This window comes from Dromaius novaehollandiae, chromosome 1, assembly GCF_036370855.1.
Source record: "Dromaius novaehollandiae isolate bDroNov1 chromosome 1, bDroNov1.hap1, whole genome shotgun sequence".
Taxonomy (NCBI): Eukaryota; Metazoa; Chordata; class Aves; order Casuariiformes; family Dromaiidae; genus Dromaius; species Dromaius novaehollandiae.
Window position 1 is genome coordinate 217,715,522 of NC_088098.1, and position 134,229 is coordinate 217,849,750.

General features: G+C 58.4%; 4 protein-coding genes across 5 annotated transcripts; 2 read left to right on the forward strand and 2 right to left on the reverse strand.

Annotated features, from left to right (window-relative positions):
* Positions 1 to 1,168: 1,168 nt before the first annotated feature.
* LOC112992331 (disintegrin and metalloproteinase domain-containing protein 9-like) lies at positions 1,169 to 32,963 on the forward strand. Its single transcript, XM_026115321.2, has 21 exons — positions 1,169 to 1,238; positions 2,375 to 2,457; positions 3,010 to 3,074; positions 3,722 to 3,800; positions 4,640 to 4,716; positions 7,913 to 8,108; positions 12,006 to 12,080; positions 12,296 to 12,367; positions 12,945 to 13,114; positions 14,801 to 14,876; positions 15,576 to 15,730; positions 18,542 to 18,710; positions 21,130 to 21,222; positions 21,558 to 21,750; positions 23,867 to 23,972; positions 25,279 to 25,462; positions 26,583 to 26,660; positions 28,971 to 29,082; positions 30,559 to 30,670; positions 31,643 to 31,697; positions 32,922 to 32,963. The coding sequence occupies exons 1-21, from the start codon at positions 1,169 to 1,171 to the stop codon at positions 32,961 to 32,963; spliced, it is 2,262 nt and encodes a 753-aa protein (XP_025971106.2).
* Positions 32,964 to 38,926: 5,963 nt separating this feature from the next.
* WDR73 (WD repeat domain 73) lies at positions 38,927 to 45,493 on the forward strand. Of its 2 annotated transcripts, XM_064505259.1 has the most exons (8): positions 38,927 to 39,019; positions 39,100 to 39,167; positions 39,570 to 39,658; positions 40,535 to 40,623; positions 41,756 to 41,823; positions 42,595 to 42,759; positions 44,173 to 44,547; positions 45,060 to 45,493. In XM_064505259.1, exons 1-8 carry the CDS (start codon positions 38,964 to 38,966, stop codon positions 45,296 to 45,298), a joined length of 1,149 nt encoding a protein of 382 aa, XP_064361329.1. In that variant the 5' UTR covers positions 38,927 to 38,963; the 3' UTR covers positions 45,299 to 45,493. The 2 variants fall into 2 exon arrangements, with proteins under 2 accessions (XP_064361329.1, XP_064361330.1); XM_064505260.1 differs by lacking the exon at positions 42,595 to 42,759.
* Positions 45,494 to 49,178: 3,685 nt separating this feature from the next.
* Positions 49,179 to 59,171, reverse strand: ARRB1 (arrestin beta 1). The gene is made up of 16 exons (XM_064505258.1): positions 58,989 to 59,171; positions 56,421 to 56,451; positions 55,206 to 55,266; positions 54,878 to 54,922; positions 54,529 to 54,725; positions 54,000 to 54,059; positions 53,420 to 53,487; positions 52,244 to 52,379; positions 52,070 to 52,154; positions 51,889 to 51,961; positions 51,157 to 51,294; positions 50,799 to 50,882; positions 50,652 to 50,675; positions 50,482 to 50,552; positions 50,313 to 50,364; positions 49,179 to 49,887 (listed from the first exon to the last, which is right to left on the reverse strand). The coding sequence occupies exons 1-16, from the start codon at positions 59,006 to 59,008 to the stop codon at positions 49,776 to 49,778; spliced, it is 1,257 nt and encodes a 418-aa protein (XP_064361328.1). The 5' UTR covers positions 59,009 to 59,171; the 3' UTR covers positions 49,179 to 49,775.
* Positions 59,172 to 69,923: 10,752 nt separating this feature from the next.
* On the reverse strand, positions 69,924 to 120,476 carry PDE2A (phosphodiesterase 2A). The gene is made up of 31 exons (XM_064505261.1): positions 120,268 to 120,476; positions 97,093 to 97,153; positions 85,228 to 85,317; positions 84,915 to 85,003; positions 83,320 to 83,429; positions 82,000 to 82,055; positions 81,792 to 81,851; positions 81,529 to 81,688; positions 81,372 to 81,424; positions 80,749 to 80,823; positions 80,613 to 80,654; positions 80,405 to 80,473; positions 79,372 to 79,502; positions 79,163 to 79,274; positions 78,776 to 78,815; positions 78,330 to 78,393; positions 78,139 to 78,217; positions 77,847 to 78,024; positions 77,637 to 77,749; positions 76,543 to 76,620; positions 76,153 to 76,275; positions 75,840 to 75,910; positions 75,253 to 75,375; positions 75,063 to 75,150; positions 74,886 to 74,933; positions 74,680 to 74,754; positions 74,471 to 74,570; positions 74,209 to 74,321; positions 74,053 to 74,091; positions 73,811 to 73,917; positions 69,924 to 73,098 (listed from the first exon to the last, which is right to left on the reverse strand). Exons 1-31 carry the CDS (start codon positions 120,333 to 120,335, stop codon positions 72,870 to 72,872), a joined length of 2,844 nt encoding a protein of 947 aa, XP_064361331.1. The 5' UTR covers positions 120,336 to 120,476; the 3' UTR covers positions 69,924 to 72,869.
* Positions 120,477 to 134,229: the final 13,753 nt, after the last annotated feature.

The window sequence follows — 134,229 nt, forward strand, 5'->3', positions numbered from 1 at the left end:
TCACTAGGGTTTGGGGTTTTTGCAGTCAACCAGGTGGGGTGGGTGGAGCCAGATGAGGGAGGGCGGGGCCAAGTGGGGTGGGTGGGGCCGTTGGCAGGTGGGTGGGTGTGGCCATGTGGGGTGGGCGGGGCCAGGTGGGGTGGGCGGGGCCAGGAGGGTGCTGGCAGTGCAGGCTGGGTGACAGCGGGAGCTGGAGACAGAGGAGCAGCTCCAGGAGGTAGGTGGGATGGGATGGGATGGGATGGAGATGGGATGGGATGGAGATGGGATGGAGATGGGATGGGACAGGGTGGGTGGCAGATGGAGGTGGGATTGGGGTGGTGGATGGTGGCAGAATGGGCCCCGGTGGCAGCTGAAGAAGGGATGGGATGGGGTGGGTGGCAGGTGGAGAAGCGATGGGACAGGATGGGATGGGATGGGACAGGACAGGACGGGATGGGTGGCAGTTGGAGCTGGGATTAGGCTGGTGGGAGGCAGCAGAACGTGCCCAGGCAGCAGTTGGAGGAGGGAGGGCGTGGGGTGGGATGAGATGGGGTGGCATAAGGTGGGATGGGATGAGTGGCAGGTGGAGAAGGGATGGGATGGGACAGGACAGGATGGGGTGGGGTGCGGTGGGTAGCAAACGGAGATGGGATCGTGGTGGACGGTGGCACGACAGGCCCAGGTGGCAGTTGGAGGAGGGATGGGGTGGGGTGGGGTGGGGTGAAGTAGGATAGGATGGGATGGGTGGCAGGTGAAGGAGGGACGGGACGGGACAGGAGGCAGATGGAGGAGGCGCCAGGACGGCGGGAGGCGACAGACCAGCCCCGGCAGCAGTTGGAGCCTGGCGGGGCAGGACACGGAGGGGCCCCCTGCGGCGGTTGGGGTGGAGGATGGGGCTGGACACAGGGGGCTGGGGCAGGGGAGGTGGAGGCCGGGGTGGCACTGGAGGTCCAAAGTGGGGCCGAGGATGGCAGCGGGGTGGCTGCACCCCAGGATGCTGCAGGCACGGGGTTAGGACAGGGCCGAAGGTGAGGGATGAGGCAAGGAAGGGGCTGGGGCAGCTGGAGATGGCCCGGGGCAGTTGCTGGGGGTGGCGTGGAGCCGGGGGCAGTGGGTCCAGGGCCAGGGGGACCGGGCTGAGTGCTGCGTCCTGGCAGGGCTGGCCGGGGCGTCGAGCAGCGCGGGCATGGGGCCGGGGGTCTTCCCGCCCCACTGGGGCCCGAGGGTCACGGCGCTGATCCTGCTCCTCTGCCCAGGTGAGGGGCAGCGACCGGGAGCCTGGGCAGGGCGGGGGGCAGGATGGGGGATGCGGGATGTGAGACGGGGACGTGGGCTTGGGGACGCAGGTGGAGGGATGTGGGTGGAAGGACGCAGGCCTGGGGATGTGGGTCAGGGACGTGGGCTGGGGGACACGGGGTGGGGGACACAGGATGGGGGATGTGGGTCAGGGACGTGGGCTGGGGGACACGGGGTGGGGGACACAGGATGGGGGATGTGAGTTGGGGATGCGGCTGGAGGATTCAGGCTTGAGGACATGGGCTGGGGGACACAGATGGAGGGACATTGGTGGGGAAGCAAGCAGGGGGACACGGGCTGGGGGACACAGGATGGGGGACATGGGGCTGGGGGACATGAGCTGGGGACTCAGGCTGAGGATGTGGGCTTAGAGATATGGGCTGGGGACACAGACTGGGGGACACAAGCTTGGGGACACTGGTGGGGCAATGCAGGCTGAGGGACGTGAGCTGGGACATGGGCTGGGGGACATGGGCAGGGACATGGGCTGGGGACATAGGCTCCAGCCCAGCTGGCGATAGGGGACACGCCGGGGGCCTCTGGGCCACGGGGGGAAGGGACACGGGCTCTGCCTGCCCGGGCACGTGGCTCCTGGGAGAGCATCATCCCCAGACCAGCTCATTAGCTCTCGCAAAAGGCTGTTAATTAAATCTTGATGTCCTATTCCCTATGATCCCATGTCAGTTCTGATTCTGCGGTTTTGCTCGAGATCAAAGTGAGGCTCGGCATCATCTTGCAATTACAGAAATAGTCTCATTTTCTCCCTTTGAAAAACGTTCGCTGAAATTTCCTGTATCTTAGTCTTCATTAGAAATCAGCATTAACAGCGACAAGAGCTCTTCAGCCAGCTCTTTTATACCTCTAATTGAAGATAGATGGACTTGCAAATTTAAACACACCAAATTTTAAAACAACTTCCATTTAAAATTCTCCTTCTACATTGCAGGGGTGGGAAATATTTCATTATCTGGTGTGAATAATTCTCTTTTTTCCCTTAAAAACAGAACAGAATCATTTCCTGAAGGCTCAGCTGATGGGAGACTGCCGTAGCTTGGTCATATTCAAATATCCATTTTCAGCAGTTTATTTCTTCTAGGTTTTTTCGAAACATCAAGAATCCTCTACTCTGAAATAACAGTGCCGAGAAAGCTGGAGTCAAGGAATGGGGTGCTTGCAAAGGTCATTGGCTTTTTAGGAAATTGCTGCTGGTCTGGCCAGTGCCTGGCTTAGCTCCCCCGGCTACCCAATCCGAGTCTGGGCTGCCTGGGATTTTGGGAAATTGTGCCTTTTTCCCCGGTCCCGTGTGCCAGAGACCAGCTGGGGGAGGCGGAAGCGTTTGTCACTTCAAGCTTACTGCTTTTGACTTGCTGAATACTTTCAATAGAGCTTTTTATTTTATTTTTTCCTTTTTAAGTGCTATCTCCACAATGCTAAATGCTACAAAGGGGATTCTGAAAAATAAACAGGCTCTGGAGAAGAATTCTTTGGCAAAGGGTAAAATGGGAACCGCGCTCTGAGCAATCAATATGGCACTGCATAAGATAAAAGGGTTTGGGGCTGAGTTTTGGAGCCTTTCTCTGCCAACGGAGGGCTTTTAATATTCTTCTGAAAACATTTCTGCCCTGGCAGTCCAGATATCGAGCAGTTTTCAACCTAGAGTTGGTTTTACTTAGGAACAGGCTGAAATGGCAAAATTAAATACGTTAATACGTTGTGTCTCAAACGGTTTAGGAGGACGTGTCATATTTAATAAGAGCAGAAGGAAAACACCATATCGTCCATCTCACGCGAGCAAAGTAAGTGTCTGCTCCTTCCCGAGTTTTTCTTCCTCTCCGACTCCTGCACCAGCCTATTATAGCGATTAATCTCCTGATGGGACCCAGCCAGTCCGCGGGATCCCAGGGAAGCCCTGATGTCCTGAGGAAGTGCCTGGAGCTGTCCATCATCTTTCCTGTGCACCTTGAAGCCTTGGACCACTTGGAACTTTTATCGGAAAAACTGGTATTCCAGGGATATTTGCTATGTGGGTTGATGGGGCTTCTCCCTACGTCCAGGGCTTAAAACGCTGCCACGTGCATGAGGAGCAGGTCGGATGCACACGCTCAACGATCACGGCCATTCCTATGTCCATGCAAACAGCATTTTTAAAGTACGTAAATACATATGTCTTAAGTAATCACCTTTTTGTCCATCCGTCATCATCTCGTACGGTCCAAAGCCCGGGAACTGGCTCCGTCTGATGTTGCGTCGCTTCAGTCGCTCCCACAACCACGATTTCTCCTCCCAAGATCCTGGCACTGGTGCGGGACTCACCAACAAGGGTGGAAGTGAATTACCAGGCGTCTCTTGCAGTCTGCAGGAGGAAAACGAAATAGCTGTGCTTTAGGGGAAACATTATTGGTATGGTATTTCTAATTTTAAGGATTTCTATTCTGATTTTCAGAAACTTGATAGCCAAGGATCTCCCCGTTTTTACCTACGGGCCAGAGGGAGACTTGATAACTGAATATCCATATATTCAGGTAAGTTTAGACGTAGGTCAAAGACACAGCACTGAGTAGAACTAAATTACCATCCTCCTTTCAGGGTCATCCTATTATACCAATGAATCTAAGCAAGAAATGGCTTTCTGTTTTTCTGGCAGTTTTCTAAATATCCACTATTTTTACTTCTTTTTTCTTTTAAAAAGAAAGTAGTAAATTGAACAAAGAGTTGATAAAAATTTTTTTAAAAAATTTCAGATTGATCAGAACAACGCTTGATTTCAATTTCAAACTTCTAAAGTTTCTTAAACAAATGTAATTTTATGCCATCAAAAGGAAAAAAAACTAGAAATACCAAAAAGGACTATTTCATCATTATCCAAATGCTTTATTTTCTATTACTAAAGAAGGCAGTACTGACCCTCAAAGTATTTTTCCTCAATGTTTTGATTCTGATGAAACATTTTTTCATTTCCAAATAGCTTTAATTAACTCTGCTTTGATTTCTCCCTTGAGTCCCAGTTTTCAAGCACAAGAAAACTCTGGTGCCTTGTCTTCATGGTCGAGACCTTCCCTTTCATGCTGTGCCAGTTACTTGGATTTTGGGGGCTTCCTCTCACTCACGTAGGCTCGTGCTTTTTCCCTGCCCACGTTTTACATCCTCACTATTTTTGCACGTGCAATGCCCTTTCCAAAGGGATCGAGGATTTGCTTGTGTTTTCTACATGCCCCTTCACTGATGCAGTTTTTTCTTTTTAATCTGCGCACGGGAGCTTTTCCCGCGGCCGCAGGCGCTGGAGCAGCTGCCCCGCGTAGCCAGGAGCGCTGGGGACGCAGGTGCTGCTAACGGAGGAGTGATGGGTGTTGGGACCTTGCAGGAGGACTGCTACTACGAGGGGGTTGTGGAAGACGCCCCAGGATCCCTCGTCTCCCTCAGCACATGCTTCGGCATCAGGTACTAACAGACAAATCTTCAAGCATAGTTAAAAAAATACATTACAGATCTTACAGTATCTAGAGCATAGATTTAAAATGTACCCATTTCATAAAAATTCAGGTTTTAATAAAATACTTGTCCCAGGAATGTGCTGTGTATTCCTTTCTCAGAGTGCAAGCAGGTAGAAGTTTTGGCATGGCAAAGATTTACTTTACAAAGCAGTCAGCTAAATAAGCACCACTCTGCTGCTTTCCTCTGAGAAACTTCCCTCTTTAGGCGAGCTCTGAGTCTTTGAATATATTTATTTCTGACGCTGCAAGCTCCAAACGTGTGATGGAAAGCAGTGTGCATGAGGGTGTCATTGTAAATCAGACTTCCCAGAGCCACGTCATTAAACCAGTGGTTGCCCATGAACATTGTGGCCATTTCTCTTGAGGTCTTTACTGGAGATGTCATTTACTTTATAGGAATAATCAAGCAAAAAAAAATACCAGTGCAACCTTTCCTATGAAGATTAAGAGAATTTTTATATGAACCATCCCCAGCTGAGCAGTCTAACTGAGCAGTATTGAACTTACATTATCCCACAACAACATTATCAGTCCGAAGTTGTTAATCTTCTCCAAAAATATCTACCTTAGGGACCTCCCCAAAAGCTCATGGAAAGGATGGATTTTGCAAAGTGCATCAAAGAACAAATAAATAACTCTCGCAGTCGTGGGCTCTCCCTGGTGAATGCCCAGCTAGCAAACTGTTTCTGTGTGAGCCACAAAACCCAAGGTTTTGCTGCTTCCTCACGTACGCAGTGTATTTGCAGTCAGCGTCTCTAGGAGATGAACCCAAGCTGCTAAGTTTCTAGACCAAAATCTAGCCCTTGTGCTTTAGGTGCATTTCTCCATGCACATTCTCACTATCCCTGCGCTCTTGAGCAACAGCCAGGAAATCCCTGGTGAGGGTGAACCTGCTCTTTGGGATCCCTGTCTGCCCCAGCGGCTGCAGAGCCAAGGTCCACAACAGCCAGGAAAAGGTGAAAAAGGGCAAATCTGCAGAAAAAGCAAGTAGCTGCTCACAAGGCCAATCCCTTGTGAGACCCCCCTTCTCTATCCCCATTCTTTTATCCTAGGACCTCTCAGCCCAAAGGGGCATGAGGAGAGACCTGCTCATGCTCCAGGGCATCCTCGTTTGCCAGTCGTGGCAATGCCCCACTCTGCTCAAGTGAGGCTAGGGATGCGGCTCCGAGCTCTTGCATTGCCAGCTCTGCTTTTGTACCTGACATGGACTGGCCTTCTGGGCCAGCCCTTCTCTCTGCAGTGCTGTGCGCTTCTCCTGAGCAGCTCATGCTCACAGAGGAATCTCACCACCCACCATCATTCACAACCATCCTGGGATAATGACAGTCTGCATCCTTATTACTCCCGTGCCAGGCTCCAAACGAGATGCATTCAGAGCTGGCTTCAGCCTGCTCTCAGGGCATTCAGAAGATGCAGACACCAGTGTCGATCCCAAATTCTGCCCGTAAGTCTTCCTGCTTGTGAGCAACATTTGCAGAGAGATGCATAACAATATTCTGACAGCAGTTTCCAAGACTGGGATTACACAGAGATCAGTACTGTTGCCTTGGCCATCCAACAGAAATGCCCACAGTTCTGCTCCAGAATTAGACCCTCCACAGTAATTCTTGGCTGCATTCCCAGTTCTCTGTGGATTTTCTCCAATTCTGCTCCTGCCCACGTAGTACGTAAGAGCAGGCAGGCCAAACTCCCAGCCTGACCCAGGCAGTTTGGGTTTCAGCACCTGAAATGCCTCTCAGTTCAGTGATCAGAAGCCCTTCTGCCATTAAAGCATCTCCTGTCAACACAGCTGGAGATAGCTTCACACTCACATCTTAGCTCTCCTCACAGCCGGGATACTCTCAGGGTGAGAAAAAGGTCATTTTCTCCAATTTGAGATCTTCTTGATAAATGCCACCAACCGTGGACTAAGAAAACTGACTTAGCAAAGTCTTCTAGGTTTCCAGCTCAGTGTCTGGCGAGGCCACACTTTCCTATTTGACATATTAGCCAGTAATTCTGGGCATTTTAGAACTAAATAATTTGAACTCTGGCAGAACGAAGACCTATTTAGCCCCTTGCATGAGATCAAGGCATAGGGCTAAGATTTGGGTAGACCTACCTGCACCTTTGTCTTGAAACAAGTCCCGCAAAAGGTCTTTGAATTACTTAAGTGAGGTTCTTTAGGATACAGACTAAAATGAGGCAGCTTTCAAAACAGGGAAAACTCATAACTTCATAAAATCAAATAAGAATTAAATCTATAGAAACCAGTCTTCATCTGCCTACCTTCAAAATAGCTCTTTTCCTCCAGGCATTTTTGTTCCAGCGATCTCTAGGGACTCCCTGGGCTGCTGCAGACTACACAATGTCCTCTGCGTCCTAGGGAAAATCTTACTTTCCATCCAGACATCTGCTCCCTGCTCCCAGAAGTCCATCTGTCTAGCCATAATCTTAACAGAACATAATATACATTGACTGTCCATCACAGCTACTACTTTGTCCCTTCATTCTCAGATTGAGGTGTTTTCTCTTCCTTTTTTAACCCTACTGCTACAGGGCTTTTTAAAGAATTAATTATTCCTCCTCTCAGTCCCTCATGGGATCTCATCCTGAGGTGGTTTTTCTGCAAGGACTGCCTTTTGTGCCAGGAGCGACATGTTCCTACAGTTATTAATGGACACAGCCTATTTAGCCACAGTGTCTTCCCGGAGATCAACTGATCTTACAGACAGATTCTCCTTGAAAGATAAGTAGCCCATTCAGAGCTTTTATTGACTTCTCAGTTTCATTCAATATATGAAATTCATCCGTAGCTTTTTTACTTTTCCCCAAAGTTGCACGATTGCTCTTTCATGCTGTCTTATGTATCCTAAACATTGGATACGATACTTTTGGCCTAGGAGATCTTTTCGATTAGTTCCTTGTAAGTTCCCACTGGATCCCTGATTGTAGGAGCAGCATTATGAAAGAGCTAAAAGGAATATTTCCTTATCTTCCTCTCTAAAAACTATAAAATACTATAAAATTCATTGTCTCTCATTTGTTTAGACTCTCTTTTAAGGGTTTGTGCACCTTGTTTCTTTTTATATTTATAGAATAATTTGGAAAGCCATTTCGTTTCATCAGATCTCTTAGTTGCTTTTCTGTTTGAAAATTCGCAGTGGAGTTTTGCAAATTGGAGATTTGAGGTATGAAATCGACCCTGTTGAAAACTCCTCTACATTTCAACATCTTATTTATCGGAAGACACTGGAAAGCGACCCACCTCACCTGTGCCATGTGCCCGAAAAGGATGAAGATCAGCTGCCTGAAGATGGAGACCTTTCAAATGGGAGTCGTAAGATATTTGTTATTGAAGTAAGAATTCCTCATCTGCTAGAGTGGTATTGCGTGTTAGCGTGTATATCATGAGCAAAGCACTGTCTCGCGCTATGGAAACCACACTTTCAGCCATGCCTAAACTCAATAGTGAGGACAGAAGACCCGTTTCTGTTTCTCTGGGATGTTTCCTTTCAAACATAGAATAGTTCAGCATTTCACAGACTCTTCCTTCCCCAGCTTACATCAGTCCTGGAAGAGATCTTGACCTGGGGGTGGAAAGGCAACGCACCTCTTCTGCTTATTCAACTGTTTATACCACTTTAGTGGCGTAAAGAGCTTTCTGGACTGAGAGGGGTGATTGTAGGTGCAATGACTTCAAAGTAAAGAAAAGCCGTATTCAAATGTCTTATTAATGATTAATTGGCAAACTAGGTGCAAATCACCTGAGGAGGTTGTGGAAACTTAATCCTCAGAAGACTTGTGAAACTGTTAAATAACACTTCATCAGGGATTGGTCAGGTGAAGTTCATCCTGCCCTGGGTTTGATTCTCTCTTGAGATCCCTTCCCACAAGGTTAATCTCAGAAATCATGAAAAAAATATCCAATTTTTAAAAGTCCTGGTTGAAATGAAAGTGGAAATAACAATCAAGATTTTTTTTTAAGTTAGCAATAAAGAGAGGAGTTGACACCTCTGCCAGTTTATACGGAAACAGGTGATAAAGGCAGTTAAAGGTTTCCATTAAAATTCTTAAACGATTAATTATTTTTAGATAGTAAGGATGTGTTTCTAGTTATGCTGTGATCAGAAGCTATAGAAGCAGCAATCTATTATTGACATCCTGTTATAGAGAGATAATCTATTGGCAATCTATTATTTTATTGCATGACTCCAGAATGGAAAATGCAGACTTTCTCCCAGGACCAGTGGTCTGAATCCAGGACTCTTCTCTCCAGACCTTCTTCTTCTCGGGCTGCGTAGTCAAAGTACTGGGGATGGACAAAGCTTAGCGTGTGGGCTGTGCTCCTGACGCTATTGACCTCTCAGACTGACAACAGTCTTGATCTCCAGCCTACAGGATCACAGGGTGATTCATGTTGGAAGGGATTTTGGAAGGACTCAGGTCCAACCTCCTGCTCCAAGCAGGGTCAGATATGAGGTCCAACCAGGCTGTGCAGGGCTTTTCCAGCCTGATCTTGAAGAGCTCCAAGGATAGAGACTACACAGCCGCTCTGGAAAACCTTTTCCAATGCTTGAATCTTCTTTGTTGGTGCATCAGTAACTGGGAAAATGCACAAAAGGCATCACCACCTCACCACGACGAGGCTGCTCCAGCAGAAGAGGCCTAAAGACAGTATCTGCCTCACTGATGCTACTCTTGTTCCTGCACCCTCTTTTTTGCCTTTCTTTTCCTTTCTTGCACTGAATAGCAGAATAATTTTGAGTCTCATCCTGACTTTCAGCATACTTCTCTGAGGGAGCTGTCTGCAAACATAGCAGCACTCGGTCTTAACCTCTGGCTCCTGGGATAGAGGTGATGCTGAATAGTTTCCAGTCCAGGCCTGACTCCCATGGGACTTCATTCAATGCATCTTTACCTTCTGGAGATGAACAACTGCTTTATCTTGCTTCCTAATGATGCTAGTGTACACCCTATAGCAAGCAAACCTGAACTGTCCTGCCCTGGTTTGCTTAAATTGAGTGAAAAAATGCTTTAGTGATGTCAAAATGCACACATCTCTTGCTTCTCCTCTATTCAGAAACCACATTTCCACGTTATCAAAGGCGATTAGTTTGTTCTGACATCATTTGTTTGATATTGGCTATTACTAATGTTTTCAGAAGTGCCTTGGTTAAAAAAAGTTTATCTGCTTTGATTTACGAGTGCTTTTTAGAGCTTGGGAAGACTTTTGTCATTGCTGTTTCTGCTTTCAAAAGTGCTGAGATAAAGTAATATTTTTGTAGCGAGAAGCATGGATTATTTATAGCAACAATCTGTCCTATGTCAGCATGTTGTAACTGCAGTCAGTGAAAGAAATACTTACATTCAAAGATGCTGCCTTCTGATAAAAATATGAAGCACTCAGAGGAAAGACTTACTTATCAGCCCCCATGGTGGAAATAAAGTTTTATAAATTACTATAATTTCATTGAATTTACTGAGAAGCTGACAGAGAAAGGGAATAATTTATAATATTAATAAAGTAGTATTTGTTCAACTGAGAAGAAAGATGAGTCCCCTTGTTTAAAATGACTCTTAAGCAATATCCTTTTTATAGCAATGCATACTTCTGCAACAGCCAAATGATAGAAAGTTGTATTTCTGAGAGGTAGAAACCCACTCCTTCTCCCTCACTATTTCACACACACCAGAGTTTCTAGGAGAAAGGCTGTTGTGTCTCCCTCACTCCCATCTCAGCCAATGCCAGAGCTACCAGCTCATCGTTTGCAGGGTTACCTTCTTTTTTTCCTTGCTATCAGACCAAATTTGCAGATCTTGCACACCCTGGGATGCTCTAAGAGCAGATGAAGGTGTGTCAGGAATCAACGCCGCTGGGGTCAACGGCTTGGTGTCGCTCCATATCTAGCCCCAGTTCACTCCATCTCATGCCAAGGTCCTTCTGCGAGCCGACTCCTCATGCAGGTGATGATGGTGGTCTTCAAGCTCCCCACAGCATGGGGTGAACAGTGATTATTGCAGCTATTTCTTTATCCCAGGCAAGAAGATGGAGCAGCCCTTGGACTCCAGGGAATTGTTAAGGCCAGTTTTCCAGAGCCGAGTGCCGTACACACAACAGTTGGCTTTTGCTTGCCATTCACTGGATCAAACTCCAAGGATTACACTCTAGTATTTTGCTATGTCAAGTAAATACTGTTTCTTAAAACCAGAATTTTAGACTCAAAGCCACCGCTCCTGTCTTAGGAAGTTCCCACGCCGCAGTGCACGGGGGAAGTCCCACTGTGCGCCCATCCGCTGGCCGTTCTCAGAGACGGGGCATTGCAGCTCCTGAGCAATCGTGTGCTCCAAAGAGAACATGATCCTCCAGATTACGCACGAACCCATTAGGTGCAACCGGCAATTAATTCGCTGGATGTGCAAAATGCACCAGCCAACAATCTCCGCGCATTTCTTGGCGATTCAAGACTGAGAGCGTTGCACCTACAATAGATTTTCTTTGAACTATGGAGCCGCCCATCTGCAAATAAACGTGCAAAGGACAGAAGCAAGAAATACTAAATACTAAATACTTACTTCCAGAGATTGCTGGATTCCGGGTTCAGTAAATGGCGCCTTTCTGATTCAGTAGTTGGGTCTATCAATGTGCATATTCCCATTATTTGTATTATTCAGATGTTCTGGTTAAAATTAAACAAAACTAAGAGTTATTCTAGAGGCTTTCATGTGGCTTGAACAATTTCAGTTCAGGACAACTTTGAACCTCTCAGCAATTATCTGTTTCTCTCTCTAGCTTCTAGCCTTGAACTTCTTGACGCAGGACAGAACATGTTGTTGACCCCACTCTTTTCTCCTTCTGATGCAGAATAGCTTTTGTACAATACCAGATTTAATGATAAAAAAGAATTCTGAGCAGTAGAGAAAAAGTAGTGCAAAAACTTTGCAACTCACAGTGAGCTGGTATAACGTGAACGATGCCCATTACTACACCTGATACCAAGAATAGCTGACTTGTTACTGTGTTCTGCCTCCGAATATAGCAGGTTTCTCCCTGATTAGGCTTGGCACCCCTTAATCCTTTCCATTCTCTACGCATAATTGCACTGTGTTCTTGTCCTTCGTCATATGGGTGCCAGCGAAATTCTGAATTTGTTGAGTAATGCCACCTGCTTTTTTGCTGTTGATCTGCAATTTGGTGTACACTTAAAAATTCCTGAACTTACCATAATAACCGTGGTGTGATTTGTTCACTTCCAGGAAGTTTCCAACCTTCACGAGTTGCAGGTGTCCACCAGATATTTGGAATTAGTCCTTATAACAAACAAAGAGCTGGTAAGTGTCCACAAGTTATAACCACGGTACTTCGTTGTGACTGCATGGCTATATTTGAATTAGTCCAGTGCTGGAAACCCCACGACATGGGTATGCCTATGTGGTTAAATGGGATTTAGGCTGGGAAATAGAAGGGGTGAGCAATCAATGCTCACCATAAAACTGGATTTCTGTCTGAATCCTGAGATTGTAACATATCCCTTCTCCTCTTTCAGTTCAAAGTTAATCACTACAATGAAACCCTGATGTTACATCTCCTCATTTCCATAAATAACATCCTGAACACGGTGAGTTTAATGAGGTGACGGCGGTGATTGCCATTTGGCTCCATTGGTTGTCTATCAAATGTGGTGCTCTGCCTGGGAAAGAGGTGGATAATCTGCGTTTGACTAGAGCTATTCTGCGAGAAAATAATGTGTTCGCGAACGGTACGAAACCCGCTTCAGCTGCTAAAAATTGTTTCAAGTGTGAGTGAAGCTAGTTTAAAAATATTTTGAAAATATCCCTTTAAAATGCTTGATCTGGAATATACGTTATTGTTACTAAATGCTTTCTGGTAGCTCATTGCCCTTTCCCCTCATCCTCTCCTTGTTTTGAGCCCTCAGAAAGAGCAATTTTCCTCTTCTGCTTTTTCTATGTGGTTATTCTGACAAAATGCTGGTGCATCAGCCATGAACTCACCCACGAGGCAGTTAAAATGAGCTATACAGAAAGCCCCAAGAAATTAAGACAAGGCATTAAAATACAGAAAATGACCAGCAAATTGTGCAAATAACATGGAAAGGGCTTGGTGCCGCCAGCTTTCTGGTTGCGAGGGGCGGTTTTTCTCGCGAGCACCTACCGGACTCGGCGACCCGCTTCCAGGTCTACCGGCCCATGAAGCTGCAGATCGTCATCAGCGCGGTGGAGATGTGGAACGACGTGGACCACGTGACGGTCGCCCAAGACCTGGCCCAGACGCTGCAGTTTTTTTCCATGTGGTGCCAGAGGGACGTCGTAGGCCGCATTAATTACGACCACATAGAGCTACTTCTGTAAGCCCCCTTCGTTTTAACCTCTCAGCTTGTGTACTGGTTGTGGAGAGATAAACAGGGACGCATAATATTTTCATTTCCCCATTTTTCTAATTTCTACCAAATTATTTTTTAACCTAATTTTTTTTACCTAATGTTTTTACCTTTTTTTTAACCATTTTTTTCTGTCTTGGTGATATCCCAATGTCATAGCTTAATTAGTCCATATACTAATCAGTATGCATTTGTCATGTAAATCAACACAAGGGGGATTTTAAGTAGGTAGTCTATTAGTCTATAGTCTATTAAAGAGGGATTTTAGGAGGGATTTTAGTTCATAGTCTTTTACAAGAGGGATTTTAAGCAGGTAGCCTATTAGTCTCTACTCTGTTAGTCTATTTTTCCAGTCTTCCTTCTCTTTAAATCAGAATAACCAAATTCTTTTAGGCTACTCATTTTTCAGGTATGCTAGCTACTCATTTTTTAGATATCCTAATTCAGTGTTACACGATTTACAACTCACTATTTAAACTAAACCTTTTTCCGAAGGTGATGGTGTTAGCTCTCAAGCAACGAGACATTTAATTGCCTATTTAATCACCTATTTCATTCGCTTGCTTTTTAAGACCTAGTTGTTTGATGCTGTTCTGACTGTTCCTTTCTCTTTCCTTTTAGGGGAAAAAAAATCTTTTGCATACTAAAATACATACCTCAAGCTTACTGTATATATTTTTTTCAAATTCAATGTATTATATTGTCAAATCTTTTAAAAATAATCTTGAATAATTGCATGTTATCAGAATAACCTATTTCCATGTTTGCTTGCACCTAGAATCACGGGGAAGGTATAATATGCACTAAGTTTCCTTACCTGCTGTTTATTAACTTTTAGAAAGTTCTCTAAAATCAGTGTGTTTTAAAAGACTTTTTCATCAGGCATAGAACAACCGATGGGATTACTTATTTAGGTTTACTTATCAAAAAAGGCCACTTTTCCCTCTTAGGTCGTCATGTGAAAAGTTATAGGTGTTCTCTATAGCGGGAATCTTTCCAGGGCGATTGCAGCAAATGGATGGACTGAAATACTAATTTCAAACCTCTCATCTTCTTAAAGGAAGACCAAAAAATGCAATAATTTCAGAGCGGACCCTCCTCCTCCACTCAGAAGAGCACACCAGCCATGGGACCAGGGTTCCCCAGTGCTGCCAGTTACGTCTGCACCAGCTGCAGCTCCGTGCGGCAGCTCCGCCGCTCCTCTCGGGCAGCTCCCGTACCTTCATATGTGAAATCCATGTAGAAAAGCACAGTTTTCTTTCCCAGCTGGGTAGGCAGCCCTCTGTTCTGCGTGAAAAAACCCTAAACACTTAAAAACACCCAAACCCTTAAACACTGTAATGACTTAAAGTCATTTAGCAATATTTACAGAGCAATATTTACAGATGCGTACATATAACATACAGATACACTTTTAGCCTTTAGTACCGTCTCTGCACGAAAGGGAAATCTTGATTAGAGGTGTCAGTGATCAGTCCCAAGAGGCCAGTTCGGAGCTGGAGAAGGGATTCCGTATTGAAGGATTTTACCTCAAGAAAGGTGTTCCTTGTTACCCGACACGATTTTTCTCCAGCACTAAGTTAGGCGATGCATCCTGTCATTGAGACAATGTTGTTTTGCATTTCTTTAACGCTCAAAACTTTTCTGCTACAGTGGTCAGCACTTCAAAGAGCTGGGATTCGCCTGGAAAGGGACCATATGCCAGCTGAACTCAGTGGGTGTTGTCTCGGTAAGGAGAGACTTTGAGGATTTCTACTGCCTGCCCCAACATGGAGACATTATCCCATCACTGAGTTTAAAAGATTTTGGCCATAATGTTGCTCCCATGGTTTGGTACTCCCATGGCGTATTTATAATTTGGGTCAGGGCAAGCGGCTGGCCACTGTAGATGCTACCACATCACCCTGATTTGGGGAGTTTATAGTTTTGGGTTCTCAGCTGACATGCGGTTTCCAGCTTCAGTTTCCTCCTTTCCCTCGACTCCTTTGCAAAAGACAGATGGCACTAGCCATACTTCTGAATAAAAGTGCCTCTATCGATCACTCTCCGTTGAAATTAGCATTATGTGAGTGCTGCGAATGATGTGACTATATCAAATCTTCACAGTAAAGCCTGGGAGTTAATTCTATACCTCCTGGGGGCAGACTTCTACTGAGGAACAGTCACAACATGTAAACTGGGCGTCTAAAGGAGAGAATGTTGATTTTTTGTCTTTTCTTAGAGAAGATGAGATAGTAAAAGAATAACTCTCTAATGCTTCCCCAGAACTGTTCTCTTCAGGGGTTCCCTAATTGGTGGTTTGCAAGTGCAAGTCCCTAGCTAGCACAAATTCCTGAGCAAAACACTAAAAGCTGGATCTGAAGTTCTCAGCATCAATACACACCTTCTCCAGAAAACGTGTACCTGTGGTTTTTCTTCCCACATGCAGTTCCCCGGCCACGACACTATCAGTAACGTGATGACACTTGCTCACGAGATGGGCCACAGTTTAGGTTTCAACCATGACGATAGCAAACAATTTCACGACAAAGCCTGTGACTGCAACTGCACTCACAAAGGATGCATCATGCGAACATCACCAGGGTAAGTACAGCTCGGTCTTCACTACATCGCTTTGGGTGAGATTCAGCTCGCTGCTGTCAGTTGTCTGTCTCAGAGCCAGCCACCCCACATTCCCAGCGTGTCTGTGCATTGTTTTATCCTGGCTTTGAAAACCCAGGTCTTTCATGAATAGCAAAGGTGTTTTCCTTTTTTCTACCTGAGTTTGTTGATAAAATGAGTCTTCTGCAGTTGCTGGGTTTCTGTAGGGGTGTCTATATGCCCATTCCTCCACAGCATCTTTAAATTCCTCAGTTCCAGCCACCCCGGCAGAGGAACAGAAGTCTAAGAAGCTGGTCTTGCTTCATGCAGGTGGATGGACCAGAGACTTCCAGAGGTCCTTTCCAACCTCAATAACCCAACGATTTTTTATCAAGTTCCTAAAAACTTTGTGAAAATAGGTATTTAGATAAAAGGAGACAGCAGTTTTCTCTTGGCTTCCCTGGCTCCACTGGACACAGAAAATCTTGCCATTCATTTATTTTAAGTGTGCCTTCCCCAAGTGCTGCTTGTTTTCAGCTTCGTCACAGCTGGGTTTGAAGCTCCCAGCAGAGGTATGGGTTACAGCATCCCTCCCTCTTTCGCTGGCCTGTTTACAATTGCTATCTGTGAAAATGTACGTTCCAGAAACAGCTCCTTGTTGGGGAAGGAGCATTCCTGGTTCCCGCTGTCCTCATGATGCTCACCAAGGCACTGGGAAATGACTCCTGTCCTAAGGGATGAGTATATCTAAATGATGCCTTCATACTTTTGCCTTAGGCTGGTCTTTTTTTTTCTATTTCTCTTTCACAATCACAATAAAATCCTTGAGAACCTTTGTGGAGGATACCTACTGTGTATACTATCTCAGAAAGGAGACTGCTGGGCAGAAGACTGCTCAGCATCCAGGCTGTGAAGAGGTAAGTCACTGGATCACTTGAAATGCCAGTGGAGGATTTGCAGCCAACATCACTTAAGTTGCTAAACATTCTATATATGACCATTATCCAGATAAATCATTCCACTAATTAATATCTCCTGAAATCTGCCAAGGATATTTGTCAAATGTCAGCTTCTGTTGTTTCAGCATCAAGGGAACCACACAATATTGCAGGAACATTCTTGTGGTCACCTCCAAATGTGGCCGATAATGCTTTGTGGTCCATAACAATGTCAATAAAAAAGAATCATTCTTCTTAGCTCTAAAGGTCCACTAACATACAGTGAGCTTCAGCAGGCAGTGATGGTTGCTTCATTTCAGATTTGTTCATTCCAAAATCTTAAGATACTTTTCTCAGGGTGAAAAATTCCTCACCCCTGTTCCACTCTCTGAAATGCACATACCCCAAAAATGAGAATAGCAGGCTCCATGCTTAATCCTGACAATTTTAGACCCTTTTCTTTATCAGAGACTAACTAAGCTTCCATGAAGATGTAAATGACTTGAGAAGCTGAAGTCTTCTACCAAACTTGTGTTTGCTCTCAATATTATCAGTACTTAAATAGCCATTTTGATGGGGTCATCAGCAGTCCTGATTCACCCCGTGACGGTTCCTCCTATCCCCTCCACCTGGAAGCTAACTCCTTGGTGACTTAAAAGTGATGGAGAACCCAGAACACCAGGGCCGGGGCGAATGCTTCAGCAAGTCAGAGAATCCCATTTCATGGCTCTATAACCCTTCAGCCTTTGCTGTTATCCGTTCGAATAGCAACCTTATTGTCTTAACATACTGATTAAATGAATCTGTTTCCAGATCTCTGACTTTAGACAACAGTTCTTCCAGAATTCCTATATACTTCATATGTTCAGTAAATAGTGTGACTCTTGCTTCCACTTTGACTGCAGTAATTTCCATCCATATTAATATTTCCTTATGCATATCCCTGGCAATTTTATTTCTGACTCATCCATCCTTGTCATCTGTTACTGCTTCTGACCTATCCCATGATGTCAGTTCTTGCTCCTAATCAATCTTGTCTCAGCATACATCACCCTAAAGGTATGTAAGTCCTCAGCACAGCACTTTAAAGGATGTCTGTACAGTGTTGTTACTTGGGCTGCTCTTATGTCCTAGCCGTTCTGCCTAACATCAAGCTTATCAAACCTGAGAGCAAGGTATTACTTAGTTTTGGGTCACATCTACATTTTCTCTGATATCTGCACCATTCTCTCTAAGGAATAAGTTAGCTTCACTTTTGGAAATTATCATCACCACACTTCTGCATTTTTCATGAATAGCTAATTATTTATTTGAGCAATTAAGTCTGAAGCCACCCTGGTTTTCCCCTGGTTAGCATGCAAGTTCTGGGTAGTTTTCATAGTGTTTGCATAAAAGCAAGTAGATCCCTCTTTCAAGTGCAGTGATTTCCTCTCCACATGTTTGGAACGAACCATACCTGATCTCGCATTGTCCATGGTGTGTCCCATCTTCCAACTTCAGCTCTCCAGGACAACAAAATCACTTCCAAAGCTGTTTTGTGGTCTTCCTCTTTTCTCTTCCAGGTCACAGAGCAGACATAAATAGTTCTTGTCAGGGTATCACTCAGAATTAACAAACGTTCCACAGCTTCTGTTTCTGGTCATCCTGATTGTCTCAACAGTTCTTGGGCTTTCACCACCAGAAACTTACTCACCAGCATAGTATTGTTGTCTCCCATGCCTTTATAAGAGAAAACAGGTGCGAGGAAAGGCTTAGTCCCCCTAAAACTTCACATATTCCTGTTTGCTAGCTAATCTACCTGTTGTCCTTTGAGTCCACCAATTATTATATGTATATGGTATGGTTATATATAATTAGTATTTTTATTTTCCTACAGATCGTGCTTTGCATTCAGTAACTGCACTATGGGAGAATATTATGATCACGTAATAAGAAAAAATCTACCCTGTCTACTCAACATACCATCCTTGAAACCTTTTCTTTCTGATCACTGTGGCAATGGTGTCTTGGAAAAAGAGGAAGAATGTGATTGTGGCACTGATGAGGTTAGTAATTACATATTTCACTGCAATCTATATTGTACAGCCGTGTTATTAAAATTCTGGTGTTTCCTCAACTTTAAAAGCTCACTGAGTCATGGGAAGGAGTGATCACTGAAGCATCACACATTCAGATGAGCTCAGTGGCTTTCACTTCTGTTGACTACTCTGAAGAGGGAGTTTAAAGAAATATGGCACTATTTGTGTCCAAAATATATATTATTTGTGCAAATGTATGCAGAGCACATCTGGAGTTAAATTCAGGGTTTTTTGCAAAACTACAGAGAGACCTTTTACAGCAGACTCCATGCAGACCGAACGGTGAGTTCATGCTGCAGAGGTACTCTGTTTGCAAGTACCGATAAGGAGTCAATCGGGCACGGAAGAGCAGCTCCATTGCTGGCACAGAAGCAAGTTCTCTCCGTATCTTGCCCAAATTAGAAGGTGATTTTCTTCTGGTTGTGCTAATGCTCATAAGAATAAAGGGGCTGAAGAAAAAAAAGGAACTGAGAAGTGCTGTGGTCAAAGTGTGAGACTCCACAGAAAGGATGTGTCTTTGCTGACAAGCTGCTCTACCTATAAACAAATTATTTCCACTTGCTGACAAGCTGCTCTACCTATAAACAAATTATTTCCACTTGCCATATTTCCATCTTCTTGTCTAGTTATTCTGTTTCTTTTCTTTCTTCTATTATATTTATCCTGAAGTCAGTGGAAGTGTTTTGTAAGAGTGCTTTTAAGAGCATTCTTGCATGTTTTTATCTTCACAGCTATAATTGGAGGAACCATGCAGCTATGACACTCGAGAAAGTCTGAGTTTCCCAGTAGGAATTCTTGTTTGCACTTTGTGTAATTGTTATTGTGCAAAGCTGTTTGTAACTTTGTCAAAATTCAGCCTTTGCACTGATGTTTCCCATATGAGAGATTTGCACATGTATTCTATCCAGGCTTGATCTGAACATCCTCCACCTTGCTGGTAAAAAGAGTTCACGTGTTTTTAAAAATTATATTAGGAAAAAGTATACAGCCTTCAGCCCCCTGGGTCTCTCTGACACCTGGTCTCCTGACTTCTACTCTTCGTTGGCTAGTCCAGCTTCAAGTTTGTTAGTGGCTCATGCACATACACACACACACACCAAATAGTGAGCACATTCACACAGAAAATAGTTAGGAACAGGAGTTTAGTAAGAAGACAGGACAGACTGCAGTGGTCAAGCACACACTCCACCACCCAAGTGTGCTGACCAGGAGCTTGCTTACACGTGACCGGCCCCTTTTATCCCCTCCTCACTATTTTCCCTTGCTTTTTCCTCCCCAGTCCACCTCAATCTCTCCCTTTTCCTGCCTTTGGTCCTTCTCCTAACTATCCCACAAAAAGCTTTGCACATTCCCCAAATCCCCTTAAAACAACCCACAATAAGTTTTATACAGTCCTACATTCCCTCTCAAATGCCGCATAGCAAGTTTGGTCTTTCCAGGAGACCTGTGATAATCTATTTTTCCCCCTTCTCATTAGTCACCAAGTTCTGGTTGAATCTCCTCAAGGTTACACTTGAGTAGTTCCTGCATTGGCCCATCCATCAGTGTCCTGATAGCTCCGGTCTTTGCTAATGTCTCCATTAGCTCCTGTTTGTTAGGGTTTGTGCATCTGTGTGATAATGAATTTATTACCTTTCCTGTCTCTTTTCTGACTTTTGTGCTGAAAAGCCATTAACCAGCTATCCTTATAAAGCAGATATCCTTACGTTCCAGGTATCCTTAAAATTATAGTAATTAATTTTGTTCATGTGACAAAGTTCAGAGGCCAACAGCTCTAATACTTGAATGATTTGGGATTAGGAATGTCAAAAAATGGTGGATTACTGCTGAAAGAACTGGAGAGTTGAAAAGGGGAAAGAAGGAAAGTAGGAAAGAAGGCAAAAATGACAGAAGGGGAGATTAATCTCTACTGTTTTGCTCCAAATGATTTCTAAGTACTTTGGAAATGCTAATTAACCTATTCTAGGAGCACCACTGTGAAGCTGGTAGGCTGGCTCATAAGCAGAGAATACGAGATGGAAGCATCAGTATTGAGGGAAAAAAGATGAATTGTTTTAAAGGTGTCTACTGTATTTGAATGCCTAACCACATGCAAAATCTGTGTTGAAGCCTTAAATTAAGTATATTCTAGAGCACAGATACCTGCCAATAGGAACCCTGTGTAAGGCTTGCCACACACATGCAATCAGTATTTCCCTTTGATGCAGAACTCTCGGAAAAAAACAGACTTACGGTGGCATTTCAAGAGTGACAGAAAATGGCAGGGGTTTTTTTTGTTAATCTCCTTTAATTCCATGTTTCTTGATCTAAATAAAATGATCTTCAGGGAAGAATATCCCAATAAGAAACTCTAATACTGAGATGGTACGGCATTATCTACTTCCAGGCATGCCTCCGAGAAGGTTGCTGCCTCTCCTCCACCTGCTTACTTGCACACGGGGCTGCTTGTTACAGAGGAGAATGTTGTCACAGATGTCAGGTAAGTTATAATGCCAACAACTGCCCTTGGCTTTGTACTGTAGGGTAAACTAAGGACCTAATTGTTTTTCAAAGCTTTTAGGTGTTATAATGCTTATTGTGCCCTCATTTACCATCCCCTTAGGCCTTCCACCAGTCATTACACTGTCAGACTTCTTGCAGATTCAACTTGTTGCTCTCCATCACAGACTTTTGGTGGAATTCCCTAAAATTTTGCTGTGTAGGTGTCAGTAATTTGGGCGAGCCCTTCTGAAAATAATTCCATTCAAAGCTTGTTGTTTTGTGCTTTGGTGGGTTTTTTTGTTTTTGTTTTTCTTTTTGCTTTTTTTTTTACAGTTTCAGCCAGCAGGAAAATTATGTAGAGACGTTAGGAACGTATGTGATCTTCCAGAGTATTGTAATGGGACTTCAGACACCTGCCCCATAGATGTATTCAAGCAAGACGGAACCCCCTGTAGTGACAACGACCGCTGCTATGCAGGAGACTGCCACAACCACGAGACACAATGCAAAGCTTTATTTGGCAAAGGCAAGCGATGTTATCCTTAGAACTGTCACACCATCTGCTTGGGAATTAGCGCTCTCCTTAAGATAACAATTAGTCATGTATCGCCTCTCATCTTTGAAAAAGTCTGTTTTTTCCACAGTCACTGAAGATCCATTGTTTACGCTTTGTAAAGCAGCCATTCTTAGCTATCTGCACCACTTACTTAAGAAAAAAAGTACTTGCATAATACTACAAAATACTTTTAAAATACCCAATGATTTTATAACAATAGTTATATAACAATATATAGAGAGAGCAATGTATATATATATATTATATATGATATAACATGTACATATGAACAATAGGGTACTAAAAAAGGGGTTTTCTCTGGCAGGAGCAGTTGTTGCAATGCTGTTCAGGAATATCCAATTCCCAACGTACCTTTGCCTCACACATGGATGCTCTGGTCAGCGCTGCCAACTGGGGCTGCTCTGTGCCCTGCGTGTCCCTCTGTGCCCATCCTCAAAGTCAGAAAAGGGAATAGCAGACTTTGCCTTTGAAAGCAACAGCATCATAAAATTTGTGCGTCTAGATTTCTCCCTGCTCATACTTCAAGCATTCAGAAAACTGAATACAATGGTGGTGATTCTGGTTTCGGGCTAAACTTAAGAGATGCTGACTTGTGTTATACAGCAGGTTAGAATTACAGAAAAGGTTTGGAAAGGATTTCAGGAGGTCTTCAATCTGATTTTCTGCTCCAGGTTGTTCTGGATAAATACCATGGTCCATTCTGACCTGGTAAGTGGTTGATCTCTTGGTGGCAAATCTGTTCATTTAGTCTCTTCATTCTCACACTGATTATTCTGGTCTGAAGAAGAACAGGGATAAAAATGTACACAATACATGGCAGGTGAAATGTAAGCAGAAAATTAAGAGGGCTAAAAAATCAAACAGATAAACATAAGATAATGCAAGTAAGAAAAAATAATCTCAGCCATGTGTACATGATGCTGCTTGAAACTGTCAGGAAAGATACTCAGCATCATTCTCTGAAATCACTGGCTCAATGTGGGTGATAGCCAAAAAAAAAAAAAAAACCAATAAGAAAACCTCAAACATCACTGTAGCATTGAGAACAAGACAGAGCGCATCAGTTTGTTGCTGGACAAAACCACGCTGCACACACAACGCGTGTGCTGGGTATTAGTCTGCTGTTTATATTCCAGGAAGGATGTGATAGAGTTGCAGAAAGTCTAGAGAAAGACAATTAAAATGGGCAAGGAGGATGGAGAACTGCCTTACAAAGACAGATACTGAGAGAGAGAAGAAAAATGCTGGCACTTTGGTTTGGAAAAGAAAAGGCTGAGGGGGATGTGATTTTGGTTTACAAAATCATGAAGGCAGGGGATGAGGTGAATGCAAAACTGAGATCCACCAAACCCCATAACGCTAGGACCTGGCAACACTCGCTGAAGCTAGTAGGAGGTTGGTTTAAAACAGAAAAAAATGTAGCAAAAAAATGAATCTCTGGAGCTTGCTGCCACATGAGGTTGTGAAGACAGACACGACCAGAAGGTCAAAGAAGGACTTGACAAACTCATGAACAGGTCCATCAACAGATGCCGAAGGGACTGTGCAGGGACTAGCATCTCTAATACAGCAATCCCGCTGGGAAAGGGAGAGCAGGGAGGAGGAAAATGTGCCACAGAAAGCAGACAGGCTTGCATGCTCTCCTTAAATAACATATCCTACTGTACTGTCAGAGACAATTAAGCTTATCAGAGCACTGGTCTCGCCCAGTGGGACATTTCTTACAGCTGTGTCCTTAATCTCGTGCTTTTTTTTGTTGCTTAAAGGATGTTCAAAGCCCAGATTAGAAACTTTGAGGGTGGGAATGGAAGGTGGACTGAGAGTTTTTTATAAACAGCTTGGAAAAACTTCCCTTTTTCTTCATCAGCACATGGAGATTGGAAATTTTATTTCAGTTTGAAACGGAAGGAGTGACTTGAGACTCGGAAATTTTCTCTGTAATGTTTCTACGGTTCATCAGAACTGGATGCCGGAAAGATAACAAAACTCAGCAGAAGGGAGCAGGCTGGGTGCTGTCGGTCCCTCTCTTCCCGTGAACGCCTCACTTTGCTCTCTCGTTCTGCAGCTGCCCAACGCGCTCCGCTGAGCTGCTTCAGGGAAGTGAATGTTCGAGGCGACCGATGTGGCAACTGCGGCTGGAACGGGACGTATTACACTAAATGTCTAGAAGAGTAAGTGGTGGTGGTTGTTATTAGAAGAACGTGGTATCCAGGAGCTAGGCAGGATTGGGGCACCATTCCTGCAGGTGCTGTAAAAGGCAAAAAAACAGAACGCTGCTTCTAAGAGCTTTTCAACCTGAAATACTTCTGTTGGGATTAATCCCAATAGAGAGGCAAAAGGAAAAAAGGGATCAGTAAAAGAAGCACAGCTCTTTGTACAACCTGGAGGCTCTGCTAGGCTTTTCTGTTTAGTTTTCATAGAGGAAGGAGTGATGTGCAAGCATTCCCGAGAGCCTATCTGGGTACCAGTCAAAGTAGGGAAGGAAAGCATAGGGCAAGAAGAGGAATTTGAGTAGCATTTCTTCAGGTTTCTTTTTGCAGTTCACTTCAACCCGGAATGTTAAGTGAAGATAGTTTCTTTTTTACAGAAAATTATAGAAATTTCTTCTATACCTGTCCAGGAGAGCCTTAAATCTTCCTATCTGCAAGAGAAAAGAAGAAAACCACAATGTTTATCTTCTCTTCCAACATTAATGGAAGTTCAGGGCATGATTCTTCCCAGTCCCCTCTCCCTCAGTAAGGGGTTACCTCATCATTCGGCCAGGGCTGGGTTTTCCCATTTTGTTAGATAACTTTCTCTTTTTTCCTTCAGCATTAATTCCTTTCGTGTTGCTGCCAGGGGCCCATTTGCCAGTCAGTATGTCTTGACAGATATCTCCAGATGGGGCCTTTTTGTAGAGAGCACAGTCCTTCAGTCTTTGCTCTCACCATTCTCCAAGCCCTCCTTTATGGCCCCATCCTGTGACTAGGACCTGCTCAGAATCACCCACATTTGAGTGTGCGTATGGATAATCATGCAAAGAGGGAGATTTACCAAGACCTCGGAGATTTCCAGTCCCTATGCACATTAACAGTCACTCAAAATATGCAATTACTTGTACCTAACCTTTTTTTGCAGTTCACCAAGGCAGTGCTGTCACTAGAGCAGACACCAGGATGCAATTCAGAGGCCAAGCTTATTCCCTACATCCCTACTAAGCAGTACAGAGGTGGCACCTGACCTTCATTTGTGCCATCTCTGGCCATAGAGATGAGTTTCTGAATGAACTATACCCAATTCTTCCTCACATAAACATCAATATTCCCCACACTATATAAGGAATGAGCAAAACACATGAAAAGTGAGGGTCAGAAATAGAAACAGAAGTGTCTCTGCAACTGTAACCGCAGAACATGCCCAGGATTGCTCCAAGAGTGTGGGCTGGAGTGTGCCAAATTTGTACTGGAGTAATCAAAAACGCTTGTTTTTCTATCTCAGGAACATCCTGTGTGGAAGACTGCAGTGTGTTAACATTAAACGGATACCAGTCAGGAAAGACGGTGAGACCGTGGTTCAGACTACCATGAACAATCACTTATGTTGGGGACTGGAGTTTCACCTGCCTTCAGACACACCTGATGACGGATCAGTGAAAGACGGCACATCGTGTGGCAGGAACAAGGTACCTTTAGAAAGTTAGAAGGATATGAGAGTAGTACAGGACGGAGATTAAATGGAGGGATTTTGTTCCTTAAAAATGTTCTTGATCTCAGATATAAGCCCCAAAGTGCCTCCTCTTAAAGCCTCCATTAGGTGCTGAAAAACAGCAGCACATTCTCTCTTTTTTTTTCTTGAACTGAAAGGCTAAGGCAACAGCTGCTATTTTTTCCATTAGAAGGAAAGAGTAGTAGATTCTCTTCTTCTTTTGAAGCTACTAACCAAAGTCAAAGTTTATTTGTTAGGCATATGAGAGAATTTTAAACATTCTTCCAAGAATAGGGTTCACTTCCCTTTGATCCATTCAGTAGACCAAATTCTAGTCAAGGAAGTGACATATTAAAGTGTCATACGGGAGCAAAAAATAATTCTAAGAAAAGCAGAGGCGCTGAGTTCCACCAAAAGGGTTTTGAAGGAGCTCTTGAGTTTCAATTTCATTAGAGTTCCCCTTCCAGGAGAGGTAGGTCTCACACCACCAACGTGAATGTTCATTCTCACAATAACTCACTTGGAAAGAAAGAAGTTGAAAATATATTTCCTCCTTTCTCCTCTTGTCCAGAGGAGATGCTTTTGTGTCTCCTAGAGCTATGAAGATCCTCCAAGTTATTGCAAGGTCTTGTTCATGATACATGGACTGAACAGGACAAGACAGGAGTTCCTGAGCCCCAAACTGCCAGGAGGCAGGAGAGCATACTGGGGAAGTAGAGCTGGAAATACAGAAAATAAGAATAATTGTGCATGGTCAGCCCAAGAGCCCGACTAGCCCAGAGCCTTCCTCCAGCTTTCAGCAGATACCTACAGTAGCGTCAGGACAGAGCAGTCACATGGGATACTGCAGTCCAGTATTGGCACAACCTTAATTATTTTCAGCTCCAATTATTGAGCTCCTGAGCTAGGAGTCATTTCTGTGCATTTTGTAACCCTCAATGCATTTGTCCAATCTCTCAATTTTTTCTGTGTACATTTAAATTTATTTCTTAATTCACCAGGCAGTTTCTCACTACTTTTACCCTATTCACCATCAGTGTTCCTTCCTAATTGCTGTCATTTCATCATTTCACTCATATAAATGTCTATTTTTGCAGATATGTTTAAACAGGACATGTGTCAGCACAACATATCTCAACTATGATTGTACAGAGCAAAAATGCAGTGGCAGAGGGGTAAGTAGAAAACACCTAAATATCCTTTGAAAAATAGAATATATGAAGAGTAAATTTGCATGCAGTATCTCAAAAGCAATGTTAGAAGCTCAGAATGGTTCCTGGTTCAGCAACACAGAATTTACTTTGTTGTTCACTAGTAACTGTCCTCCCAAATTCTGCTCCGACTGTCCCCAGCACTCTTAACAGCAGTGTTTGTGCAATTTTTTTCCATTCTTCTCCTTGTTCCCTCAGATCAAGTGAAAACCAACGTCCACATCATAACCCTGCATCCTTCATTGCATCTGTTTGTGCTACTAAATTTTAATTAGCTGGAGTTGGAGAAAAGATCTAAATAATGCATAACTTCACTTCCTTTGCAATTACTAAAGAAATGGCAGATTTTGTACCACAGTGGCTGTGTTTATTCTCACATAATACAACCATTTCAGATATCCATATTGGCATAATTATTTTACACACGGATTTTTTATAATTTCACTTGCAGGTCTTCTATCCTTCATTCCACATAGATATTAATGTAGAGGAGCAGAAAGGGTGTCTGGGTGCTGGCAGGGATGCTAAGGGAGAACACTAGGGAAGATCTGCTATCACCTGTCCTGCATCTGTAATATACCTAAGAACCAGTAAGAAAAATTATCGTTCCAATTTGTGCTTCTGTTCTTTTGGCTTTATTTATGAAACGAGATTGCTGGCACTTTGTCAGCTTGTAATTGGAAGAGTCAGAGGACTACTTTTCTCCTTCTCTGTCACCAGCTGTAGGTGGTTGAGTCTATCAGAAGTTGATGTGCTGGTAACATAGGTCTCAATGTAGTTGGAATAAACATGTCTTCTTGCTGTCTCCAGAAAGAGAAAGGTTATGACCTTTCAAAACATTCAAAAAACATACTTTTGGGGGGGAAGCATTTCTCCAAATTAAACACATATTCTTGAAATTAATAATTACTGTCCTGCATGGTTTGAGTAGAGCAAATAAGGGAAGAAAACTAGCCTCAATCCTGTCTCATAAAATAACACAGACCTGGACTCATAACAAGTAATAACCAACCAGCCAGGTAGCATGTACAGCGGGTCAGAGAGGCTCACTTCCACACTCCTCCTCAGTGCACGCCACTGAAGCTGGCCTCAGACCCCACAGTCCCAGAATCAGGACTGTCATCCCAGGAGACTTCTTCCATCTGCTCCTGGGCTTTCCCTCTGCTGCCTCTAGGTGCTGCCAGGGAAGCTCAGTTCCTCCTCCAGCAGTACCAGGCGGTAGAGCTGTGTCCAGGCCCCTCTGCACAAGGGTATCCGGCCTCAGATGGGTGGCAGTGGTCCCAGTAGCATGTCAGCTGGAGTGACTTCTTCTCTTGAGCACTGCAGATTGCTGCTGCTTTCAGGCAGAGTCCTCTCCAGCAGAGACGTGAGGTTTCTCTTGGAGGTCCAGCCCCAAGGTTGGGAGTCTATCCATGGTCAGCCAAGCGGTATCAGATTAAACCAGTCCACAGTGAGGACTGCTGGCAATGCCTCATGAACATAACAGGGATCCCTTCTCCTCTGCTGTCCCTTCCAGATGGTTACTGTGTGAGGCCACAGCACATTGGTCTGATAGGGACAGTAAGTGAGAACTGATGAACACAGGAACTGAGTAATCCAGCCTGCACATGACAAATAAATGCATAACCAAAGGAGTCGGGCTGTCTATCTTGTAGGAAAAGCCATAATTTTTGAATCATATGAAGCTGACAAAACAATTTTGGACATACTTGTGAAATTACATGTTGTCATGATAGACATAGTCATATTATTCACAAGAGCAGGGTAGGCTTGCAGTTAATAAAGGCTGCTAAAGTGCTTTCCAATTTTGAGACGAAAATGGCTTGAGAGATGCAAAAAGTACTCCTATCTAAGTGGGAAAGACAGGAGACCGCCTTTCATCTTCTGTATGCTGTCATCTCTTCCCCGCTGTGTTCATAACATGCCTTTCAACTGGGCCATCGCCTCAATGACAGGATGAGGTGATGGATCAAGAACTCCCCCTGCCCTCAGCTCACTGATGTAACAGACATCTAATGATAGGTACAAGCCACAAAGCCAACGACAGCCTGTGCCCCGGGCAGCAGTCTATCACCTTTACACAAAAGAAATTAAATATTGCCATAGTGGCAGCTAAAACACGTGAAAAAAAAAAAACCTTAGGCTATGGATTTCCTACAGCCTCTCTGCTGCCCTTGCCGATGACATGTGCTGGCAGCCTTTAAGCTGGAGAAACACAGAGCCAGTGCATGACTTCTTGTTTTCATGCCGTAAAATATTTCTGTTTTCTTTTAGGTGTGTAACAATAACAGAAATTGTCACTGTGATTTTGGGTGGGCCCCTCCGGACTGCAAACTGGAAGGATTTGGAGGCAGTACTGACAGCGGGCCACCTCCTTCTCTTGACTGTAAGTGCTGAAGAGTGGGACTGTCCTGCACATCTCACTGCCCTTCTTAGCTTTATTTTTTCTTGGTCAAGTTCAGCGATTCTCCATCTATCACATCATATGACTTTGTTCACTCATATGACATCATTCAGGCTTCTCTTTCTCCCTTGCCATTTAGTCATGTCCGATTTTTTTTCTCTGACCTTGCCCTCTTTTTATCATTGAAGTTTGTCCTGCCTGAATCTCCTGAGACGGTTCTTAGGACACCCATACAAAACACAGATGCACTCCACAAAGCACAGGGACCCAGCAGCAAACACTTCATTACCACAGTTTATGGGGAGAGTCTTCTGAGCTCATCGAAACTCTCTTAAGAGAATCTTCCTCTCCTTTCAACAGAGATGTCCAGCAGGGCTCCAATCCTAAACAGGGCAGGACATAAATAAATATGATCCTGGTATGCCTTTAGGAGAGGTACACATCTTCTGCCTTCCTAAATCCTAGGCATTCCAGCTTACTGAGTAACAAATCACCATTTGGTCACTCACTAGCAGTACTTCACAAACCCAAAAGCACTCGATAGCTTTCAAGCTCTTCCCTATCCCTCTTTGCTTACTCGTTTTGTTACTGAGGAAGAACTACTAGGTATCTCTGCTGTTTATTTGACCAGTAAAGTGGGAAGTGGCTCAGGCAGCCATGGGCCCACAGGCACTCCAGAAATCGAACTCTTTCGAGCAGGTAACAGTTTATACGCCAAATTAACTTTTCTTTAAATCTCAATCCACTGTGCTGCTTCACCTGTTTGTGGGCAGGTGAAGTTACCCAAAGGGCAATTGCTCCTCTCAGTTCAATAGGAAAGGCAAATACCAAGTTTTAAGCTTTTACTAGGTTCTCCTTAATGGTAGCTTAGGCAAGCTGAGAGGAGTGACACTGCCAACTTACTGATTTCGGTGCACAGCTGACTGCTTCCTGCTTCTGCGGTCGGCCTGTGCTGTGGCACAGCTCCCTTCTCCACGCCCTTCCTCCGTTCCCGCCACACCATGCGATGCATTTCCCCTTGGTGACCAATTTCTATCACATGTCTAACAAGCATTATCACAGAATCACAAAATCACAGATTAGTTGGGGTCGGAAGGGACCTCTGGAGATCATCTGGTCAACCCCCTACTCAAGCAGGGTCAGCTCGAGCAGGCTGCCCAGGACAGGAGGGTTTTGTGTCCAGTCGGGTTTTGAGTATCTCCAAGGATGGAGACTGCACAGCCTCAGCAAGATGAGCACTGGCAGCTCCCGACTGGGCAGTGGTGGAGGCACCCTGGAGATCCAGCAGACAGGGAGGGAGTATGCAAGTGCACAACAGCTCGTTTGGGATTGTGAGTGTATATATTCATGAATACATGCGCATATATGACAAACAGCCGTTTCCATTAGCAATGCTTTTGTGTCAGAAATGTCAGCTGCGCACAGAGTGTAACGTTCTCTCTCTCTCTCTCATTCAAGTGGAGGGAGTTGCAAGGAATATGGGAAAAACTGTTGGAGTGCTCCTTTTATTCCTTTTGATTTCGGGCATTTTGCTGTACAAGAGGGCTGAGATTGCTCAGCTGTTTCGAAGGTAGGTAAAATTCCATTCGTCTTTACATTATTTGGCAAAAGTGAGGCACTTACAACAATTTCTAATCAAGGTTCCCAGTATTTCACGGTAATGCAACCAAATGTGCTCTGATCTATGAACAGAGGTTTGTCACAACCATCTGTATTGCAGAAATGACAGCTAGGGCCCCTAATATTATTAATGCAGTGTGACATCTTTAAAAGTTTCCCGTAGAAATTTTGAAATGAAATTCTTTTATCTAATTTCAGAATAATTTTTCAGAAAGTTCTGCTTTTTCTAAATGGTTCTTTTCTCTTTTCCAGGCAGTTTATTTTCATTTCTTTACTTTTTACTTTTGTTTTCACCTCTATTTACTGAAAAATGCAAACAAAATTTGAAAAAAAAAAAGATTGTAAAATAGTGTGTGGAGGATAAAAATTCGCTTATCCTCTTGCTGTTTTGCACATTTGTCCCAGGTCCAATGGGTTTGTAAGCTTAGCTGAAATAATATGTGGAGGATTGTTCAAATTCCCAAACCAGAAAATGAAAGATGACGTCCCTCTAGATGATCTCTGCGCATCCACATACTTGAAATTTGCTGGGTTAATTTATTCTGCCAAGAAACAGGATAATCACAGGGGGTTTGTTCTGCTCTGTGCAGCAAGACTGTCTAGCACCCAGTTACCTCATTTATAGCCAGTTTAGTTATCTCTACCCTATGTTATAGACCCCAGAGCAGATACAATAAAATATTTTCCCCTTAACACAGTGATCTTTCATCTCTCTGGTATGTGTCAATCTTAGGTATAGAGACAGGATTTAACTTATAGTTCTATTTTCTTATTATTTTAAATATCAATGTCAGAGAACATGATTTCAAAAAATACCCAATATTTCCCAAGAGGTACTTATCCATAAACTAGAGCATCTCATTCTGCATGAAATCACTATCCAAATTTCATGTTCACTGAACACTTATACTTTACATTCTAGATGCCGATTTAGAAGACATGGAAGAAAAAGTAAAATTCCTCCTCCTCCGAAGGAAGTAAGTGGTGTTCTCCCATCACCAATTTACAAAAAGGCATTCTTGAAGGATTTTGGAAAAATATAACTTCTCAGTAACATCTTTTTCCTTTCTTGGTAAATCTTGCTTTCCCAGTTCTTTCAGTGCAAGCTGAAAACAGCTAGTGAAAACACATCCAAAGAGTATACATACTTAGCAGCACACCTGCAGAAAATTGTTCTGTTTCAGGTCAAAAGACTGTCCAGCGTAAAAATACCAGGTTCATATAAATAAGAGCAGCTAAGGTCTCAGGTGGAGCCGTATGGGCAGGGATCAGCAGTCCCGAAGGTGTGGAACCACAGGGCCCAGAAAAGAGCACTGCGGGCAGAAACTCATGGATTTCAGGGAAAAACTGGATGACTTGGGTTGTTTGAAGAGATGGCTGAGGGGATATTTGATAGTGACGCTCAAATGCATCCAAAGTAACCACAATTCAGACATTGCTTTTCACATTTATTGTGGACAGAAGAAAAAGTGATGAGACTAAACTGCAAGAGATTTGGGCTAGGAAAAAGTGGGGAAAAAAAGTGCTGTACTTCTTTTTAAATAGCACTGAAGAGGTCTATGCCATATGTCTGTTTTCACATCTCAGGAAAGTAAACTTAACCAGACAGACAGGAAAAAATACTGTCTAATTAAAGTATGGCAGTCATTGTCACAAGATGCTGATGATATCAAGTATTCAACATAAAGCAAAGAAGACTGGTCACTTGAACAGATAACCAGATTTATCTGAGTATCAGCATAACTCACAAAATAAACGAAAGGAGAACAAAAAAGGAAAGTTATGCTAAGTCTGCCATCTTTGCTGTTAATACATCATGTTGGACTCTAAACAGGTCACAGGAGTTTAGAAGTGATGGATTTGATGAAATGCATGTAAATGAATTCTGCTGAGGAGAGGCAATATGAGAATTTTACGACAATTTTGCAAATGTTGTGAACAGGAAAAGCTGTTAAAGACAGAAAACATGTATTCATTAAATATACCAGGGAAACAGAGACACCAGGGAAGGTTAGAAACCACAGCCCAGGGAACAGGAGCAAAGAGAAGTGTATCCTACCAAACAATTCAAATGTTCTAATGTATATTCCTTAAAACTGCAAACACTGGACCCTGTACCATTAACACATCCTATACATTAACAAAATAACCTCTAATTAAATAGAATAAATTGTGATGACCTTAATACTTCATCTTTTCAGATGAGCCAAGCAGAGGCAGTGGAAAGTCCTTTTGAGGAGTGAGCCAGAGCAGTGCCTCTTTCCAGGACACAAGACCCCAGAGGGCTGAAAATAGCCTGCAGAGTGCTTTGAGAGCAGCCTCCTGCACCACCGGCTCTGCGGGAACCGTGGGAAGCCACGCTTTCCAAATCTCTCGTGTTAGTTTTGTTTCTGTTCAGCTTTAGATGACAATGTTACCTTCACTGCAATAAACAGCTTTTCCTCCTTTTTTTGTTTACCACAAATATCTATCTTCCTGTTTTCCAAAGGAGGCTGGATTTCTCCAAGGGTTCCCACCTCTGTTCCCTAAGTGTTTTATGTCTGACCTGGTAACAGTCTGGATTGTCACTTTATGGGCCTTGCAAACTCTCTGGCAGGCACGACGAAGGGCGTATCCTGACCTTTTGAATTTTTTAGGCTGAGTGTTGTAATTTGTGAGTCTAGAGCAACTGACTGCATGCACACAACTCTGAAAATCCTCCTGTCTGGAGACTGCACCTCCCTGTTCCCTCCTGCCTGCTTCTTGCAGATGAACCCAGCACCAACACTGGAGAAGGTATGAAAGAAAGAGAAGCTGCATCATTTCTTTGACTTCTTAGATATAAAAGGACCAACCAAACAAAAAAAAATTGTGTTTCTGTTTGAAACACTCATTCATGAACACATTGAACCATACAGCTGCTTTGTATGAGCCTGGATTTCAGAGTCATGGCAGAGGACGAGGTTTGATGGGCTCTTTCGCCATACAAATGTCCACAAGGTCTTCTGTGTTCAAAGGCTGAATGACAACAAAAAATGGGGAAAAAAAAGTTGTATCTGTGCTTCAGCTACAAAGACACTGTTTTCCGTAAAAGATCAGACAGAGATACCAGAGATTCTTGGCAGCAATTCCCTTTTCAACTCCTCTTCTCCAAAAGAGCGTGGAAGATGCCTTTAGCTCAAAACAGCTAACTCCAAGACGCAGTCTTGAAGAAGTGGTTACAGGCATAAGATAGAAACTGCTTTTGACTTCTCTGGCACTGTCTGGGCCAGAATGAAATATTCTTTCACAATCTCAAACTTGATCTCCTCTTATGGGAAGACATTGGAGCAAGTGAAACAATGGAAAACAAATACTAGCTACTCTCACCTACATTCAGAAACGTCAGACACATCTAGTCCCAGAAGCCTTAGTTACAGCTCCTCAGACCATTTTGTCTTAGACATCATCTCTGTGAGACACACTAGACTGTCTCAAAGTTTGCTTATTTACCATTCTCCTTCTCCATGTGTCCATAGGGATCTCCCTGGTGGTGAATTACAACAGAATACAATGGACTCACTTCTGCGTCTTGGAGAAATATAGATGCCTCTCTCATTTAGGGTGAATGGATTTTTTTCTACATTGGGGACTGGCATCTAACACAAAACTGAGAAGGTCTGTGCCTTCATCCATATATTCAGCAATGACAACCTCAGCCTTCACCAATTTCATTCTTAGAAAGATTCTAAGCAATCCATTTTCAAAAGCTCACCCACCATACAAAAAAGTCTCTGAAAATCCATCTAGTAAAATTTCCTTGATGTGTCACTGTGTCTTTCCTCCAGTCTTTCACTGGCTCCAAGAGTTTTCAGCAAGCTTTCAGCAGTAGTAGTCACTGATCCCGGCAGACTGTAATATGGCCATACCTCAGTAACTGATTAACTGAAGAAAAACTGCAAAGCAATATGATTTTCTGCACCTCTACGTAGGAAAATGCTGACATCAGACAATCCCATGCTCACATGGACTGCCTTTTTACTCAGACTCTCTTCCACTCTTGAGTTACCCCATAAACAGCTAGACCTCAAGAGCTGCTCATGACGCTTTCGTAGTGTTTATCCCTAGCAGACAACCCAGTGCCTTGCTATTCCGCTTGTGAGCTTCAAGAGCCGACACGCAGTTTTGCAGAGCAGACTTGCAGCCTTTATTCAGGCGACACTGCCAGTCTCTTCCTATCCACAGGGTCACCGCTTCAGAGGTACCAAAACGGGAAGGTGTGTGGACCACACTTCTACCACTAAAGAAAGGGTAACTTTCCCTGAAACAGCTACGCTTTTCGAGGACTCTCATCCTTGTATACCCCACTACTGAACAGCAGCAAACGGGAAGGAGAACTATTTCACCCTACGAGTTTTTGGGGAAGGACGATGGCATACAGGACTTGACCTCCTGAGAGGTGTCTATCCCAGAGGCGGACCACGTGAGGAAACCCTACCTCAAAGCATGGTAACCTCTTTCTTCTGAACTTCTCCGAATGAATGACGGCTGCTCCTCTGGGCAGTGCTGGCATCCAAGAGGAACACCTTGTTTTTCCCCAATGCAAACTCTTAAAAAGTGAAATGGGAACATGTCTTCCTCTACTCAGCTTTATTGGGCTGCAATACTGCAAAACCCATGTCTGCTGTGGTGATCTGCCCTACACAGTAGATTATACTGGGGTGGCTTTTCTTCCAATCTGAGCAACATCTGGGGTACAGCAACGGTACTGTGGCTCTGCACATACACACACACACACCCCATATGGGGATGGATTTCAGTTTGTGCAGAAAAACTACAGTGAAGTAAGTCCAAATAATGTTCTGCGTCTGTCTCTTTTCAAACTTCTGAGGGTGGCTCAGCTACAGAAATAGTAACTGGAAATATTATTTTTATCCTTGTGATTAACTGTTGTGTAATGTTCAGACTGAAGACTACTTGGATATCCAGGAATCCAAGTAAGATTTCATTCCATTTAAAGAGTGTGTCAGAGTTCTCATACTCACTATTTCCATTTCTAGCTCCTTCAGTTTCTTTTCCCAACCTACACGTCTACAAGGTTGCCCAAAAACAGATATAACACTAAGCATGTGAGCAGAGAGAAGCAACTAAGGCTGTGCCCCAGTCTCCTCCTCCTTGCCAGGCTTTCCGCATGCACAGGTCCTGCTGTAAAAAACCTACCTCAAACGAATGTTTTTTGGGTGTTCTGAACCTATACTGCAAAAACACAGCTTAGACTGCTCCTATTATTCCAGCTCTGGGGCAACTGTTTCCAAATTTACCATTTCCTCTTCTAAATGTTGAGATTAAAATATTCATTTTCAGGAAAAGATTGTGAGAAAACCCTGAAGTGTTGTTCTTGTCATGCAGATCTCAGTACTTGAAAAACACCCTGCATTGTCCATAATATTGGAGGGCTTTTATCCTTTTCTCACACGTCTGAACTTTGCTCCCTTAGTTCACTGGAATGTTAAAGAGAAGATAAAATAAAGGGCGAGGATGTGGGGACAAAAGCATTTTCTTGTGTTCTGCTCCACCTGCTATCCACAGTGTCCAGCCATTGCCCTCACTGTTCTGCTACGTGCTCCCTTTCCGGGAACAGTGGTCATCACCAGGAGGTAATTTCCAGGCATTTGTCATCACATCCTAAATGAGTCCACGCAGTTTAGTGGAGTTCAGGGAGCCAAACCACAGCTCACTGCCAAGTGGAGGCAATCTGGTTCCCACCCCTTCCCCTGCCCTTTCTCCCTCTCTCTGCTCTCACGCCCTGCTGTAGGCTCACCTTGTGCTGATTCGGGCACTTGTCCATCTCAGGCTAAGCTTATGTCCTGCTTTTAATGCACATAGATGAGAGTTAAAGGGAGAAAGTGATGAAGGGCTGACTCCGAGTCGGATGGAAGCCCTGAACCCAGAATGCCACATCTTTCTGTGCCCTGAAAAGCAGCTGGTACTGCCACAGCTTTGCTTCCCGGCTCATCACAGCACACCTCGCGGGTCTCACTGTTCCCGGTGAGAGTCTATCATCCTGCCGACGACTCTGAGAGCAAACCTTTGAGTAGCTGTAGGAATTACTTAACTTCCCTAGCCTCAGTTTCCCTTCCCTCTGCAGACTTCCAGAGCAGAGACTGTGATGACTTTTCTCTTAACGGAGCCTCAGCTGAGAACCCATCCTGCTAGGGATCAAAAGTCACACAAAGGGCAGTGGAAATGCCAGAGAGGGAGGTGGCAACAGCAACACTTCCATACTGCCGTTGCCTTCTGCTGCCAGTTACTCAAGGTGAAAAAGCAATAAATGCTTGCAGTTTGGCTTAACCTGATGCGAAAGAAGACTATTGTGTGGTTACATGCTTCATTAACGGGTAATCACATAGCACCTCTGATTTCAGAGACATTGTAACAAGCACATTCATTACATCAAAATACATGGACGGCATCCCAGTCTGTTTGATTCAGCTTCTTCACAAGATGCTTATTCAACATTGTTTACTTTTTAATCACAGTACATAAAAACAATGGGTAAAACAAGGTTCTTCAGATGCTGCAGCGGCAGTGAGCGTATTTCAGACTGCCGAGCTATTTTACAAAAAGGGATCAAGAGAATGAAATACTTTTTCCTCTGTACATGAGAATTCTTGCCACCCTTTTCCTGAACAGTTGTAATACTAAACTATCTTGAGGTGCCAAAGCAAAAGGTGTCAGGAACGTAGCTACTGGTGAGGAGAAATACTTTACATGTCTACCAGCTCCAGTTACTGCCTCCAGAGCAGAGCGCAGCCACCCAGCTGTCGGCTCTGCTACATGAAGGAAGAAGTTTGGCTTTTTGCCCTTGTTTTCTCAGCATTTCCTCCTCCATCCCTCGTTTTCCTTTTGCTTCTCACTCACTTCCTCTACACTGACAGCCCTTAAATGGCCCTGAGCGCAGACATTAGATAGCACAAAGGCCAAAGAACTACTGTCCTCCACAATGTCCTACCATCGCTCCAAGCAGTTCAATGTCCCCAGGAACAGCCCTACTAAACTGCCCAAACCATCTTCGTTCCTCTCTGACAACTTTTCCAGTCGTCAGTTCTCCCCTGACATTGACATCATGCCGAAAACTGAGGGAAAAATAAACACAACTGAATGTCAGATAGCACAGCGGACACGGTGCAGAAGAAAAGATTCACATCCAGACGTAATTCTGCAAAACCAGTCATTTTTCCTCAGAAGTTGTAGGCTGCCACCTTGCAGTGTTAGAGAAAATAGACACAGCCTGCCTCACAGCACCGTGCATGCCAGCTAAACCCTCGCCAGACGGGAAAGGCATAATATTCTGCATGCTCAACAAATTTCAAATTATCACTGCTGACCCTGGAGCGTCACTGTTACAGATAGCGGGCCCACAGCTGGAAGCAGGTCAGCAGCACCAATCCTTCATCACTTGATCAAACCTAGGTGTGGAAAAAAAGAGCATACGTGGGTGCAGGCAAAGGTGCCAAACTGACAGATAAGGGTGCTTATCTCCTCCTGCAAACATCAGGCCCAGCCCTGTAATCTTGCTTAGTTTCAACAGCATCTTCTCGGCCAGGGGGGACACTGATGTGTACGTGAGGATGCACGAGATTTGTCAGCAAAACAGGGAAGCACGCAAGAGTGACAGGCTGTCAAAAACAAACAAAAAGGGAACTAGGGCATAAGCATCACGTTCTAGAGGGAGGCATAAAGGCAGAAATAAGGCTGGCTTCTCAGTTTTTTAAGACTTGGGAGGCTTCTGCATTTATTTTAATGCTGCACTTGCAGGTGGATGTCGGGCGGGCACACATAAATCTGCACTATTAATTGCGGTGTATGCACAAATCTGTGTGAAGGCTGTGCTGCACCGTTACTTGTGTTTTAATGTCTGAACGTTAAACTGAAATGAGTGAGCAGAGAAGAAGAAAATACCACGACATGACATGACAGGGCCACGCTTTGGGCGTTTCTCAGCGCTCTTTTTCTGCGGTCATACCTAACCCTGCAGCACACTTCACACAGCCCAGTCACCACCGTGCTGAGGAGGAACATGCACAGCGGGGCTATTCCTAAGGGAACAACGCGCCTTTCCCCTTCGCCCGCCGCCTTTTCCCTCAGGAGAGGCGCTTCCCGCCCGCGGCCGCCCCCGCCCGGCCGCAGCCGGTTGGAACCGGTTGGAACCGGCCCGGCGCCGCTTGGGGTGCGTCACTGCGGCGCGCCGCGTTGCGTCAGTCGCGCGCCGCGCGGGCGTTGCCATGGAGGCGGGCGGCGGCGCGGCGGAGGACGAGTGGCTGCTCGAGTCCCTGCGCCTGTGAGTGCCGCGGCGGCGGCGGGAGGCCCCGGCCCCCGGGCCCCGGCCCCCGCCCACCTCCGCCTCCCTCTGCCTTGCAGGTACGAGGCGCTCCACACCTTCGAGCTCCAGGCGCCCACCCGCGTCATCGAATGGGCCCGAGGGAGCCGTGAGTGCGGGGCGGCCCCGGGGGGGGGGGGGGCGAGCCGGGTACCGGAGCCCTGGGGGAGGCGGGCAGTGCTGAGGACCAGGCTGGGGACCGGGGGGGGGGGAGGCTCTTACTGGGACCCCGGGGGGGACTGGGTTGTACTGGGAGAGGAGGGATCAGGGACTGGGTGGTGGCAGGGGGGACTGCAGACTAGGTCACACCAGGGCTCCAGGGGACGTGTGGGGCCAGAGGCTACCGCAGGCTGCCTGCCCAGGCTGGGGGGGTGGCTGGGGGGAGGCCTGCCCGCACCGGGGTCTGGCTCGGGCCAGGGTTCAAGCTGGACCCTGCCAGGGCTCTGGGGTCTGGCTCGGGGTGGGCCGGGCGGGGGGGTGTCTCTCACCGTGTCCCTGGGTGCCCCCCCAGGTGTCTGCGTGGCCGGGTATGGACACTCCGGCGGGAACGAGATCCTGCAGTTACTCCCGCCCCCAACGCTGCAGGTGAAGGAGACCCAGGTGGGTGTTGCGGCCGGGTCAGTGCTGGACCCCCCTGTCCCCCCCCCCGAGCATCACACAGTCAGAGTCTGCCAGGCAGTTCGGTGCTGCCTTTGAGCTGGGCCTGCCCGTGCTGGGCTGGGGAAGGGCCAAGCTTCACAAGCTGTGGCTCAGTCTCTGCCACTGGGACAGCGGCTCAGCCAGGTCTCCAGCAGCTTTGGTCCATAATGAAAGCTCGTAAGTGACCTGGCTGCTGTCCCGTTGAGGCAGTGCAGGCTGCCGGTCCAGTCGTGCGCTCCTGTTGCTGCTCTGCAGGCAGGTAGTGCCACGACACCTTCCTCCTGAGTTGTGTGGATGCAAGCAGTGGTTGGGAGATATGAGGGGTGAGGAGACTGAGGCAAATGAGGAGGAAGGGACTTGTTGAGATGCCTTATCTCACTCTAACCTCTCCTAAATAGGGCCTTAAGGCTGATGGACCTATGCGTCTCAGCAGTCCCTCAGTACATGCTACTGAAGGCTGCTTTATTGCCCAAGTCACGGGGCCTTGTGTGACTTATTTTGCTCATGTTCAAGCTCTCTGATCGGTGTCATCAGCCCTGGGAGCCCTTGTATTGTCCTGGAACACAGGAGTCCTCACCTTGTGTACTAAACTGCACAGCGCTCCTCTGTCTCTCTTCCAGAGCTCTTGGCAGTGCCTTTCTCCACGTTGTTTTTTTTCTTCTGTCTTCTCTAACTGTTTTGGGATCCTTCAATCTTACTGTTTAGAAAAGCATTAATGGACAGAGCTTTACCATGAGGGACTTTGCCTTATGTCTTTGCCTTTTGTGGGTGACTGACCACACCAAGCTGTGCGTCATTAGAAGTGAAGAAATGACTTTGTCTGCCTCTGATTTCTAGGGTCTGTGTCCAGAAAGAGATTTCAAGGTGGAATGTGGTGGATTTTCAAACCGCCCAGTGTACAGCCTGAAACACGTGCCAGACACCAGGTATAGCCGCACGGTCCTCCCAGGCGGTGCCAGAGAGGGAAGCGGGGCTTGTCCCTTGGGAACTCCTTTTCCTTGCCTGCCTCCCCACAGAGCTGATAGATCCTGCCAGTTTTGAGCGCCGTGTGAGCCTGGGTGGGGAGTGCTGGCCAGTGACACGTAGTGGTCCTCCCAGTGTCCTCTCTTTGCATTTGGGGTGGAGCAGTCTAGCAGGGTGCTCAGCAAAATGGAGCGCACCCAGTAGCTGCAGTGCTTAAGGCTGCTGGTGTGAAGCAGCTGCCTGTGTTGCTTGGTTCCAGCGATGCTGTTATGAACTAGTAGGAAAAAAAGCAATTGGAGAGAGGAGCCTGGTGACTTCTGGCAGGAATATGGAAATTATTTGCATCTCCTGATTCCTGCATGCCTTTAGGGCACATGGCAGTGGAATTGAAGCTGTTGGCATGGGTTGCTGGATAGCTTGAATTCTCAGCTTTGAGAAGTGAGCTCAGCTTTGAGAAGTGAAGGGGCTGCTGAAATTGGTGTTGATGGTTCACCTGGGATCCTTCCCTACTTCACGTCTGAGCAAGGTTATCACTTCCTTGCACTGCCTTTTCCTTCCCCTCCCTTCTCCATTTGGAGCTCCGTGGAGCAGAGCACCTGCTGGTGGCTCCCGCAAGGCTTTGGGGCTCGGCTCGTAGAGCAGGATGCTAGCGGCTGCTGTAGCTGCTCCATAATTTCTTGTGGATGCAGGTTCAGAAGATTTTCCCACAATTATTTGAAGGTCATGCAAACACTCTCCTCTGGCTGGTTCACTTCAGCTGTTCTGCTCTTTCCGCCTACGCAAGAGTGTGTTGCATTTCTCCCTGTGAAGCTGTTTGCCCCGTTCTTAATCTAGCGCTTTTGTCAGATGTGCTAATAAAATGCTCTTGCCTCGGATCGCACTTACCTAGGCTGTGCAGAGCGCCCCGGTATGAGGAATTCTGGGATAACCATCCTTCTGGTTCCGTCTCTGCTCCGAGCACAGCCCAGAGCTCCTGAGCATACGAGCAGTGGCAGAACGCAGCTTTGCCCATCGCAACTGGTTTGTCCTGGACCAGGAGAAGAAGGCTGTTCTCTGCTCCTGAAGAACTTGTGTTGTTTATTTTTGTTTCCTCAGCTTGTTGGTGACGAGCGGCCCACCAGACAGCTCCCTCCAGGTCTGGCAGGTGTCGGCGGAGGACTCCGGTAAGGGAGCACGTTTCTGATTTTGAGTAGTTTCTCACTGCAGTCTTCGTGTTGGTAGTGTCACCAGCTGCTCTCCCTGTCAGTCTCTCTGCTTCCTGGGTATGAAATGAGGAGAGGAATCGGTGAAATCCTGGGAATGCCTTGCTCTGCTTTGGGTGACTGCCCTTGCGTGGGAATGGCTGGAGAACATGGACTTCCCGTTTAAGTCTACGTCTACTTCTAAGGGGATTAGTTGATTTAGGCCTGGTTCAGTAGCTTTCCACCCTTTGCTCTTGCTTGTGAGCTCTTACACTTACAAACAAAAATCCTAATCGTATAATTGGCACAATATTGCCTTAATAACTCTAAGGGTTAGAAATAGTTCTGTACATCAGCTTTTCAGAGGTACCATGAATCACCTCGCTTCTCCAAGCCTCGTTTGCTGCTTCTGGAAAAATGTTAATGTTGCTTTATCTAGTCTTGTGAAACACTTTGAAAACATCAAAAAGGAAGTGCAAAATGTTATTAGGAGTTTGTTTATTCTTTTCAGTTGAAAGTAAATTTCCTGTTTCATAACTTTCCATGGAATTTACTAGATTTTAAGTGGCTTGTTATCAATCCTTGCTTGATATGTTGGGAAGAGTGGCTTTTGTCTGGGAAGGAGGTTAGTCATGATTTGATTTGTACTGGTTTAGTGGGTCACTTTGGTCTTTGTGGTGCATCTTTGTGGAAGAATTGGATTACTTGCATCCTGACCTGTTTTACAGCTGCTTGTATCTCTCTTCCAAATAGATGTTATTAAATCTGTAAGTGCCATTCCTACAGAAAATGGCACTGGGCAACCTTGGGCTAAAATTGCAACAACTTCTGCCAGAGCCCCATGGGTTCTTCATGGCTCAAGACTCAACAACGTCCAAATTACAGAGGTTGAATCAAAGAAAAATGTCTACATAGCAGGTATTCAAACAAAGTCTAATCTTATCTGTCTTTGGAAAGCTGGGGTTTGGGGAAAGCAGGGGTGTAACTCCTCAAGTGGCAAATGCTTCACCCCATTACGGAATGCTTTCAGGCATGTGCCAAAGGGCATAAAGATATTTGCAAAAAGTACAGTTGTATTGAGGAAAGAGGTTACAATGCTGTGATCCAACTCCAGCTTCTCACTGCTGCCCCTGACAGTGATTTTCCATGCTGCTGCCTCAGATCCGTGCTCCTCTGAGAGCTCCGTAGACAGTTTCAGTCCAAAGAATCAGGTTAGCAGAGGGCCGCTGTGTTTGTTGTCGTGTGCTAATTGGTTTATACAGAGCAGTGTGGATTAGGCAGTTCTCATAGCAGCAGCTGTGCCAGCATGCTGAGGTGGGGAGGAGGAGGAGGAGGAGATCTGCAGTGAGGAAGGTGACAGGGCAGTAACCTCTCCCATTAACTCTGGCTCTTTTGGGGGCTGTTTGTGCCCAGCACAAACCAGGTAGGTGCTGTCCCAGAGTGACATCGCTCCTTGAAATCGGCATCGGTTTGGTTCTCGGTAGCTCTGCGGTATCGTGCGATGTAGCCACACGGATGGGAGGAGGGGTCATGCCAGCCTCGTTAAACCAGGCCTGCGTTACCTCGGGGTGGGGAGCCCAGGTCTGGCTTGTCTGAGTGCCAGGGTTCGCAGAAGCAGCTGCCACCTCGCGACTCGGGGAGGGTGCGTTCCTAAATGTGCCTGTCCTGTCAAAAATGTTGGTTGGGGGTGGAGAGATTAAGCAAGTGCTGTTCAGAGACTCTAAATTATTTGGCTGTTACAATCTTTACTCCAAGTCTTCCCAGCGCCTGCAAGCAAGGGAGATGCCTTCTCAGTCCAGCATATGGTTTTACCTACTCAGTAAGACTCAGTCCCTGCACACTTCATTCTCTGGTGAGGAAAAGGGGTGTGTGTGTGTGTCCAGCAGCTGTAACGCAGCACGCTGAGCAAAACAAGGGAGGGTCAACTGTGCCCAACACCGCGAGGCTCTGCTGCATCCCCCTGCGATGGGGACTCGTTGCACCCGCTGCCGAGGGGTGGTGGTGGAGGCATGTGCTGTGGCAGCCCTGAGCTGCGCCAGGTCCCTCGTGGAGCCTGTGCCTCGAGCGGGGCTAGTGTTAGTCGTGGGCCTCCATGGCTCCTCTCATCTTTTGAAGGACACAGACCGTGCCGGCTTCACGTGGCACCTGTGCAGCGATAATCCTCAAGCAGGTTCTTGATCTGTGCTGCTGGCCCTGCATGAAGAACTAGAACTGTTTGAAAGCCACTTCTAGGGACAAGGCTAAAAATCTGCTTCCTCAGGCAGGATTATAGCAGAACCCCATTATGCAAATACTACTCATAGCACCTGAGATCTACCTCTCTTTTCTTAGCCTCCAGGAACAGTGAGGAGCTCAGCGATGTGGCCTTCCTGGATTGCAATACGTTGCTCATCTGCTGCGTGAAGGGGCAGCTGTGCCTGGCTGACATTCGACAGCCGCAGAGTCCCTTGGAGGCTGCGTCCGTCCCCTCGGCGCCGTGTGGCGAACGGTGGTGCATGGGAGTCGGGCGCGGACCTCAAGGCTCTGACTCAAGCTCCCACCCTGTAGCTCGCCTCTCGAGCGGAGGGCAGCTCACCCTCACAGACGTAAGAAAAACCTCCGAGTCCTTGGCTTCGGCCAAGTGCAGAGTTTCCTCTCCCAGTCCAAGTGCAGAGTTCCTGTGCGTCTCTTGGGCTCCAGCTCTGGAAGGCTGCGTTGCCGTTTCAGGTATGTAGTTTGGGCAGAGATCTTCCCTCCTGGCTGCTGTCTGATCTGCGTGTCTCTGCACCGAGGCCCAGTTCACCCCACCTCACTTTAAACACCCCATGGAGGCACCCAGTTAGGCTTCTGGAGGGACTCTCGCTTTCTCCTCTGAAAGCGAGGGCCGCAAGCCCTGAGCAAATGCTGCCCTGTTGGTGCCAGCAACTCCCTGGTGACTGGGATATTGCGCCAGTTGGACCAGCTGGGCAGCAAGGCTGCCTCTTGGCCAGTGTCGCAGCTTCACGCTAGTGAGTTTGCAAGCTTTGGGGATTTGGCCTGTGTTCTTTCCGAAAGCTGTCAGAGACTAACTTTCGAGACAAGCTCCTCGGAGGCTTGGACCCTCTGCTCTCATAGACCTTGGATCTGGGCTCTTGTCCTCACTTGCCTCAGCAGCCCTGCAGGGAGGGGAGTGTGAGCCCGAGGGGGGAGTGTGAGCAATCGGTTACTTCTTTGGTCTCTCTGACTCCCTTTTATTCAAGGTTTTGATGGGACTGTTCACGTGTATGAGACACAGAGTTGGGATAGCTCTGGCAGGGAAGCAGAGCCGCTCTTTGTTCACAAAGGCCACGCGTTCAGCGGACTGGATGGCGGCGAAGGCCCTCCCCTGGTCACAGTGCACACATGGCACCCGCAGAAACCAAGAACTTTGTTGTCGGCAGCACGCGACGGCTCCCTGCATGTTTGGGACTGGGTTCAGTCTCGAGGGAGCTGTGGGTAGATCATACTTTTGGTGAGACTCGGTGCATTTCCTGTCTATGGTCTAGTCTGCGTAAGCCGTGAGATAACCTGTTTACCTGCAGATGTAGCTAGCAGTCCCAAGTGTAACAGATGCTATTTTAATATAGTAAGAATTTTGATTGTGTTACTTATTCTCATGTTTACCAGCCTTCAAATTATAGCTGCGACTGTGCAATAGTCTGTAACGCTGATTGTGTCCACCAGCAGAGAACGTTGTGCCATCGTGTTACCGTAGACCCTCATAGTGTGCACCATAATGTTCAGAAGCAGCAGCTGAAGAAGTGTGAGTACGACTTGAGGAAATGGGATATTCTGTGGGAGGCTGAAGCTGGTATTTTCGAAGCTTGAAACACTGGCAGGAAAGCTGTACATCCCACGGGGTGTTGACATCTCATAGCCTGTGTACGTCACGAATAATGGCCTCAGCTCAGGAAGGCACGGTGTGAAGGCAGCCCACCCCGCTGCAGCAGGCACAGCCTTCAGAAGGCATCGGAGCAGCCCTTCACCCTGGCTTGCTACAAACTTTGGTCTCCCACTGTGTAACTGGAGAGTACCTGGACTAGGAAGAGGCCTAGATACCTTGTGGGCTTTTTACCACCAGCTGAAAGGTTAAATTTGATTCTGTTTAAGTTGGACTTCCTGGGTCCTGGTAGTTTGGGGAAGCCAAGCAGTGATTCTTACAACCAGCCCCAGCTGTTTCCAAGGCCGTACTTGGAAGCACTGTGGCTAATCCTTATCCCGAACGCAAAGGACAGCATGTTTCATTGAGATATGAGCAGCTGGGAGAGGAGGGTTTTGAGAGCTACGGCAGAGGCTTGTTGGGGGCAGGGGAGGGGGTGGGCAGGGTGTTGCTCACCTGGAGAGCCGGGACCCTGGCCTGCCGTGGCACGTGGGGTTGCTTGGGCCACGGCAGACCGAATCTCACTGCCCTTCCTATGCACATACCTGTGCGCGGCGTACCAGGCTGCTTCCCCTCTGCTCCACGTCTCAGAATCCAGCTGTTCTGTCCCCTCTTGCTAGTACGTGTCCTCACACAGTTACTTCTCCAGGGGTTTGGGAGCTGCTTGATGCTTTGCTACCTACCAAGGCTGTGTTTCTGTCACCAGCAGCAGTGGCTGGCGCACACGAGCAATGCCAGCACGCTGGTGTTGGGTCACTCGGAGCACGTGCAGGTCAGTGGCTTGCTGGAGGAAACAGATCCCTGCAGCACAGGTGAAGGGAACAGGCTCCAGTCTGGAGGCTTATGGCCAGGAAGTTTGGAAATTCCCTCAATCCTCTTCCCAGGAACCGGCTGCATGAGCACAGGTAGCCTCAGCTGAGTTCGCTTGGCTGAAATCATGGTGGGAAAGAAAGAAAGGAGCCTGCCCAGGCAGGCAGGAGGGCGAATGGACAGCTGTGCCGGGTGGTGCCTTCTGTGCTCAACCCAACGGTGATAGTCTAGGTCAGAGGAGGAACTGATAGCGATGTTAACGCTGCTGTGATGCCTTAAGGCTCTCTTGGTTCCTCTTGTGGGTGGATCAGACAAGCTGTACCAGGAAAAAAAAAAAGGCTATTCCAGCCCAACAGGAGTTGAGCACCCTGGCAGGAATGCCCAGCCCTCCTCTTCACACTGGAGGGTCTCCAGCAAAACCAGTTCAGCTCTGCTAGTGTCAAACTTATGTGAGGGGAGATCTGGCCAGAGCCATGGAGAGGTCCCTGGGGAGCAAGCCTGAAGGAGGGGCAGCCAGGAGGGCTCCTGGCTCTTGAGTCTCTTCCTCTGCTCTCATCTGTTCCTACCTGCCATGGGAGAACAGGGTCTGCCCTTTCTAAGATGTCCAGGTTCATCAGTTTAGGAGATGGCCTTTTGGGCTGGGTTCTGGGTGCTATGGGCAGTCCTGGGAAGGAGAAAGCGTGGCTGATGGGATGGGGTATGTGCAGGGATGGAAGGTTTCCCAAGTGAGATCTGGGAGCTGAAGGGATCTTTCTCGGGCATCTCTGGGAGTGGGAGAGCCAGCAAACCCAGCTGCACAGCTCAGCAGCTGCAGCTCCTCTCAGCTCTTTGATAACACACAGCATTTAGATGGAAACAGCCACCAGGATGAGGGTCTGGCTCTGGCAGAGGTGGGCTCTCTGAGGAGAAGAGATGGCCCCTATAGTCTTCCCAGCAGCCAGGCTCTATCTTCTTTGCACTCTCCTTTGCAGGGACATGGTGGACTAGCTGGTGCGTAGGAGCAGCAATGCCAAGCCTGACAGAATCGCAGAGTAGCTGGGGTTGGAAGGGACCTCTGGAGATCATCTGGTCCAGCCAGAGCTAAAGCAGGGCCAGGTAGAGCAGGTTGCCCAGGACCATGTCCATTGGGTTTTGAATATCTGCAAGGATGGAGACTCCACAACTTCTTTGGGCAACCTGTGCCAGTGTTCAACCACCCTTGCAGTGAAGAAATGTTTTATACTCTTCAAATGATTTCCTGTGTTTCAATTTGTGCCTGTTGCCTCTTGTCCTGTCACTGGGCACCACTGAGAGGAGTCTGGCTCTGTCTTCTGTACACCGTCCCATGAGGTGTTTATACACGTTGATAAGGTTCCCCTGAGCCTTCTCTTCTCCAGGCTAAATGCTCCCAGCTCTCAGCCTCTCCTCATAGGAGATGCACCAGTCCATTCACCATCTTTGTGGCCCTTTGCTGGACAAAGTCCAGTAGGTCCATGTCTCTCTCCTGCTGGGGAGCCCACCACGGTGGTCTCACCAGTACTGAGTAGAAGGGAAGGATCTCCTCCCACAACTTTCTGGCAATGTTCCTCCTGATCCAGTTTTGTGTCATCCGTGAACTTGCTGAGGGTGCTGTCACCCAGCTCATTAGCGATGATGTTAAACAGTACTGGCCCCAGTATCAGCCCCTGGGCTACACCACTGGTCTCCCACTGGACTTAGTGCTGCTGCTCACAACCCTCTGCGTGCAGCAGTCCATCCAGCTTTCACTCTGCCTCACTGTCCACCTAACTATCCAGCAGTTTATCAGCTTGTTTATGAGGGTTTTAGGGGGAAATGGTGCCAAAAGCCTTACTGGACTCAAGGTAGACAACATCCACTGCTCTCCCCTCATCTACCAAGCCAGTCGCTCCATCGTAGACAGCCATCGGGTCGGTTAGGCATGATCTCCCCTTTGTAAACCCATGCTGACCGCTGATCCTGCCCCACACGGCAGTGATGCTGAGGCAGCGCAGAGGGAACAGGGAAGCAAATTTGCTTGCTTTTTCTAGGGAAATGAGGCTTAAGCAATAGCACAGCTTGTACTTGTCTAAACTTCCCTTTTATTCCCTAAATAACTTGGGCCTTCCTGGCCAGCTTGAACCAGATTTGACAAAGTACTAGAGATGTCCAAGATATTAAGTACTTACAGCTGCCTTGGGGGCGGGGGGGGGGGGGGGGATGCACAGAGATCTCGGCAAGTGCTCGACCTTTAACGCTGACACTGGAGAACTCGCACTGGGGCGTTTCTGACGTAAATGCACCAAGCCGAGCTTCAGGCGGGGCCTAAACGTCATCCGCGAGTCCAGCTGCAGGGCCGCGGGGCCTCCGGCTTTGCTGAACCCGCTGCTAGGGCCAGGCTTGCCCTCGGCAGGGAGGCCTGGGCCGCGTGGGCACGTGGCCTGCAGACGGCTGAACCCACGCCTGGGCTCACCAGGACGAGAGCGAACGGCAAAGCCGGGCGTGAACCTGATGCGTGATGCTGGAGACTTACTTGAGTGTTAGTGCAGGGATAAATTTGCCGATAAAGCAGCCGTGCAGGAGCTGCGCTGCTGAGGACAGGAGCAACGGGTGGCGAGAGCCTCCATGTCCCGCCAACGCCGGGAGCCGCTTCGCTGAATACCCGGGACTGGACTACGGTTTCTTTTCTGAGTTTAATAAACTAGAATAATTTATTTGACAGAACACAGAAACGTCACAGATACGGTGGAGAAACCAAAGAAGCAAGTATGGATGAACAGTACAAAGTAACCACTTTTTACAAAAAAAAAAAGAAAAAAAAAGAAGAAAAAAAGAAAAGGTACCACGCTGCCCAGTCAGGTTTACCCAAAAATACCAGGGGGCTCAGCTTGGCGTGTCCTGGACGGGGAGGACGGAGCTAGCTGCACCCAGGGGTGAGAGCCGGAGGGTGATGCCCACCCGTCCTGCTCCTCCGGCCCCCGGTGCTGGGGCCGTGCCCGGGAACCACCCGGCGCTGCCACCTCCCCGCGGTGCAGAGCACCGGCAGCCCCCCCGGCTCCAGCACCCCTCGGGATGCGCCCACAGACCTGCACGGGAAACAGCAGCTGGATGGAGAGGGACAACACGGCACAGCTGGACGGTTATAGTTGCTGTCGCGATCGGGTGATCCATAGGCTCCCGGTACAGGTAGAAAACAAAATTAATAATCATACAAAAGAGAAGCAGCCTAATGCGCGGGTGTTGCTGCAGCGAGCCGGCGCGGGGGGCCCGCTTATCTGTCGTTGAGCTGCGGGGAGTTTGCGCGCTCCTCCTCTTCCTCCTTGTCGTCCTTCATGCCCTTGAGCCGCTGCCGGGCGAAGTCTTCGAAGACGATGTCGTCGTCGCTGGCGGGGACGCAAGGCGGTGCGTTAGCCGGGTTCGGCGCCCCGGGAGAGCTCTTCGGCACGGGTTTTTCCGGAGCTTGGGGGGCTCTTAACAACCTTTGCAAGCTGCCCAATTTGCAAAAGGGCAACGCGGCCCTGGGGGGTGCAAACGCACCCGTGCCGCGTCCCCCCCCCCCGCCGCAGGGCCACCACGACGCGCCGGCGCTTCCTTACTGCGGTCCTCCCGTTCGGAAAGCCATGCAAGGATTTGGGAGGGGGGAGAGGAGCCAGGCAGGGCGAGCGTTCGCGGTCACGCGCGCGGCGGTTAGCGGCATCAGCCGTCCCCGCGGCACGGCGCGGGCGACATGCAAGCGCGCGCCGATCGCTGCCGAGTTAACGCGAGCGGTTCGCGTGCCCGTGCAGACCCCGGCGGGGGCTTCTCTTACTTTGTGTCAAGCTCTATGAGATTGGTATCTATGGGCGCTTCGTTCTCTGGAACTGAAAACGGGAAGGGGGCACAGGGTCAGGCCCCGAAAGACGCGGGGGCGCGCGGCCGGGCGCCGGGAAAACCCCGCGGGAAAGCGAGGACGCCGGGGCCCCGCGGCCGGCACTCACCGTCCCGGTGCACCGGCTCCTCCTTGGGCTTGGGGTGCATCAGCGTGAAGGGCAGCTCCACCGCCACGTCGCTGCAAGAGAGCGGGGCGGCGGGAGGACTCCCGAGCGCCGGGGGACACGGCGCGATGAGCACGGCCCGGCCGCGCTTCCAGCAGCTCCTCGGCACTTACCTGGAGGCGAGGTCTCCCAGCAGCCTGCCGCGAGACGGAGGAGACAGCGGATTAGTCACCGCTCGGGCACCAAACGCAGCCCCCCCCGACCTCGCATCGCCGCCAGCCCCTGGGGACCGTCCCCATGGGGCACGTCGCTTCACTCACCCTCCTCGCGACACCACCAGCTTCACCTTCACTTTGTAGGAGACGATGATACCCAGGATCTCCTTGTTGGCGCCGTCTCTTAACCTGGAGGAAAGGGCGGGCGGAGGTGAGCGAGGAGATGGCCATGGGCACCCATCGCGGGCCATGGGCACCCCAGGACACGTTGGGTCTCCTCCTCCCTGGGCATCACCCTGGGCACCACCAGCAACGCCTCCACGAAGCTGGAGCAAGCCAAGGGCTCGCTTGGGTGCTTGGGCTAGTGCACGAGCACCGAGTGGCTTGTTTTTCCCCCCAAAACCAGGTTTTTCCACCCAAAACCCAGGTCCGAAGAGGGAGGCCCCGAGGCGGGGGCTCTCACAGCGTGCTGGAGGCCAGGTTGGTGTCCTCGTGCTTGAGCTTGCCGTCGAGCGCCAGCCCGCGCTTCTCCCGGTTGTTGGCGAGGAAGGGCGTCAGCGTGTAGACCTTGCAGAACGTCGAGCTCGGGGCCACCACGTCACTGCGGACGACGGCGTCTGTCAGCCGGAGCCCAAAACCGCCCCACAGCTTCCCTGGGGCTGCCGTGAGCCCCCCACCTCAGCAGGCACGCGGCCCTGGGAACGCCAACGCCAAGGCCACCAAAGTGCCTGCACCCAACCAGTCAGTTCCCTCCGGAGCGCAGCTCCGGGCTGCCCATGGACCGGGAGACAGGGCGGAAAAGCATGCAAAACTCGTTATTTTGGGCTCTGCAGCGCCCAGCCCACCCAAGGGTGCCACGTGCCCATGCCAGGCCGTGGTGCAACCACGGTCCCAAATTGGCCCATCCCCGGGGGACACCGCGGCCACGGGAGCCTCCTCTGCCAACAGCCTCTGCTCCACCAGCACGGGGCTGGATACGGCCAACAAAAGCACCCAAATTTCCATGAGAAAGGTTCCCTGCTCCCGGTAACCCCGTCTGGGACCTGCAAGCAAGCCAGACCGCGCCGCGTTTGGCCAACCGATGCAAGAGGCTTGGGAGGCCGTGAGATGCCGCATCTCCACGTGCATGGCCACGGATGGACCGGAGCAGCCCGCGATCCCCGCGGGACCCGTCACGGGGCCGGGCACTACTCACTCGGCGTCCTCCACAGCCACGGGGCACTTGTACTGGGCGGTGTTGAAGAGGCAGATGTCGGCGTACTGGCGCACTGGGGTGGGAGAGGGCAGAGGCTGGGCGAGGGCTGAGCAGCACCCATGGGTGCTGCTGCAGGGACCCCGCGGCGCCGGAGCCGGGACGCCGCGAGGACCAACCTCACCTGAGATTTTGATCTTCTTGACCGTCTTGTTGGTGTTGTTGGTGACGTGGACGTTCACGCTGATGGGCTCCCCGTGGTAATAGATCTGCGGGGGGGGCGCGAAGGAGAGCGGAGCCGGTGAGGTCCCTCGCCACCCTGCCAGCGGCTGCCGGGAGCCGCGCGGGGCTGCGCTACCTCCTTGTCCAGGGACGCCTCGAGATGCAGCGGCTTGTCCGACATGAGGAACTGCCGGGTGGTCTCAGCCATGGGCTGGGGGCCGGGCCGCTCCGGGGCGTACTGCACTTTGCGGATCACCAGGCGCACCGAGTTCCTGCAGGGCATTGCCAGAAGAGAACCCAGGCGTCCGGGGCCAAGAGGCCACCTCTGGCCACCCCTTTTCTGGGCCCGTCTCAGCCCAAATCCCTCTTTCCTCATGGGCTGTTGTCAAAAGAACAACCTCCTGCGAGGTCTCGACGGATGTCCCCCGGGGACTGTTCCCACCGAGGACACTTGCCAAGGGCCGGGAGGGACAGCAGCCCTGCGGGACATGCGGCAGGCCTGGCTGCGCACGTGTCGGGCTGCGTGTCCCCATGAGATGGTAGGGTTGGTCTCCCCACCTGGAGCTGCAGTGAGCGTTTGTGTCCCAGCCCCATCCTGGAGGATATCTCCATCCCAGCCCTATTTTGGAGGTCATCTCCATCCCAGCCCCATCCTGGAGAACATCTCTGTCCCAGACTCATCCTGTAGGACATCTCCATCCCAGCCCCGTCCCAGAGGATATCACATTCCCAATCCCATTCTGGAGGTCATCTCTATCCCAGCCCCATCCAGAAGAACATCTCTGTTGCAGCCCCGTCCTGCCGGACATCTCCATCCCAGCCGCATACTAGAGGACATCTCCATCCCAATCCCATTCTGGAGGTCATCTCTATCCCAGCCCCATCCTGGAGAACATCTCTGTTGCAGCCCCATCCTGCAGGACATCTCCATCCCAGTCCCACACTAAAGGACATCTCCATCCCAATCCCATTTTGGAGGTCATCTCCGTCCTAGCCCCATCCTGGAGAACATCTCTGTTGCAGCCTCATCCTGGAGAACATCTCTGTCCCAGACCCATCCTGCAGGACATCTCCATCCCAATCCCATCCTGGAGGACATCTCTGTTGCAGCCCCATCCTGGAGGACATCTCCATCCAAGCCCCATCCTGGAGGACATCTCCATCCAAGCCCCAGCCCGCCTACTGCGGGCTACCAAAACCAGGTGTCCCTTCCCCGCCGCAGGTCCCTGTGCCTGCCAGCCCCGCGCACCCGAAGGCCGCTGCTCCTGCGTGTCACCCCCTGCTCTGGCAGGACATCGTCCTCCCCGCTCACCTCTTGTGGATTTTCTCCTCCAGGTTCTCGGCGCAGAACGCTTTGACCTCATAGTCCACACCGCAGGCCTGGAAACGAGGAGGAGGCACAAAAGGAGGCCGATAAATCCCTTTGCAGCCCCAGCATGCAGCTAAAACAGAGGTAGTGGATGCCATGACCCCCCTTTGGAGGGGACCCCACCGCGGGTGCCAGCGCGGTCTGGTGTGTGGCTGGGAGATGCCGGCACCGGCACGGCACATGCCCCAGGGCTGGACCACGTGCTCCCCAGTGTGAGATGGCCTCGGAGATGATCCCCAGCCCTGCACATCCCCACTTCCTGGGAATGCTGATGCTTCCAGGCTCCAAGGGCATCCAAGAGGGCAATTCCTTAATTTTTTGGAAGGACAATGCAGCAAAATGCTTTCTGCTACTCTGGAGCGGAGTGAGGGCGAGAAGACCCAGGGCTTCCCGTGGGCGAGGACCATCCATCCCTCATCCCCAGGGCCACGGACGGCGCAGGGGACAGGCAGGGACACGAACAGGGCGCAGGGAAGAGCCTGGGCCCCGCAGGGAGCTGCTGCCAGCGGCCGGAGCACCTCACCTTCCCCGTGTCCTCCGGGCCCGGCTGCAGCGTCACGGAGCAGGGCAGGTTCGGGGGGATCTGAAAGGGAAAACGTCGGATCAGCAGCCGGATCAGCCGGGCCCTTCGGAGCAGCAACCGCAGCGCCCGGCACGGCGGGGCTGGACTGGGATTCCCGCGGCACCGCGAGCCCCGGTTAATCCCCTCCCCGGCAGCGCCGGCATCGCGCCGCGGTTGGGACGGCAGCCAGGCGGGAGTGGAGGAGGCCCGCGCTCTCCGGTTGCATTTTGCCCTTTTTGTTTGTTTTTTTTGGCCTGGTTTAAACCGAAGTCCGAGCCGCCCTACGCAACGGCTCAGCCTCCCAAGACCCCGAGCCCCGAGGGTTATAAACCCCATTAATCCGCTGGCTAATCCGGCGGATTCGGCGGCATTACGGTTGTTTTGCAAGGACCCGGGTGATGCCGCTTGATCCTGGCCGGGGGGAGGACGGTGCCGCACGGTCCCCGGCTCACGCCGTGCCTCAGTTTCCCCCGCCGCGACGGGCGCCCACCTCGAAGGTGAAGGGGTAGGCGTGCTCGCCCAGCTTCTTGATGAGCCGCTCCTGCAGCCGCGTCAGGGGCTTCTTCTCCTCGGGGACCGGGGGGAAGGCCTGCGCGTTGGCCACGAAGAGGTCCTTGCGGAAGGTGAGCCCCAGCACGTCCAGGTCCTCGCGGCCGTAGCGGAAAGCGCAGGTCAGCATCACGAACACTGCCGAGGGCGGCAAGGGGGAGAGGGGCTTGCAACGGCGGCGGGTCCCGCTTGCAACGGCGGTGGTCCGTCCTTGCAACGGCGGCAGGTCCCGCTTGCAACGGCGCGGCCGTGCAATCGGACGGTGCCCGCGGGAGCGACTGCGCCGTTACCTTTCCTCTCCTTCAGGTACTCGGGATCCACCAGCACGACGCCGTCTGCAAGAGAGGACGGGCCGGGTTCGGGGCTCCGACGTGGCGACGGACTGCAGCGAGGACGCCGCGGGAACGGCGACGCCGCGGGGCGGAAAAGGGCAATTCCCAGGAAGCCTCGCCGGGAAGCCGGGACAGGAACCGCCCGCCCGCTCCGCCCTCTATAAATCAGGCTCCCCTCCCGTCGCATCCTCCCGCGGCCACATCCTGCCCCGGGCGGCTGCACCGCGCGGGGACTCGGCTCGCGCCCGCCCTGCCCGGAGCATCCGGGTGCTCCGGCGTCACTCACCCACGGGATCCACCACGTCGATGTGATCGACGAAATCCCGCTTGCCCAGGTAGACGGTGAGCTGCCGGGAGAGGAGAGGAGAGCCCGGGCGGGCGACGGCGCTGAGCCCCGACGCGCTCGATGTGCTCCGCCACCGACGAAGCGCCTGCCCTTGGGCATGTCCCCTAACCCCACCGTGCCGCCGCTTCCCCGTCCCTTAAAGCATCCAGAAATGGGGTTTTTCCCCGCTGTCCCGCTCCCAGGGCTCCATCCCCGCTGGTGGACGGAGGGTCCCGTGCTGCCCCCCAAACTGTCCCCCCGGGAGGGATCTGCAGCCAGCAATGCTGCTGCTCGGGGCCCGACGTGATGCTCAGCGGAAGCCTTCCTCCCCTGCCTGCCTGCCTCCTTGTCCTCCCTCCTTCCCTGCTGTCCCCCGCCCTTCCGGCCCTTCCTCTCCTCTTTCTTCCCCTTCTTCCTCCCTCCCTCCATCTTTTCTCCCTCCTTCCCTTTCCACCTTCCTTCCCTTCCTCCTCCCTTCCCTTTCCCCCTCCTTCCTTCGCTCCCTTCCCTGCTTTCTCCCCTCCTGCTGTTCCTCTTTCCATCTCTTCTCTCCCTCCTTCCTTCATTCCCTCCCTCCTTCCCTTTCTTCCTTCCTACCTTTCCTCTTTCCTTTCCTTCTCCCTCCCTCCTTTTCCTCCCTCCCTTACTTTTTCCCTTCCTTCCTTCCATCCCTCTCTCCTTCCCTTCTCTCCCCCTCCTTCCTTCCTGTCCTGCTTCCTTCCCTGTCTCCCTTCCTTTCCTCCTTCCTTCCCATCTCCTTCCTTCCCTCCCTTCCCTGCTTTCTGCCCTCCTGCTGTTCCTCCTTCCATCTCTTCCCTCCCTCCTTCCTTCCCTTTCTCCCTTCCTTCCTTTCCTTCCCACCTCTCTCCCTCCCTCCTTTTTCCCCTTCCTCCCTTCCTTCCTTTCCTCTTTCCTTCCCAACTCCCTCCCTCCCATCTCCCCTCCCTCCCTTCTTTCCTTGCTTTTTCCCTTCCTCTTTCCTTCCCATCTCCCTCCCTCCCATCTTTCCTCCCTCCTTCCCTTCCTCTCCTCCTTCCTTGCCATCTCCCTCCTTCCCTCGCTCCCTCCCTCCTCCCGGGGCTCCCGAGCTGACAGCAGAGCAGGGCGGCCCCGGCATCGCTGCTCCCGCTCCCGGCATCGCTCCCGGCATCGCTCCCGGCCCCGGCATCGGCTCACCTTCCCGTTGGGACTCGCTTTCTTGAACACCCTGCGGGAGAGGGAGGCAGGGAGGGAGAGAGGGTCAGCGGCTGCCCGGGGAGCCGGCCCGGCCCCGCTGCCGCCCGGCCCTTCCCACCGCCGCCACGAGCCGGCACGCGGCCCCGGCACCCGCATGCATCCCCGGCACCCGCATGCATCCCCGGCACCCGCATGCACCCCTGGCACCCGCATGCACCCCCGGCACCCGCATGCATCCCCGGCACCCGCATGCACCCCCGGCACCCGCACGCGGCCCCGGAACCCGAATGCATCCCCAGCACCCGCACGCGGCCCTGGCACCCGAACGCACCCCCGGCACCCGAACGCGGCCCCGGCACCCGAACGCGGCCCCAGCACCCGCACACGGCCCCGGCACCCGCACGCGGCCCCGGCACCCGCACGCATCCCCGGCACCCGAACGCGGCCCTGGCACCCGCACGCGGCCCCGGCACCCGAATGCATCCCCGGCACCCAAATACATCCCCGGCACCTGCACGCGGCCCCGGCATCCGAATGCATCCCCGGCACCCGAATGCATCCCTGGCACCCGCACGCATCCCCGGCACCCGAATGCATCCCTGGCACCTGCACGCATCCCCGGCACCCGAATGCATCCCCGGCACCCAAATGCATCCCCGGCACCCGCACGCGGCCCCGGCACCCGCACGCGGCCCCGGCACCCGAATGCATCCCCGGCACCCGCACGCGGCCCCGGCACCCGCACGCATCCCCGTCCTCCCCGTGCATCAGCCAGTGCTGCTGCAGGGATGCCCGTCCGCACCGCCCGTGGAGACCCCTCCCCGGGGGGGTCCCCGGCGTGCATGTCCCCCCCGGGCGCGACGGGACGCCCAGGGGCTGCCGGGCACTGCTACCGCACGAGGCACCGTGCGAGGGGGCTGCAAAGGCCCTGCTGCTCTAGGTGCCACGCAAGGTGCCATGCAAAGGCCACACTGTGCGAGGTGCCATGCAGGGTGCTGCGCAAAGGCCGTGCCATGCACGGTGCGGTGCAAGGTGCCGCGCAAGGCGCTGCCCAAAGGCCCGGAGCGGGGAGGTCGCCGCCTCGCCGGGCGCGCGGAGACGGCCCGAGCCTGCCCAAGCCCCACGGCAGAGCCGCGGCAGCGCCCAGGCCCCACGCGCCAGCCCAACGCCCCGCGGGGAGACACCAGACCAGGCCAACAGGGCAGCAGGACCCCAGCACCAGCAGTGATGCCGGCGCCCCGACACCACCATGACGGGCGGCAGCCCACCCTCGCCCAAGCAGAGGCAGAGAGGCTCCGAAACGCGGTGCCAGGCCGCTCCCGCGGGGCCGATTCGCTGCTAGCGACGGCCGCATCCGGGTGCTGCAACGGAGCCGGGCTCGCTTGGCCTTTGCTTTGGAGATTTACATGGATTTTCGGCCTCCGGTTTCCCTCGCGGGCGGCGCGAGCCGGCCCGGGGACCCCTCGGCGAGGAAGCGACTCGGATCCGGGACGTCCGGATCCCGCCGTTATCCAGAGCATTTACCTCCGCCGGCGGCCGGGAAAGCGCCTCGGCCAGCGGCCAGCGGCCGCGTCGCACCAGGCCGGGAGGAAACATCCCGCCGCAGCCCTGGCGATGGCCTTGGGGCCGGCGCGGGAAATCCGGACCCCGGCGGCCCCAGGATGCTCCGAGCTTCGCGCCGAGCCGCTCGGCCGCGGATGCCGAACGCCGCGGTGCCGCTCCCCAGCCCTTAAATAATTAACGGCGGCGAGGCCGCGAGGGAGCATCGCTGCTGGCGGGGAAGGAGCCGCTTCGAGCCCTTCGCCGGGTGACTAATCAGGGCCGAGGCGGCGGCGTTAACCCCCGCGCCGCCCGGCCGCGAGCAGGGCCAGGCCGGGGGCTTCAGCATCCCGAAATCCCAGCGCAGCGTGTGCCCGGCATGTGCCCCGGCAGCCGCGTTGGCTCCGGCCAGCCGTGATGCGCCGAGATCCGGGCAAGCGAAGGGCGAGCGGAGGGTCTGCATCCCCGGGGGTGCAAGCAGCAGGATGCTGCAACCCCGCAGGGCGACGGCTGCTGGGGGGCAGGACCCACGTCCCCCCCCGACCCCCGAGAGCGGCGCGGGGTGCAAAACCCGCCCAGGCGAAAGCATCGCAGCGACGAGCCCGGCTCAGCCCAGCGCTGCCCCAGGCTCCCCAAAGCAGCGGCGCTTCTGCGCGGCGGCGGCCTGCGCTGCCCCCCCGGCAACGCGCTGCGGCCGCGCAACCCCGGGGGCCCCAAACGCCGCCGGGTACCGAGACGCCTCGGACCCCCAAATGCAGGGGGGGTCGGACCCCCAATGCACGGTGCTTTGGACCCCCAAATGCAGGGGGGGGTCGGACCCCCAATGCACGGTGCTTTGGACCCCCAAATGCAGGGGGGGGTCAGACCCCCAATGCACGGTGCCTCGGACCCCCAAATGCACGGGGGGGGGGGGGTCGGACCCCCCCCAATGCAAAAGGCTCCGCGGCAGCCGCAGCGCGGCAGGGGGATGCGCGCAGCGGGAGCCCGGCGGAGCCTCCGTTCCCCCCCCCCCCCCGCCGCCGCACTCACCGGGTGCCTTTGTCTCCCATGGCCCCGCGCAGCGCGGCCGCCCGCCGGGAAGCGCCCGCCGAGCTCGGGAAACGCCTGGCAGCGGCGGCGGCGGCGGCTCCGCTCCGGGGCCGCGGCGCCGCTCGGCTCCGCTGCGCGCTCGGCTCGGCCGCTGCAGAGCGCAGCGCCGCCGCCTCCGCCCGCCCCCGCGCGGCGGGGGGGGGGGGGGGCCGGGGAGAGGGGGGGGGGCGCGTGCCCGCCTGCGCGCCCGTGCAACGGCCCCCCCCCCCCCCCCCCGGCGGCGGGGGCGCGCAGAGGCGCCGGGCGCTGGGTGCGTGCGGCCCCCCCCCGCCCCCCCCCCCCGGGGAGCGAGCGCAGCGCGGCGCTGGGTGCGCGCACACGCACACGCACACGCACACGCGTCCTGCAGCCGCGTGCGCATGTGTGCGTGCACCCCCGTGTGCACACCCCCAGCTGTGTGCATGCACACCCCCACGGGCACACCCGCACACCTGTGTGCATGCACACCCCCGTGTGCACACACATCCCTGCACACGCATGTGCCTGTGTGTGCACACCCCTTGTGCACACCCACCTGCGTGCGTGCACCCCCGTGTGCACACGCAAACACCTGTGCGCATGCACACCCCCACGTGCACGCACAAACACCTGTGTGTGCATCCCCATGTGCACCAACACCTGTGTGCATGCACCTCTGTGTGCACACACAAACACCGATGTGTGTGCACACCCCTACATGCATGCACAAGCGCCTGCGTGCGTGCACACCCCTACGTGCACACACATCTCTGCACACATGCACCCGGGTGTGTGCATACCCATGAGCTCACACAACTGCATGTGTGCACCCCCATGTTCACGCACACACACACACACCCCTGTGTGCATGCACTCCCCCCGGGCGCACAAGCACACCCGTGTCCCTGTGTGCACACACACACACACACACACGCCTGTGTGCGTGCACTTCCCCCTGTGCACACACACGCACACACCCAGGCCCCTGTGTGCACACGCACACACCCATGTGCACACACACACGCGTGAACACACACACACACACCCCAGCACCTGTGTGCGGGCACAACCCCCGCGTGAGCACACACGCACACCCTTTCGTGGCACCCCCCATACCGTTATAGGGGCCCAGACGAGTGTGCAAGCCAGCACACGCCTGTGTGCACACACAGCCTCGCACACCCATGTGCACACACACACACAGCCTTGCACACCCGTGTGCACACCCACAGCCGCACGGCCCCAGTCCCGCCCAGCTGGCCTGATCCAGCCCTCCCCGTATCCCGGCCTCTCCAGGCAGGGTTCCAGTGCCCCCGGGGGTCCCAGCACCCTGCGGGGCTCCAGCCCCCCCACAGGTCCCAGTGCCCCTGCGGGGTCCCCTGCCACCATGGGAACCAATGCTCCCATGGGTCCCAGCACCACCAGGAGTTCCCCAGCCCCCCCATGGGCCCCAATTCCCCCATGGGGTCCCACCCCCATGGCTCCCAATGCTCCCATGGGTCCCAACGCCCTTGTGGGGTCCCACCCCCATGGCTCCCAGTGCTCCCATGGGTCCCAACACCCTTGTGATGCTCCCATCCGCCCATCGGCCCCAGTGCCCCTGCAGGGCCCCACCCCCATGGCTCCCAATGCTCCCATGGGTCCCAATGCCACCATGAGTTCCCCAGTCCCCTGTGGGTCCGAATGCCCCTGTGGGGTCCCACCCCCATGGGTCTCACCCCCATGGCTCCCAATGCTCCCATGGGTCTCAACACCACTGTGATGTCCCCAGGCCCCATGGGTCCCACCCCCATGACTCCCAATGCACCTGTGGGTCCCAACACCACCATAAGTTCCCCAGTCCCCCATGGGTTCCCCAGCCCCCTGTGGGTCCCAATGTCCCCACGGGGTCCCTCCCCTTTGGGTCCCACCCCCATGGGTCCCAATGCTCCCAGGGGTCCCAACACCACCAGGAGTTCCCCAGCCCCCCATGGGTCCCAATTCCCCCATAAGGTCCCATCCCCATGGCTCCCACCCCCATGGAAACCAATGTTCCCATGGGTCCCAACACCGCTGTGATGTCTGCAGCCTTCCATGGGTCCCAGTACTCCCGTGGGTCCCAGCACCACCATGAGTTCCCCAGCCCCCCATTCTCCATGGGTCCCAATGCCCTCACAGGGTGCAACCCCCATGGGTCCCAGCCCCATGGCTCCCAATGCTCCCATGGGTCCCAACGCCCCCATGATGTCCCCAGCTCCCTGTGGGTCCCAGTGCTCCATGGGTCCCAACACCCCCGTGGGTTTCCCAGCCCCCCACGGGTCCCAGTGCCCCTGTGGGGTCCCCAACCTCCCATGGGTCCCACCACCACCATGAGTCCCCCAGCCCCCAGTGGGCCCCAATGCCTCTGTGGGGTCCCACCCCCATGGGTCCCCGTGCTCCCATGGGTCCCAGCACCCCCGTGGGTCCCATCCCCATGGGATGCGGCCGCGGCCGCTGGTCCGGCTGCGCGAGCGGTGGCCTCCCCTTCTCCTCTCGTGGGGCCGTGGGGCAGCGAGAGGGGGCCAAAACCCGGTGACAAAGCCCGCGGGCTTGCAGGCATCTCCGGCGGGTGCCAGCCCGGGGGGTGGGATGTGGGACAAGGGACACTCCAACATGGGAAACGGGACGGGGGACACTCAGTCTGTAGATGAATGATGCTCCAGCACAGGGCAGGGAACACAGGGTGCACAGCACCCCGGTGCTGCACGGGGGACATGGGACACCCTGATGCTGGACAGGGGACATGGGACACCCTGGCACTGGAAAGGGACATAGGACCTGGGACATCCTGATGCAGGACAGGGGACACCCTAGCACTGGAAAGGGATGTGGGATCTGGGACACCTGATGCTGGACATGGGATGTGGGACCTGGCACACCCTGATGCTGGACATGGGTCTTGGGACCTGGGACACCCTGATGCTGGACCTGGGACACCCTGGCACTGGAAAGGGACGTGGGACCTGGGACACCCCAATGCTGGACATGGGACCTGGGACACCCCGACGCAGGACATGGGACATGGGACACCCTGATGCTGGACATGGGACCTGGGACCTGGGACACCCGATGCAGGACACGGGACATGGGACACCCTGATGCTGGACATGGGACCTGGGACACCCGATGCAGGACACGGGACATGGGACACCCTGGCCCTGGAAAGGGACAATGGGACACCCAATGCCGGACACGGGACCTGGGACCCCCAACGCGGGACCCGGGAGGCCGGGGCCAGGGCAGCGCTGCGGGCGCCCCGCGCCTGCCTCTGCCGGGGACACGGCTGGTCCCTCCCGGGGACTCGCTGCACCCGGGGCCAGGCCGCAGGGGCGCCCACGCTGCCGGCTGCGGGCTGTCGACCGCGGTGACGCTTCCCCTCCGGCGGGTGAGGGCGAGGACGAGGACGCCGAGCCACCGCCACCACCACCGCCGCTGCCACCGCTGGGTGAGCGGCACAACAGGAAGCGGCTCCGCGCCTCCTCCCCGGTCCCCACCCCGTGACACTGCACCGAGCTGTGCCCTGGCCCCGGTGCCCCGGGCACCGCCCCGGCCTGGGGTTGCACTGGGGCGGGGGGGGGCATGGGGGCATGGGGTTGCACGGTGACGCAGGGTTGCATTGGGGCATGGGGTTGCACGGGGATGCAGGGTTGCATGGGGGTGGGAGTTGCACTGGGGCATGGGGTTGCATTGGTGCGTGGGGGCACGGGGTTGCATGGGGTTGCACTGGGGCATGGGGTTGCATGGGGGTGCAGGGTCGCACGGGGTGGGGGTTGCACTGGGGCATGGGGTTGCATTGCTGCATGGGGCGCAGGGTCGCGTGGGGTTGCACTGGGGCACAGGGGCACACTGGGGCCTGTGGTTGCATGGGGGACATGGGGACGCAGGGTTGCATGGGGTTGCATGGGGTGCAGGGTCACGTGGGGTTGCGCTGGGGCATGGGCCGCATTGGTGCATGGGGTCGCAGGGTCGCATGGGGGTGCACTGGGGCGTGGGGTTGCATTGGTGCATGGGATCACAGGGTCACATGGGGTTGCACTGGGGCACAGGGGCGCATTGGGGCAGGGTTGCATGGGGGCCTGGGGTTGCATCGGGGTGTGGGGCGCATTGGGTATGGGGTTGCACTGGAGCATGTGGGCGCAGAGCTGCATTGGAGTGAGGCTGCATGAGGCATGGGGTGCATTGGGGCGCGGGGCTGCATTGGGGCACGGGGCTGCACTGGGGCAGAGAGTTGCATGGGGTGCAGGGCTGCATTGGGTTGCAGGGTTGCACCGGGGTGCAGGGCTGCATTGGGGCGCAGGGTGCATTGGGGCGCAGAGGTGCATGGGGGGCGCATCGGGGCGCATCGGGGCGGGGAAGGCGGCGTGACGGTGCGGCGCAGCACGGTGCAGCGCGCAGCGGGTGCCGGAGCCGCCGATGAGTCACGGCGAGCGCGGCGCGGCGCCGGGGCGCTGCAGCCGCCTGCGTGGGCGGCTCTGCGCGCTGCTGCCAGCGGCGCGGGGAGGGGGACAGCAGCTGGAGCGGGGGCCAGCTGGCAGCCTGGGGGGGGGATCGCCGCTCCGAGCCCCCCGCCCTGCCCCACGGTGCCGCTCCCCGAGCAGCCCGGCCCGGGGGCACCCGGGGGTGCGAAGGCCCCCGTGCACGGAGGTGCAGCGGCTCCGCTCGCCCAACAGACACAGGAGCGAAGCAAGGCAAAACATCAAATATTGCTTTTTTTCCCCCCCATGTTTCTCCGGAGTTTCCAAATCGCTTTTTCCTCCCTGCACCCCAGTGCTGCATCCAGGCAGATGGAGCAAAGGGCGCCGGGCAGAGGGACATGTCCCCCAGTGGGTGCTGGCTGAGGCTGGACACAACTCACTGCAGCAGTGGGAAGCTGCCACCTGCCCCCTTCAGCTCCTGGTCCCCGGCTGGTGGGTGCCGGCTGCGAAACCTCCTTTTTGGGATGCTGGGAAGCAGCTCGAGGGGTCTGGGCGCTCAGCAGCTCGCACGCACTGCCGGCCCCATCCCTGCTGGCAGCAACGGAGGTCCGACGCCTCCGGAGACTTCCCACGGCGTTAAGCACCGCTGCCCGCAACGAAGCCAGCCGTGACGGCCCGGGATAAAAGCTCTCCATCGATCCCAGGGTAATAAATTGCGTATTGGCGAAGCCGCAAGCCGCGAGGCGGGTTCCCGCGTGGCCCCAGCACGCGCTGGCCGGCTGCGGCCCATCCTCGCATCCCGCTCCCCAGGCTTCCTCGTCGGCACCGCGGCGTAACGCTGGAGCCCTTGGGGGGAAACTGAGCCACGCCAAGGCCGGAGCGGGCGGCACGAAGCGACTCCAAGCCACAAGCCTCGGCCTCGGCTATTTTAGGGGACCCGAACCGGGGGGAACGTCTCCCCGAGGTCCCGGCTCCGCTTGGCCCGGGGAGGCTCCCAGCATCCCGCTCCGCCGGGAAGAGCAACATCCTCCACCACGACGGGGGAAGAGCTTCCTCGGCCTCGAGAGGCTTGCAAAGAGCTTGAAACCGAAACCAAACCCCGGTCCCCCGACAGGAAAGCAACAGCCAGGCGAATCCGCTGCGCGATGCAGCAGCTCTGCTGGAAAGGGCTGATTGAATCTCTCCAGGGCCCCGCGGGGATGATCTGCCGGGAAGGGCCGCAGGGCCCGAGAAACGCCCGTCCGGCCCCAAATCCTGCCTCCCGGGGCAGCGCGGCGCCCCTCGCCGAGCCCCCTGCAAGCAGATGCCTTATTGCAAAGGGTCTTTTTTATTTTAGCTGTACAAGGCGCCCGAGCCCTGCACGGCCCGGCGCTAGGACCGCCCCGCGGCCCGGCAAGACCCGGCCCGGCGCTAGGACCGCCCCGCGGCCCGGCACGGCGCGGCACGGCCCGGCGCTAGGACCGCCCCGGCGCTCGGACCACCCCACGGTGGCGCGGCCCGGCCCGGCCCGGCGCCTAACGGCGCGGCGCTAGGACCGCCCCGCGACGCGGGCCGTGACGTCACGGGGAATCCCGCCCGGCCACGCCCCCTCCCAGCGGGGAGCCGCCGGGGGATGCGGAGCCGTCGGGGGGGAGCGGAGCGGAGCTGCCGGGGGGGCCGGAGCCGTCGGGGGGGGGGCTGGAGCCGTCGAGGGGGAGTGGGGCAGCCGTGGGGGAGCAGAGCTGTGGGGGGGGGGGGGCAGAGCCGTCGGGGGGGTCCGGAGCCGTCTAGGGGGAGCGGAGCAATCGGGGGGGAGCAGAGCCGTCGGGGGGGGGGCCAGAGCCGTCTAGGGGGAGTGGAGCAGTCGAGGGGGAGCAGAGCCGTCTAGGGGGGGGGCCAGAGCCGTCTAGGGGGCCGGAGCCGTCGAGGGGGAGTGGAGCAGTCGGGGGGGAGCAGAGCCGTCTAGGGGGAGCAGAGCTGTCGGGGGGGGGGGAGCAGAGCCGTCGGGGGGGGCCGGAGCCGTCGAGGGGGAGTGGAGCAGTCGGGGGGGAGTGGAGCACCCGGGGGGGAGCAGAGCCGTCGGGGGGGGCCGGAGCCGTCGAGGGGGAGTGGAGCAGTCGGGGGGGAGCAGAGCCGTCTAGGGGGAGCAGAGCTGTCGGGGGGGGGGGAGCAGAGCCGTCGGGGGGGGCCGGAGCCGTCGAGGGGGAGTGGAGCAGTCGGGGGGGAGTGGAGCACCCGGGGGGGAGCAGAGCCGTCGGGGGGGGCCTCCCCTGCCGCCCGCCCCCGGGCATTGGGACCCCCGCGGGACGCCCGGGGAGCCTCGAGGGGCCGCAGAAGGGGCCCAGGCGTCCTGGCAGGAGCATAAATCGGAAAAGGGGGCAGAAGCCAAGGGGCCGCCTGGCTTTTCCGCCCGCATCCCGCCCCGGCATCGGGCGACACACGGGGCGAGCCGCAGCGGGGAGCTCCACGTATGAAATTTATTTAGGAAACCCCAAATCGAACAACACCGAGAAGGAAACCGCAGCGTTCCCGCCGGGCTTCCCCGGCGCGGGGAGGCAGCCGGACCACCGGCGCCGCAAGGAGACGGAAAAGCTGGGAAAGGCGGCGGCCGGCCGCGGCGCCCGCCGGAGCATCCCTGCTGCAGCCCCGCGCTTTACAGTATCTACAGGGATATATATGTACAGGGGACAGGGCAGCAAAACGCACCGCGCCGGCCGGGGCTCCGAGCGCTGGGAATCCCACGGGATCAGGGCCGGGAGCCGGATGTCGCAGCATCCCGGGCAAGCCGGGCCCGCTCCGGAGCGCCGGAGGAGGCGGGTGCCTGGCTGGGGGGCTCCACCGGGTTGGTCTTCACTGGCTTTTTCCTATCGGGGTGGGGGGGTCCTGCCTTGCAGACCCGTCCCGGCGCTGGGGGAGCGGGGGGAAGCCGCCGCGCGCGGGATGCTCCCACCGGCATCCGCAGCGGGTAGCGCGCGGGGTCCGGCCGCGGGCTGGGACGAAGCATCTCTCTAAAGGCAACTCAGAGTAGGTAAGGCAAAATGCAAACAGTTCGGTCTTGTCCCCGGTTAGGATCTCGGCTTCGGAGTCTCCCGTTGCTTGCACACACACACCAGGACACACCACGGGAAACACAACTTGTGGCTTCGAAAGGAAAAGGAGAGAGGGAGCGTCGCCCAAATCCAGGAGGGATTCCTGCAAGCCGGAGCCACGCAGGACACGGGGCAGCCGTCCCGCGGGGGAACCTGCCCCGGGATGCGGCGGGTCGACGTGTTTTGGCCCGGGATGTGGGTCCACCCCGCGTGGCAGCCCTGCGCTTCCGTGCCCCGGGGCTCGGATCCTGCCTTGCGGCGAGCCGGTGGTGAGCTGCTCCCGGCGCTCCCGCGGAGCCGAGCATCAGCCCTCCTCTTCCTCAGCTCCGTTTCATGAACCCGGCGACGCTGAGCTGCTTGGGGGGCCTTGCCCGGCGCAGGGCCCCCATCGCGACCCCCCCGGGGGTCTCGGGTGGCTTTGGCTGAGGTCACGCAGACCCGTGGTTTTGGATGATGCCGTGAAAACGGCTTGAGAGACCTTCTGGGGCTGCTTGCTGGGATGCCACCAGCAGACCCCTGGGACCATGGGCGGCTGGTCGGGTCCATGCATGGTGGTTGATGGGGCTGGAGGGACCACAGACAGCTGCTGAGGTCCATGCATGGTGGTTGGTGGGGCTGGAGGGACCACGGGCAGCTGCTGAGGTCCATGCATGGTGGTTGATGGGGCTGGAGGGACCACGGGCAGCTGCTGAGGTCCATGCATGGTGGTTGATGGGGCTGGAGGGACCACGGGCAGCTGCTGAGGTCCATGCATGGTGGTCAGTGGGGCTGGAGGGACCACGGGCAGCTGCTGAGGTCCATGCATGGTGGTTGATGGGGCTGGAGGGACCACAGACAGCTGCTGAGGTCCATGCATGGTGGTTGATGGGGCTGGAGGGACCACGGGCAGCTGCTGAGGTCCATGCATGGTGGTTGATGGGGCTGGAGGGACCACGTGCAGCTGCTGAGGTCCATGCATGGTGGTCAGTGGGGCTGGAGGGATATGAGGCAGCTGCTGAGGTCCATGCATGGTGGTTGATGGGGCTGGAGGGACCACAGACAGCTGCTGAGGTCCATGCATGGTGGTTGATGGGGCTGGAGGGACCACAGACAGCTGCTGAGGTCCATGCATGGTGGTTGATGGGGCTGGAGGGACCACGGGCAGCTGCTGAGGTCCATGCATGGTGGTTGATGGGGCTGGAGGGACCACAGACAGCTGCTGAGGTCCATGCATGGTGGTTGATGGGGCTGGAGGGACCACGGGCAGCTGCTGAGGTCCATGCATGGTGGTTGATGGGGCTGGAGGGACCACGGGCAGCTGCTGAGGTCCATGCATGGTGGTTGATGGGGCTGGAGGGACCACGGGCAGCTGCTGAGGTCCATGCATGGTGGTTGATGGGGCTGGAGGGACCACGGGCAGCTGCTGAGGTCCATGCATGGTGGTCAGTGGGGCTGGAGGGACCACGGGCAGCTGCTGAGGTCCATGCATGGTGGTTGATGGGGCTGGAGGGACCACAGACAGCTGCTGAGGTCCATGCATGGTGGTTGATGGGGCTGGAGGGACCACGGGCAGCTGCTGAGGTCCATGCATGGTGGTCAGTGGGGCTGGAGGGACCACAGACAGCTGCTGAGGTCCATGCATGGTGGTTGATGGGGCTGGAGGGACCACAGACAGCTGCTGAGGTCCATGCATGGTGGTTGATGGGGCTGGAGGGACCACGGGCAGCTGCTGAGGTCCATGCATGGTGGTTGATGGGGCTGGAGGGACCACGGGCAGCTGCTGAGGTCCATGCATGGTGGTTGATGGGGCTGGAGGGACCACGGGCAGCTGCTGAGGTCCATGCATGGTGGTCAGTGGGGCTGGAGGGACCACGGGCAGCTGCTGAGGTCCATGCATGGTGGTTGATGGGGCTGGAGGGACCACGGGCAGCTGCTGAGGTCCATGCATGGTGGTTGATGGGGCTGGAGGGACCACAGGCAGCTGCTGAGGTCCATGCATGGTGGTTGATGGGGCTGGAGGGACCACAGGCAGCTGCTGAGGTCCATGCATGGTGGTTGATGGGGCTGGAGGGACCACAGACAGCTGCTGAGGTCCATGCATGGTGGTTGGTGGGGCTGGAGGGACCACAGACAGCTGCTGAGGTCCATGCATGGTGGTTGATGGGGCTGGAGGGACCACGGGCAGCTGCTGAGGTCCATGCATGGTGGTTGATGGGGCTGGAGGGACCACAGACAGCTGCTGAGGTCCATGCATGGTGGTTGATGGGGCTGGAGGGACCACAGGCAGCTGCTGAGGTCCATGCATGGTGGTTGATGGGGCTGGAGGGACCACAGACAGCTGCTGAGGTCCATGCATGGTGGTTGATGGGGCTGGAGGGACCACAGACAGCTGCTGAGGTCCATGCATGGTGGTCAGTGGGGCTGGAGGGACCACAGACAGCTGCTGAGGTCCATGCATGGTGGTCAGTGGGGCTGGAGGGACCACGGGCAGCTGCTGAGGTCCATGCATGGTGGTTGATGGGGCTGGAGGGACCACGGGCAGCTGCTGAGGTCCATGCATGGTGGTTGATGGGGCTGGAGGGACCACAGGCAGCTGCTGAGGTCCATGCATGGTGGTTGATGGGGCTGGAGGGACCACAGGCAGCTGCTGAGGTCCATGCATGGTGGTTGATGGGGCTGGAGGGACCACAGACAGCTGCTGAGGTCCATGCATGGTGGTTGATGGGGCTGGAGGGACCACGGGCAGCTGCTGAGGTCCATGCATGGTGGTTGATGGGGCTGGAGGGACCACAGGCAGCTGCTGAGGTCCATGCATGGTGGTTGATGGGGCTGGAGGGACCACGGGCAGCTGCTGAGGTCCATGCATGGTGGTCAGTGGGGCTGGAGGGACCACAGACAGCTGCTGAGGTCCATGCATGGTGGTCAGTGGGGCTGAAGGGACCACAGACAGCTGCTGAGGTCCATGCATGGTGGTTGATGGGGCTGGAGGGACCACAGACAGCTGCTGAGGTCCATGCATGGTGGTCAGTGGGGCTGGAGGGACCACAGACAGCTGCTGAGGTCCATGCATGGTGGTCAGTGGGGCTGGAGGGACCACGGGCAGCTGCTGAGGTCCATGCATGGTGGTTGATGGGGCTGGAGGGACCACGGGCAGCTGCTGAGGTCCATGCATGGTGGTTGATGGGGCTGGAGGGACCACAGGCAGCTGCTGAGGTCCATGCATGGTGGTTGATGGGGCTGGAGGGACCACAGGCAGCTGCTGAGGTCCATGCATGGTGGTTGATGGGGCTGGAGGGACCACAGACAGCTGCTGAGGTCCATGCATGGTGGTTGGTGGGGCTGGAGGGACCACAGACAGCTGCTGAGGTCCATGCATGGTGGTTGATGGGGCTGGAGGGACCACAGACAGCTGCTGAGGTCCATGCATGGTGGTTGATGGGGCTGGAGGGACCACAGACAGCTGCTGAGGTCCATGCATGGTGGTTGATGGGGCTGGAGGGACCACGGGCAGCTGCTGAGGTCCATGCATGGTGGTTGATGGGGCTGGAGGGACCACGGGCAGCTGCTGAGGTCCATGCATGGTGGTTGATGGGGCTGGAGGGACCACGGGCAGCTGCTGAGGTCCATGCATGGTGGTCAGTGGGGCTGGAGGGACCACAGGCAGCTGCTGAGGTCCATGCATGGTGGTTGGTGGGGCTGGAGGGACCACAGACAGCTGCTGAGGTCCATGCATGGTGGTTGATGGGGCTGGAGGGACCACAGGCAGCTGCTGAGGTCCATGCATGGTGGTTGATGGGGCTGGAGGGACCACAGACAGCTGCTGAGGTCCATGCATGGTGGTTGATGGGGCTGGAGGGACCACGGGCAGCTGCTGAGGTCCATGCATGGTGGTTGATGGGGCTGGAGGGACCACGGGCAGCTGTTGAGGTCCATGCATGGTGGTCAGTGGGGCTGGAGGGATATGAGGAGCTGGCAGTGTCCGTGCACAGTGGTTGGTGGGGCTGGAGGGACCACAGGCAGCTGGCAGGGTCCATGCACGGTGGTCAGTACAGCTGGAGGGACATGAGCAGCACGCAGGGTCCATGCACGGTGGTCAGCAGGGTTGGGGGGGATACGAGCAGCCATCAGGGTCCATGCATGGAGGTCAGTGGGGTTGGAGGGACATGAGCAGCTGGCAGTGTCCATGCATGGTGATCAGGAGGGCCAGAGGGACCACGGGCAGCTGTGGGGACCATGCACAGTGGTCAGTAGGGCTGGAGGGACCACAGGCAGCTGGCAGGGTCCGTGCACAGTGGTTAGTAGGGCTGGAGGGATATGAGCAGGTGGTGGGGTCCATGCATGGCCATCAGGAGGGCCAGAGGAACTGTGGGTGGCCAACAGGGTCCATGCATGGTGGTCAGTGGGGCCGGTGGGACCACAGGCAGCTGGTGGGCTCCCTGCACAGTGGTCAGTAGGACCTGCAGGACCATGGGCAGCTGGCAAGGTCCATGCATGAAGGTTGGTGGGACTGGAGGGACCGGGGGAGGTCGGTGGGGTCTGGGCACGGTGGTCAGTAGGGCCAGAAGGACTGCGGGCAGCCGGCATGGTCTGTGCAGAGCAGTTGGTGGGGCTGGAGGGACCATGGGTGGCCGGCAGGGTCCATGCATGGTCAGGGGGGCTGGAGGGACCATGGGTGGCCAGCGGGGTCCATGCATGGTGGTCGGTGGGGCTGGAGGGATCACAAGTGGCCGGCGGGGTCCATGCATGGTGACCAATGGGGCTGGAGGACCGTGGGTGGCTGGCAGGGTTCATGCATGGTGGTCGGGGGGCTGAAGGGATCATGGGTGGCCGGCAGGATCCATGCATGGTGGTCAGGGAGGCTGGAGGGACCACAAGTGGCTGGCAGGATCCATGCATGGTGGTCGGTGGGGCTGGAGGGAGCATGGGTGGCCAGCAGTGTCCATGTACGGTGGTCAGTGGGGCTGGAGGGATCACAGGTGGCCAACAGGGTCCATGCACGTTGGTTGGTGGGGCTGGAGGGACTGTGGGTGGCCATCAGGGTCCATGCATGGTGGTCGGTGGGGCTGGACGGATCACAAGTGGCCGGCGGGGTCTGTGAACGGTGGTCGGTGGAGCTGGAGGGATCACAGGTGGCCGGCAGGATCCATGCATGGTGGTCGGTGGGGCTGGAGGGATCACGAGTGGCCAGTGGGGTCTGTGCATGGTGTTCGGTGGAGCTGGAGGGATCACACAGGGCCAGCAGGATCCATGCATGGTGTTCGGTGGAGCTGGAGGGACCACGGGCAGCTGTTGAGGTCCATGCATGGTGGTCAGTGGGGCTGGAGGGATCACGGGTGGCCCTCAGGGTCCATGCATGGTGGTCAGTGGGGCTGGAAGGACTGTGGACAGCCAGCAGGGTCCATGCACGGTGGTCGGTGGGGCTGGAGGGACCATGGGTGGCTGGCAGGGTCTGCACACGGTGGTCGGTGGAGCAGGAGTTGTCGGGAAGCCGCTGCGAGCTCGGGCAGCTCGGGGACACGGTGGTGGTTGGTGTAATCACCTGCAGTCATGCAGCTCCCGCCTGCCCGACACCGGGCGCCGCGGCGGACCCAGCACCGCAGCACCGCAGCTCTGGGCGCAGGCTGCCAGAGAAGCACCCACACAGCAGGGACACGGCGGGGACCCGACCCCCAAAACCTGGGTGTCCCCCCAAACCCGCATCTGGGGGTGCAGAGCGGGTGCCCCCAGCGAAGCCTTGCACGCTCACCCCCGTCGCCCGAGGTGCCACAGCTTCGTGCCTTCGGGTTGGGGACAAGCCCGGGTGACGGAGGTCTTGGCCGTGGCCTCGCTCAGGGTGTCCCCAGGTGCCCTCTCGCGTCCTCTAGCCAGACTCATCCTGCTTCTCCAGTTCTGGTCCCGACTCCTCGCGTCCTCCGCGCTGGACCGAAGCCGTACGTCGTCCCCAGAGCGTCCGAGGGCACCGGGGGGCTCGGGCTCGCCCTCTCCACGGCGAGCGGGGGACCCAGCTCCGTCGGCGGGGGACCGGGGCGACGGTCCCCGAGAGCATCCCTACCGCCAGCCCCCACGGGATGCACCCGAACCCGGCGCCTTAAGGCAGCTTAAAGCACATATCCCCCTCCTCACCCCCACCTCATCCCCGAATCCGCCCCGGCCGGGAGCCGGCGGGACACGGCAAAACGCAGTCCGAAAAGAGCAGCCGCCCTCGGCTGGAGGAGAGACCTGAATAATCCTGCCCCGGGGGCCGGGGGGGCCGGGATCTCGCCCTATAAATAAGGAGGTCCCCAAATGCACCCGCCGGAGCGGGAGAAAATTGGGGGGAGAAGCGGCGGGGCGGGGGGCCGGTGCACCGCCTCACCCCCCCGCTGGGCCATGGCCCCCCCCGCTCACTCGGCCCCCGACTCGGGGAGCCCCTCGGCGTCCAGGCAGCCGTTGAGCTGGGCCCCCGGGGCGCCCAGGGCCTGCGGGTCGTACTCCTCGTCGAGGAAGTCCAGGGAGTTGTTGCTGGGCAAGCCGCGGATGGTGAACTTGTGGGACACCTTGGTCCACTGCTCCCGGTTGCTGGCCACCCTCTCGTAGAGCTCGGCGGCCTTGGGGAAGAGCTCCTGCAGCAGCCTGCGGGACCCGCACCCCTCAGCCGCCGACGGGACACCCGCTCCGTCCCCGTCCCCGCCGCGGCAAAGTCCTGCGGGGCCGGCACTGCCGGGGGGGCTCGTACGTGTGGGGTCGGCTCTGGGGAAGCAGGGCGGGGGGCAACAGCGTGCCAAGGCAGGGCGGGATGGCCCCCACGCAGCCTCGGCAGCATCCTTTGTACCCACACTGCTGCAGCACCCACACTGCTGCAGCATCTCTTGCACCCGCAGCACCCCTTGCACCCACACTGCTGCAGCATCTCTTGCACCCGCAGCACCCCTTGCACCCACACTGCTGCAGCATCTGTTGCACCTGCACTGTTGCAGACACCCACACTGCTGCAGCACCCATGCTGCCGCAGCACCCCTTGCACCCACGCTGCTGCAGCACCCCTTGCACCCGCAGCACCCCTTGCACCCATGCTGCTGCAGCACCCCTTGCACCCGCAGCACCCCTTGCACCCATGCTACTGCAGCAGCCCTTGCTCCCGTGCTGCTGCAGCACCCCTGCTGCAGCCCCCACTTGCACCCACGCTGCTGCAGACACCCCAAAGACCCCAAACCCCGGGGCAGGAGGGAGCCGTGCTGGGTGCCCGGGACTTCACGAGGAGCCCAGGGCTGGTGCAAGAGGACACGGGCCGTCCGGGCGCAGCGCGGGGGCCCCCGCCGGGGTCAGCCCCCGCCGGGCCACTCACTTGTAGATGGGCATCGCGATGTGCTCCATGAAGCTGATCTGCAGCTCGGGGATGTAGGCCTTCTCCCGGTCCATCATCTCCAGCGGGCGGTTGCCCATGGCCTTCTCCTGCGGTGCCGGCACGGCGGGGGGGGGGGGGTCAGCACCCGCCGAGCCCGGGAAGCTCCGAGCACCCAGCGCCGCGGCCGCAGCCCGGAGACGGGAGCAGAGCGGGGGGAGCACCCGGGGCACCTCACCACCTACCAGGTCTCCTTGGGAGAAGAACTCCTTGTAGATGAGCTCCTGCGGGGGAGAGGCTGTGAGCGCCGGTGGCTGCTGCGTGCCGGCCCCATCCTGCCATGGGGCAGCATAGGGGGTGGGTGGGGGCCCATGCACGGTGCCCCACGGCGCAGGACTCACCGCGATCTTCCTGGTGGTCTTCCAGCCCTTGGTCTGGTCCGAGAGGTCGCAGGACGTCATGAGCAGGCACAGCAGCAGGCTGTGGTGCTGCTTGTTCTTGGGGTCGTAGCCAACTACGGGGCAAGCAGAGGGGACGGTCTGGGTTGGGGAAGGGGTCCCGCAGCCCGCTCTGCCCCCCCCCACCACCCGCGTGAGGTTCCCACGGCATCGCGGAGACCCGGAGGCGGTGGTGCTGCCCACCGCCCTCGCGACCCAGCATCACCTTCTGCCATTTTCTGGAGGTCCTTGAAGATCCGCAGGTGGTGGGCCAGGTCCGTGGCCAGGATGATGTCCCTCATGAGGTCCAGCATGCGCTGGTAGTCCTGCAGGGGCAAACGGCACGGCTGCTGCAGCCGACGGCAGCGGGCAGCACGGCACGGGGGGGCCGGGGAGCCCGGGGGGACCCCCCCCCCCCGCCGGCGGCCGCCTCACCTTGCGGGAGAAGTGGTCGAAGATGTTGCAGCCCTGGCTGTTGAGGATGGCGATGGCCTGGGCGAAGTGGTGCCTCTGCGGGAGAAACGGGGCGATGGGAGCCGGCGGCGGTGCGGGATGCGGCCGGAGCCCCCCGGGAGCCCCCCGCCCGGCCGGGGCGAGCCGGGGAAGGAGGGTCGATGCCCCAGGTCCTCTCCTGCCCTCACCTCCATGACGGAGCCCTCCGAGCTGTACAGTGCCGCCAGGACGGATTTCTGCAAGACGGAGCGGCCGGGGTGAGCGCGCAGCCTGCCCCGATGCCCCCCGCGCCCCGATGGACGCCCACCCCGGCCACCCCGTCCCCGAGGCTCCGGTGTCCCCTGCCTCCTCCGGCCAGGGCTCACCGAAGCCACCTGGAAGGAGTTGTTGGTGCCTCTGTGGTCCAGGTCGTGGCACATGCAGGAGATGAACAGGGCAAAGATCTCGATGTCCCTGGGGGGCGGAGGGAGAGAGGTCCGAGCGGGGGCCGCGGCAGCGGGGCAAGGGGGCAGCCCGGCTGCGGGACCGGGCTGAGGATGAGGATGGGGGCCTTACTCCAGGTAGTTGACCAGCTCGAGGTTCTTGTAGAGCAGGTAGCAGAAGTGGGAGACGGAGAAGGCGTGCATCCAGTTGTGGTACGGCGGGTCGCGGTAGCCCTTCTTCACCATCAGGCAGAACCTGGCCGCGGTGGGGCTGCCGGTGAGGAGGGGACGCGGGGGGCCACCAGCATGTCCCCTCGGGGTCCCCCACGCCGGGCGCACACCCAGGTGTTTGGGGGAAACTGAGGCACGGGGCAATGGGACATGCCCAAGGCCGTGCGGCAAGTCGGTGGCAGAGCAAGGGGACCTGGGGGTCCTGATTCCCTCCTATGCCATTAGCTAGTGCCTTGGGGACATAAACCGTGAGGAACAGCCATGCCACAAGGGACCGAGCCACCGGCCTGGCCTGGGGACAGCTCTGGCGTGGCAGGTCCCCAGGACCCCAACCTGGGCACAGACCCCCAGAGCCCTCGCCCGCAGCCCTCCTGCCCCACAGCCCGGCGCAGCGGGTGACGCGCCCCAGGCCGGGGCTTGCCACCCGGTCCCCCTCCCACCAGTGTCCCAGCTGGCCGGTCCCCACGCAGTGCCACCGGGGCCACCCACCGGGTGAGCGTCTGGCGGTCCATCTTGTAGGTGTTGATGAAGTTCATGTCCTGCAGCATGCTCAGGATGGCCTGCGGAGGGGACGGCGGGCGCGGGGGTGACGGCTCGGGGGCCAAGGGACCCCCCATGCCTCTACCCGGCAGGCAGGGAGGTGCCCTGGCCGTGGTGGCGGGTCCCATCGCGTCCCCGCTGCCACGGCACCCTGCTCCCCATGCCACCCAGGCTGGGGTAGGTGACATGACCAAGGGCACGCAGGGGGCTGTGGCAGAGCCGGGTGTCCCTCCTCGCCCAGCCCCGGGCCACCAGCGCTCACCATGGAGGTGTCGTCCTCGGGGAGCGAGCGCGGCGTGTAGGTGAAGCTGGCGAAGTTGGGGTCGATGGTGGACACGGGCTGGATGCCCTCGCTGAGCAGTTTGGTGTATTCGTCGTCCGAGACCTGCGGGACGGGGCGAGAGCCTGCACCAGCGGCCGCAGAGCTGCTCCTGGGCCATTTCAGCCCCCAGACCTCCCTTTGGGTTTTGGCTGGTTTGAGGCTGACCCAGAGAGCCCTGGTCACTTGGTGTCCACCTACATCCCCTGAGATGCGCCCAACCCTGGCCTGGAGCATGAGCCAGCTCTCCAGCTCACGCAGGAGCCGCTTGCCCACCCCGCCGGGTCCCAGTCCACGTCCCGGTGCCGGTCCTGGCCCAGCGCGGCGGCTCACCTTCATGTGGTACATCATCATCTCGTTGGCCAGGTGGCTGCGGTACTGCGCCTCGTTCACCTTCTTGTAGAGCAGGGACTGCCGGGGCGGGAGCGGGGCGTGAGCACGGCCGGGAGCGGGGCCGGCCCGCCGGAGCCCCCTCCGGAGACGGGATCTCCTCTGCCCATCACCCGGGATGGACATGGGCTCTCCTCTGCCCATCTCCCAGGATGGAGACCAGCTCTCCTCTGCCCATCACCCGGGATGGACGTGGGCTCTCCTCTGCCCATCACCCGGGATGGACATGGGCTCTCCTCTGCCCATCACCCGGGATGGAGACCAGCTCTCCTCTGCCCATCACCCGGGATGGACGTGGGCTCTCCTCTGCCCATCACCCGGGATGGAGACGGGCTCTCCTCTGCCCATCACCCGGGATGGAGACCAGCTCTCCTCTGCCCATCACCCGGGATGGACGTGGGCTCTCCTCTGCCCATCACCCGAGATGGAGACGGGCTCTCCTCTGCCCATCACCCGGGATGGAGACCGGCTCTCCTCTGCCCATCACCCGGGATGGACATGGGCTCTCCTCTGCCCATCACCCGGGATGGACGTGGGCTCTCCTCTGCCCATCACCCGGGATGGACATGGGCTCTCCTCTGCCCATCACCCAGGATGGACGTGGGCTCTCCTCTGCCCATCACCCGGGATGGACATGGGCTCTCCTCTGCCCATCACCCAGGATGGACGTGGGCTCTCCTCTGCCCATCTCCCGGGATGGACATGGGCTCTCCTCTGCCCATCACCCGGGATGGAGACCGGCTCTCCTCTGCCCATCACCCAGGATGGACGTGGGCTCTCCTCTGCCCATCTCCCAGGATGGACATGGGCTCTCCTCTGCCCATCACCCGGGATGGAGACCAGCTCTCCTCTGCCCATCACCTGGGATGGACATGGGCTCTCCTCTGCCCATCACCCGGGATGGACATGGGCTCTCTTCTGCCCATCACCCGGGATGGACGTGGGCTCTCCTCTGCCCATCACCCGGGATGGAGACCGGCTCTCCTCTCCCCATTGCCCACCTGGGTGGGAGCATCGAGGAGCCAGGGGCATCTTACGTGGGCAATGCTGATGCCGCAGTAGATGGAGAAGGCGGTGGCCAGATCCTCGTCGAACTTGCTAAACCAGGGACCGTTGATCTTGTTGACCAGCTCCGCAACACCAATGACCTCTGGGAGCGGAGCGGGGTGGTCAGAAGGCCACCGTGGCCCCCAAGCCCCCGCGCAGCGACCCGGCCGGGACCGAACGCCGCCCTGGGCCCATCTCACCCTGATTCTCGTTCTTGATGGGGAAGCAGAGGATGTTCCTGGTGCGGAAGCCGGTGCTGTCGTCCACGCCGCGGTAGAAGAGCGGGTGCGAGTAGGCGTCCTTGATGTTGAGGATCTTGCCGGTGGTGGCCACGTGCCCGGCGATGCCCTGGTCCGCGGGGATGCGGATCTCGTAGCTCTGCAGGCGGGGGGTGGCACCGGGCTCAGGGTGACCCCACGCAGGGCAGGAGCCCTCCCCAAACACCCGGCCTCCAGCGTCACCCCCGTCTCATCCCCGGAGCACCCAGATCACCTCGTCATCCACCACGCCGCCGTCAAACACCTTGGCCACGAGCTCGTGGCTGAGCCGGTCCAGCAGGAACACGGAGCATCTGCAAGAGAGGCCGTGGCTACTCGCAGCACGCCGCGTCCCAGGTCTTCATCCCACCGTGACGACCGGCCCCGACCCCCCCGCCGCCCTCCCCCCATGCCGGGACCACTCACATCTCGGCGTTGCTGAGGTTTCGGGCTTCCGTGATGATCTCCTGGAGCAGCACGGACACGTCGTCTGCGGCGGGGAGAAAAGCCGTCAGCGGCAGGGCCCGGGGCATGCGCTGAGTGGTGCCGGGGCTCGGCACTACGGAGCTGCAGGCAGGGAGCCGCCCGCCGCTGGCATCGCCCGGCTCACACGTGTGACGAAGTGGTGGGTTCTCGGAGCATGTGTGAGTGTGCAGCAAGGTGCGTAATGCAATGCTGCACTTGTGTGCGCGGTGCAAACTGCACCTGTGCGTGCACACGCAATAGTGTGCGTGCACGCGCATTTCTAAGCGCATGCAATGCTCCGTGTTCGTGCAACCATGTGCGTGCAGGTGTACCCCCGGGCTGGAGGCAGGGGACAGGTCCCAGCCCCGTGACAGCCCAAGAGGCAGCAGGGGGACCGAGTCACCTACCCAAGTGCGTGAACAGGTTCTTCGCCACCTGCAGCAGGGCCTGGTGGGGACAGAGGGGACACTGTTAGCAACCGCCATGGCCGGGACCCAGGGTGGGGGGAGATGGCCGGAGCGGGGCAGGTGGGCTGCAATGAGCTGGGAGAGGTCTGTGCCGGGGCTCTGCTAGCAGCCAGCTCGGGGACCCAGGCGTCCGGGCTCCCACGCCCATGCCAGACCCCCTGGCTGCTGGAAGGAGGATGGGGACAACCCAGGGGAGCTGATGGGGCTGGACATCAGGGCGACATCCCCGCTGCTGGCAGCAGCTCCCCAGCAGGGAGGGCACCCAGGGGTACCTGGCGTGGGGGGGCTGGGAGGGGGCCGGGAGGAGGGGACCCGCTCGGCTCTGACCTGGCACTCGCACTTGAGCTTCTGCTCCTTCTGGAAGGCCAGCGTGCTGGTGAGCACCGTGGAGGTGTAGCAGAAGCAGTGCTGGATCTTGTGCTCGTCCGCCTCCGTGTAGCTGTGGGGCGAGAGCCGTGGGGCCGGCTCAGCGTGGGGCCGGGAGGTGGGTGCCCGCACGGCGACCCGGGGCCGGACCCCGCGCGCCCCCCGCTCACCTCTCGCCGCCCAGCTTGTTGAAGGCGCAGGCCAGGGCCACCACCTGCGCGGTGGCCCGGCTGGTGACGGGGACGCAGAGCATGGAGGTGACCTCGAAGCCCAGCATGTTGTTCAGCTGCTTGTGCTCCTCCTGCGGGGAGAAGGGCGAGCGGGGACGTGGGGCGCCGGGGCCGTGGGGTGCCAAGACCCTGGAGTGCTGGGACCACAGGGTTCCAGGACCGTGGGGTGACGGGGCTGTGGGGTGCTGGGGCCACGGGGTGCCAGGACCGTGGGGTGACGGGGCTGTGGGGTGCTGGGATTGTGGGGCACCGGGGTGGTGGGGTGCCAGGGCTGTGGGGTGATGGGGCCATGGTGTGTATAGGCTGTGGGGTGCCAGGGCTGTGGGTTGATGGGGCTGTGGGGTGCTGGGGCCATGGGGTGCCAGGGCTGTGGGGTGCTGGGGTTGTGGGGTGAGGGGCCTACAGGGTGATGGGGCTGTGGGGTGGGGGGGCATGGGGTGCCAGGGCTGTGGGGTGATGGGGTTGTGGGGTGAGGGGCCTACAGGGTGATGGGGCTGTGGGGTGGGGGGGCATGGGGTGCCAGGGCTGTGGGGTGATGGGGCTGTGGGGTGCAGGGGCCATGGGGCGCTGGGGCTGTAGGCTGATGGGGCCATGGGGTGATGGGACTGTGGGGTGCCAGGGCTGTGGGGTGCTGGGGCTGTGGGCTGATGGGGCCATGGGGTGCCAGAACCGTGGGGTGATGGGGCCATGGGGTGCCAAGGCTATGGGGCGCTGGGGCCGTGGGGTGCCAGGGCTGTGGGGTGCTGGGGCCATGGGGTCCCAAGGCTGTGGGGTGCTAGGGCTGTGGGGTGATGGGCCTATGGGGTGCCAGGGCTGTGGGGTGCTGGGGCTGTGGGGTGCCAGGGCCATGGGGTCACAGGGTGCCAGGGCTGTGGGGTGCCGGGGCCATGGGGTGCCAGGCGCTGGGACGCGGGGACAGCGGGGACAGCGGGGCCGGTCAGCCCTGCCACCCGCCACCACGCCGGGCACCCACCACGCTGATGTCCTGCAGGGTGATGGGCTTCTTGTCCTCCACCACCTGCCCCAGGCGCCCGAAGGTGAGCTGCGGGCACAGAGGAGCCGGCTGAGGGGGGTCCCCGGGGCAGGGGGGGGACGCGGGGCCCCCCCGGAGCCAGCAGCGCCCGCGGGGGTCCCCGTCCCCCGGGGCTCCCCCAGGCAGAGCCGGTGGCGCGGCGGCTTACGGAAAAGCTGATCTCCTCCTCGAGGACCCGGTCGCCCACCACCTGGGAGAGAGGGCGGCGGGGGGGCCGTGAGCGGCGCGGCCTGACCCCCCCGGGGCGCACGCCAGCCCCCGCGGCCCGGCCCGGCGCTCCCCACCTGGCAGAAGAGCTGGTGGTTGTCCTCGGAGACGAGCAGCAGGCAGCAGCACAGCGACTGGGTCTCCTGCTTCAGCTGCGGAGAGGCGTCGCGGTTAGCCGGGCCGGGCAGTGCGCAGCCCACCCGGGCCCCCGCCAGGGCAGTGTCCTGCCCACCCTCTGCCTCCCTTGCATGCACCACGGAGAGCTACCTCCTGCCTAAACGGGTTAACTCTGGAGACTACTGACGGTTAGGGCAAAGCTGTTCACTCTGGACACTACTGATGGTTGTGTAGAGAATGCTGGAGAGCAAGAGGAGGACCTGTGGGGTCAAGCTAACTAGGTTCTGTTTCTATTTTTGGGTTTGCAAGGTCAGGGTGAGCCTGTTAGCTCTGGAGACTACTGATGGCTATGACAAGGCTGTTCACTCTGGACACTACTGATGGTTGTGCAGCTGATGCTTGAGGGAGTTCTTTGCTTTTTTTAATACAATGGAGATTCCAGGTGTGCCCCACGCGATGCTGTGTCCCGGGCAATCCAGCTGCCCCAACCCTGGAGAGCCCCGGGACGGCGTCTGGGAGGACGGGAGCTCCAGAGGGAGCAGAGTCTGCCCAGGCTGGGCTCGCCAAGGCGCCGGCTACTCACGTAGTTGATGACCTTGAGCTGGAGCGAGGCGGCGTCCAGGTCGTACAGCTCGCCTGCGGGAGGGGCGAGGGGGGCGGTGAGCACGGGGTCCCGCCGGCAGCGCCCCCCCCACGCCGGGCACCCGCCGGCCCCGGGGCTGGGCACCCGCTGCGCTCACCGCAGAGCTGCAGGATCTTGCGGTCCAGCTCGCTGTAGCTGCCAGCAGCCGCCTTCTCCACCTTGGCCAGGGAGGTCTGGGAGGAGCTGCTGGAGAGGCTGCCCCGGGGCCAGGGCTGCAGCTTCTGCAGGGCCCGCACGCGCCGGTACGCCACGAGGGTCTGCAAGGCACGCCGGCTCAGCGGGGCGCTGCGAACGGCCGGGTTTGGGGGGGGGGGGCCGGGGGGCCAGCCCGAGCGGCCGGGGGGCACCGGCATCACTCACGTGTCTCTCCAGCGCCCGCAGGTTCTGCTCGTCCGCCTCGCTCAGGGGGCTGCAGTGCACCTGGGGGGGTGGCGGGGGGGCCGTGAGGACCCAGGCGTCCGGGCCCCCTCCCCAGACCCCGGGGCGGCGTGGGTCCCCCACACAGGGTGCCCCCGGGGCTGGGTCCCCGAGGAGGTGCCCGGGGTGGCCCGCGTGGCCCCGTGCTCACCAGGATGACGCACACTACGGCCCCGCTGTCCTTGTCCACCAGCGGCACCACGAGCACTGCGAGCCGAGGGAGCGGGGCAGCCGTGAGCGGGGCCGGCCAGGGCAGCGGCGTAGCCCTCCCCGCTCCTCCGTCCGTCCATCCGTCCATCCACGCACCCACCCCTCCTCCTCACCCACCTGCCTGACCACCCACCCATCCGTCCCTCCATCAGCCCAGCCCTCCGTCCGTTCGTCTGTCCATCCCCTCATCCCGCAGCTCAGTCTCCATCCACCCACCCTCTGCCTGCTCATCCCACATCTGTGCATCCACCTCTCCCATGCCTGCTTGTCCCCCACGTGTCCACCAGTCCAGCTGCCCACCCACCCTTACACCCACCCATCCATCACCCCCCCTTCCAGCCATCCACCCACCGGTGTGTGTTGTCACCCCCACCCATCCAGCCACCCATCAACCTGCCAACCCTCATGCCCACCTGTCCCTCACCTCTCCATGCATGCAATTGTCCACCCACCTGCATGCCCTCTTCTACCTCATCCACCCACCTTTCCATCCACCCACCCACCCATCCATCCACCCATCCACCTATCCATCCACCCACCCACCCACCCCATGCACGTCCATCCATTCGCCCATCCACCCACCCACCCCTAAGTCCACCCATCCATCCATCCATCCACTGATCCATCCATCCACTGATCCATCCATCCATCCGCCCACCCACCCACCCATCCATCCACCCACCCATCCATCCATCCACTGATCCATCCATCCACCCGCCCATCCATCCATCCATCCATCCATCCATCCACTGATCCATCCATCCACCCGCCCATCCATCCACCCATCCATTCATCCACCCATCCATCCATCCATCCACTGATCCATCCATCCGCCCACCCACCCATCCATCCATCCACTGATCCATCCATCCGCCCACCCACCCACCCATCCATCCACTGATCCATCCATCCATCCACCCACCCACCCACCCATCCATCCATCCACCCACCCACCCATCCATCCATCCACCCGCCCATCCATCCACCCGCCCATCCATCCATCCGTCCACTGATCCATCCATCCATCCACCCATCCACCCGTCCACCCACCCATCCATCCACCCGCCCATCCATCCACCCATCCACCCATCCACCCACTGATCCATCCATCCACCCGCCCATCCATCCACCCATCCCCAAGCCCATCCACCCCCCCCCCCACGCCTAAGCCCACCCGTCCATCCAGACCCACCTGCCCCCGTCCCCCCCACTCCCCCACCTCCCCCCCCACCCCCTGCCCCCTCACCCCGCTGGCACCCACCTTGCGTGCCGGGGGCCAGGGGCGCTGCCAGGGGCCCCAGCTGCCGCCCCGGGAGCTCGGCGGGCGGCAGCCCCCCGCACTCGAGCCGCTTCTGCCTCCGCACCGCATCCCTGCGGGAGAGGGGCCCGGCACCCCTGAGCCGCGGCGCCCGGCACCCGCACCTGCACACCCCGCGGCCGGCACGGTGCCCCCGGCCGGGGCGCCCGGCTCCGGGGGCTTTGCCCCCTCCTGCGGCTTGGGGGAGGTTTGCAAACCAGCCCCCAGCCCGGCGCTGCCGGCCTCCCCCGGGGGCCTCGCGTGTGTGTGTGTGTGTGTGTGTGTGTGTGTGTGTGCACACGTGTGCATGCATGTGCGCGTGTGTGTGCATGGATGTGTGTGAGCGCCTGTGCATGGGAGTGTGTGTTCGTGCATGCATGTGCGTGCGTGTGTGTGCACGCGTGTGTGTGCACATGCATGGGTAGGCAGGGTGTGCATGAGCAACTGTGCACGGCGGTGAGTGTGTGTGTGTGTGCGTGTGTGTGTGTGCATGGGCAGGCAGGGTATGGGTGAGCGCCTGTGCATGGTGTGCGCGTGTGTGACTGTGTGCGTGCGTGGCCAGACACGATGTGTGTGTGTGCACGTGCACAGGGGTGTGTGTGTGTGTGTGTGTGCATGCGTGCATGTGCATGGGGGTGTGTGTGTGTACGTGTGTGTGTGTGCATGGGCAAGCAGGGTGTGCGTGAGCGCCTGTGCATGGTGTGCGTGTGTGTGACTGCGTGCATGCATGGCCAGACACAATGTGCGGGTGTGCACGTGCGCAGGGTGTGTGTGCTTGTGTGTGTGCCTGCATGCATGCCTCACAAACAGTCTGTGTGTGAGCGCCTGTGCAGGGGTGTGTGGGTGTGTGCACACATGCAAGGGCAGGCAGGGTGTGCATGAGCGCCTGTGCATGGTGTGCGTGTGTGTGTGTGTGTGTGTGTGTGCATGGGCAGGCAAGCTGTGCGTGAGCGCCTGTGCATGGTGTGCGTGTGTGTGTGTGTGTGTGTGTGTGTGTGTGTGCATGGGCAGGCAAGCTGTGCGTGAGCGCCTGTGCATGGTGTGCGCGTGTGTGTGTGTGTGTGTGTGCGCATGGGCAGGCAAGCTGTGCGTGAGCGCCTGTGCGTGGTGTGCATGGTGTGCGTGTGTGTGTGTGCATGGGCAGGCAGGGTGTGCATGAGCGCCTGTGCATGGTGTGCATCTGCGTGCGTATGCACGTGCACAGGCAGGCAAGGTGTGCGTGAGCGCCTGTGCACGGGGTGCGTGTGTGTGACTGTGTGCGTGCATGGCCAGACACGACGTGCGCGTGTGCACAGGGGTGTGCGTGTGCGTGTGCACGCAAAGCCAGGCAGGACAAGTGCGTGGGCACGTGTGCAGGGGGTGGGGGGTGCACGTGGGGCCGGGGTGTCACCCGCTGAGGGCACCGCTTTCCAGGGACGTGCAAAACGGCAAGGAAACCCCTCTCGCTTCCGAGGCCGACCCCGCTTTCACGTGCCGCTACGGCGCGCGAGGACCCGATTTGCAGCGGGCGGGGGAGACGGGCGCATTTGAGGGGGGCGCGGGGCTGGGGGGGGCCTCACCTGAGCTTGCCCTCGGGCGGCAGCTCGTGGGGGGGGTCGTCGCACGTCAGCCGGCTTTCGCCCTCCAGCAGGTAGACGTAGACTTGTTCCTGGGAGGAAAGGCCAGCCGGAGCTCAGCCACAGTATTAGACAGCGGAGAATCCCCCGCCGGCCGCGGTGCCCCTGCGGGGAAGCTCCCGCCAGGGCCCGGGGACGCAGGCGGTACCCGTCGGCCACCATCCCGCGGGGAAACTGAGGCGGGCGCGGCGTGCCCGGAAAGCCCGCGATTCGCCCCAAACCCGCCCGCCCCCCCCGCCGCGGCGGCCCCACGTACCACTTTGGGCAGCAGGGCGACGAGGGCATCGCGCAGGGCTCGGCGCAGCCCGGCGCCGTCCAGCACGGCCCCCAGGCCCAGCAGCGCGTCCTGCGGAGAGAGCGCGGGGCGCCGTCAGCGGGGGCCCGGGGAAACCGAGGCACGGGATGCGCCCGGGGGGAAACCGAGGCACGGGATGCGGCCGGGGAAACCGAGGCACGGGCGGCCGGGAGGGGAACCGAGGCACGGGATGCGCCCGGGGGGAAACTGAGGCACGGGATGCGCCCGGGGAAACTGAGGCACAGGCAGCCGGGAGGGGAACCGAGGCACGGGACGCCACATCACTGTCTGCACTAGTCACACCAGTGCTGCTACTAGTCACACCAGCTCCTCCATTAGCCGTGCCAGTGCCTGCACTGGCCACCCCAGTGCTGCATTAGCCACCCCAATACTGCACTAGCCACCCCAGTGCCTGCACTAGTCACCCCAATGCTGCACTAGCCACCTCCATGCTTGCACTAGCCACACCAGTACCTGCACTAGCCACCCCAATGCTGCACTAGCCACCTCAATGCCTGCACTAGCCACCCCAGTGCCTGCACTAGCCACCCCAATGCCTGCACTAGCCACCTCCATGCTTGCACCAGTCACCCAATGCCTGCACTAGCCACCCCAGTGCCTGCACTAGCCACCCCAATACCGCGCTAGCCACCTCAATGCCTGCACTAGCCACCCCAGTGCCTGCACTGGCCACCCCAATGCCTGCACTAGTCACCCCAGTGCTGCACTAGCCACCCCAGTACCTGCACTAGCCACACCAACACCTGCACTAGCCACATCAGTACCTGCACTGGCCACCCCAATGCTGCACTAGCCACCCCAATGCCTGCACTGGCCACCCCAACGCCTGCACTAGCCACCCCAGTGCCTGCACTAGCCACTCCAGTGCCTGCACTAGCCACCCCAAAGCTGCACTAGCCACTCCAGTGCCTGCACTAGCCACCCCAGTGCCTGCACTAGCCACTCCAGTGCCTGCACTAGCCACCCCAAAGCTGCACTAGCCACCCCCATGCCTGCACTAGCCACCCCACCAGGAGTTTTAGACGGCACAAACGGGCCCTTTCTCCCGCGGACGTGCTCAGCACCGCACCGCACCAGCACGCACCAAGGACCCCGGCGGCCGGACCGCTCTGCAGCCCCGTCACTCTGCGACCCCACAAACCCGGGGTCCGACGTGGCCAGCACCTGCGATTTGTGCCCCACACCCCTCAGAAACAGGCCCACAGCACCATCACCAAGGAAAAGCACCTAGAGGGGGGCAGGATTGGGCCCGGGGCGCCCGCTCCGGGAGCCACAGAAGCACAGGAGGGCTGGGGCTGGGCAGCACCTTTAGAGATCATCTCCTCCAACCCCCTGCTCAAGCGGTGTCACCTGGAGCAGGTGCCCCAGGACCGTGTCCAGCTGGGTTTGAGCATCTCCAAGGATGGAGACTCCACAGCCTCTCTGGGCAACTGGTCCAGCGCCCGTCACCCGCACAGGGAAGTGGTGTGTTACACTTGTCAGACCGTCGCCTGTGTTTCTGTTTGTGCCTGTTGCCTCTTGTCCTGTCTCTGGACACCACTGAAAGGGGTCAAATAGCTTCAGATACTTATATGCGTTGATGAGATCCCCCCTCAGCCTTCTCTTCTCCAGGCTGAACAGGCCCAGCTCTTGCAGCCTTTCCTCATAGCAGAGATGCTCCAGTCCCTCCATCACCTTAGCAGCCCTCCACTGGACTCTCTCCAGTAGCTCCCTGTCTCTCTTGTACTGGGGAGCCCAGCACCGGACCCAGCACTCCAGGTGTGGCCTCACCAGGGCTGAGCACAGGGGCAGGATCACCTCCCTCGACCTGCTGGCAACGCTCTGCCTAATGCGCCCAGGACACCACTGGCCTTCTTGGCCACACGGGCACCTTGCTGGCTCGTGGTCACCTTGGTGTCCCCCAGCACCCCCAGGTCCTTCTCCGCAGAGCTGCTCTCCAGCAGGTCACCCCCAGCCTGTCCTGGTGCCTGGGGCTGTTCCTCCCCGGGGCAGGACCCTGCACTTGCCTTTGCTGAACTTCACGAGGTTCCTCTCTGCCCATCTCTCCAGCCTGTCCAGGTCCCTCCGAACGGCAGCACAGCCCTCCGGGGCATCACCACTCCTCCCAGTTTGGTGTCATCAGCAAACTGGCTGAGGCTGCACTATCCTGACCCCCCGCACGGCCCAAACCGGAGGCGAAACCTGGGCACCTCGGGGTGCTGCTGCCCCCCGCGCGGCCCCCCCGCCGCAGCAAAGCGCCGGGGGGAGATTGCAGAAGACGCGCGGTGCCGCTTTGCAGGAGGTTGCCGTGCCGTTTTTGGCATTTCCAGGGAATTTTGCCAAGACCGTCATTTGGCTGGGGAAACATGGGAAAAAAGGGAAAAAAAAAAAAAAAAGTCTCGTTCACACCATTGCTTGGTGCTAACAGCCTCGATCGACCGAGCACGAAAGGCAGCGCGACTGCCAGGGGAAAATGGCAGGGAAACGAGCCCAATTTCAGGCTCCCTGGGAAGAGGGAAGCGTCAGGGGTGTGAAGCGGCTCCGGTTCCCGCGACGGCTCCGAGGGATGGGGGTGACGCTGCCCCGGGAAGGGCAGTTTCGGCTGGGCGAGGGCAGCTCCCTGCCCGCCCGGCCCCGGCGCCCGCCGAGTGGGCTGCAGTGATTTACGCGTCCGGGCATCCGCGGCTTCCCGGCGAGCCCGCAGGGCGCTTCCGACTGACGACAGCGGCTCTGGCTGTTATTCCGACAGGGCTGTATCTCCAGTCGCGTAGTTACACTGGAGACACATGCACTGTAGAATACAGCCAGGCCTCGGCGCGGCCTCCGGGTCTCCGGTCGCGGCGGGGGCGCGGGTCCGGGCTCATCCCTCCGCGCCCGGCACGCTCGGCGCGCCCACGGGCAGCTGCTGCACTGCTGCCGGCTCTAAAAGGCCTGGGAATGCTGTCCCGAGCCCCCCGGAGAGGCGGTGGTGGAAAAAGCGGAGGGAGCTAAAAAAAGCCCCCCGGGGCCAGGCGAGAGCTGCAGTCGGGCGCGCGGCGCTTCCCTGCCAGCTCCCGACACGGGGGCAGGGTGCACGGAGGGGATCCGGGTCTCCATCCTGACACGGGGGCAGGGTGCACGGAGGGGATCCGGGTCTCCATCCTGACATGGGTGCAGGATGCACGGAGGGGATCCGGGTCTCCATCCTGACACGGGGGCAGGGTGCACGGAGGGGATCCGGGTCTCCATCCAGACGTGGGTGCAGGGTGCACGGAGGGGATCCGGGTCTCCATCCTGACATGGGGGCAGGATGCACGGAGGGGATCCGGGTCTCCATCCTGACACGGGGGCAGGGTGCACGGAGGGGATCCGGGTGTCCATCCAGACACAGGGGCAGGGTGCACGGAGGGGATCCGGGTCTCCATCCTGACACAGGTGCAGGGTGCATGGAGGGGATCCAGGTCTCCATCCTGACACGGGGGCAGGGTGCACGGAGGGGATCCGGGTCTCCATCCTGACACAGGTGCAGGGTGCACGGAGGGGATCCGGGTCTCCATCCTGACACAGGTGCAGGGTGCACAGAGGGGATCCGGGTCTCCATCCTGACACAGGGGCAGGGTGCACGGAGGGGATCCAGGTCTCCATCCTGACACGGGGGCAGGGTGCACGGAGGGGATCCGGGTCTCCATCCTGACACGGGGGCAGGGTGCACGGAGGGGATCCGGGTCTCCATCCTGACATGGGGGCAGGATGCACGGAGGGGATCCGGGTGTCCATCCTGACACGGGTGCAGGGTGCACGGAGGGGATCCGGGTCTCCATCCTGACACGGGGGCAGGGTGCACGGAGGGGATCCGGGTCTCCATCCTGACATGGGGGCAGGGTGCACGGAGGGGATCCGGGTCTCCATCCTGACACGGGGGCAGGGTGCACGGAGGGGATCCGGGTCTCCATCCTGACACGGGGGCAGGGTGCACGGAGGGGATCTGGGTCTCCATCCTGACACGGGTGCAGGGTGCACGGAGGGGATCTGGGTGTCCATCCAGACACGGGGGCAGGGTGCACGGAGGGGATCCGGGTCTCCATCCTGACACGGGTGCAGGGTGCACGGAGGGGATCCGGGTCTCCATCCTGACACGGGGGCAGGGTGCACGGAGGGGATCTGGGTCTCCATCCAGACACGGGTGCAGGGTGCACGGAGGGGATCCGGGTCTCCATCCTGACACGGGGGCAGGGTGCACGGAGGGGATCCGGGTCTCCATCCTGACACGGGTGCAGGGTGCACGGTGGGGATCCGGGTCTCCATCCTGACACGGGGGCAGGGTGCACGGAGGGGATCTGGGTGTCCATCCAGACACGGGTGCAGGGTGCACGGAGGGGATCCGGGTCTCCATCCTGACACGGGGGCAGGGTGCACGGAGGGGATCCGGGTCTCCATCCTGACACGGGGGCAGGGTGCACGGAGGGGATCCGGGTGTCCATCCTGACACGGGTGCAGGGTGCACGGAGGGGATCCAGGTCTCCATCCTGACACGGGTGCAGGGTGCACGGAGGGGATCCGGGTGTCCATCCTGACACGGGTGCAGGGTGCACGGAGGGGATCCGGGTCTCCATCCTGACACAGGGGCAGGGTGCACGGAGGGGATCCGGGTGTCCATCCTGACACGGGGGCAGGGTGCACGGAGGGGATCCGGGTCTCCATCCTGACACGGGTGCAGGGTGCACGGAGGGGATCCGGGTGTCCATCCTGACACGGGGGCAGGGTGCACGGAGGGGATCCGGGTCTCCATCCTGACACGGGGGCAGGGTGCACGGAGGGGATCCGGGTGTCCATCCAGACACGGGGGCAGGGTGCACGGAGGGGATCCGGGTCTCCATCCTGACACGGGGGCAGGGTGCATGGAGGGGATCTGGGTGTCCATCCAGACACGGGTGCAGGGTGCACGGAGGGGATCTGGGTCTCCATCCTGACATGGGGGCAGGGTGCACGGAGGGGATCTGGGTCTCCATCCTGACATGGGGGCAGGGTGCACGGAGGGGATCCGGGTCTCCATCCTGACACGGGGGCAGGGTGCACGGAGGGGATCCGGGTCTCCATCCCGACACGGGTGCAGGGTGCACGGAGGGGATCTGGGTCTCCATCCTGACACGGGCGCAGGGTGCACGGAGGGGATCCGGGTGCCCATCCCGACACGGGCACAGGGTGCACGGAGGGGATCCGGGTCTCCATCCAGACACGGATGCAGGGTGGACGGAGGGGATTTGGGTGCCCATCCCGACACGGGTGCAGGATGCGTGCAGTGGCTCCCAGCACCGGACAACCCTGCTGTGTCCACTGCTGCTTCACAGCCATGGGGAGCAGAGCAGCAGCCCCCTGCCCGTCCCTGGCCCTCCAGAGCCCCCAACCCTCTGCCCACTCAGCAGAGCAGCCTTGGCCCAGCTGGGCTGCTGCAAACTCCCTCTCTCCCCGCCCCAAATCCCCCTGGATGCAGCTGGGGCTGAGCACAGTAACTTCCCTGTTCCTGCTGCCCCAAGCACCACGCTGGCCTCATCCTGGCCCTCCCCACGGCACCCGCGTTTAGGGGATTTTAGGGATGCATTTCCAGCCGGAGCCGCCGCGTGATTAATGAGCCCGTTCATCTCGTTAGAGCGAGCAAGGCACCTCGGCCGTGGCCCGGCGAGCAGCCCCGGCTGCAACGCGCCTCTCCTCCCGGCCGGCTCCTCTCCCGGCGCCCAGAGCCGCCGGGCGCAGAAGGTCCCCGAACCGCCGGCTGCGGCCGGGACAGCTGCGCTCGGCCCCCCGGGCGCCTCCGGGCGCGCTCGGCTGTTTATGAAACACAGGAATCTCATCCCGGTCTGCTTCCTCTCCGGAAAGCTGCCGCTCACGCCTGCCGCGGCCGGAGGACAGCCACCTGGGTCCCGCGCCGCCCCGCCGCCGTCCCCAGCGGAGAAACCTCCAGGGAGCGAAGCATTTTGGAGCCGAGCGTTTAGTCAAGGTTTTCCCTGGAGGCTGCGAGCAGATGGGAGCGATGCAGCCCGCCGAGCTCGCCGGAGCCCGCGTGCGTCCCTCTTCTTCCTCCCGACCCGCTCAAGGCCGCCGGAGCGGCGCGCGGGCGAGAGGTGCTCGGAGCCCGGCTCACCCGCCCCGTCCCATGCACCTACCCCCAAATTCAGATTTATCCACCCGGCGATGCGAGGGAAATGGTCTAAATTAATTCCCTAAGTGGATTAGGCAAAGTGCATTAGCCCCCGCGTGAACAATCACGTTCGGGATGAGAACGGACACCGGTGGGTCTGGATGACTTCACTCGCCGCGCTAAGTGACCCAAATCCGATTAGGGCCGTGCAGATGCTGAATAAGCAGGTCTCCGCGGGGCTTTGCGCTCGCCGGCAGCCTGCCGCAGAGCCGCACCGTGCCGGGGCCGTGCACCACCCCGACCCGGCACCCGGCCGAGGCTTTGCAGCCGCTTGGCTCCCCCAGTGCCCTCGGCTCACGTTTGCACAGCGTGCAACGCCGAGGTGCGCAACGGGTGCCCGGCGCGGGGTGTTTGCAGGCGTGGAGGGCAGGGGAGCAGCCCAAGACACCCGGCCGGCCGGAGGGATGCTCCGGGGCTTTCGGCTTGCTTTCCCTGCGCACGGCGAAGCGTCCCAGGCCTCGGCCCGTTGCAAAGCCCCTGCAAAGCTCCGCACTTTCCCTGGTGTCGGGGCGCCTCTCCAGCCCCAGCTTGTTTAGCCGCAGCTTCCAGCCTCTGGATCTTGTTACGCTTTTGGCTGACAGGCAAAAGCAAATCGCATTTGTCTCCGCGCCGCCGCCGCCGCCTGCGAGCCGGCACGCAGCCCGCCGCCGCTGCTCGGCCCCGGTGCGGCCACGTGCCAGCGATGCCGCCCGGTGCCCTTCCTCCCGGGCCGTTTCTCCTCATCCTCCCCGCCTTCCCCGAGCCCGCGCCGCGCTTCCCCGCAATCTGGCGGCGTTAAAAATATCCGCCGAGCTGTGACTCATCCTCGCCCGCGGCGGCTGCCCGCGGGGGCTGCCGGCACCTGGGGCCACCGCTGCCCTCCCCGCCGTGGGTGCCCCACCAGCACCCGGCCTGGTCCCCAAAGGGTGCTGCTTTAACGCGATCGGGCAGCAGCAACCTGTAACCTGAGGTAGCCCCTTAATTACCTCATCTTTCATATTGGGAGAATGACGGTAAATGGGAAGGAAACACTTCTGGGAGATCTCTGCTCTCCTGATGTTATTTTGCCCTGGGTCCTGGTGCAACTGATAGATGAGGCGCTCGGCACTGCTGGCAGCTGTGTGAGGGCAGCTGGCGGGCACGGCGTGCGGCTCCGGGCACGGGGCACGGCTCCGGGCATGGCACACGGCTCCGGGCACGGCGCACGGCTCCGGGCATGGCGCACGGCTCCGGGCACGAGGCACGGCTCTGGGCACGGTGCATGGCTCCAGGCATCGTGCACAGCTCCAGGCACGGTGCATGGCTCCGCGCATGGCGTGCGGCTCTGAGCATGGTGCACGGCTCCGGGCATGGCATGTGGCTCCGGGCACGGTGCACGGCTCCAGGCATGGTGCATTGCTCCGGGCATGGTGCACGGCTCCGGCACAGTGCACGGCTCTGGGCACAGTACACAGCCCCGGGCATGGCACGTGCCTCCAGCCACGATGCACAGCTCCGGTGCTCCCAAGGGACTTGGGAAAGGCGGATGCAAGCGCACATCCCGCAGGAGCCTCCGCCACGGGAGGCAGGGCCTCGACGGCAGCACCGCGGGGCCATGGAGACCCGGCACCCGCCTTGCAGTCCGGAGCCCCCCACGCCATCCGGACACGCTCACGCCAAACGCCGCGGAGCCGGCAATGCTGCTACCGGCGGTGCCAGCAGCACCGCGCACGACCGGCGGCAGCGACCGCCCGGCAGGCGAGCGGCAACCACCGGCCCCGAAAGCGCGGCGGGGGGAGGCGGCGGAGAGGAGCCCGAGTCAAGGCCGCTTCCTGTTGATGTTCCCTGGCCGGGAGGACGAGCGGCGCTGGGGACCGCGGCCGGCCTCGTCAAGGATTTCCCGTCCCCCGGAACATCGCGGCCTTCTCGGAGCGGCGGCCCCGGCCGGCTGGCAAAGCGCCCCGCCGCTAATTAGCTGCTGATAAGGCCGGAGCTGCAAAGGGCCGGGCGTCTCCTCCCGCGGGGAGGGAAGGGAAGGAAGTTGTTATTTCAGCAGTAAACAAATTGTGAGGAGCAGATAAATGGCTTGTCAAGCCGCCCTGCCCGCCCCGCCGCACCTCGTCGGGGACCGCGGCGCTGCCCGTGCCGGTGGCATGGCCTATTGCGTTGGTACTGCCCGTGCCAGTGGCATTGCTTGTGCCAGCAGCGTTGCCCATCACGTTGGCCCTGCCTGTGCTGGTGGCACTGCCCGTGCCGGTGGCATTGCTCGTACCAGTGGCGTTGCCCATCATGTTGGCACTGCCTGTGCTGGTGGCATTGCTCATGCTGGTGGCGTTACCCATCGCTTTGGCACTGCCCATGCTGCTGGCACTGCTCGTGCCGGTGGCATTGCCCATGCTGGTGGCATTGCCCACGTTGGTGGCGTTGCTTGTGCCGATGGCATTGCCCATGCTGGTGGCCCTGCCCATGCTGGTGGCATTGCCCAAAGCATTGGCACTGCCCATGCCAATGGCATTGCTCATGCCGGTGGCATTGCCCAAAGCATTGGCCCTGCCCGTGCCGGTGGCATTGCCCATCGCATTGGCATTGCACATGCCGGTGGCATTGCTTATGCTGGTGGCACTGCCCATGGCATTGGCACTGCCCGTGCTGCTGGCACTGCCCATGCCAGTGGCATTGCCCGTGCTGGTGGCATTGCTCATGCCGGTGGCATTGCCTAAAGCATTGGCCCTGCCCATGCTGGTGGCCCTGCCCATGCCGGTGGCATTGCCCATGGCATTGGCCCTGCCCATGCTGGTGGCCCTGCCCGTGCCGGTGGCACTGCCCATGGCATTGGCGCAGCTGCCACCGGTCACCAAGCTCTCGCCACCCTCCTCCGGAGACGGGACGGCGGCAGTAAAAACGCCCCGTTCTTATTAATAGCCTCCCGGGCAGGCGAGTGCCTTCGCCCCGGGGGACGGAGATATTTATAGCGACCGCTCCAGCCGCGGTGACGAGCCCAGCTGCCGCGGGGGCTGGGGCAGCCGGGGGGGCCGGGGCCACCGCGCGTCACCGCGCGACGGCCGAGCGCCGCACGTCCCGCGCCGGCCGGGCAGGGAGCCTGCGATCCGCGCGGCGATTAGGCAGCTCGTTCATCAGCCTCCGACTGATGGGGGCAAATTGAATTCCCGGCCATCTGCGGCTGGGGAGGAATTCGATTTGGGGGAGCTCTCGGGAGCCGTCCCGGCAGGGCCCCCCCCCCCCCCGCGGGGGCCGAGCCCCCCCGCCCCGAGCAGCGGGGCTGCAAGGCTGGATCTGCTGGCGGCGGGATGCTCCGGCCCCGCCGCGAGGCTCCCGTGCGGATGCAATCGCGGCGGTGATGCTATGGGGGAGCAAACCCCGCCGGCGGCCCCCCCGGGCCCCCAGCCCCAGCAGGGAGCAGGGAGGTGGTGCATTAACCCCTTCCTCACCGCCACGGGGCCCAGGCGTCCCCGCTGCCGGCACGGCGCTGTGCAGAGCCCGTGCACGGGGTGCCCGGGCCGAGGCAGCCGGTTGCACCAGCAGCTCCCGCAGCCCCTGCGATTTTGGGGGCTCCCAAAACGAGACGGGCTGCACAAAAGGGGTCCGAAGGAGCGAGAGGGTGCAGAAGCCCCCAGGCCTTTGGGGCGCATTTAGCGGCACCGGGGTGCTGCTGGCGACGGCTGCGGGTTGGGGCTGCAGGGAGCGGCCGTCGCAGCGGCCTTGGACGCGTCAGCATGCTCCGGCGGCAGGACAAGGCTGAGCAGCCCCCGGAGGGGACGGACGCGGGCCGTCACCTCCGTGGAAAATGCCTCATCTAGGCTCGAAAAAGCTGCGACGGGCCGGCTCGGAGGCCTCCTGCGCGAGAAATTCCTGCCCCGCGCGGATGCGGCAAAGGTCGGAGCCCCCCCGGCGCCGCGTCCGGCACGAAGCCGACGCCGACGTCCCGCCAGCGGCACTCGGCTGCCCGGGATGCGCCGGCAGCAGCCGTTGCCCGGGCGCAACCTTCGGCTGCTCTCCACCGCCCGCCCAGCGCATGCAAAGCGGCGGCGAGGACTTTGCTCAGCCGAGAAGGTCTGCGGGCAGCAGGCACCAGCCCCGGCCCGCGGCCGGCCCTGCCGCCCACGTTTCTCGCCCCGCGACGGGTCCGTGGGGAAAAGCAGCGTCGCGCCGTGCCCGGCGAGAAGGCAGGTTGCAGGTGGCCCCAGCACCACCGTCTCCCTGCACACGGGGCCGCTCGGACACATCCGAGGTTTCTCCTAGGAGATGGCCCCGTGCTACCCAGCCTGGACCGATGCCACGGTCCCGGGTAAGAGCAACGAGCTCTGCCCAGCGTCGGGTGTTTTGTGGCTTCTTTTCGGGTCCCCAGCCCCGACAGAGCCTCCCGGGCAGCTGCCCGCTGGGCTCCAAGCCACCAGCCCCTCCGGTCCCTCTCGAAGGGCCCGACGGCCCCGGCACGGTGCAGCCCCAGCTCAGTTCCTCCCTCTCTGTCAGCAGCTTTCGGCTGTTTCCCGTAGAGCGTTTCCTTCCCTTTCTTCCTAACGCAAAGCCCGCGGCCCTGCCTCGGCCGGCGGCACCGCAAGGCACGCGGGTGGGGGGCCGGGCCCCCGCCGCAGCTGGCGTCGGCACGCAGGCGGGCGGCAAAGGGGTCGGATTGCTCCGCGGGAATAACTCCTCCGTCCCCAGACGCGGGCGTCTCTGGAGGCCCAGGGACACGCAGGGCCGAGCACGCACCTACTCCGGGGGTGCGTCCTGCCCCCCTCCGCACCCAGACCCCATGCACGGAGAGTGGGGGGGGCACGGGGCGTGGGGCTGTTGGGGGGCACCCAATCCTGCCTCCCACCCCGGTGCGAACCCGCGGAGCACCGGTCCCGCCGCAGGGCACGGCACCCGGCGGCAAAGCCGGGGAAGGAGAGCGGCACTTTCGGGGCGCCCTGGGGACCCCCCGCCCGAGCCTCGCCGCTACCCGCGACGAGGGGAGCAGAGAGCCGGGGACCCCCACCCTGGCACCCCCACACGCATGGGACCCCCCGGTGCATGGGACCCCCAAACCCTTGGCACCCCACATGCATGGGACCCCAGACCCGCAGCAGCGCCGGACGCACGGGACCCTCCGCAGCACCCCCAGAGGCACGGCACCCCGAGACCCCCGGAGCCCCAGACCCCCCCTCCCCGGGGCTGGGGGGCTTACAGCGTCTTGCAGGGTGCCCATGGCGCGGCGCGGCTCGGCGCGGCTCCGGGGACCGGGACCGGGACCGGGGCCGCCCGCCCGGCCAGCCCATTTCCTCCGGCGCTGCAGGCTCCGCGCCTCCCCGCCGCGGCCCCCCCGCTCCCCCCGGCCCCGCAAGGCGGGGGGGGGGGCACCCGTGAAGACCCCCCCCCCCCCCGCCGCCGGGACGGGCCGCCCCGCTGCCCCGGCCGCTCCGTGCCTCAGTTTCCCCGCTTCGCCGCTCCGCCGGCAGCTCCGAGCCCCCCCGCCCGGCACCGACGCCCCTCGGGGCCCCCCCGGCTCTCGCAGCGTGTCGCCGCCCCCCAAGCAGCGCGCAAAGCCGCGGTCCCCGCACCGCGGGGCCGGGGGGGGCTCAGCGAGGCGGCTCCGCTCCGCGCCGCGCCGGGTCCCGGGGGGTGAGGGGGGGGGGAGCAGGGGTCGGGGGGGCCGAAGGGAGACCCGCGGGCGGGGGCCGCGCCGTGCCTACCTGTAGCGCCTCGGAGCCGGGCGCGGAGTCCTCCGCCTTCAAGAAGACCTGCTGGCCCCGTCTGAAAAATTGAACGAGGGCGGTGAGGAGATGCTGCAGCCCCAGCACCATGCCGCCGGCCCGGCTAGGCTCGGCTTGGTTAGGCTCGGCTCGGCTAGGCTCGGCTCGGCTGCCCGCCCCCGGGCAGGGGGGCCCCGCTCCGCCCTGCGCGCCGCTCCGCACCTGCTGCGCGCCGGCACGGGCAGGGCTCCGCGGGGCAGCGGCTCCGCCGGGTCCTAAGGGCCCCGGCTCGGGCGGGGGGCGGGGGGGGGCAGCGGCCGCCGTAGGGCGCGGGGGACGGGGCAGGGTCCCCGGTGTGGGGCAGGGGACGGGGCAGTGTCCCCCGGTGTGGGGCAGGGGACGGGGCAGTGTCCCCGGTGTGGGGCAGGGCATGGGGCAGGGTCCCCCGGTGTGGGGCAGGGGACGGGGCAGTGTCCCCGGGATGGGGCAAGGCATGGGGCAGGGTCCCCGGTGTGGGGCAGGGGACGGGGCAGTGTCCCCGGGATGGGGCAGGGCATGGGGCAGGGTCCCCGGTGTGGGGCAGGGGACGGGGCAGTGTCCCCCGGTGTGGGGCAGGGAATGGGGCAGTGTCACCCGGGATGGGGCAAGGCATGGGGCAGGGTCCCCGGGATGGGGCAGGGGACGGGGCAGTGTCACCCGGGATGGGGCAGGGGATGGGGCAGGGTCCCCGGTGTGGGGCAGGGGACGGGGCAGTGTCCCCGGGATGGGGCAAGGCATGGGGCAGGGTCCCCGGTGTGGGGCAGGGGACGGGGCAGTGTCCCCGGGATGGGGCAGGGCATGGGGCAGGGTCCCCGGTGTGGGGCAGGGGACGGGGCAGTGTCCCCCGGTGTGGGGCAGGGAATGGGGCAGTGTCACCCGGGATGGGGCAAGGCATGGGGCAGGGTCCCCGGGATGGGGCAGGGGACGGGGCAGTGTCACCCGGGATGGGGCAGGGGATGGGGCAGGGTCCCCGGTGTGGGGCAGGGGACGGGGCAGTGTCCCCGGGATGGGGCAGGGGATGGGGCAGGGTCCCCCGGTGTGGGGCAGGGGATGGGGCAGGGTCCCCGGGATGGGGCAGGGGACGGGGCAGTGTCACCCGGGATGGGGCAGATGACGGGGCAGCATCCCCAGTGTGGGGCAGGGCATGGGGCAGGGTCCCCGGGATGGGGCAGGGGACGGGGCTGTGTCCCCCGGTATGGGGCAGGGGATGGGGCAGGGTCCCACAGTATGGGGCAGGGGACAGGGCAGGGTCCCCCAGTATGGGGCAGGCAATGGGGCAGGGTCCCCTGGTATTGAGCAGGGGATGGGGCAGTGTCTCCAATATGGGGCAGGGCATGGGACAGTGTCCCTGGTAAGGGTGAGGGATGGGGCAGTGTCCCCTGCTATGGGGCAGGCGATGGGGCAGTGTCCCCCGGTATGAGCTGGGGGTCAGGGCAGTGTCCATGGTGTGGGGTGGGAAACGGATCCGTGACCTGGGGACTCTGGTCTCTGGAGAGGGACCCTCGGTGCCGGCGGGGGGTGGATCCCCCCAGGTCCTGCATCGCACCCCCCCACATTTCGGCTTGCGTTAGACCCCATAGGGCTCGTGGTGGGAGACCCCTCTGCACCCGCGCGGTCCCGTGGCAGAAGGGTCCCATCTTGCGCAGGGACATGTCCCCCCCCCCACCGCCTCCAGCCCAAGAGACCCCCCCGAAGAGACCCAAAAGACCCGGCTGAGCCCTGCCAGCGCCTGCCGCCCCGCCAGGGCCTTTCCCAGGGGAAAACCACCGGGAAGGGCAGAGGGCAGAGGGAGGGAGGACGTTCCCACTGCTCCGCAGGGATTTGGAGCCCCAGGATGGGCAGAAGCTGCCGGAGACGCCGCAGTGGCCGGGGCCACCTTGCTGGGGGGCTGGAGGGGGGGGCTGAGCCGGCCCAGCCCCATGGCCGGGGCGCTCGCGGGGACGGGCGGAAGGGACGGCGCTCAGCAGGTTAATCATGTACCACGAGGGGTGAACGAGTAACAGCGCGACCAGGATGTGACACGGCACCCACGTGCCGCTCTGCCACCAAAGGTGTGCGCGGACAAAAATGACAATAAACGCAAAGCGGGAGAGGAAGGAGAGCGAGCCGCTCTCCAAGCACGCATCGCGCGAGGGACACCGGGGCCCGAGCCACCAGCAGCCGTCACTGCCCTGGGCTGAACTGTGGGTGACGGCTGGGGAAACTGAGGCACCGACTGGGCCGGGAGGCTCTGCCAGCAGCCGGGAAGGGCTTTTCCCTTTCCGCAAGCGCCTCTGTGTCCCGCACGGCGTGTGGGAACGTCGTCCCCAAAAAGCCCCTGCTGCTTTCGGTGGAGGTGGCACGCTGCCTTGGAGGAGCGCCATGAGATGCTCCGGGCCTCAGCGACACCGCCGAGGTGCCCCAGCACCCTGCGTGGCTGGGCCGGGCTCTGGCGGGGGTGCCGGGGGCTGCGCGGGGATGGGTGATGCCGGGACTCTGCTGGGTGCTGCCCCGGGTGCTGGTCCTACTGCCCACAGTGGTGCGGGGAGGGTGCTGCCTGCGGGGCTTGGTGTCCTGCAGCTGCACCCTCAGCCACGCACCCTGCACCCCTGCAGCTGCACCCTCAGCCACGCACCCTGCACCCCTGTAGCTGCACCCTCAGCCACGCACCCTGCACTCTGCACCCCTGCACCCTGCATTCCACACCCTGCATCCTGCACCCCTGCATCCTGCGCCCCACACCTTGCACCCTGCACCTTGCACTCCTGCACCCCACACCCTGCAGCCTGCACCCCATCCCCTGCACCCCACATCCCGCACCCTTCACCCCGCACCTTGCACTCCACATCCCGCACCCTTCACCCTGCACCCCGCACCTTGCACCCTGCAGCCCGCCCCCCTGCAGTCTGCCCCCCTGCACCTTGCAGCCCTGCACCCCACATCCCGCAATCTGCACCCTGCATCCCTGCACCCCACATCCCGCATTCTGCCCCACACACCTTGCACCCCTGCACCCCACATCTCGCACCCTGCACCTTGCACTCCTGCACCCTTCACCCCGCAGCCCATACCATGCACCCCACATCCCGCACCCCACACCTTGCACCCCTGCACCCGACATCCCGCACCTTGCTCCCCACACCTTGCATCCCCGCCCCCTGCAGCCCTCACTCTCCATCCCGCACCCTGCACCCCACATCCCGCATTCTGCCCCCCACACCTTGCACCCCTGCACCCCACATTCCGCACCCTGCACCCCATATCCCGCCACCGGCGGAGCGGCGGGGACACCTAGCGGCTGCAGCAGCGCCGGGCGCCGGTCCCCAGCACCGGGGGTGCGGGGAGGGTGCTGTCCCCGGGGCTGGGCACCCTGCAGCTGCACCCCCAGCCATGCACCCTGCACCTTGCACCCCTGCACCCTCAGCCATGCACCCTGCACCCCTGCACCTTGCACCCCTGCACCCTGCACCTTGCACTCCTGCAGCTGCACCCCCAGCCATGCACCCTGCACCCCTGCAGCTGCACCCCCAGCCATGCAACCTGCACCCTGCACCCCTGCACCCCTGCAGCTGCACCCCCAGCCATGCACCCTGCACCCTGCACCCCTGCAGCTGCACCCCCAGCCATGCACCCTGCACCCCTGCACCCCTGCAGCTGCACCCCCAGCCCTGCACCCTGCACCCCTGCACCCTGCACCCCTGCAGCTGCATCCCCAGCCATGCACCCTGCACCCTGCACTCCTGCAGCTGCACCCCCAGCCATGCACCCTGCACCTTGCACCCTGCACCCCACAGAGCCTCTGCAGCACACAGGGGCTGGAGAGCCCGGGGAGGCCGGCGGTGCCCGGCAGCATCTCCCCACCGATCCCCCGAGCGGCGCTGGGCCGGGGAGAAGCGCTGCCCCCTCTCCTGGGAGAGCTCAGCCCTTACGAGACACTGGAGAGCCCACACGGCCGGGCACCGGCAGGGCTCCCCGAGGACCCGGCGCTCGCGCTGATGCACCGCGGTGCATGCAGGAGGTCCCCGCGCCCCGCGCGCTCTCACTTTTCCCACCTCACGTCTCGTTATCTGCTTTTATATCTGCTTTAATCCCCGACAGCAGCCGTTTCGGCTCGGCTTATTGCGCTCTCCACCCGCAGCTGGCCAATAAAAAGGGGAGAGCGCCGGAGGTGAGGCCCTTGCGAGCCCTCGTTGGCTTTTCCAGCCACCAGGGAAACCCTTCGGAGAGGCGCGTTAATCCGCTCCGGCCTCAGTGATCCCAGCTGTGAAATGGGAGCAGAGCCCCGGCCCGGGACCCAGCCCCTGGGACCCTCCCGCGGTCCCAGCCTGGGACCCAAAGCCGCGGGACCCAAAGCTGGACGGGGAGGCTGCGCCGCTGCCCCCTTCACCCTCCCGGCCCCCGGGATGGGACCCGTGGGGCCGAGCCCAGACGGCACCGGGAGATTTTCCGGCTGCTTTACGCCTCCTCTTTCTGCTGCGTTTTTTTCCCCGCTTCCAGCCCATGTTCGATATATCGGCTCTGCCCGTCCGGCCTCTCCTCGGGGCCTCCGCGGTGCTGGAGACCTGCCAGGCATCGACAGAAGCGCTGCACGCGGAGGGGATTTAATTGCATAGGAGGGAGCAAAGTTCATGCAGGCTGGTGACTATTAACCCTTCCTTGCCACCAAGGCACTGCGACACGCAGGAGGATCCCACGCCGCCGGCAGCGCCCGGCTCGGATCCTTGGCACGGAGAACAAACGACGCCGGCGACGAACACCGCCGGAACACCAAAGCCGGCGGGGACGCGGGCTCTAATCAGGCTCTATCTGCGGCTCAACAGAGGTGTTACTGCTCCGGAGCTGCTAATCCGGGGTGTTCTGCCAGCTCCAAACTCAGGCGGAAATAAATCCATCTGCTTTCCCGCTAATCCCCCCGGCCGGCTGCAGGAGCGCGCAGGGGGGCCGGATCGGTCCCGCCGGCTGCAGAGCTGCTCCCCTCTGCCGGGAGGAAGACCTGGAGCGGGCAGGGAGGAAGAGCAGGGCAGGGATGTGGGGCCGCTGGGGTTGGGTTTTGGGGAGAGCGGGGCTGGCAGGGCAGAAACCGCTGCCGTGTGCATGTGCGCACGGGTGTGCATGCACGGGCTTGGGTGCGTTGCACACACGTGTGTTTGCATGCACAGGGGTTGTGTGCGTGCTTGCACGTGGAGAGGGTGCACGAGGGGCACATGGGGGGCGAAGGGGCCCGAGGGACCCCTGCACCAGCTCCCCAGGCACGTGGGTGTGCAATGCGACTTGCAAACACTCAAATGCGCTCGTTAGCGTGCTCGCACACCACGGTGATTAAGTGGCCGGTGATTAAGGGGCACCGCCGCAGCCGCCTGCCCCAAATCACCGCCCGTGGCGGAGCGGCGGGACATGCCGAGGGGCAGCGATGGGCCCCTGAGCGGGATGAGCCCCGAATTTCTAGCTCTTGGGCACCTCCAAAGCCTCCTTTCCTCCCTTCTCGCCGCATGTTAGTGCTGGCAGCATCGCCGGCGAGCGGAAACCATGGAAATACAAGTGTGTCATTTCTGTGCGGCAAACACTTTGCTTTCTTCCAGACCTCTGACTTTGCAAAACAGGAAGAAAGCAGCTAAAATAAAACGAAAAGACGTTTCTAGAGAAACAGCCATTTCCCTGCAGAACATGGATTTGAGGGTTTTTAATGCCCAGGCCAGGAAAACTTCTGATTTTTCAGAGTACAGACTGCAACGGCGCTGTCGCCCGGACTATTGCCCGCCGGTGCATCGCCCACCATGCCGCGGCTGCGAGGTGCAAGCGCCCGGGCACCGCCGGCCACCTCGGCGTCTGCGGCAGCCGTCCCACGGGCCCAGGGAGCTATTCAAGAGCGTTAATTCACGATGGAAACCCGGAGCGAAACACGGATGGAAGCTCGGAGCGAGAAAGGGGCCCAGGCATCCTGGCACCCAGCAGTGCTCTTGCAGCAGCTGTCAATCACGGGCCGACAGCGCTTCCCAGGCCTGAGCAAGGTTTCGCTGCCGCTATTAGTGTTATTACCACTGCGGCTGTGTTTTTAACCCCAAAACGGGGGGGCCGTTTTCTCCAGCTGCTGCTTGCAAGCGCCACGTGCCCAGCGCCGGCTCTGCTCCCCTGGTGCGTGCAGGCTGGAGGGACTGCGGGCATCTGGGGGACAGCATGTGTCCAGGGGGACAGCATGCATCTGGGGGGACAGCGTGCATCCAGAGGGACAGCATGTGTCCAGAGGGACAGCGTGCATCCAGAGGGACAGCATGCATCTGGGGGGACAGCGTGCATCCAGAGGGACAGCATGTGTCCAGAGGGACAGCGTGCATCCAGAGGGACAGCATGTGTCCGGAAGAACAGTATGCATCTAGGGGGACAGCATGTGTCTGGCACGATAGCGTGCATCCGAGGGGACAGCGTGCATCTGGGGGGACAACATGCATCTGGGGGGACAGTGTGCATCCAGAGGGACAGCGTGCATCCAGAGGGACAGCAGGCATCCAGGGGGACAGCAGGCTTCTGGGGGGACAGCATGTGTCCAGAGGGAGCACATGCATCTGGGGGACACCATGCATCCAGAGGGATTGCATGTGTCTGGAAGGACAGCCTGCATCCAGGGGGATAGCGTGCATCCAGGGGAACAGCATGTGTCTGGAAGGATGGCCTGCATCCAGGGGGAAAGCATGCATCTGGGGAGACAGCATGCGTCCAGGGGGACAGCATGTGTCCGGAAGGACAGCATGCATCCAGAGGGACAGCATGTATCCAGGGGGACAACATGCATCCAGGGGTACAGCATGTGTCCACAGGGACAGCATGCATCCGGAGGGACTGCATGTGTCTGGAAGGACAGCGTGCATCCAGGGGAACAGCCTGCATCCAGGGGAACAGCACGTGTCTGGAGGGACAGCATGTGCCCACAGGGACAGCAAGCATCCAGGGAGAGAGCGCGCATCCGGGGCCGGTGCCTGGCCCCAACACAGGCGACCTGCTGCTGAGCCCCAGCACGCTCAGCACACCCGAGAGACCCGGCCGAGCCGCAGGGCTCGTGGGAGGTCCCTGGGCACCTTTGGAGGGGCTGCAGCCCTTCAGCCTCAGCCCTGGGCACGCATGCAAGCGCAAACTAACCCGGCAAGGCACCGGACGCCAGAGCAGCCAAGCAGGCTGGTTTAGCGGCTTCACTCATTTTTGCCTTGTCGGGAGACTTTTGTTTTTCTTCTTTTCCCCTTTATCGCTGTAAATTTCTCTTCTGATACATCATATGCGAAGAATAAATTAAACATCCGAGCCGGGCCGGGCAATGTTCTTCCAGAGGCACTTAGGCAAATCGTTAGCACGGTAATGATTGTGCCACACCGGCAATTCCAGGTGGCCAGGCAGCAATCAGGAAGCGCCTAGACTGTCCCAGGCAGACGGACAACATTAATTTATTGCCAGATGAAATAAAAGAATAGGCGATATGTGGCAGCAGCGGGGCGTGCTGCTCCTTGCTCACCACCTCCCCGGGCAGGCTCCAGCTGCAAGGCAAGGGGGGGTCTGCGACTCGCTCCTGGTCCCCCAGTCCCCCCACTTGTCTCAACCCCTCGTTTTACCGGGAAAGGTTTGAACAGAACCAGCTGGAAAGGACCCCAGCTCAGCCCCGGCTTAGCGCACCGGGGCGAAGCAATGGGACGGGAGCTCTCTGGGAGATGGGGAGGGGGCAGAGACCGTGGAGGAGGAACTAGGGCTTGGACAAACACATACCAGTCCTAGGTAGGGCTCAGAACCAGATCTGATCTAAAATGCTCCTGAGCCCTGACCCCAGGGATGCTCTGAGCCCCGACCTGGGGATGCTCTGAGCCCCAGTCCCAGGGATGCTCTGAGCCCTGATCCCAGGGATGCTGAGCCCTGGTCCCAGGGATGCTCTGAGCCCTGATCCCAGGGATGCTGAGCCCTGATCCCAGGGATGCTGAGCCCTGGTCCCAGGGATGCTCTGAGCCCTGATCCCAGGGATGCTGAGCCCTGATCCCAGGGATGCTGAGCCCTGGTCCCAGGGATGCTCTGAGCCCTGATCCCAGGGATGCTGAGCCCTGATCCCAGGGATGCTGAGCCCTGGTCCCAGGGATGCTCTGAGCCCCAATCCCAGGGATGCTCTGAGCCCTGATCCCAGGGATGCTCTGAGCCCTGATCCCAGGGATGCTGAGCCCTGATCCCAGGGATGCTCTGAGCCCCAATCCCAGGGATGCTCTGAGCCCTGATCCCACGGATGCTGAGCCCTGATCCCAGGGATGCTGAGTCCCAATCCCAGGGATGCCCTGAGCCCTGATCCCAGGGATGCTGAGCCCTGATCCCAGGGATGCTCTGAGCCCTGACCCCAGGGATGCTCTGAACCCTGATCCCAGGGATATTCTGAGCCCTGATCCCAGGGATGCTCTGAGCCCCAACCCCGGGGATGCTCTGAGCCCAGCTGAAGCCAGCCTGGCCTCGGTGCACGTGGCCTGTCACCTCTGTTTTGCCATGCTCTGTTTTGTCATGGTTTGGACGCTGGATTCAGGTCACCCACTCCATGAACCCCAACCCCTTGCTGGCAGGGCTCCCACACCGCTTTCCGCACCCTCCCCTCGTCCCCAGCCCAGGCTCCCCACGTCTTTCCAGCTGACGACTGGGGTCTCCCCTGTGTTGCCTTCCCCGCGGCCAGGTGACAGCTCGGCGAGACGCTGCACTGGGCTGAGGACAGGCAGCAGCCAACGTGCTGGCTCTCTGCTTCATTAGTGCCCATCGCGGGGGGGCCCATCGCCCCCAGGCCAGGCTGTCAGCTGCAGTCGATGGCTATCGATCCGCTGGCAGAAGGGGCCGAGGCCGATTTGCACCAGGGCGGAGGCACCGCAAAGCCCTCTGCTCGCACCCAGTGAGGAGCGGAGGCGTCGGGACTGCCGGCGGGGGCACAGAGCGGGTCCTGCAGCGGGGCATGGGCAGGACGAATCTCGGCTCAGAGCCTTTCCCTTCCCATCCCCGGGTGCTAGCCCGGCAGCGAGCTGAGCGCTGGCAGCGTGGCACCTGCCTGCTCCAATTCCCTCTCATTATCTCCCTTTTGTTAGCGGCGCATTCACTTGCCAATTTAACCTGGATTGAAACTGGATCGCGCTCTCGCTCTCTTTTCTTCTCCTCCAATTAATTTGTTCATCATTTCTATTTCCAAATTAATTCATCAGGCACCCTTGGCAGAGGGAAGCTGCAGGGTCTGCGTGTTCGGAGCAGCTCTGGGAAGGGATCGCGTTCAATTAGCCGGAAAACAGCGGCTCCACGGGAAAGCAAGCAAGGGAGGAGTTACTACCTGGCGGTGCAGAAGACGTGGGGGCTCTCGGCCTGCAAAGCTGCTACAAGGAGAGGGGGCGGCGGGGGCACCGCATGCCCAGGCGTCCCACCACATCCCGGCAGAGGTGACGGCAGGGTCTGGGGAAGCTGGATCCCCAGGGAGGGATCCAATCCTGCCCGGGAGGGAAGGACCCGGCAGCGCCTGGAGGGATCGGGGAGGTTGAGTGTGTTGGATGCTCCCACGCCTGCGGGGTTTCTCCTTTCGTCTCACTGCTCCTGGTACCTCTCCCTTTGACCCGGCCCTGGGCTCAGCCTGGGACCCTTCCTCGCCGCCACCCTGCCTTTAGCAAGCTAAAAGAGACGTGTCAAAAGAAACACCTCGTAGCTCAGGGCCATCTCACCCACCCTGAGGTGCCCAGCTGGCCAGTGGCAGCCCCGGGCGCTTGGAAACAGCTCCAGAGACGTCATGGGATGGCTACGGGAAGGGAGGAGAAGCAGCATCCCAGCACAACGCTGGTGTCAGATTGGCAGAGGGGCTGCAACGGGCTCATGCCGGTGCTCTGGCAGGCGAGATGCTCTTGCAGGCTCAGAGCATCCCTAGGATTGGGGCTCAGAGCATCCCTGGGATCAGGGCTCAGAGCATCCCTGGGGCTGGAGCGCAGAGCATCCCTAGGATTGGGGCTCAGAGCATCCCTGGGATCAGGGCTCAGAATATCCCTAGGATTGGGGCTCAGAGCATCCCTGGGATTGGGGCTCAGAGCATCCCTAGGATTGGGGCTCAGAGCATCCCTGGGATCAGGGCTCAGAGCATCCCTAGGATTGGGGCTCAGAGCATCCCTGGGATCAGGGCTCAGAGCATCCCTAGGATTGGGGCTCAGAGCATCCCTGGGATCAGGGCTCAGAGCATCCCTAGGATTGGGGCTCAGAGCATCCCTGGGATCAGGGCTCAGAGCATCCCTAGGATTGGGGCTCAGAGCATCCCTGGGATCAGGGCTCAGAGCATCCCTGGGATCAGGGCTCAGAGCATCCCTAGGATTGGGGCTCAGAGCATCCCTGGGATTGGGGCTCAGAGCATCCCTAGGATTGGGGCTCACAGCATCCCTGGGATCAGGGCTCACAGCATCCCTGGGATCAGGGCTCAGAGCATCCCTGGGATTGGGGCTCAGAGCATCCCTGGGATTGGGGCTCAGAGCATCCCTGGGATTGGGGCTCAGAGCATCCCCGGGGTTGGAGCGCAGAGCATCCCTAGGATTGGGGCTCAGAGCATCCCTGGGATCAGGGCTCAGAGCATCCCCGGGATCAGGGCTCAGAGCATCCCCAGGGTTGGAGCGCAGAGCATCTCCAGGTCAGGGCTCAGAGCATCCCCAGCATCAGGGCTCAGAGCATCCCTGGGATCAGGGCTCAGAGCATCCCCAGGGTTGGAGCGCAGAGCATCTCCAGGTCAGGGCTCAGAGCATCCCCAGCATCAGGGCTCAGAGCATCTGGGTCTCAGAGCATCCCCAGGTCGGGGCTCAGAGCATCCCTGGGGTCGGATCTCAGAGCATCCCTGCATCAGGGCTCAGAGCATCCCCAGATCGGGGCTCAGAGCATCCCTGGGATCAGGCCTCAGAGCATCTGGGGCTCAGAGCATCCCTAGTATCAGAGCTCAGAGCACCCCTGGGCTCAGATCTAGGTGGGGGAAGCCCTCTCCCAGGACAGGTGACCCCCCATACAACCCTGAGCAGCCCACGTCTTCCATGCTGCACCGCGGCATCACCAAGTCTGTTGCAGGGTCAAACCTGCGGAGTAAAACCCGGCCTCTTCAGGCGGTGCTGCCCAGGCAGGGCTGCTCCGTCTCCAGCGCGTGGTGCCAGGCAGAGGGGAGAGGGGCAGGTTTCACCCTGCCACCACTCGGCCCCCCCAGAAGGGTTAACACAGGGTACAGCACAGGGTGTACGAGCTAAAAATACGCTGTGACTTTTCTGTATTTGCTCTAATGAGTCATTCTTTTTAAGTAATTTATTGCTTGTTACATAATCACTTTCATTTTCAGCGCTAGAAAATGGATTTCTTTTTTTTTAATGAAAAGGGCAGTTAGCAAATCCTACAGTCACACAATAATTAAACATTTTCCCAACTTCTTAGCAGATGAAGCGGATATGTTTTTTCATTTGTTTTACTCCTGAAGTGCAAACAGCTCGGCGGGGCCAAGGTGCCTGCACGGAGCACGGGGAGGTGACACTGCCTGGAGCCCGGGTCCGTGGCCGGGCCAGCGCCGGGGCTGCCCCTTCTCCGGCTTCGTCTGTGCCGGGTGACGGGAGATGTCACCGTGCACAGATCCCGGGGGCCCTCGAGGCCGGCTCGCTCCGTTTACACCCTCCCTGCTCACAGCCAGGCTGCATGCAAGAAGCATTTGGCCTGCCGTAAATCACAGCGCGGGAAACAGCCCAGCCTGCCTTCACCCTCCTCCTCCTCCTCCCCGGCGGAGAGCCGCAGTCCGGCAGAGCCACGGTGCAGATGCTCACCGTGCAGCATCGCTGCTTTTCCTTTCCTTTCCTCTCTTCTGATTTTTTTCCTTTTCGTGGAAAAGCTTTCTGCAAGAAACACCTTTGCCGATGGAAAGCCTTTTCCTGGAGCGAAGAACAGCTACCTTGCATCGCTACTCCTCTTTCTCTTGCCAATGATCTTTTTGGCGATATTTTTCTTTCCAAAGCAAACAGCCCCCCAGAAAGCACGAAAGCATCCTGCCCTTCCCCAAACACATCCCAAATCTCAGGGAAAATGCCCAATCCGGCAAGCCACCCGGCGCAGAGGGGCCCGGGAACCGCTTCTCCGCTCCTCTCCTGCTCCGGCCATCGGCTAGCTCCGAAGCCAAATCCCCGCCAGCCTCCAGCAGCTCCCCGGGGCAGCTCCCACCCCTCCCAAGCAGGCACCGCTACCCCTCAGTGCAGCCCCACCGCCCATATATATATATTCACCGGGGAACGGCAGTGCCGACCAGCCCATCGCGCAGAAGGGGAAACTGAGGCCGGGCGAGACGGGGGCTTCGGCAAGGCCGCGGGGAGCAGCCCGAGCTCGGTGGCCGTGTCCCTGCAGACCCGTCCCCTACCTGGAAAGCAGAGCCTCTGACACGGCCATAAATAAGGCAGCCGAGGAGGCACCGAGCCCATTGATTTCCTGCCGCAGCCTGCACACGCGGCCAGCGAAACCCTTTCGAGAGCACGCGGATAATAGGGCATAATAATAACCAGGCCGGCGCAGGGAGCATCAGGACCCGGGAAGGAGACGGCTTTTTTCCTGGAGATTAATATAAATTGAGACAACAGGGCAGACGGTGCCTGTGCCAAGCCCTGGCGCTCCGAGGGAAGCGCTGGGAGGAGGAGGATGGTGAGGGTGGGGGTTGGCGGGGATGGGGCCATGCCGGGCGCTGAGCCCTCTCCTCCCGAGCTGCGGGGATGGAGGGAGCCCGGAGATGCTCTCGCACCCCTGGATGCGGCCCCGGCGGTCCCCTGTCCGGCTCTGCATCCCCGGCGTTGCCGGCTGGGCTCGGTGCCCGGGGGGCACTGGGGTGGGGGCACCGCTCTTGGGGGCTGCAAAGCCCCTCTTCTCCCCTCGGCAGCGTCCGGGACAGCCGGTGCTCCCGGTCGTCCGGTGGAAGCGGGAATCGCCCCGGCCGCCGCATCCCGGCACGCCGAGCACCGCCGGCGCCAGCAGCGAGTGCGCGGGGGGAAAGCGCGCCGCGCCGAAGCTGCAGACGAGGAATTACTACGCCAAATGTCTTATTTGTGTAGAAATGCAATTATGCTAATTAAAGCATATCCGTAATTACAGCACTTAGTGGCCCGTAAGTGCACAAGCTCCAGTGACTTGGGAGAATCAGGGAAGGCGGCGGGTTGCCCGGCCCCGTGCCGGCCGTGCCCGGAGGGCCGGGGTCTCCCGTGGGAGTCGAGGGCCGGCTGGGGATGCTGCCGCGGCCGGAGGGGCGGTCGCTCCGGGGCAGGACGCGAGGGATGGGCAACAAAACGGAGGTGCCCTGGATTACGGCCCAACACGGATGCTGATGCAGACGGCAAGAGGCTCCTCAGATGCAGAAGGAAACCGGCAGTGGGGCATCGCCCCGCCGGCACCGAGCACGGCATGCACCTCTCCACCACCACGGAGAAAGCGTGCGAGCATGCAAACACGGGATTTCACCGTGCAAAAGGAGGGATGCCGGCGCCTCGGGGCCCTGCAAAAAAATATCGATGCAAAAATCATAGGCAACAGGCAGGAATAATGAAGGGCTCACAGGGGAGGAGAGGAAACACACGGTTACCCTTAATTCTCCCGTGAATTGTCCTTGAATAAATGCAGCGTTACAGACTTTGCCAACTCATCTTTCAATTAGTAGGTTTAGCTGATAACCAGGAAAAGAAGGAGCTGGAGGTGGTGTTTTATTATGTGTTCTCTACCTTTGCAGCCGCTGTGTTTTCTGTTCCTTCGTTTCCCCCTCTTTCTTCCTTCCCCGGCAGCGGGACGACCCCCTCGGCGGGCGCTGTGCCCCCCGGTGCTGCCGGCAGCCCCGCACGGGGCCGGGTTTGGGTCTCCCGGCCGCGACGCACAGCGTTTGCAGCTGAAACCTCCCCGCGCTGCTCTAATGCAAAGGGCAGACTCCCAAATCAGCCACCTCTCGATGACAACGAAATAAATGCACCGCGTTCGCAGCCCTCTCCGACCCTCCAGGAGGAAACGCTGCAGGAATGCAAGCTATCGATCCCCGCAGAGCCGGTGGGCTGTCTGGAGCAGGAGGGGAGGAAAGGCAGAGGATGGGGCTGCGGGAGCCTTCGTGGTGCGGGAGAAGGTGGGCTGGGGAACCCGGCACCCGGCTGGTGAAAAGCACCGTGGGGCCAGTCGAGCCCAGAGCTGCAAACCTGCCAAGTCCCATCCGCAGCTGGCTGAGCACCTGTGTGTGTGTACGTGCGTGCGTGCGTGCATGTGTGTACACGCTACCTCTCCCCAGCTCCATTGCAATGTGTGTGTGTGCATGCACACCCTCTCTCCTGCTCCATTGCAGTGTGTGCATGCACACTACCTCTCCCCCTCCGTTGCAGTGTGCACACACTACCTCTCCAGCTCCAGTGCAATGTGTGTGTATGCACACTACCTCTCCCGAGCTCCACTGCAGTGTGGGTGCGTGTGTGCAAACACTACTTCTCTCCTGCTCCATTGCAATGTGTGCACACTCCCTCTCTCCAGCTCCACTGCAGTGTGTGTGCAAACACTACTCTCCTGCTCCATTGCATGTGTGCATGCACTTCCTCTCCAGTTCCCTTGCAGTGTGTGTGCAAACACTCCCTCTCTCCAGCTCCACTGCAGTGTGTGTGCAAACACTACTCTCCTGCTCCATTGCAGTGTGTGCATGCACTTCCTCTCCAGTTCCCTTGCAGTGTGTGTGCAAACACTCCCTCTGCCCAGCTCCACTGCAGTGTGTGTGTGCATGCACAACCTCTCTCCAGCTCCATTGCAGTGTGTGTGTGCATGCACAACCTCTCTCCAGCTCCACTGCAATGTTTGCACACACTCCCTCTCTCCTGCTCCACTGCAATGTGCATGCACACCACCTCTCCCCAGCTCCATCGCAGTGTGTGCACACGACCCGTCTCCAGCTCCAACGCAGTGTTTTTGCGTGCACACCGCCTCTCCCCAGCTCCCTGGCAGTGTGTGTGTCCGTGTGCGCGCACAGCACCTCTCCCCCGCTCCCGTGCAACGTCACCAGCGTGCACAGCCCTCCTGGCCTGCGCCTCCTCGTGCCACTGCCACCGGGCTCGGCCAGGGCGGCTGCCACCTCCCCCCGGCGCGCGGGACGCACGGCCGGGTCGGACCGAGCCCCCGAGGCTGCACGCGGGTCGAGCCGTGCCAGGCAGCAGGAGCAGCACCCGAGACCTGCATTTCCGCGCGATCAAAGCGGAGCACGCAGCCACTTTCCCGGGGCGGACTGCAGGGCTGTGGCTAATTATTGCCACTCAGAGCGAAGCGGCACCTGCAATTTCTGCACACCGGCGGCCTGGGGGTGCTGAGCCGGGGAGGGGGCCGGGGGTGTTCAATGGCTGCAGCACGCTCAGCTCACGCAACGCCGCCGAGCGATACCAGCTTCGTAAGAAACCCTATAATTAACACATCGTAGGAGCCCCAGCCTTGCAAGTGGAGGGGAACAGGGGAAATAATAGAGCAAAAATTTAATTAACGCAGGCCGTTAGTGCTCCTCGTTCACTCTGAGCACCGCTTGAGCTGCAGCACCGGTTTAGCTTTCCTGACCCTCTCCGTCTTAAGGGTCCCTCTCCGGGAAAAGCTGAAAAGCCACCAGTAACTACATTACACCCAGGTGCCCATCACCCTGGCGTCTGACACGGGCAGGCCAGGCACAGTTCACCGGCTCTGGAGCTGACCCTTGGTGTCACCGCGACTTCGCATGCTTTGCAATCTGTTCTGTCCTCCCGCGCAAGCCTTCCTCGCCCAAGCTGTGCCTGGCAGGCCCGGTCCAGCTCCGCAGCCTTTCTCTCTCTTTCCCCTTGCTCTCCTTCTCCGGCAGTTTTCCTCCTCCCTCTCCAGCAAGCTGCTTCCCACCGCAGGCTGGAGAAGCCGGCCTCCGAAGGCATTCTCGCTTCTCCTTTGGGCTTCCACAAAACACCCAATGTTTCGGTCCCCAAGTGAGACGGAGAGCGTGTCAGAGCCGAAACGGCCCCGTGCCGTAGCTCCATAGCTCCCATCGCTCCGACCATCCGGCTTGCAGAGCGGGCACGGAGAGAGCGCCCATCGCGCCCGGCCGCGCTGCCAGGCCGGGAGAGCCTGCTGCGGCTGGAGGAGCAGCGGGAGGCTGCCCCGGGGCCCCTAACCCTGAGCCTAACTCTAAGCCTGATCCTCACCTTCACCCTGACTCTCACCCGGAGCCTGAGCCTCACCCTGAGCATAACTTTGACCCTCAGCCTGACCCTCACCTTGAGCCTGATCCTCATCCTGAGCCTGATCCCGAGCTTCACCCTCATCCTGAGTCTCAGCCTCACCTTGACCCTCACCCTGAACCTGATCTTCACCCTGACCCTGACCCTCACCTTGACCCTGGCCCTCACCCTAACCTTGACCCTCAACCTGACCCTCACCTTAACCTTGACCCTCACCTTGAGCCTGAGCCTCACCCTGAGCCTGAGATTCACCCTCACCCTGAGCCTCACCCTCACCGTGACCCTCACCCTAAGCCTGATCTTCACCCTCACCTTGACCTTCACCTTGAGCCTGATCCTCGCCCTGAGCCTCACCCTCACATTGACCCTCACGTTAACCCTCACTGTGAGCCTGATCCTGAGCTGAGCCTGATCCCGAGCTTCACCCTCACCCTGAGTCTCATCCTCACCTTGACCCTCACCCTGAGCCTGATCTTCACCCTGAGCCTGACCCTCACCTTGAGCCTGATCCTCACTGTGAGCCTGACCCTGAGCCTCACCCTCACCTTGACCTTGACCCTCACCCTGAGCCTGACTCTCACCCTGAGCTTCACCCTAACCTTGACCTTCACCCTAACCTTGACCCTCTCCCTCACCCTGGCCCCCCAGCAGGGATGCCCCACGGTGCCCATGGGTGGCTGCATTCAGGGTGCTGCCCGGGAGGGCGGCAGCACCCGGCAGGACCGGGGCACCTCCGCGTCCCTGCTCGGCCCCGCACCTGGCCGCCGTCTCCCTCCCTCCGCTCCGGCGCGTTCCCAGCGGGATGCGGCCGGGCGCCGGAGCGCTGGCGGCTGGCGACGAGGCGGAGATGGCTCGCCTGGAGCAGCTGATAATGAAGTCATTAGGCGATGTGTCATCGCTCCGTTTGAGCCGGGAGATTAAAGACGCGGCGGTACCGACACCTCGCTCCATCGCGGAGCCTGCCTCGCTCAGCCCGCGGTTTTTATTTAAGGACTACATGGATGCACCTTGCTTTTTCCGCTCGGAAAGGATGCGGCCGTCGGGCTCGCGATGTTGTTAGAAGCTAAAAAATGGGAAAACGCCCCAGTCACCTGCTGCGAATCGATGCCAAAATCTGCCCATTTCGCTTAACCGTGGTGCTCGCGCGTGGGGCGAAACAGCCGGGTGCAGCCGGGATCCGGCCCGGCTGCGGCAGCTCGGGAACGCCAGGAAAGCCCGTCCGCGAAACGGGGATGCCGCCGTGGGCAAAGCGCTTCGGCAGCTCCTCCCGCGAGCGCATCTGTAAGCGCCGGTTATTGCCATCTCGGAGCAGCTCCTTCCCTTAGGCCGGTGCTGCGAACCCACGGGCACATCTGGCCGTGGAGAAAGGCAGCGCGGGTAAGATTTGGCCTGTAACAGCTCAAGAGAAGAGGGAAAAAAAATCCCTTAACCATTCTTAGCCTCTCAAACGTTCATTATAAATAGCTCCTGGGTGTCTTCTGAGTCACCCAGCTGAAGCGTGCAAGCTAATAACTAGCTGGGAAGGGCCTGGCTGGCTCCGGGAGAGGACGGCGAGCTGGGGAGGCTTTTGGGCTAAGTCAGCGCTGCAAGGCTGGGCTGCCCGAGAAGCTGCTGCTTTCTTTTTCACGTCTCAGGTGAAACTGTCTTCTAGCTCCTTTTGGTGGGAAAAAAAAGCCAAACAGACTTGGTGCTTCTGAAACATGCTGCACAGGCATCCTTGCCGGATGGAAATACGTGTGCCAAACTGATCGTTGTCCCCCTCAACCAACCCAAAGGGAAAAAGTAAAAAGCAGGATTTGATATTTTCTGCAGAAAATCCATCCACCTGACACCGCCTCTCAGGTGGAAATTATGTTTTTCTGCTCAATCTACAAGTAAAAAGCCAAGCCGACACATTTTCAGCAGGCCCCAAGCCATCCGAAATGCTCCCTGCAAGCAAAACGTTCACAACTTTTCAAGTCTCTTCAGCTTTTCCCGGATCGGCACCGAAAGCAAGGTCAGCGCCGGGGACGAGGCCCGGGGGACGGGGCAGCTCGGCTCTTCGCGGGGAGGCTGCGGGACAGAGCGGCCGTCCGGCCTCCCTGGCTGCGGACCAGCACGGCTCTCAGCGAGCCACGTGGGAGCCGGGAAGGAGACAGCAGCGAAATCAAGTAACGGGCTAAAGAGGGAGAGCGGAGACCGCCCGGAGAAAGCGGGGAGGATTCCCGGAAAGGGCTGATGCATCCCTCGCTTCCCCAGGGGAAGCCCAGCAGCCCGCTCCGAAGAGCTGCCGGAGAGGCGGAGAGCGGGATGCCTGCCCCGGATCAGAGCTCGTCCTCAGCCCCTGGAGCCAGCGGAGCAGCTCGATGGGCGGACGTGCCAGGCGCACGGGCTGGGCTGCAGCCGAGCTCCCCGGGTCCCAGCCGCGGCACGCCGGCTGGGAATGCCGTCGCCTCCCGGGGCCGGGGCCAGCCTGCCAGCCCAGCGGGGACCAGCCTGGTTGCCTGCATCTGTGCAAGCATCTGGCCAGCAGCCGGCAAGCACCGGAGACCAATTCCCCAGCGGTTTAAAACCACTGACTCCTCCGAGGATGAGGATGAGGATGCTCCAGGGGCGACGGAGGCGAAGTCCCTCACCTGCCTGCAAGAGCTCCGTCGAGCGGCAGCGTTTGCACGAGCCGGATCCCTGCATCGGGCACGGGGCGGTCTGGGGACCTCCCTGGGCACAGAGACGTGCTGGAGAGCTGGCATTAACTGCAGCACCCTGAACATCGGCCAAAGCGGGAGGTGAGGAGCTGGACTGCTCAGCCCTGCTTTGCGCCGTGCAAAGCCGGTGTTTCACCAAGAGCCTCCCTCATTCGCGACACCCTTGGGTAGTGCAAAGTCCGACTTCTTTGGCCAAAGTTTGCAGCAGGGATACGTCGGAAGCCAGGAGGGTTTGCAGACACGTCACACCCTCTCCCGGCTGCCCTCCTGCCTCTCCTGCTCAGCGTGCTCAAAGCACACCTGGCCTCCGGGGCTACGCGACAAAACGTGCGGGTGATGCTGACGTGCTCCAGGCACTTCCCGGCTGACAGCTGCCAGCACGGAGCTGCGGGGAAGTCAGAGGCACCGTGACCTCAAACTCCGCAGAAGCACGGGGGACGTGACAGCGGGAAGCAGCGCCTTGCCGGCCCCGAGGATCCCGGCAGCGGGACGGGATGTTCAGAATAATGCCACCGAGCTCCTGGGTGAGCCTTGAACCCCTCCAGCTGCTCTCCCGCGCACCCCCAGACCGGGCCCCGTGCTGAGCAGCTCACAGCTCTGCGCATCGGGGAGGTAAAACGGGGACGGTGCAGTACGCATCACCTTTGCACAAGGATTAACGGGGACGCGCGGTCCAGCTCCTGACATTTGCTCCGTCCCTTGAATAACAAGCATAAATATTAACGCGTTCCTGCGAAGATGCATAAGGAAACATCTCTGTCCTCTCACAGGTCACCGGGCCCCGTCCCCTGGAGGTGCTGAGGGCTCCCCAACGCTCGGCCAGCCGCGCGTCCGGGGCAGGACGGAGTCCCTCGTCCCAGCTGCAGCTGCAGCCCGAGCCAAGGTCCCTCCTCCACCATGTGCCTGGCACGAACCCGGTCCCAGCACCGGCAGCGGCACTCTCACGCCCTGAGCAAGGCAACACTTGGCCTGTTCACAAGCTTTCGCATCTGCCAGGGAGCTGCCAGAAGCAGAGCGGGCAGCGGGGACAGCCCGGCGAGGCACAGGCAGCCCTGCCTGATCCCAGCGCTGCCTTCACGCCAGCTGAAGGGAGCCCGCGGGCTCTGCCGAGCTGAGACCGTCCCTGCCCAGACGCTCGTCACCTCGACCGCGTCTGCAAGCGGCAGAGCTGGGCTGCTTTTCCTCCAGCCCTGCTGCTGTCAGCGAGTGTCCTTGGCCTCCCTTGGACATGTCGGCTCTGCTTCCAGCTGGACTTTCTCTCCAGCCTGGTGCGTAGGCAGCCGGGGCCGTTTGCCTCGCGCGTGCCAGCGACTGGGTGCACTGCTCTCTGCTAGCGCTGCATGCAGCGGCGAAGGCGGCGAGAAGGAGCAGGGTACTGCTAACAAGGCCACCTTGTATTCCCTTCTCCGATTAAATCCAAGCGAATCCCAGCAAACCCCTCCAAAAGCAGGGCTATCCGTAATGCTTCCAGCTGCCCCCCTGCTGCGCTTCGCTTTAACATGCAAATGGGATCCCGGTGTGAGAGGGGAGCTCGTGGTCCGCAAGCACGCAGCGGGTTCAGCTGCTTTCCGCTGCCGGCCACGCTGCCACGCGCGGCGGCAGCACCTTCTCCGAGCACCCTCGCATCCAGCGCGCTGCTAACCGGGTCAGGGGCAGGACTTCCCACGAGGGCGAGGGGAGGAGGAAATGGGTTAAAACATGGCCTGGATAACACAAAATGGCACTTGACTGGATGCCGCATGACGTTCCCATGGAATAAATCAGAACTGAACAGCGGGGCTGCACTGTGCACGTGGAAACCGAAGAACTGGCTAACTGATGGCTCTCAGCTAGCAAGCACCCACGGAGAGTCCCCACCTCCTCAGGGAAGGGACGCAGGAGCTGTGCTAAGCCCGTGAAATCCACCACGTCACGCAGTGGTTGTGCTGCCTTCCCTCCCCCTTCCCCCAGCAATTTCAAGGCTTTATCCATCCCCGAAGCCCAGCATGATGCTACATGGACAGCAAAGATCTGCAAGGGAAGGCAACAGCACTGCTGTTAAAACCTGCTAGCAGCACACAAAGACGAGCGAGCGGCGAACAACGCCAGGGCTTGAGCCGTGGCACTGCGCGACCCGGATCACTCAGCGAAGGTGGCCCACGCTGCCTAAACGCGCCGGGAGGCAGCTGGGTACAAAGCGTGGCGCGGAGGGACCGGGAGCACCGGCCATCGCGCGGCCGCAGGAGTCGGAGTGAACACGCGCTTCGCAGAGTACCGAAGGGGAAGCTGACTGCATGAGCAAGGACATCATCCAAAAGAACTTGGAAAGCTTTTCCTCCTCTGTATACAGCCCTGGGGTCTATGGGAACATGGACAAACACATCCTAGGAACAACAGGAGCAAGACCAGGTCTGAGGGCAAAGGTTACATCCTGGGTAAAAGGGGGAATCCTTTTGGTTCACTATCCATCATAGACCCAACCCGTCCTGCCCCGGCTCTTGAGGGCCCTGCCAGCCCAGCTGCTCTAAGTTTCTGTAACATTTACCTTTCTTAAAGGCCATTAAACAACAGCTACAAGTCACAAGAGGGATTCCAGCCAGAGGAAAGATGCGGATAGCGTGACATTTCAAGACCTTTGTGTGTTTTGCTTACAGAAAAGAACATGGGCACATGTTCTGACGGTAGCATAAAAGTATCTCTGCAGGGGAGCAAGCACACAAAGCAACAGAGAGCAAGCTGGGAGAGTCAGGAGAGGAAGGATGCTATCAGCACAGGAGATTGGACCCAGCACCCAAGGCAGGGTAAGTAGATCGGTAGCTCTTGGCGTGTCAGGGTGAGACCCTGCTACGGACGCTGGGGTTTACCCCACACAGGGCTGTAGGGACCTAGGCAGGGGTGATGCTGAGGGATATTTTCTATAGAGGAAGGCAAACTTATCACCTGAAGGTCACCTCGGGGAGGGTGTGGAAACCTGGTAACATACTCTGGGTTTTTATTCGGGGCAGGGAGTAGATGGCTGACTTCCCTTGTGCCCTGGCTGTCCACGGTTCAGGGTCCTGTAATCCCGCTGGAGAGAAACAACTGCTTAAGGAGACCCGCCAGCTCCCCCCAGCCGCATCCCCTGCTCGGCGAGGAGGTCCCTGGGAGCGGTGGTCCCAGCCCGGGCAGGACTGCCCAGACAGGCAGTCTGGCTGGTGACTGAACACGTGGAGCTGGCAGAGCCAGACAAAGGAATCCAAGCACGGAGCCACGTTCCTCCTCAGCTGCCTAGACCCGCATCTCCTCCCCTGCCTGATCAGATCATCTCTCTGGCAATGTGGGATCTGCAGGGCTGTGCAGTGACTGCCTGGGGGACAAGGGACTGGGAGCAGCCAAGAACACCCAGCACCCGGGAGGCAGAGCAACCACGTACTGCAAATCGCTTGTGCACAGCCTGCTACCATCAGCTGTGGTGCCTCGTGAATGCTACACACACAGGCAGACGGAGCCAGGGGGTCTCCAGCATCGCTAGCAAAGCCCGTGGGTGACGGGAATTAAGCCACCGCATGCTTCCCGTTAGCCAGCTCAGCCCCTCTTCCCACGTGGGCTCTAGGAAACATCACCCTTCACCGCTTCCAGGGAGCACTGTCATCTCAGAGCAAGGTCACCCCATGCTCACAGGCAGAGTCCCCTTGTGCCTGCAGCTGTGCTGGCAGGGACAGAGCCCCGCTGACCCCCGGAGCCCCCTCCGCATCTCGCTGCATGCAAACGGGCGCAGCAACATGGGGACCCCCAGACCTGTTGCGTGGGTGTATGTGGGGAGGGTGGCTTCTTTGCTTCGCATGGAGCCGCAGAAACTATGATTCAGAGGCCTGACCTGCACTTCACAGAGTCACCCAACGCCTGCCCCAGTCCCCCCACAGCCCATAGCCAGGCTAGAAGCCCTCCATGCCCCCCGGAAAATGAGTGGCTCGGGAAACACGGAGATGCTGTTCACACCAGCCCTCCAGCACAGAGCCCTCCAGACAGCCACCAGCAGTGACCTGCTCCTGGCTAACACAGGTGGCCGGCGGGGGAAAGGGGGGGGTCACGGCCACTTGCCACTCCCTCGCCACCCTGCAATTCCCCCCTCCCCTCCAGCTGTCAGGCAGGAGGAACTTTTTCCTGCCTCCCCTCTCTCCGATGTCTCCCTTCTCCTCCTCTCCCTGTCGGTCCTTCTCCCCTCGCCCCAGAGCATCCCCTCCCTCGCAGCGTGGGCCCCCCGGTCCCCCCGTCCCCGGTGCCGGCAGGAGGGGACTCACAGGTCAGATGTGGTCGCCTGGTACGGCTGGCTCCGGCAGAGGATGGAGTGTCCGCAGCCCTGGCCCATGGCTCCGCATGCTTCGGCAGCCCTGCCAGGCGGGCAGCGGGGGCTCGGCGAGGGGTCCGGGCGGCGAGGAGCCGCCGCGGCGCCCGGCTCGGCGCTGCCTGCGAGCGGAGCCTCCCGCCGCGCTCGGCGAGGGTGTCTCCAGCCGGCTGCTGTCACGGAGCCCGATGCAGCGCGCCGAGGCGTGCGGGTGGGGGATGGAGCGGGGGGGGAGGGGGGGGGACGCCGCTGATTGACGGCGCCGCTGCGGCTCGGCGGGGCCGGGCGGCGGCCGAGCCGCTCCCACCTGGAGGGGCCGAAGGGGCCGCACCTGCCGCCCGCCGCCGGCCGCCGCGCGCCGCGCCCGGCCTCGCCCGCCGCGCCGCGCCGCTCCGCGGGGCCGCCGCCTTTGTCTCGCGGGGCACCCGCAGCCCCGCGTGCGCGCCCGCCCGCGCCAGGCCGCAGCCGCCTCCGCCCGGCGGTGGCCGTCCGCGCCGGCACCCCCGGAGCTCGCCGGGACCGGGCCTGCCCGCGCCGGGCCTTGTCCCGCCGGCACCGGGCCTGCGAGCAGATTCCTGCCCGGCCTGGCCAGGCGCACGGGCATCACCTCCTGCCCCGGCAGCACCGGGCATCACCGGGCCCGCAGGCGGGTCCCTGGTCCAGCAGCGCCGGGCAATACCAGGCAGCACCGGGCCCGCAGGCGGGTGGTCCAGCAGCGCCGGGCAGTACCAGGCAGCACCGGGCCCGCAGGCGGGTCCCTGGTCCGGCAGCGCCGGCAGTACCAGGCATCACCGGGCCCGCAAGCAGGTCCCTGGTCCAGCAGTGCCAGGCGGTACAATGCCAGTACATTGCAGCACTGGGCAGCACTGGGCAGCACTGGACAGTACCGGGCCCCCAAGCCGGTGCTTCTTCTGGCTGCACCAGGCAGCACCAGGCCTGCAGGCAGGTCCCTGGTCTGGCAGCACAAAGCGGCACCTGGCAGTGACAGGCAGCACTGGGCAGGATTGGGCAGCACCAGGCAGTACCAGGCCTTCAGACAGATCCGTACCCTGGCAGCACTGAGCAGCACCAGGCGGCACTGGACAGTACCAGACCCGCAGGCAGATTCCTTCTCTGGCAGCACTGGGCAGCCCCGGGCAGCCCCGGGCAGTGCTCACTCTGCAGGCAGGTCCCTGCCCCTGCGGCACCAGGCAGCACGGAGCCTGCAGACGGATCCCCTGGAAGCACAGGGGGTTCCCAGCCCAGTCTGTACTGGATCCATGGTGGGGGGGGTCTCTGCCTGGGTAGTACCAGGCTGGCTGTGCACCCTGACTGCTCCCTGCCCGGGCCAGCTGTGCACCCCAGCAGTGCGGAGCCAAGGCGGCTCTCCTGGCCACGGGATGCTGCCCACCACACCGGTGGAGCTCTGCGCTGTGAAGCCTGGGCAGGGGGGACGGTGGGAGTCTCCAAGCCCTTGGCCATCCTGCCTGGGCAGGGGGGACGGTGGGAGTCTCCAAGCCCTTGGCCATCCTGCCTGGGCAGGGGGGACGGTGGGAGTCTCCAAGCCCTTGGCCATCCTGCCTGGGCAGGGGGGACGGTGGGAGTCTCCAAGCCCTTGGCCATCCTGCCTGGGCAGGGGGGACGGTGGGAGTCTCCAAGCCCTTGGCCATCCTGCCTGGGCAGGCACCCAGTCTTGACCTCCCACACACACACACCTAGGCACGGCTGCACCACTCCATGCCCTTGTGCGTGCTGTCATCTCCCGGAATAGCACAGCTGCCCCTCTGCCAGCCTTACCGTGCACACCGCCCTTTGCATGTGTGCAGCACCGAGCACCATGGGGCCCATCTTGGCTGGACTGGAGGAGCTGCTGCGTTATCCATTCAGGTTTTCAGGGCACTGAACAGGGCTGTCCCCACGACCACATTGGGATCTCCTGCCTGGGCCACGAGCTGGCAGGGCGAGCTGCCGCCAGGGTGGGAAGGCAGCAGAGAGCGGCTGGAGAAAGGCGCACACTCCAGCCAGCCCCGAGGCCTGTGCTCCAGTGGGGCTGATCTGCAGCGGCTGAAGATCCAGCGCACTGGAGCTGTGCTCCTGGGAGGGACCCAGGCGAAGGGTGGCCTGTGTTCAGTCAGGATCAGAGCAGGCTGGCCTGGTGCCACGTCTCCTGGCACCAGTGGAGGAGACGAAGAGGGAGCATGTGCAGACTGGACTTTTAAAGGCATTTAAGTGCTCCAGCTCCTTCTAATACAAGAACTGGAAATATCAAGTGAAGCTGGCAGGGACCAGGACCCTAACAAAGAGGAGGAGGAGATTGTCCTGTGAGGGGAAAGTAAGGCGTGAAACTTTCTGCCTCAGGATGCTGTGGATGCTAAAAGTTTACATGGCTTAAGGGCAGAGTTTTCAAGGACACAAGGGTTATTAATGATACAGCAACCAGCAGTACCTCAGGACATCGCAGAGCAGCAAATGGTCAGAGGCCAGGAGAGTACTCAGGGAAGTTCCAGATGTACTTGCACTCTTATATCCCCTGGGCAACTGCTTTCAGCCTTGGTAATGAGGAGTGACGGACCTTTGGTCTGACCCAGTACAGCCATCGTGATGTTATTCTGATGTTTCCAGAAGAAAAGCTCTTTGCATCATGCCCCCATCTTCAGGAGTCACTGCAACAGGAGGCTCTGGGCAAATACTCGGGGGACTCGGTGGGTTTTGAAGCCACGGGGCATATGGGAGAGCCCTGGGCCAGCTCCCAGCAGCTGGTGCACAAAGCAGAGGGCAGAAGAGACACTGGCAGGGGAAACCAGCTGAGATGCGGTCCAGGCCCTGGATACTGCCCAGCTGGGAGAGGGCTGGAGGAGGCCTGCTGTGCCTGGAGCATCCTCAGCCGCGTGCCACGCTCTGTCCTCATGGGGCAGCCCTGCAGGTCAGGCCAGGCAGCAGGGTCTGCACAGAGTGGCCAGTACCACCGCTGGCTTCAGGCCTACTGCGGGTTTATCCCTGCTGGCGAAGAGGGGCTGTTGGCAGGGGTGAAGGCTCCCTACGGCCTGGCTGGAGCATCTCTGGTGTCCAAAGGCCCTGCAGCATCTCTCTGTGGTTGCTGTGGCTGCCCTGACTGCTGGGGCTGGCGTGCAGTCCCTGCTCTGACTGCTCTGCACAGCAGTACCAACCCACGTCCCCAAAACCAGCAGCTTGACCTCGTGGCATGAGATGTTTCAAAGAAAGGATCCATTTTAGGCGTTCTCCACTAGCCGTGTGGATTTCAGTCCCTGCAGGGTGGCTTTTTGCAAGCAGAGCGGAGATCTGTCCTTTAAAACAAAGGCTAAAGTGACAGTGCTGAAATTTCCATGCTACTTCATGAACTCACCAGCTGGGACTTTTAAGAACAGCAATAGATATTAAGAGATTAGCACTCAAATCACATCAGCTCCTGTCAAATTCACAAGGATTAGTACCCCACAGCCTTTGGAAATGGAGAGTGTATCATATAAAGAGACCAGGTCTGCTCTCTACGTTGTCCAGTGGGGGAAACTGAGGCACACACCTGGGGTGACTTGCCGAAGTTTATCTCAGGAGCCACAAGTCGAGTCATGGCTGATTCAGGATTATTTAAGCACCATCACTTTGCTTCAGCCTCCGGACTGGTCCTATTTCCTTCCTTTCTGAGCCACAGGTTTAATAACCATCCGAGTGCTCGCATTCCCTACCCGAACTCGCCTGGGTTTTTGGAGCATGTCCCACGGTCCTTTGTGCAGACCTGCTGTGGGGTCCCACCTCGGCCAACGGGGAACGTCTCTGCTTGTGGGGGTGCTACGGGAAGCCCCGGAGGACGAGGGATGGCCACGTCCCTTGACCCATCTTCCCCTTGCAAAGCAGCTGAGGTAGAGCCAGGGTCCATCCACCCCACAGCAGCGAGAAGGTGACAACCGGTGGAGGGGCCAGAGCTGGCTGAGGAAGGGAGACGTGCCACGGGCTGGTGGCTGGGGCTCCTGGAGCCCCGTATCTGCCTGGCTGGCTTTCCCAGCAGCGGCTGCCGCAGTGACTCAGTGCCGGGGCTTTTGCTGACTGCTGTCTAGGCGGTGGCAAATCTGGCAGCTGCACCGTGGCATCATGATTGCACATTTGACAACGTGCTGCCGCCCGCACAAATCCTGCGATGGATGCCCCAGATTCCTTGGTCAACGAATCTCCCCGCGTACCAGCTCTCTGCTTTTCCTGGTGCTGTCGTCAAGCACGCAGCCCGCATGGCCGTCCTTCGACCTGGTGATTTTATTTGTCGCTCTCACTCATTTTTTTTCTATGTTGTTGTTATTTGATTTCCTCCCACCAGCCTGGATCTTAGGGGAAAACGACTGCTAGATGGTTCTCATTTCAGCACAGGCAAGTTTAGAAGGCTGTCACTGCACTGTTGCACTTAGTGTTGTTATTAATGCATCCAGACTACAGCGACTTTCAATCTCTCTCAATTTCTGGGCTCCAGTGGAGGTGTAGTCTATGCATAAGGACTGGCACTGGGCTTGTTTTCCTCTGCTACTGCTTGCAGGCCTTTTAGAAGACATCCAGAGACCTCAGGTTGACCTCGAAAGCACAGCTGGAGAGTCCGCGATGCACAACGCTTGCCTGGGGACGCAAGCAGAGGTCTCAGAACCGAAACAGGCGCTGTGCCTGACCTCCAGCTCTGCGTGCTGGGTTTTGCACGCCCGGCGGAGGCGGCAGGGATGGATAGCGGCACGGATGTGCAGTGTGGGCCATATGACACCATCCAGCACTTCAGCGCTGAGCTGCTAACTACCTCTGGCTGAGCCAGCCTTTCCCTATAGTCTTGGCACGAAGACATCTACGGGAAGCCCCCTCATTCCCGTAAGAGCTGGTTCCCATGGCTGTTTATTCCCACCATAAACAGCATGTCTCATTCCCAAGTGGAATTTGTCTGGCATCAGCTCCCAGCCAGAAGCTGCTTGTGAGATCAGAGCAAATTGAGGTCGAAAGGACGTGACGGGATCCTCCCCCAGCCACGAGGGAAGAGCAACCATACATGCATATTCCCAAAGAAGGTATGCGTCCAACCTGTTTGTGAACCCCTCTGTGAATCCCTTCCTGACAGTCAGTGCAGTGCCTGGCTGTCTCTCCTATCCAAACATCATTCTTAATGTTTAAATGCTACATTTTTTCTTGTATGAGTAGATCCGTAGTATTTTCTCCTCCAGAGAAAACTTAGCCTGGTATTCAAGCAGCTTACGATGGTCCTTCTGCAAACTGCAGCATGAGCTCATGGGGTCTCTCACTGCAAGACATATTTCCTCCTTCCAGCATGTGCAGCCCCTGGAGTTTCAAAAATGCTGAGGAATTTAAACAGCCCGATGAAACACTTCCACTGTTTCTAAAATATTTTGATGCATTTCATTAAAAATGCTCTTTTTTTTTTTTCCAGTCGGCTCCAGACAAGTCTCTGCTCACTTTCTATCATTTAAAAGCATCCAGTTGTACGGAGGATGGTTGGACTGACACAGGCCTTGAGGACCAGGGAGACTTCTGGGACCTTTTCTGGAGATAGGAAGCTCTGACAGATGCCATGAAAACAGGCTGCTGGTTCAGAGACACCGAAGGCAGAGGAACCTTCCAGCTGTGTCTTTTTAATGCCCGTGCCACGTTTGGAGGAGGTTTCTTAGCAGGTTTCTTCACCAGCCCCGAACAGTGAGGTCTTTGCCTCTGCTAGAGCTCTCCACCACCACGAAGGAGACATCTGGTGCTCTGCTCGCGTGGGCTCTGGCATTGCCTCTGCATTTGTTGAGGCTTCTCCTCCTCCAGGCATTGCCCTTTGGGGCCAGCTGCTTCTGCTCCCCTCCGCAGTGGCTGGGTCCTACCGGGACCACCACGGAGCTGTCTCCTGGTGTCAGCAGACCGACCTCCCTTCTGTGCTGAGATGGGCTCAGCTCAGGGCCAGCCTGCTCTTCCAGTAAGGCTCTTCTCACAGATCTGCATTAACTGTACGAAGTCTGGGGCCTGCACATCTCCCGCTAGAGCTCTGTTAATTAGGAAGGAAGAACAGGCATATGTCCCGCTCCACGGATCCCGGAGCCCTCTCTCCTTTCAGATGGTGTTGATCCGACGGCTGCCAGCACGCGCTTCCCGAAGAGGCTGTCTCCCTGCATCGTGCGTTTGGGCGCAAGAAGGGGAAAGCAAGGATTCCTCCAACAAACTCCCCTGGTGTTTGCAATCATTTCCAGGTTTCCGCCCTCCTCGCGCAAACACGAAGCTCCGCGTGCGTTTAAGAGACGCTGTGTGCGCGTTCGCGCCGGCACCGCTCCCCCCCGCGCGCGTTTCGGGATGTGCCTGTGTGCCCGCGCGCAGCCTCTGTGTGGGCACCGATATTTGCTTCCATCTGTGCGGGTCCATGTGAGCCTGAACCCGCGTGCGTCTGCGTGGGAGCGCTCCAGCGGTAACCGTGTCGTTCTGTTTTACCCTAAATCCTTCCCCCAGCGGGAATCTGAGCGCTGCCGTGTCCCGCTTCCAGCTACGCAAGGGCCCCTCTGTCCGGGGTTAGGGCTTGCAGGGTGACGTGGGGGCTTGATGCTCTAGTGAAGGTGCTGGATGTGGTGGCCTGTTCCCTTCTGCACCTCTGATGCGCCCTGTCTAACGGGGCAACCAGGACTGCTGCCGGTGGTGCAGCGAAGGACACAGCCCTGAGGACCTCTGCTCCTTGCCCTCGGTCATGATGGGTTCGAGGACCACCTACCCACCCAGCTGCGAATCGGTCCTGGCCACGTCGCTTCCTTCAACATGCCACTGGTGACAAACATCGCCGTGCCTTTGCCTGGTGGACGTGCTGGGGCACCGGGCCCTTGGGTGGCTTTTACCTTTCTCTCGTTTGCTGCCATTAGGAGTAGCAAGAAACATGTCAGAGGGTGTGCGTCTGCATGCCCTTTATCCAACAGTCCTGAAAATCAGGGTTGTGCAGGGCTTTATCCAACAGTCTTCAAGATCTCCAAGGATGGAAACGGCAGAACTTCTCTGGGAAACCTCCTCCACTGCTTGACTACCCTCATGGTGAAAAAGTTTTTCCTTGTATCTGGTCTGAACCGCTATTTCCAGCTTATGCCTGGTCTCTCTCGTCCCCCTGCCCCACAGTGCTGTGAAGAGCTTGGCTCGGTCTTCTGTGCGATTGTGCCTCGTGGCACTGGACGGCTGCAGCTGGATCCCCTCGAAGCCGTCCCTGCTCCAGGCTGAACAAGTCCAGCTCCCTGACCTCCTCCTCACGGGGCAGGTGCTCCAGCCCTGACCATCGTGGTGGCCCTCCACTGTCTTGTTCCAGCTTGCCAATGTCCTCCTCATCCTGGGGGGCCCCAAACTGGATGCAGCATCCAGATGGAGTCTAACGAGTGCTGCACAGCGGGGATAATCGCGTCCCGGGAGGGACTGGCAGGCAGCGGGTCAGTCCTTTCCAGGACCACCTCCTGCAAGCTCCGTGCTCTCTGCTGCGGGGGCACAGAGGGGCTGCAGCCTTGCCAGACGCCTGGTACAGACCACGCGGATTCCATCCCGTCTTGACTCTGCTGTCGCTGCTGGGCATTGCACGCTCTCTGGCTTTGTGAACACCCACCTAAGCGGTTCATCCTGCTGTTCGAGGCCCCCAGCCCGCATTAAAACCTCATCCATTACAAATTCAACAAGCTTTAATCCCTCAAAGGGCTGTGCAATTATGCTTGGAAATACCTTGGGAGCAGCCCTAATACCAAACCACAGTTGCTCAAACCTCGGATATCCGGGGGGTGTATTAAGTCCCTAGCTCTGAGTTGAATCCTCCAAGATTTCCCGCTAGGATCCATGTCCTGCATCTCGTATGGAGAACTTCCTTGTGCTGCAGAGATCCCAGCTCCTGTTTCAACAGTTCTCAGCGGTATAATTCCTGCATTTACCAGCTTTGTTTAAAATACCTAAATCAATAGCTGCACTTTTTTTTGGCTTTAGCATGCAACCTGGAATTAAGACAGTCTTGAGCTGGCTGTGCCTTTCCCAAAACGGTCATGTCCCCTTTTAACTGACAGCTGTCTCCCAAAGTGTCTGCCCCGTTCCTCTAAACACTCGGCAAGCTCAGAGACCACATCCACCGTCTCTGTGTGCCTCCTTGGGCTCACCAAGGTCACGCCGGGCCCACACGCCTTCCCCAGCCCGTGGAGCTGGCGCCGAGCCTGGGAGCACCGCGGCACGGTGCTGGACCTGGGGAAGGGCCGCGTTCCCAGAGCCGGGAGAGGTGGGCTGGAGGGAAGAGGTCCTCGGAGGCTACCGCAGCCCCGGGCTGCCTCTTTGTACAAATCGCTCTTGTTTTTCTGCGCCATTCTCTGTCGGATGCAGCAGGCACCCTTTCAGCTAAGTTCATGGTTATCCATGCTCTTGGCGCTGACGTGAGCTGCACATCTTTATTTATTGTCAGGAAGACGAAGCGGCGCTGGTGTTTGAAACGTATTGTTACGGTAACATGCCCTCATACCGATATTTGTGTCGTGAATATGAAACGAGCCTTGCTTTCGACTTCGGCGGAGTTTCCTTAGCTACAGTATTGAATTTTTGAGTTCTGAATAGCTGTGCATTGTCCTCGAGTGCTCATTGTACAGGATACCAATTCCACCGCTAATGTAGATGTATTTGCTGATACAAAGCAATTTGCTCTGCAGCTACTTTCTTCACAAAGGCCTCGGCATCGCTGCCGTTCTGCTCTCGGAGCTGCAGACTTCGAGAGAGCAATTTGCTCCCTTGTTGTGCCCGTGAGCTCTTCTCCTCCGAAGACACGCGAGGCGCGGTGCGGCTCCCCGGGACAGTCCCGGGGCCGGCGAGCACGACGGGCGTTTGCCGTGCTCAGACCAGCACTTGGAGCATGTGAGCTGGCCGTCGGCAGCCTGGGGAGCTTCTGCTCTGCTCCCAAAGCCCGGGGGCCACGGGGGCTTGGGGTTCGTCCCCTCCGGCAGCAAGGGATGCCTGGACCGAGGCGGCACTATTGCAGGGCACCACCTGCAAGATGAGCGAAGAGGACGGATTTTCTGCAGCCCCCTGAAAATTAGGTTTCCTTCAAGAGTCCTGAACCCGCGCTGGTCGCCATCGCGGCTCTAGGCTGGAACTGGCGTCCTCTTGCCGTCTTATCCACCAAGGACACCCCGTCCTCCTCCATCCACCATCCCAGCTGCCTTCCCACACTTCCCAGTTAACCACAGCGACTGGTGCCGGGGTCTCCCCGCACAGCTCCCCCAGAGCACCCAGGGGTGCGGGCGTGGGGTGGCCGGGTGTCCCGCACCCACCGTCCCCCTCGCGGGACCTCGATCCGAGCCGTGCCGGGAGCAGGGCCGGGGCCACCAACCATTTCTCCTTGCGGCTTGCCGGATCGTGGAAGCCGTCCCCAACCAAGACAGAATGGGGCGTTTTGTTCAAAAGGTGTCATACCAATATTGTTCTCATTCCCACCGAAAGCAGCACTATTCTTGTCCTGACTACAGAAATTTCTGCAAGAAAATTCAATTTCAGCACGTTCCCCCCCCGATTTTTCTGCTCTTTTCCCCAGTGCGCTCAAAAACCCAAAAAGTCTTTCAGAGAGAGAAGAAAATGATGAGACGGAGAAAAGCTTTTCCATTTTCCGTGACATTTATCATGGGAACAGAAAAAGAACAGAAAACAACACCCAGAGGAATCTGCGGCATTGTTTTCATCACAAGGTCGGTACAAGCTGTTCTCGCAAAAAAAGGAAAGAAATCCTCCCTGATCAGGAAAATTACGCTCCACATCTGCAGGTACAACAGTTCTGCCTGCTACGTGGGCGGAGCGGGGAGAGCTCCCCCGTCCCAGCCCGGCGTCCCCGTCACCGCGGGCAGGGAGCCGCCGGAGCCCCCCCGGCCTCGTGCTGGCGGCGGTGACTTATTTGCAGCTAATTTGCGAAAATCAGCAAAAATCATCACCCGGCCGCTCCTCCCCTCGCTGCTGCCCGTGGTCGGAGCGACGAGGAGCCTCGCGGCATCGCCGCCCTCCGAGGAAGCTGCTAATGAAAAGATGCTCTCGGCAGATAGCGAAGGGATATTAAACCCGGCAGCACAGGGTCCAGCAGCCCCTCCAGCCGCTGCTCCGTAAATATGAAACCTTTTTTTTAAAAAATATCCCTTTTTCTGCTGTCCTTCCTTTCCCTGCGAGGAGGGTACCGTCTGCACCCGCATCATTCCGGGCATCGCGGCGGGTCTGTGCGGATGCTGCCGGTGCTGCCAGCCCCGCTGTGCCGGCTGCTGGCGGCGGAGGCGGCCGCTTCCCGTGGGGAAGGGGAGGATTTGGGGGGAGAAAGGGATCTGGGGACCCTGCCGGTGTCCCCAGTGCTGAGGGGCGGTGGGGTGGGGAAAGGGAAAAGGGGGAAAGGGGGGAAAAGGGAGAAAAGGGGGAAAGAAGAGAAAAAGGAGATAAAGGGGGAAAAGGGGGAGGAAAAGGGGAAAAAGGGAGCAGGAGAAAAAGGGGGAGAAGGAGAAAAGGGGGAAAAGGGGGAGAAAAAGGGGAAAAGAGGGAAAAAGGGGAAAAGGGGGAAAAGGGGAAGATGAAGGCAAAGGAGAAGGGAAGGGGAAGAGAACAGGAACAGCAAGGGGAAAGGCAAGGGGAAAGGAAAGGGAAGAGGAAGGAAAAGGGGAAGAAGAAAGGGAAAGGGAAGAGGAAGAGGAAGAGGAAGAGGAAGAGAAGTAGGAAGGGTCAGGGGAAGGGAAGGTCTACATGGCCCTTCGAATTAGAGTGGGTTGAAGTTTCCCTTTCCAAAATATTTATTTATTTACTTACTTATCAGCATTATGTGACCTTACTGTGACATTTCCAAGTTTTCTTGGAAAACCCCAATTTTCTCTTGGTCTCCCCTCCTAAAAAGGAAGGAAAATGTCCAAAAAAATGGGAATAAAGGTCCGGCAGGACATTTCGGCACCAGCCCGCGCGTCGGCAGGCGGCGAGCCCTCACCGGGGCTGGCGCGGGCAGTGGGGTGGTTCATTAATAGGACCCGATTTCCAGCTGTGACGGGCTGCCCGGTGTGCTAGGCGCTGTACAGATGTTTATGATGGCCTTCATTCAGCGCAGAGGAGGCACTAAGTCAGACTTAGTCCTGATTAAGTCAGGAATAAAGCCCTCATCTCATTCCTCATTCACGGCGAGGATGGGCAGCCCGTGTGCTAGGCGCTGTACGGGAAACCCTGCGGGGAGGTGGGTCGCTACCACACCTCCCTCCAAAACAGCTGGAAAACAGCCCCAGGGGACGGTGCGAGGCTCGGCGGGACACTTCGCAAAACCAAATGTCGATGCGAGGCTTGGCAGGACACTTTGCAAAACTGGAGGACGGTGCAAGGCTCGGTAGGATGCTTTGCAAAAGCAGGAGAATTCGCCTTTGCAAAAACAAGCCAACCAACCTTTTTTCCCTCTTTTTTTTTTTCACTCCTTCTTTGAAAAATCGCCAGATGTCATCAAGGCGAGGATTCAAATGAGAAATGTCCGCCAGCTGCCCGGGCTCGTTAGAGGACGGGCTCCTGGGCCGCGGCCGGAGAGCGGAGCTCAGCCCTGCGGCTGTGCGCGGCGCCGGCGCGTTGCCTTGGCGACAACCCCGCGCCGTGCGGTGGTCCGGGGCTCGTTGCAACGGGGGAAACGGGCATCGAGGCTTTTTGCAACGGCCGGGGGGGTTCGGTGCTCAATGGCCGCTCGCCTCTGCCACTTTTCCCGTCCCACCGAGCAGCCGGGCCGCCCGCGCTGCCCTCCCGGCGCCGGCACGTTTTCACGGCTATTTTTCTCTTTCCAAAGTGGGCTTTTTTGCAGGAAAAGTTGTGGCCTGGCTGAAAGCATTCAGATGCAAGAAATCGTGTGGCTTTGCAGTGCATCTCCAAAAAGCCTCTGCACGGTGCTGCTGGCAGGGAGAGGGAACCGGGGTGGGGGAGAGGGTCTCGGGGGGGGTTGGGTGGAAAAGCGGTGTTTTCTCCAGCCCCTGCGCCACAGACACATGCAATGCAGTGCACGGAGCTCCCTGCACACCGCGGGCCGGGATGCGGACGATCCCGGTTGCAAAGCGCAGCGGCAACAGGTGCCGGCAGGGCGGAGGCCGGCGGCCGGGTCCGCACGGCACGCGGGCTGCACGCGGCTCCCAGAGCCATGGCAACCGCCCGGCGGGCTGCTGCGCCGATAAATCGCCCAGCTAAAGTGGCTCTGCTCAAAGAGCCTTTCTGGTGATTAAGTCCCACCGGTTTTCTTCCTTCTCTCTCTCTTTTTTTCCTTCCTTTTATATTTAATTCAAGGCCTGAAAAATGCTGCATGATGGTGACTTTGTGTTAAAAGCAACAAAGAGGGGGTTTCCAGACAGCAGCAAATACGAAAGTGGTGGTGTGAGTTTGAGGGGGGGGTGTGGGGGGCTGTGCAGAGCCCGTGCGTGCAAGGAGCTGTCGCACGCCTACGGATTTATCCACACGCCCGCGTGTGTGCGTGCTCCTGCGTGCGTGCGAGGGCTGCGACGCATGGGCTTGCACGTGCGTGCTGCAGCCGCGCTCGGCGTGCGTGCGGATCCGCAGAGCGCGGAGGGCGAGGGGGGTCCCCGATGCAGCCCCGCGCCCTGCGTAGCCGCTATATTACGTAAAACCGCACGACCTACATCGCGCCCGTGGCCCGTGGGGTCCCACCCCGTGGAAAACCGGCTCCGCTGGCGTTTCGTCCTAGCTCGGCTGCCCAGCCCCGACCTCGCATCTTCGCATCTCTGGGGAAAGCAGCGGGAATTTTCTCCCCCCACATCCAGCCGGTCCAAGGGGATGGGGGATGCTCTTGCCTCTGCTCCCGGTCTGCGTGGGGAGGGGACGCGTGGAGGCGTGGGGGCTGGGGGGGGGAACGCTGCCAGATTGAAGGCTCTCTTATTTTTAAATAAATGCAAACTGACGCTGCCTTAATGGAGAAAGACAAGCCGGTCTCCTCCTCCCGCAGCGCGCGACGAAGGCGGGTGGAAAACAGCCCCGGAGCTGTCCCGGCCGCGGCCGAAGCATCCTCCCCCGGGGAGCTGCAGCCCCGCGCTGCATGCAGGGCGCCGCGCCGCCCAGACACCCCGGGGATGGGCCATCGCGGCCCTGCGGCGCGGGAAACCCACGCTCGGGGCCCGGCCTCACCACCGCCCTCCCTCCACGTCTATTTAGTTATTTAAATTTCCTTTATTTCTCTTATTAAGGCAGGCACGGCGCGTAGGCGGCTAATGGGGAGGGAGGGAGGAGCGCGGCGAGGGGGTGGGGAGCGTGCGGATGGGTAATAGGCTTCACGCCGCGGGGCCGTGCTCTTCCCCTGCGCTTTATGGCCTTAAAAGCTGCCAAGCGGCTTTTATCCCGTTCCCAGCACCGCTGGCTCCAAGCGAGCGGCGGCTGCCCCGGTGCAGCCCTGCTTTGCCGGGCCCTCGACATCCCCAAGTCCCGACGGAGCAGCTCGTCCCCCTGCAAAACCGAGCATGGGGCTTTCGGGAAGTTTCCCAAATTGCCCGATGGGGAAAATGCTGCTTTCCCGCTTCCCTCGTGTGGGTTAACAGCTGGTAACATCTGGCACGGAGGCGGCACAGGGGGCAATTTGCACCCCGCCGCCGGGCTCAGCCCATTTCGCAGACGGGTAAGCTGAGAGCGGAGGTGGCGATGCTCCGTCCTCGGTCCCCTCGTCCCGGCTGCCGGCGGCCTCCCCCCTGCTCCGCGCTGTCACCCGCCAGAGCCCGGGATAAAAAATTGGGAATGGGGAAAAAGCGAGAGGGAAAGGAAAGAAAAAAAACAGAGAGGGAGCAAGAAGAAAGCCGGTGACAGTTTAATGGGGCTGCTGATGAAATAATGACTGTTTTAAAGTCTGCTGGAGTGTGGCGGTGCCTCTATTAAACCGAGGAGCTGATAATCTGCTGAGTTCATTACCCCCGTCGGGGAGAAAAGCAGCCGCTCGGCAGGACGCGGC

Excerpts from the sequence above, each read along its gene's own strand:
- PDE2A (XM_064505261.1), bottom strand. The coding sequence starts at position 120,335 with ATGGGCCAGGGCTGCGGACACTCCATCCTCTGCCGGAGCCAGCCGTAC. Across the intron at positions 82,056-83,319 it reads CCTGGCCCCCGGCACGCAAG|TGCTCGTGGTGCCGCTGGTG; the intron begins GTGGGTGCCAGC and ends CTCGGCTCGCAG. Across the intron at positions 73,099-73,810 it reads ATCGCGATGCCCATCTACAA|GCTGCTGCAGGAGCTCTTCC; the intron begins GTGAGTGGCCCG and ends CGGGTCCCGCAG.
- WDR73 (XM_064505259.1), top strand. The coding sequence starts at position 38,964 with ATGGAGGCGGGCGGCGGCGCGGCGGAGGACGAGTGGCTGCTCGAGTCC. Across the intron at positions 39,168-39,569 it reads CGAATGGGCCCGAGGGAGCC|GTGTCTGCGTGGCCGGGTAT; the intron begins GTGAGTGCGGGG and ends GTGCCCCCCCAG. Across the intron at positions 44,548-45,059 it reads AGGCTGCGTTGCCGTTTCAG|GTTTTGATGGGACTGTTCAC; the intron begins GTATGTAGTTTG and ends CTTTTATTCAAG.
- ARRB1 (XM_064505258.1), bottom strand. The coding sequence starts at position 59,008 with ATGGGAGACAAAGGCACCCG. Across the intron at positions 54,923-55,205 it reads CGACGTGGTGGATCCCGTGG|ACGGCGTCGTGCTGGTGGAT; the intron begins GTGAGTGACGCC and ends CCTCTCTTGCAG. Across the intron at positions 54,060-54,528 it reads CCTACCCCTTCACCTTCGAG|ATCCCCCCGAACCTGCCCTG; the intron begins GTGGGCGCCCGT and ends TTTCCCTTTCAG.
- LOC112992331 (XM_026115321.2), top strand. The coding sequence starts at position 1,169 with ATGGGGCCGGGGGTCTTCCCGCCCCACTGGGGCCCGAGGGTCACGGCG. Across the intron at positions 12,081-12,295 it reads TTATAACAAACAAAGAGCTG|TTCAAAGTTAATCACTACAA; the intron begins GTAAGTGTCCAC and ends CTCCTCTTTCAG. Across the intron at positions 18,711-21,129 it reads GTGATTGTGGCACTGATGAG|GCATGCCTCCGAGAAGGTTG; the intron begins GTTAGTAATTAC and ends ATCTACTTCCAG.